Here is a 144179-nt window from a genome sequence, read left to right as displayed (position 1 = left end):
TTAATCAATTTTATATTCATTAAATTTAAGTCCAGATTGCCGGAATGATATCTTCTTAACCGGAGATGTTTTTTCTGATCTGTAAAAAGAAGATTCTTTATTTTTTTGTCTACTATTTCTCTGTAAAATTTGAGGAATTTCCATGGTGGATTGACTCCTAATTCGGGTCTGACACTAAAACTGGTATCTGACCATGGGTAAAAATAACATATTTTAGAGTTTTAATGCAATTTTCGAATTGGAATAATGTGAAAAATATATTTTTATAATTCTAATCTGATTTTAGGGTGATAACAAGTGCAAGTGCAAATTTGTATTAATTTTGGATTCCATTTTTTGCTTAGATGGGCCAAATTACAAAACAGGGTGCCCGTAGGATCCCAAAACATTGCCAAAATCATGATTTTTGTGATATTTTTGGTTTTTTATGCATAAGTTAATTATTTTAGGGTTTGTTCATATTTATAATCATGTTAGGATACTTCATGGTAGATTTTCTTGTGATTTGATTTTATTTAAATCCTAAACCCAAAGTTTTTACCAAAATATTTTCTGAAAACCTTGATTTCAAGGCCATAGTCTTGCTATCGGGGGCAATTTGGTTATTTGACCTCAATTTCGAAATTCCAAACTTTGGTTTTCTCATTTTTAATCATATCATATCATCTTTGGTTCAATTTATCCTCATTTGAATTTCAAAAGTTGTATTTTACAAAATATCTTTCTGAAAACCCTCATTTTTAAGACCATAGTCTTGCTATCAGGGGTATTTTGGTCATTTTGATCCCAATTTCGAATTTTCAAATCCCATTTCTATTATTTCTTTAACTTTATTTCATATTTCATCATGTTTATCTCAGAGAATCATGGGAAAAGGCTTATATCTAGAGAAATCCAGCAATTTTCAGATATTACTGGATAAAACTAGAAAATCCAACATATCTTCACTAACAAGTTTTCTAGTTTTGCAGGGACATTGAAGACTTTATTTTTATGTATTTAAATTCAGTTAGTGATGTAAATTAAATTAAATTTGGAATAAGAATTTCAATTTCTGCTTAGATTAGGATTTGCATTGCATATAGTTTAATTCTGCAAATTTTAATATCTGATGAATGCATCATTCATGCATATTTTTTTTATAAATCCACCATGGTATACACGAATGGCATGTGCACAAGCTTTTAGGGAGTTGACAAACTCGGTGGAATTCGTATTTATAACCATAGTCAGAATACAAATGAGACCTAGATTTGTGATCTTCGTATTAGCCACATTCAGCCTACACTCTTAGGCTAACTTCAAAATGCACTGCATTTTTCAAAACTCAAAAGGACTTTCTTAATTCTTTAAAAAAATATCTTTTAAATCCATATCAATTCACTTCATTTAATTTGCAAATCCCAATTCCAATTCAGAGAAATCGATTTTCTCAAAATTTTCTAAGTCTTACTCAGAAATTGATTTCCTCAAAATTTTGAGCTTTTAAATAGTATTTCAAGTATTTTTCAACTTCAAATCATGATTTTTAAGTTATATATTTAATTTCAAAGTTTAAATTTAGAAAAATCAAGTTTTTCAAAGTTACTTAAAATTCCTCAGAAATTCATTTTCACAAAACACTTGGATTCTTCAGAAATTGATTTTCATTTTTCTTAGAAATACTCTTTCACCATGATTCACGATTTTCCAAGTGACATCTTTTCCAAGAATTCTCCAAATATTTCAAATCTCAAGCCAAACATCATGTTTTCAAATCTACATTTTCAGAAAATTCATAGCACATGCCTGATTCTTTGTGCATTTAGGAAATAGAACACGATTTAGACAAGTTGAGCAAAGCTAAGCACACTTTTGATCCTTGGTTCAATTACCTTTGGTAAAGGCGCCAGGAACGGTTGAACCTCGTACCAACATGTGAGTCCCATTTCTCGGAATTATCTCGCATTTTAAAAATGGAGGCGAGTTATTTTCAAAATCTTTTTCAAAGGTCAGTTTAACTTGCAAAAGTAAAATTTTGCAATGATAACAGCGGACTGAGATCACTCAATTTAGCATTGCTAGTTTCACTGCATTATACAAAACACCATTTACAATTTCATCCAACACCTTATATTTCCCTTAAGCAATGCGTTCACTATATTGTGGCTTCACAAGGCATTCACAGCATTTCATCAATTGTTGTAGCCTCATATACACTTCACAACAGTTCCATGAACTGTTGTAGCCTCATAGGCATTCACAACAGTTCCACAAATTGTTGTAAGCTTTATTTTGTGCATTTCTTCATTAGCATTAGCCGTGCATATGCATCCTTATATACATCTTCTCATTAAGCGCATGCATTGCACTTAGGCAAATGCATATGCATTTTTCTTTTCATATATAGTATAGGCATTGCACTTAGGCAAATGCACATCTATTTCTTCATAGCATAAGCATCACACTTAGGTAGATGCATATGCATTTCTCATTTAGCATAAGCATCACACTTATGTAGATGCATTTGCATTTCTTTACTTAGCATAGGCATTGCACCTAGGCATATGCATGTGCATTTCTTCATTAGCATAAGCATTGCACTTAGGCAAATGCATATGCATTTCCTTCATGCATTAGGCATTGCATCTTCATTAACATATGTGTTTCCATTATAGCTTAGGCATAACCATATGCATGTTAGTTTTAACATGGTATTTTTGATTTCTTTCTATATCTTCCTTGTGTTATGCTGTGTTTGCACCTGAAAGCTGCTGATTTCTTTTCCTAGATTAGGAATTTTAATATTTCAATTTTAATTTAAGACTGTAATAATTATAGACTAATGAGAATTTTTATTTTTTTGTTTAGAATAGAATGTATGAGCATATAGTTCTCATAATTGCTTATGACATTTCATTTTATTCTTCAAAAAGCACTATGGGAAAACACGAATGTCACATGCACCATTCTAATAAGAGGTAAATAATCCAAAGTAAATGATTCACATTTATAGCTGTAGTCAAAATGTGAACAATACTTAGGATTTTTATCTTTTATGGAATAACATTTGAAGGCGTAGTTGTTGTTGTATGGAATAACATTTGACCTACACTTTTAGGCTCTTTCTGAAAATTGTCATATTTTTTAAAATGCTTTTTCTTCTTTTATCAGATTTCAAAGTAAAGATTAAATCAAGATATATTTGTGGCCATAGTCATGATTATATGAAAATTTAATCTTGATTTAATTCTATAAAAGCACAAAAAATAATTTTATTCTTTCTTAGAATTTAAATGAAGATTAAATTAAAATATATTTGTGACCATAGTTATGAATATATTACAATTTAATTTTATTTCAATTATATTAAAGAATGAAATTTGCTTTTAAAATTCCAATTTTAAACAAATTATTTCAATGCATTCATCATTATTTGCCACCTTTTTAAATTATTTCAAGTCATTTCCAAAATTCCAAATGATTTTCAAAATACATTTTCAAAAACACAAATTTCATTTCCAAAGTTCAAAATCACTTTCAATTTCCATTCACAAATATAGAATTATCTTCTTATTTCCAAATTCCATTTAGTTTTAAATCTTATTTCAAATTCCAACTTTCAATTCTCATTTCTGAACTTCATATTTTTGAATCTCACATTTTAATTTTTGGATTTAATTTCAAATTCAAATGTTAAGTTCAAATTCTTCATTTTCTTTTCAAATTCCCAACTTCGAATTCTATTTTTGCTTCAAAATTTTGAATTTTATTTCAATTCTCAATTCAATCAAATATTTGGAATTCATTCAAAATTTACATCCCAAATTCTGATTTTGATTCTCAAAAACGATTTCAAGTTTCATTTCAATTTCAAAATTTTCAAAATCTTTACTCTAATTTCAAATTTCATTTTCAAAATTCAAAAGTTCATGTTCAAGTCTCAAATAAATTCTTGTTTCAACTTTTAAATTCCAATTCAGTTTCAAGTTCATTTTCTTCAAAACTCAATCTTTCAGAATTCCAATTTCAATCTCAAATTCTAATTTCGATTTCGAAATCTAATTTCAAAGTTTACTTTTAAATTCCAAATTTTCAATTTCTAAATTCTCATTTTTTATTTCAAATTAAAATTCTTATTTCAATTCCAAGTTTCAATTTCCAAATTCATTCTCAATTTCAAAGTTAAGTTTCAATTTCAAAATGTAAACTCAAATTTCAAATTCCAAAATCAAAGTTCACATCTCAATTTCAAAATTCAATTCTAATCTCGAATCTCAAAATTGATTTCTAAGTTTGATTCTCAATTCAAGAATCAATTCGAATTTGGTTCTTAATCAATTTCAGATTTCAAAGTTCTCAACTTTGAGTCCAATTTTAAAATCTTCAAATGTCAAACTCTCAATTCAAGTCCATTTTAAATGTTTCAAACCTTTTTCAATTCAAAATCAATTTGTGAACTTTATAGTCATTTTCTAAAAAGATATTTTCAAACCTATTTCAAAATCACTTAAAAAATCCAAAATTTTGAAATATTTTATAAAATGCATACATTACAGCACAAGCATGATTCCATGTGCATCTAGGACTTAGAATAATTTCTTAGACAAATTTAGGCAAGTCAAAGGCATAAATTCGATCCTTGGTTCGATTACCCCTGGTAAAGGCGCCAGAAACGGTTGAACCTCATATCGATGAGTGAGTCCTATCTCTCTATTTTTTCACAAAATTTTAAAATGGAGGTGAGTAATTTCAAAATATCTTTACAAAAGGTCAAGTGAGACCTTGTGAGAGTTTTCTCTTTCTTCCCCTAAAAAGGAATAAAAGGAAAAAAAATTTGCAACGATCACATGTGCATGTACGGACAAAAAATAAGAACCATTCAGGAATGGAGTCCGCCAACCATAGTGCCAGAGTTGCGATCATTTCTTAGCTTGGCAAACTACTATCGGTGGTTCATCGAAGGCTACTCCCTCATTGTTGCACCCCTCATGGATTTGCTGAAGAAGAATCGGGTATGGCTCAAGACAGGAGCCTGCCAGGATGCATTTGATGGCTTGAAGAAAGCCTTGGTGAGAGAACTTGTGCTACGATTGTTGGACCACATAAGACTCTTTGAAGTCCATACAGATGATTTAGACTTTGCCATTGGTAGAATTATCATGCAGGAAGGACATCTGAATGCTTACGAGAGTCAAAAGTTAAAGGATGCTGAGAGGCGCTATATTGTGCACGAACGTGAGATGACGGCCATCGTGCACTACCTCAAGACCTGATGACACTATCTTTTGGGTGTCCAGTTCATTGTCAAGATGGATAATATAGCCATGAGCTATTTTCAGACACAGAAGAAGCTCACATCCAAGCAAGCCCAATGGAAAATGTTCTTGGTTGAGTTCAAATATTAGTTTTTTCAAGACTCGCACGAGCAGACCAAGCTGGCGAAAGCATTTCTGCACAAGGCGACTAAGAGAATGAAGAAGTGGGTGGACAAGCATTGTCAGCCCGCTGAGTTTCGTGTTGAGGACCAAGTGTTGGTGAAACTTTATCCTGATCGCACATGCATCTTCCGTGGATGGCACCGTGGACTGATAAGAAAGTACGAGAGACCATTCACCATCACCAAGAGAGTGGGCAAGTTGGAGTACAAGTTGGACCTACCTCCAGACTTTAAGGTGCACCCGGTGTTTCACGTGTGCAACCTAAAATTATTCTATCTGAATGAGAGGGATTTAGAACATAATATGCCACAACACAATCCTATCCTGCAGAGGGCTCCAACAATACAACGGGCCGAGAGGCATCTAAGCAAGATCCTTTATCACATGGTCAATTACTTGAAGCAAATAAGTATTTTGTGCAGTGGGAAGAGACATCGGAACCGACATGGAAGCCAATATTCTAGATAAAGAGTCACTATCCAGATAAAGTTAGGGCTTACCATGAAACAAATGATGCTGAGGGCGACACATGATTTGAAGGGGGGAGCATGTTCCCTTGTGACCTACTTTATATAATTGTGTCTAGAGTCTGTTTTGTTTTGGTTGATTCATGATGTAAGTGTTGAGTAACTTGTAACTTTCTACGAGCCACCCTTGTACTTTGGTTCAGGTTGATCAATACCCTGAAGGGTTAGCCTGTAGATCTGAACTGCAATGAGCCTTCAAGCAAAATAGTAAATGAATGCAAATACATTGAGCTTTCTTTGTTTACCCTCATTGTGATTACTTTCAAGTGATTGCAATCTCTCTCTCTCTCTCTCTCTCTCTCTCTCTATATATATATATATATATATATATATATATATATATATATATATATATATATATATATATATATATATATATATATATATATATACTCAAAGCTTCCACAGCGACAAGCGAGCGATCGGATAGGCTTGCGGCAGTAAGGAAGGATTGTCGTGCCACACTGGCCTGTTAAACAAACCTGATTCTCTCTTCACGCATGAATCCAGGTGACAACTTCATATAAATCTCTTCATCAAGGTCGCCATAAAGAAAGGTATTATTGGCATCTAATTAATGTAATGACCAATTGAATTTTGTTGTAACTGAAAGTAGACATCTCATGGTGACTAACTTTGCAACAGGGGCAAAGGTGTTGTGGTAGTCAAGCCCTTCTTGTTGGGTGTACCCTTTTGCTATAAGCCAAGCCTTGTATCGCTCGATGGTGCCGTCAGATCTAAACTTGATCTTAAACACCCATTTGGACCCAATAGGTATCTTTCCTAGTGGCAAGTCAACTAAGGTCCAAGTTTTGTTTTGTTCAAGAGCTTGGATCTCAATTGCCATGGCTGCTCACCAATTCTCATCTCTTAATGACATTTAGTAGTCTCGTGGCTCTTCGTGATAGAAAATAGAAACAAGAAAATCTTTATGTTCCTTAGAAACTTGAGAAAAAGATAAGAAATGAGAGAGAGGGAAGGGCATACCCGTTGATGAAGGCGATGTGTGGGCATAAAGTGCAGCAGTCTCACAGTAATAATCATCCAAATAAGTGGGTCGTGATCGAAGCCGATTTGAATGCCTATATTGGACATTACTTTGATAAAAAATGGTTTGGGTTGTTTGGGCCTCTTGGGTAATTTCAGGTGGATCTTGAGTTTCATGAGCTATTTCTCCTATTTGTTCAGGATTTGTTTGAAAAGGCATGGTTTCTTGAAACGATTCATTCAAAACTAGAATAGGCAAAACAAAATTAGTATTTTGAAAAATCATTTCAGATTTGACTGGGAACACATCCTCATGAAAAGTAACATCCCTACTAATAAAAAATTCTTGTTTGTCAATGTCAAATACTTTATATTCTTTTTGTCCTAAGGGATATCCAACAAATATATATCTACGAGCACGGGGATCAAATTTGTACTTGTAGTGTACATTGTGTGCAAAGCAAAGGCCACACAAAACTCTTAAATGAGAATGATTTGGTTTCATGTTATGCAAGACCTCATAAGGAATTATTGTAAAATCACTTTCTAAGGAGGATGTTGGAACCCAATTTATAATGTAGGCAGCTGTGAGAATGCATTCTCCCCAAAAATGATGTGGCAAATTGGCATGAAACATTAATGCTCTTGCAATCTCAAGCAAATGCCTATGTTTACGTTCCACAACTCCATTTTGTTTGGGTGTAGCAATGCAACTGTGATGATGAGAAATGCCTTTTTTTCAAAGAAAATTTTGAACATCATTTGAGAAAAACTCCAATCCATTATTAGATCTAATGCATTTGACTTAAGAATTAAAATGGATTTTCACCATTGCGATAAAGGATTTCATCATCTCTTGGTTTGATATTTGAACCTCATTAAAAATATCCAGGTGGCCTGACTATAATCATCGACTATTGTAAGAAAATAGTTAGCACCCATAATTAAGGGGATAGAGTATTTACCCCATATGTCAAAATGCACTAAATCAAATGGATGGTGGGAAAGACTTTCAGTAGTAGAAAAAGAAAGTCTAGTATGTTTTGCTAGCGAACAAATTTCACACAAGCTACGATTAAAGGAAATTGAATCACACGTTCTAAACAAAAATTTCAAACAATCAAAAGAGATGTGGCCAAACGCCAATGCCATAAATCAAAATAGTTTGATCTGGCGATGGTAGTTGCCGCTACCTTATTCTCATCTAAGTCTAAATAACATAGTCCTTAATGTACTCTACCCACTCCAATCGTCTCCATCGATTGAGTCCTGAATATGACAATGAGAAGAATAAAGGTTACTATGCATTTCAAGGAATCAATGAGTTTACAAAAAAATATTAAGTTGAATTTAAAAGAAGGAACAATATCACATGATCAAGTTTTATTTTGAGAGTCAAGGACACATCTCCAATATAGGTGACCAGACTATATAATCCATCTGAAAGTTTGACGGGTTTTAAAAAAGAATGATTATCAAAGGAAGTAAACATGGAAGGGATGCAAGACAAGTGGTCGGTTGCTCCCGTATCAAGAATCCAAAAAGATGATTGAGAAAAAATAGTTAACAAGGGAATTACTTGCCACGTTTGCCATTGGAGATGTTTTATCCTGCGACACTAAAGAGAGGAGTTGTGTGTATTGCTCCATGGTTAACTGAGGCACAAGATTGGAGGGTAAAGTTCTCTCATTTGGGCGGCATTTGCTCTTAGAGGATATTCATGCAACTAGTAACATGTTTTTATGTGACCCATTTTTTCACAATGGTCACATTTTGGCCTTTGTCTGAAGCCTCTCCCTCTTCCATGACCTTCTTTGATAGGTCGATTCACATGGCTATCAACGGTTGCAATAACTTTTACTTCAAGGCTGAGAACTACTTGAAGCTCTCTTTGTCATTCTTCCTGCGGGAGTAGACTATAACCCTTGCTTATGGTTGTCATGGGATCTATGATGATTATTTGACTTCGAACCGCTACGTATGAATCATTTAATCCCATAAAAAATTGTATCAACTTTTCTTGTTGATACAATTTTAAGAGGGCTTTGGAAGTCCCACAAGTGCATGCCATGAGCACAATATGGGTTGCCAACTTGTCCCATAGCACCTTCATCTTCGTATAGTATGATGCAATCGATTGGTTTTCTTGATGAAGGGTCACAATGACATGCTTGATTTGAAAAATATGTGGGCCATTAGATTGAGAAAATCATTCTTTTAAATCATTCCATACCTCCATCATAGTTTCATCAAAGATTATACTTTCCGATAACTCTCACGAAAGAAAGTTCAACAATCATGAAAGGACCATATTATTACATCTGGTCCAACTGGAAAATTGAGGGGACGATGCATCCGGTTTGATCATAGATCCATCAATGAACTCCATTTTGTTTTTGGCTGATAGTGCTACCATAACAGCATGACTCCAGGGAGCATAATTCTCACCCGTGAGAGAAGTGGAGATGAGAGTGATGAAGGAAATATGGATTCTCACTCTGTTCACCATTGATGGATGTCACATTCTTGTTTGTGTTCGCCATCGAGATTGATTGGGATGAAGATGACAATGCACATGAACAAGTTTGTTGTGATGGGGTTCACGATTGTTTCGATTGTCTTCACTGCTTTAATACCATGTTAAGCCGTGATGGACAGATTACATGAGAACCCAAAGACAAGAATAGTAAAATATGTGAATATAGTAACTTGTATGTTGCCTCTCGTATTACATTATGGTTAAATAGAAAGCTACAAAGTAAGAAAAATGATCCCTTGATTGTAGGTTCAAAGCTGTTACAAAATACAGATTGTTACACCATTTGAATTTCAATCCTTCTCCAGCTGGATAGCGTGATCCCTGGTAATTAATTCATACTGATATTTTGATTCATGTTTCCTTATGTTTTTCACAGCCTTTATCTGTTTTGCAGGTAACATCTTCCTCACAACCTTTATCTGTTTTGTTGGTAACGTCTTTCTTATCCTTTGCTGAGTATGTGGGATCCACATTATCTTCAACAAAGGAGAACTAAAAGCATTTGACATGACCTGATTAGGGAACTTCATCAACCTCTACAGATATTCATCTATTTTCTGAAGGTCAGATTCTGCTTAAATCATATGACCAACCTACAAATACTCAGCAAGCAAGCATTATCAGCCAACCAATCATTAGACATAATGATCAAAGAATTGAGATTTAGATTTTTAACAACAACCCGACTCATAGATTTAGAGCGATACCAGCAACTTGCTTGAGCCAACAGAAATGCCATCAACACAAGAAACAAATAAGACAAGTGAGAGCATGAGACAATACCTAGTTTCAGAGCTTATGCATATTCTGCAACCTCTTTGGTTTGCTCTTTAATATCATGTTGCCACTCCAGTCATGGAGATGAGATCTCACAGAACTGAAAAAGTCTTTTAGAAGGACCTCTAATCATGTTGGTCTTGATGAGGGCAAAAATTGCACCTTTGACGGTCTTATAGGGGGAGACAAGGACTGATGCAAAGTTAATTCAACTAAGCAGCTTTTTAGCAATCTTAATATTCTGTCATGGAAAATTTCACCTATTTTTGGGTTCAAAGAAATAAAAAAAATGGCAACTGAGTAGTTTGGTATGAAAGTCCCTAGAATATGTTGTCAGAAATAAGCACCAAGAGAATGTAATCCATAATTCTCTATAAAAATCTATAAAACTTTCATAGTTCTATTAAACTCAAGCAAATTCTATTGGATTTTGGATTGGATCGGATCTAACCTAGATGTGACCCATATTGACACGTGCACATCAAGGGACGTACATGGGAGTGGCTCTTGGGTTTTGGGGGTTACAAGACAGTTATGAGGCCTCATAATTGTCCATGTATGCCCATTATAGACCTCTGCCAGTGCCTATTATGGACCCAAACCTCCACCAAATCTCCCTATAAATAGGAGACCGGTAGTGGTGTGATGAGTGTCATCTACGTATTGTCAGCCTCTCTCACTATTTTTGGGTTCAAAGGGTCCAACTCACCTTTCAACATTCTATCCTGGCCTCATTGTGGACGTTGATTGGCTGAAGAGAATGTTGATCACCCACCTCTACCAAAGTTCTATTTAGATCATCCATGATCACATTCGACAAGTGGATCTTCCATGATCCAATTTACGCTAACATTGGGTTATGGGCCCACACCACGTTACTGATGTGCATGTGAGTGCGTTGGAGATCTCGTCATGCTCGCCGAATTCAATGATGCTTTCATTCCCCTCGTCGGACTCATTCCATTTTTACGAATCAATGACGTAAGGTGGGAGGTGCAGGACAACGACACACCATCTGTTGGCTTGTCGTGATGGCTTTGTTAAGGTCGACAAAAGTCACCATTGGCGAGCGTAGGTGCTAATGAGCTGGGTTGCTGGAATCCCAATTTCATGCATAATGTGTCTCACACATAATATATATATATATATATATATATATATATATATAGCATTCACACAAATCATGGTTCGTTCACAAATGCATGCTCAAACATGTACCTGCAACAAACACACTGCATATTCTGCTATCTAAAATCATGACGAGCAAGATCTCCGAACTACGATAAGAAAATCACTTTTATTTCCATACATTTAAATCATGCTTAGCATAATCTCCAAACTACAATCACAACAGTCCTAGATATTTACAACTAAGTGGTGTGTGCAGGAAAGTGTTGCATGTAATAAAAATAAATTTATTGGGTGATGCATTTGCACCACGTACTTACCATGAGCATTTACCCAATTTGCATTGCATTTAATGCACATTGGCTTATAGTTGTTTTGATACTTTGCGTAAGTATCATATTTTTAGTATATCCTACACTCAAACTAGTTAAACATATAGACAACCATAGCATCCCTAGATATCCACAACTACATGTGGTATGTGCGCATAACTTGTATTTGCAATTCAGTGAAGTATTTAGCACAACAACATCATGCTTACGTAATTAGTGCCTAAACATGATCTCTACAGGTTTAATTAAGGAAACTTACTTTAATAATGTGAAGAACAATAAATCAAAACCCAAAAGACTGAGAAGTTTCAAAATCTGCAAAGATCGCTCAAGCAACGATGCACCGAACACTTGGTCCGCGGTCGAAAATGTCGAAAGCTCTAAAAATATGAAATCCCCAAAATTTCAGAAAGATATGGTGAACCACTAATAAATATTAACTGCTGAGAAGAAAGTGTTGCATACACCAACATCTCCATCTCACTCAATTTAGTTACTGCAAAACATAGATTAAATATTTTAAATTATACTTTTAATTAAAATGACCAAAATGCCTCTTAAATAAAAATAAAGATTTTTAACTTGCTAAATTCATCTAGTAAATTTCAAAATTTAATGATATCACACCAATATTTTATAAAACTCTTAAAAACATGTTTTTCATCAGAAGTAATATCTGAAATAGTTTTAAAATTATCAATTTTACTTTTGTTAGCCATAAATGAGTAATTAAGCATTTAAACACCAATAAATGAGATTTAAATGATAGAAACATATTTCTAACTTGAAGATACAAGTGGATTATTTATTTATTAATAATATCTAAATTTTATAGGTTTTATATTCTACCCTCCTTAAAAGAAATTTTGTTCTCAAAATTTATATAATCATTCAACTAGGTAGGAATATTCATCAGGTCATTAACCCTTCATACCCAAACCATCTGGCGAAGAAAAAAATACACAATAAATATGAATCCTAGGCATATTTCTTGGTTCACATCAATAACATTTCAAATATCACATATTATATAGGTTTTTCATATTTAATATCGACACATTTCATATATGTGCATCAACAAGATTTATAAATGAATATCATACCTGCAAAGGTTATTTTACGCGCATCTCATGATCATTGTTACCAAACTGCTTTGATATCATGTAATTATGCGGAGCTAGAGGTGTGATAAGACTTGAAAACCAAGAAAAATCTGGTTAAGATTGTCGATCAGCGAAAGAAAGTCTTGTGAAATAAGGTGATTTCTTTGGTTAAGGTACGATGACAATATCATGATTTGGAAGTGTACTTGAGAACCCAAGGAAGACATGTGAATTTGGTATCCTTTGTTATTTTAGGTAAAATTTCGAGGATGAATTTTTTTAGGAGGGTAGAATGTAAAAATCCTAATTTTTGAGAAATTTTCTTTCAAAAATAACTTTGGATGTTTAGGGACAAAAAAACCTATTTTTGAATCTAGGAATAGATTTACAATGAAATTTTAATGAATTTTGACTTTTATTTCATCAAAATCGAACTTGAATTGACTTCAGAATACCCTCGACAAGTTTAAGGGGCAATTCGAGTAATGTTGAAGCCTTTTAGGGGTATTTTTGACCTTGAGGGATATAGTCGTCCCAACCTTGGTTGACCAGTCCGACCAACTGCATGAGACCCATATTGGCCTTGTGCACCTTGACTTGGCATTGACCAAGGTAGGGTTTTTGAAATTATTTTGTAGATTGAAGTGTTTTGAAAAGTAGAAAAAATGGTTTTAAAAGTGAAAAGAGGCATTCAAAACCACATCTTCTTGGGCCAATGCATGCAGAGCTGGGTTTGCATGCATTGTCAGCCTCTAGCTTGTGCAGTGAGCTCATTATGATCCCATTTGAGTGCTATGAACCCCCTTTGCCACTCCTTATAGCTATTCAAAAATTAGAAAAAAAAGATTTAAAATATAATTTTTTTTTAGCAATTTCACCTTTTCTAGGGCCAATGCATGCAGAGCTTGGTCTGCATACATTGGCCGCAACAAGTTGCTACTCCCATTTGGGAGTAAGGACTGTGCCACCCATTATGGCCAAATCCATTTATCGGATTAAAAAAAATTAAATGTAAAAAAAAAAGAGGAGAGAGGTAATGATTGAGAGGAAGGAGAGGGGGGGGGGGCATTTTTGCCTTAGAAAGAAGGAGGGAAAGAGGGGGACATTCAACCCTCCCTTACTCTCTTTCTCATTCCTCATCTTTCTCTCCCTCACTCTCTCTTTCCCTTAGCATCAACCTATTTTTGGTGGTGTTAAAATTTTTGGAACTTTGGGTGGTACCACTCACCTTTTCATCCATAGTTGGTGCAGTTGAGGAGGTCAGTCAGCTAAAGAGTTTAGTTAGTGGAGATTTTCAGACACACCCAACCTAAGGGTGAAGTCCTAGTTGATCCAGGTAGGTTGACTCTTCCGTCTTTATTTTCACTTGTTTTTTCTCATTCTTAGGAGATGATTTTCTAAATTTTCTTGTCTTTTTTTCTTGTATTTTTGTTATGAATATTTTTTTAAGGAGAAGAACCATTAGAAAGTCATGCTAGAAGGTGTGTCTAGCAGTGCCTAGGGATTGTACTTATTGGACTTTACGAATCAAGGTAGGTGCTGACCCCTTCTATGCGGTAGTGGCATGTGTTAGGCCCATTTTGAGTTAGGCTTTGTCAAAAAAAAATTATGTCTGCAAAACCAATGATTTTTCCTAGCTTTGTGGACTGGTTAAAATTGTATCTTGATGAAATGTTATCCTAGATAATCTGGAAAAAAAATGTGTAACATACATATCTATGTATATGCAAATTTTGGCTTTTGGCTTAGTTTTGCAATACTTGTTTGATTTGGATTAACTGCAGTTGGGTTAAGGAGGAAAGAATCTTCATATTATAGAAAATACATTTAGAAATATTTTTGTGTAGGTCAAACTATAAACACTAAAACTAAAATTGGATTAATATAAATTTTTATTTGTAATGTTTTATGAATGTGTTGGCGTGACTCAAAATTTTGTCTAAAAAGACCCACTGTCAGTATTTTGGTCATAACTTTGTCATTTGAAGTCAAAAAGTTTTGTGGTTTAGCTCGTTGAAAAGCTATCAAACTCTTTGACAATCCTTTTATTTTAATATTTTTCAAATTCAAAAGTTATCATTGTAAAAAAGATGTTGAAACAGATAGGACAACCACTCATGTGACTATCTAGGATTGAATTAGTCCAGCCCACCATTTAGTCTGTATTTGGGTCTTTTAAACTCAGAAAAAATTGATCTTTATAGCATTAGATTGCTAACAATTTTATCTAAAATTTTTGTGTTTTAATATTTTTCAAATTCGGAAACTATCATTATAAAAAATATGTTGAAATAGAGATGACAACTACTCATGTGACTGTCCAGGGCTTCATTAGTCTAGCCCACCATTTAGTCCATATCTGAGTCCTCCGAACTCAAAAAATTCAAATTTTTATTGTGTTAGATTGCTAACAATTTTATCTAAATTTTTTGTGTTTTAATGTTTTTTAAATTTGAAAGTTATCACTATAAAAAATAAGCTAGAACAAAGAGGATAGTTACTTATGTGACTGTCCAGGGTTGTGTCAGTCCAGCCCACCATGGGTAGATCACCAAGCCACACTAGACTCCAACTAAATCCATGGCTATCATTAGCCAACATAAGTAGGTCACCAAGCAACATTGCCTTGTATAAACCCAAGGAAAGTTCTCACACTCTTCAATGGACTAAACTTAATTCGTTAATTTAGTTAGAAGGGGGGAAAAGTATGCTAAGCAAGTCCCCAATGGGCTTTGCCCATAACAACAACATTGCCTTGTATAAACCCAAGGAAAGTTCTCACTCTTCAATGGACTAAACTTACTTCGGTAACTTAGTTAAATGAAGGGAAAAAATGTATGGTAAGCTAGTTCCTAACCCAAAAAATGGCCATTTTTCAGTACATGTTTAAAAAATGGCCAAAATCATCTTTTTTTTTGAGGTTTTATATGCCGCCTGGCCATTTTTTGGACATCTACCCACCGAAAATTGGTACGGCCAGTGGCTGCTAGCACAGGCCATGCGAGTCAGTGTTAGCCCAACCATTTTCTAAACAATGGGATGGCCAAAAAATGGCTAGACATTTTTTTTATTTTCATTATGGCATCTGACTATTTTCCAACCATTTACCAACAGAAAAATGGTTAGGCTGACACTGACCGACTTGGCTGGTGTTAGCCTGACCATTTTTCGATGAGTGGGTAGCCGAAAAATGCAGACAATATCAGGTTTTCGCATACCAAAAATCCATAAAATCAGTTTTTTTGGTCAACCAAACAAGAAAAACTCAAGTTTTTGGCAAAATATTGGTTTAAAAGCAAAACCAAGTTTTTTAAAAACTAGGTTTTGCCCTGTCATCCAAACGAGACTTTAAGTTGCATTTTAGATAAAATGTTATCGATGTCATGGGCCCATTTCCTTCAATGGGCCAGCGCAGTGCAACGGTCCTTCCTTACCGCCACAAGCCTACTTGTCAGCTCGCTTGCCAGTCGCAGAAGCGTGTAATCAGAGTGCAAGAGAGCAAGAGAAAATAGAGGGAGAAGAATTGCAATCACAACGAGGGTGAACAAAAGAAAGCTCAACGCATTTAATTCATTCACAATTTTGCCCGAGGGCTATTACAGTTCAAGCATACGGGCTGCCCATTCGGGGTATTGATTCACCTGAACTGGGAAGCTTATATCAGACTCAACAAAAGCAAAACAGACTCTAAGCGCAACTTTATAATGTAAGTCGCAAGGGAATATGCTCCTCCCTTGCACCATCTGTTTCATGGTAAACCATGACATCAGTCGGGTAGCGGTTGTTCATTCAGAATACAGGCTCCCACGTTGGTTTCGTTGTTTCCTCTCACTGCACTAGATATTTCTTTGTTTCACCCAAGTAGTTGACCTTGTGACGAAAGATCTTATTGAGATGTTTCTCGGCCCGTTGTGTTGTCGGAGCCCTTTGCATGATGGGACCGCGTTGTGGCACGTTGCGTTTCGGATCTTCGTCGTCTGGATGAAACTACTTTAGGTTGCACATGTGGAACACCGGGTGCACCTTGAAGTCTTGGGGCAACTCCATCTTATATGTCAGCTTCCCTACCTTCTTTGTGATGGTGAAGGGTCCCTCATACTTTTTGAGCAGTCCACGGTGCCGCCCACGGAAGATGCCTGTGCGTCCTAGATATAACTTCACCAACACTTGGTCCCCAACTTGGAACCCAGCGGGCTGACGATGCTTGTCCACATACTTCTTCATTCTCTTTACTGCCTTATGTAAGAATGCCTTTTCCAACTCATTCTGCTCGTGCCAGTTGCGAACAAACTGATAGGTGAAGGATGGCCTTCCCTTTTCTTGTGCGACAAGAGTGTGTGAGGTCAGTGACTGCTACTCCGTGGCTATCTCAAATGGGTTGTGGCTTGAAGACTCACTCTTCTACAAATTGTAACAAAAATGTGCCACATCAAGGAGCTTCACCCAATTTTTCTGATTGACACTAACAAAATGCCTAAGGTATTGCTCAAGTATCCCATTGATGCAATCTGTCTGCCCATCTGTCTGTGGATGAAAGCTTGTTGAAAACAATAAATCAGCACTAAGTAGCCAAAATACTTCACGCCAAAACTTGCCTGTTAAGCGAGCATTGCGGTCACTCACAATGCTCTCTGGTATGCCCCAGTGCTTCACCACATGCTTTTTGAACAACTCTGTAATATTCTCTGCATGGCACTTCTTAGAAGTTGGGCTGAAGGTGACATACTTTAAGAAATGATCCACCACAACCAAAATAGAACTGAGACCCCTTACCTTTGGCAAACTAACAATGAAGCTCATAGAGATGTTATCCCAAGGACGTTCTGGAATTGGTAGAGGCTCAAGAAGACCAACAAACTTCTGGTTTGTCCTCTTATCTTGTTGGTAAATGAGGCATGTCTGCATATACCCCTCAACGTCGTCCCTCATCTGCGACCAATAGTAGCCACACTCAAAGAGTGCTATGGTCCGCTTCTGACCAGGATGACCAGCCTATAGTGTATCATGGCACAACTTAAGCAGTTCTTGGCAGAGGCTTCCCCATTGTGGCATGAAGATGCGCCCTCTTTTTGTCATGAGAAGGCCATCTTGTAGCCAAAATCGTCGAGTCTTCTCTGCTTGTGCCAGAGAAACAAGGTGTTGTGCAGTCGGATCATGTTGTGTACCTTCATGGATGTGGCTCAGCAATGCGCCCTTCAAATGCACTTCAGAAGGCTCTGCATGCGTAGCTGCCAGTTCAACCCTACAGCTCAGGGCGTCCACCACAACATTGGTCTTTCCAACCTTGTACTTTAAGGCAAAGTTGAACTCAGCCAAAAACATATGACACCGAGCTTGTTTAGGCGTCAACTTATTTTGTGTCTGAAAAAAGCTCATGGTCACATTGTCCGTCTTGATGACGAACTCAATACCCAAGAGGTAGTGCCGCCAGGTCCTGAGGCAATACATAATAACGGTCATCTTTCATTCATGCACTGTGTAACGCCTCTCTGCATCCTTCAGCTTGCGACTCTTATATGCGATCAGATGACCATCTTGTATAATAACTCCGCCAATGGCAAAGTCTGAGGCATCCATGTAGACTTCAAAGGGCCTCGAATAATCGAGCAATCGCAGCACTGACTCCCTCACTAAGGCTTTCTTTAGGCCATTGAAGGCATCTTGGCACGCTCCTGTCCAGAGTCATACTCGATTTTTCTTTAACAAATCGGTGAGGGGCACAGTAATGAGGGAATAGCCTTCGATGAAACATTGATAGTAGTTCTCAAAACCAAGGAATGATTGTAATTCTGACACTTTGCTTGGCAAAACCCATTCTTGGATGACCCTTATCTTTTGCCCATCCATATGCAGCACACCACGCCCCACAACGTGGCCAAGGAAGCTGATCTCCTCCTGTCCGAAGAGACACTTCTCTTGTTTGACACAAAGGTTATTCTCCTTCAGCACCTAAAATACTATTCGCAAGTGCCTGACATATTCCTTCATGTTGTTATTGTAGATCACGATATCATCTAGGTAGACTACCACAAACTTGTCTAAGTAAGGGTAGAAGATGTGGTTCATTAAAGTCATGAACGTGGCTGGAGCATTTGTCAACCCGAATGATATTACTAAAAATTCGTAAGCACCATAGCGGGTGACACAAGTTATCTTCGGCTCATCACCTTCAGCAATCCTCACCTGCTAGTAACCCGATCGTAGATCTAACTTGAAAAAGATACGAGCACTACCTAGTTGATCGAACAAGTCTGCTATCAATGGCAATGAGTACTTGTTCTTCACCGTGACTTTGTTCAAAGCACGATAATCTATATATAATTGTTTATAGTTGTCATGTTTCATCTGAAAAAGGACCGGAGTGCCAAATGGGGCTTTCGATGGATGAAAGATGCTTGCATCCAACATCTTGTCTAGCTGCCTGCACAACTCCTTCAGCTCAGCTGGTCCCATGCGGTATGAAACCATTACAAGAGGCTTTGCTTCTAGGGTCAACTCAAACTTGTGGTCGACCTCACATCTTGGTGGAAGACGCCTTGACAATTTCAGGGGCATCACCCCCCAAAACTCCTCCAACAGTGGGGCTAGGGTCGGTGACACTGCTGCTTCTACCTTCCCTTCTTCTACACGCAAAACAACTAAGAATGTTTGCTCCTCATGCTTGACACCCTTTTTCAGCTGCATCACTGATAACACTAAAGACTTTCTTTTCTACATAAGGCACTGCACTATATAGGACTGATTCGCCCCCATAATCGTCAACGTGTTAAACTTTGGCAGCATCATAATATTCTGGCTCCACAGAAACTCCATACCCAGAATCATCTTGAAATCATCCAGGGGCACCACAGAGAAGTTGGCTTTGTTGGCCCAACTCTCCACTTGGATAGCCACATCTCTTGCTTCACCAAGGATGAGCTTGGATTCAGATTTTACCATTTTGATGGTCCTTTGCTTTGGCCCGGGCTTCAAGCCCAACCACTCTACCTCTTTCCGTGAGACAAAGTTGTGTGTGGCCCCGGAGTCTACCATAGTTGAAGTAGACTTTTTATTAGTAATGACTTCGAGATATATCAATTCTTTGCTAGCTTGCCTGTTCTCAACTGTGCAAGTCCTAGCTACGTTGATCGACCGCATGGCTCCCATCCGCGGTTGCATAGCCTCAGTGTCACTGCATTCTTTCTGCGTTGCATTGGCTTGCCCATCGTTCTTTACGAGATGCTTGGGGCACTGTCTGGCGATATGTTTATTGCCACAGAACCAACATGTCATAACTGTACCATTGTTGTTGTTGTTATGCTTTATGTAGTTTTGTTTCTTGTCGGATTAATGACATGTCGATGCCTCACCTTTGTTGTCGCACCGCTCATCTTTTTTTTCCCTGTGGTCAGGCTTTTTCCCGACTTTGGTTGATAGTATGAAAGGCTTGCACTGAGTGTCAACTAAGCGCTCGGCCGCTACATATGCATCTTCCAAAATATGAGGGTTGCTCCTTTCTACTTCAGACTATGCCTATAGCTGAAGTCCCACAATGAATCAGTTGAGCTTATCCTCTTCTGGCATGTTAGGCAACTTCAGTATAAGCGTCTGAAATGTTTTGACATAGTCTTGTAACGAACCAGTATGTTTAAGCTCATGAACCATCCGGTATGCCTACCTCTACACATTTCTCGGCATAAAGTAATTGCACAACTCTATTTTGAAATCGTCAAAGGTGTCTATCACGCATTGACCCCTCTTCATATCGTTGTGCTTTTGCCTCCACCAAGCGATAGCATTCTCATCCAACAACGCTGCTAAAGCCTTAATCTGGAGATCTTCAAGCGTCACATTTTGAATATCCAAGTAGTCTTCTACTTGGAACAAAAAGTTCTCAATGGCCTTGTTGTCTCGAGAACCATTGAACTTTGCAGGTCTTGGCACATCAATTATTGATGACCTCTTACCATTTCCGCTATTTAGGGTCACTAATCGCTGCAATGTACGATTTTTCAACTGAAACTCTCCTACTTCAGTCTGCAAGTCAGCCACTGTTATCGTCAACGAAGTGATCTGCCTCATCTGTAAGTTCACCTGCTCTTGCAAGCTCGTCACCATATCATTCAGTCTACCGAATGATTCAAAAGAGGTGAACTCATCTCCTCCGCTTCTGCAACTGCCTTGCCTTTGGTATTGCACAGATTTTGATAAGGCGTCACGATGTCTTGCTTACAAATTGCAATATGTCGGCGTGTCTGTCGACACCGACTCCGGAGTTTCTTTTCCAACACAAAAATGAGCTCTGGTACCACTTGTCACAGGCCTATTTCCTTTAATGGGTCAGTGTCGTGCAACGGTGTTTCCTTACTGCCGCAAGCCTACTTATCAGTTCGCTTGTCAGTCGTAGAAGCTTGTAATCAGAGAGCAAAAGAGAATAGAGGGAGAAGAATTGCAATCAGAAGAAACAATCACAATGAGGGTGAACAAAAGAAAGCTCAACACATTTAATTCATTCATAATTTTGCCTGATGGCTATTACAGTTCAAGCATACGGGCTGCCCCTTCAAGGTATTGATTCACCTAAACTGAGCAACTTACATTAAAACAGACTCTAAACACAACTTTACAAAGTCACAAGGAAACAATCATAAACGTGCCTTCAAAAGGCAGCTTAATTTACTCAGTTTCATCAACTCTACCCATCAGTATTTATCATTGGTGTCAACATTTTACAACACATATAGCTACCACTGCTTCTCAAGATATCATTTTCAAATAATTTCCTTCAAGTTTTCATATAAAACAAGCTTAGGTAATGGAGAAAACGGTTTCATGCCAAGTATAGGAGAGAGCAGATGAGATATAATCAGCCAAATTACGGTGAAAAAAATGCTCTAACATTCCCACCCTCCATTGATCCCATCACGATCCCCTGTGCAAGTGATGGGCCAAGCATAAGACGGATGACATCATTATTGTCAGCCACGACGGTGGCCGCTGATCACCACAGCGGAAGGTGAGGATCTTAGGGCATTTCACCCACCGTGATTTGGCATCAGGTTTCTCAGTTTTCCACCTGTGTTGGCGCTCTCAAAGGGTTCCGGTCGAGGCAAACAAGTGCAAAGTGATGTGGCTTGGCCGGGTTGACAACCACTCATGGCTCAAACTAGGAACCACCCTTGCTACGTGTCGAAACCGTCAATTCATAGTTTGTCCAAATCCGCCAAATAGAAGTTCTCGTATATGACATACGTGGTCCACATAGACGCCATAAACAGCTGGACCATTCACCAGGCTAGGGCATATTCAGGGCAATGGTTGAGGTGCACAATTTGGATAAAAACAATTCATTTAAACGGAAAGAAAAAAACAATATTAAATAAATTAAAATCAGAAAAAAAGAAAGAAGCCAAAAGCTGCATTCTTCTTTCTATAAATTAATTTATTGCGCTCGTGGGCCACTTTTGTGTCAGCACCCATGTGATCATTCATAAAATATAGTAAAAAGAAACCGCACCATGACAAGATGAAAAACAGAGAGAGAGAGAAAAGCATTGAGATGAGAACTTTTCTTTTACTCATAATTTCACTGTGGTTTGATCGAAAGTCTGTGTAGTGTGTATAATAAAGGTGGGTGAGATTTAGATATATGATAAATCCCATCCCCTTACATATGATTGTGACATTCGAGGCTCCGTTTTCATCTCCTATACTGACAATGATGATGTCCTATTATACACAGGAGGATTCCCCTGCCGTTCTTTCGAGATACTAAAAACATGTCAAATATGAGAGAAATTTAAAGGGCAATTACATGGTCCTAAGTTATTACTCTCCCGTGGAGAGAGAGAGAGAGAGAGAGAGAGGCCTGTTTTTTTCCTTCCCATCAGCGGTCGTGTGTAAGAAGCATTTTATGTATTGGTGTATCTGTGGTTTTGGGTGTATAAGAAAAGAGATCCTGTTGTCCTTGTTCGACTGCACGTACTCGGAAAGCCTGTCGTCCAGAAGTGATCTGCAGCAACAGCCAACACACACACAAAAATAAAAAATAAAAAAGAGAGGAAAAAACCCATTTGCTAAATGAATGAGTCCGAATTTAAAGAAAAAGAAAAATACTATTGGGGTAGGTGGGTGACATCCATATCTATTAATAATGATTTTTGGGTACACAAAAACATGATTTGTATGGTCTCTCTTACCTACTTCACCGTGGAAGCGGATCCCAGGCATGCATGCCTTAATTTTCACTTACATTCCAATTTCGCCGTGACCCGAAGACAACCTGCCGCGCGTGGGATTGGGAGGATTGGCAATCAATAAAAAAGTTAGCAACGAATTGCAATGACCGCAATCATTGGCAATAAAGTTCTCTGAAAATCTTACTAATTACCTCGGCATTTGGAAGTAGCAAGATCTTATAGAAGCCATATCCAGTGTGGACGTTGCAGGCATCAACGAGGATGAACTCAAATTATTGGCGAATCCATTAGACGGGATTATATCAAGAGAGAATATGGAACTGGAGACTTGTGCATCCTTTGTTGGGGATGCAAAAGGGCTGTCCGGTAGATTGTGCTCCAAACTTTCGAAAAAATTGAAATGGCAAAAAAGAAAATCAGTGTTCAAGGCAAGTAAAATAAAACCAACTTAAAAAAATTGCGAGGGAAAGAGAAAAAAAATAATAACAAAAGCAGCCTTTTTTTAACCTTTCTTGGAAATTGTTTTCTTCCTTGGGTCCCTCCTCGTAGCCAGATGATTCCTTGTCGGTGGCGACAGTAGGAGCAGGCTGGCTCAGGTCATAGCCAAGAAGAGCCTGCTGTTCCGATGAAATTGCAGACGAACTTGGACAGTAATCTGATGCAACGTTGGGAGAACAAATTAAGACCACGTATTAGCTGGCACTAAACCCATCACCGAACAACTAATGCATTCGTGTCGAAGTTAACCTTCTGGGGCATCTGGACTACGGATCCCATCCGATGAGGGAGCGGCAGCAATATGATTGCATTGGCTGATTCCAGAGCTACGGCCTGACAACGGACGCTTTTTCACATCGAGGAGCTGCAAACTCATCAGTCTTCTGCTTTCGAGTTCAATGGCTTGCTGCAATTCTGCTTGTTCTTCCAGCTTTCTTCTAAAGACTTCATGGGAGTTGTAAAAAATCCTTCCTGATCCTGATTGACCGTAAGCAAAAGAGAACCAGCGTGGGCATACGCAGGCACCAAAACTGCATTAAGTCATTCAAATAGCTTAAAATAAGAGGCATATTTAATTTTTCACGGTCAAGCACCCCCTACCAAGCTGCAGTTCGTAGGCATCTCTCGAATCGAGGCTGTTTGGAGAGGAACACCCAGAAAACTCTCCTCTCTCTGCGTGCTTTCTGCATGAGAGTTAATTGCAGTGGAAACATTAAAGCCCTAATGAAAGAAAATCAACTAAGGTCAAAGGGAAAGAAGAAAACATTTTCTTCATTAGTTTATTTTTTTTCTTATTAGTGGAGGGTCTGCCTGTACTTTTCTGCAGTTTTGCCCTTTTCCTTGTAGGGTTTCACCAGCACACGAGCATCACACACGTAATGTGGATTCCCTTTGGCCAGTATGATCTTCACGGTCTCCGGATATACAAACGTCACGAATCCGAACATACGTTTCTGCTGGTAAGGAATCCTCACGTCCTGTACAGGTCCATAAATGCTTAAAAAAAATAACAAAGAGAGAGAATCGTTAGTAAGCAATCGATACGTGTCACTCCTCAACCACCGATGGTAATAACAACAGGTCATGAATTCCAAGATTTGATTGCAATCATCGCCATCAACTCAAAGTTCCTGATGATTACCTGAAGTAATTGGAAACGTCTTCTTCCCTGAAGGTGCTATCAGCAGGAAAAGTAAGGTAGATCTGCCTCGACCCGGGATTCACGAACTCATTCCTGTCCATCCTGTTGGACCTACAGAATTTTTGGGCATCCTGGTCACCCACGAAAAGGGAATTCTGCTGAAGCCTGAGGTGTTTAATTGAGTTGGATCCGGTGAACACCGATCAAACATCCAGTCCCCATCATCAGTCAGAACCAAGGAAGGGGAAAAGAAAAAAAAAAGAATCAAGGAAAACGGTTTTCGGTTTGATTGCTAGCAGCCACTAAAAGCAATGGCTGAAAGAGAGATCTAGATCCAGTTAATCTCAAACAAGTTACGCTGTCTAAAAATCCAATGGAAGCTTTTTCATCCTTTTTTCGTCTTTCTATTTCGCTTAATGTAACCATCTTCTGTTAACTAAATGAAAAAAAAAACGAGCAGAGAGGGAAAAAAAAAGGGCGAAACTGTTGTTGGCAAAGTGGGGGAGCTTCCAAAAGGAGAGGGAGGTCAAATTCGCTATAGGTACCTGGGGCTGTCAGCAGGTAGATGATAGCCATCGAGGAGCGGGTGCATGTTGCATTTCCCGTAAGAAAAAGAAGGTGGCATGAGCTGGGGCAGACTAGTCGACCTTTGACTTTTGGATCGCAATAATTCGGACGCACACTGCTCCGCCTCGGAGATTTTTGCTATGGTTGTTGTTGGATCAACCACGGGCATCTCCGATCTGTTGTTACCGGTGGTGGTAGGACTTGCACACGCATCCATTCCATTATCTAGGAAGCCATGCAGGAACCTACAATTGCTTCCATTTTTGCAGTATCCCCTCGCATAGTACATACACGGCTTCCACGCAAAACCGGACCCTATCTCCGATGGTGCCAAGCACAGATCCGCCAAGGAGCAGCTCCTTCTATGGCCAATAGCAGCAGCAGCACCGTTATTGCTGTTGTTAGCCGACTCCCAGTTCATATAAGGGAAGAGCACGGCCTCGTTGTTGGCGTTGTTCATGCAGTCGACGAGCAGATCGTTGTAGATGCCTCTGGTGCCATAGTTATCCCTGGGGCTTATGGGAAGAGAATGAGAAGGATTTGCACAAGCAGAAGCAGAAGCAACCGCTAACGACGACGACGACGACAACGGTGAGGAGGAAGAGGAGGAGGATAATGGATGGTCGTTGAGGAAATAAAGCTGATCTTGGAACTGAAAATCATCCACTATGTCGCCTCCATAAAAACCATTGCGGTTGTTATTGTCTTGATGATGAAGGGAAGGAGCAAATGTATGGTTTAAGCCACTGATGTTGAAGGAATTAGCAGGGGCGTTGGTCATCTCATCAGGAGTCTGTGTCTCATCATTACCATTTCCCCTAAAGAAAGTCTGACGATGATGTACGGCAGAAGGCCAGGAAGGAGTAGCAGCTGCTAAAGAAGATGATGATGATGACGACGAAGACGACGGTGATGATGGCGATGACGGGGAGAAGAGAAGACAAGAATTTTGCCTAGACAAGTAGGGAGAAGGGCTTCTTGTTGTTGAAGTTGGTGATCCGAGCAAACCAAGCTCTTTTCTCGCCTTTAAAACGGTGGAGTGGACGAGAGTCTCCGGTCCAAAGGCCAGACGAATCATTTCCTTCTCACCGTGGTCCTGAATCAGTAAAAGTCCCATGATTTTTGGGGCGTTTTCAGGATCTAAGCACTGAATCCTCGTGAAGACGATCCGAGTGGCTTCATAGGCGTCCATGGCTCTCCCTCGACCACTAACTCACTGCCCAAAAGATATATAGTGTTTTCTCTGGGCAATAAAAAGAGAAGCGGTTAAAAAAAAAGGACGCACAAAGAGGAAAGGAAAACGGGTTGGAACTTGGAAAGAGTTTTGAAAAATAATGAGAGAGAGAGACGACGACGACTGACGACGACTAATGACATGAAAAATTAAGATACCCCGCATTAAATTCAATTCAACAGCAGCGACAGAAGCGGCAATGCTCCGTATGCCTTACCATGAAAGCTGCTGAACGTGCCACAGAGCGCTACACTTACTTTTCACTCGAGAGTCAAGACCCTCTCTGAGCAAGCTCTGTCACGCACCTACCAGAGATCCATTCGCCAAACTTCTCCATGATCTCTCTCTCTCTCTCTCTCCTAATCTTCCTTCACTTTCTCCATCTTTTAGCTAAGTCGTGTATCACCTTAATGTAAACTTTGCTCTTTTCGCCGTATGACGTCTTCTCTTCTTGCCCTTGTCGATCTCTTCCACAGACTTGAAGATGGCAACTTTAGTGCATCGATCACGTTTCTTTGATGGTTGGAACAGGATCTGCGTTTGGGTTGCGTTCTCCCATCTCCGCGCTCTTCAGCGTTAGACAATGAGATTCCCAGTCCTCGTTACCATCATCCTCAGCATGATCATCCGCGGCATCTTCTCCTTCTCTGCCTGAAAAAAGCAATTTATCATTTCATTTGCTGTCTTGCTCTCGTTTTTGTTTCGGAGCCTCCACCAGGCATACAATTGATAGCAAATTAACAAGCGGGGATCTTTCACTTACTTTTTCCTTGTAGTTACCACGATCCAATGCTTTCCCCTCCTGAATAAAAAACGATAAATGTAAAAAAGGGGATTTTTTTTTAACACACATATAATCGAGTTACTGCCATTGAATGGTGAATATGAAAGTGAAAATTAAATATGAGCATTTGTTGTTTTATTCCAACACGTGTATAACCTTACTTCTACGGAAGGGTGAATGTGAAAGTGAAAAATCTCAACCTCCCTCTCTTTTACGGGACACTTTTTCGGCTTGAGGTCAGGGGGAGGGGCTTACTGAAAAATGTACTATACAATAATGTTTATTACCATTTTCTATTTACCATTTACCATGCTACCAAGTGCAGATGAGATTAAGTCATGCCGGTGACCACAGACAAAAGCAGCTGTAAAAACAAATCATACTCTTGTTCTCCCAACACAGATACACGCAGTGCCTCAGTTATCATCCTAAGCTAATTCATTGTGGAAGCTGGTGTATAATTTTTCATTATTTCTATCAATTATTTTACCTTTTATATGTAAAAGCAAGTAAGAATGAGATGGAAGCAATGGGTTGAGTAACTTGTGTCACATGGGTGAGCCATACGGCCGATCGGCTTGTGCAAGAGGTATGTATGGCGCACATGGGAGCAACTCAGATTTACTTGGTGTTGTGGACCACCCTACCCACCATACGACAGAGAGAGAGAGAGAGAGTCCTCTTATTGGCTGATTCATCAGCGTCCTTCCTTGGCCAGCTAAAGAGCCACTAACGACGTCGACCTCTTTAGTAGAAGACAACCCACGCATACACGCACACACAGGTGGGTGATGCGACCTACAGTAAATTCGTTCAGGTATGGGATATGCTGTTGTATCGGTCAGCATAGCTACGCATAGCGCAGCAATACAGCTGAAGGCCGCACTTGCCAGCATGAGTTTTTTGCTTGTACAAAATGCTGTCATCGTAAAATGCCACATCCAGCCATACGTGCAAGTTAATGCGCCACATCAGAATAATCAGTTTCAGTGCATGGGAGCTTTGGGCGCTACTTCAGCCTGCTCGATTCAATGAATGGGAGACTTAGACAGTTGGAACCACTTGTAACAGTTAAAAAACAGCTGATGATTTATGCAAGTTGGTTTATGGTTTTGTACAACCTATAAATAGGCCTCATTGTCATTGAATTGTATCTTTTGAATCATTTAAAAAGAAATCAGAGACTGCGGTCTTTTGAGAAGAGAGAAATCTCTTTGGTGCCTCAGAGCATTCTGATCTCTTAATTAAGAATACTCAGGATTGATGCCCAACATTTATCCTTGAGTCAATTTCAGTTAGTTTCAAGCTAATTGAGTTGAATTAGGATTTGATCAAGCGCTTCGAGCCGAAATCAGGTTTATAACACATTCGACGATTTTATGAATTCCTTTGGAGCTGTTTATTATAGTGAAGACATTAAGATTGCAGTGTTGATCTTCTCTGAAAGGTGAGTACTTGACTCTCCTTGCTCTTTGAGTGATCTTCATGTTTAACGCAATCACTGATGCAATATCATTTGCATGTGCTTACTCTTAACTGCGAACGATCGTTGATGGTTTCTGCACAGGAAAATCAACTCTACTCCTGCAGAGGTCTTCTTGACTCTGTTCCGGTGAAGGAAGGCTTTTCGACTCAGATTGCCTCACAATATGGACAATCTGTCGAGCGCACACTTCCAACTGAGAAGCACACAACCCAGGGCTAAGGCAGACCCAGAATTGTCGACTTGGACCTTGCACAAACTGCTAGTGCGCAAGGCATTAGTGTAGCGCAACACAACACTCACGCATCTGCATGCGCACCTTTAGATCTAAGGTCTCACCATGGAGCTGTGGGTGTTGGACTGAGCGGTTGGCTAAGCGCATTGAAGCGGACCCTCCTATGTCTCGCTGTTGCTTTGATTGCTTCATCTTCGTGAGCCGCCCCTGAAATCGTTTGCTTTCGTTACTGAGAATCGTCATACTGTGATATTCAATCAGAACCATACATGTGCCCTCACTGGTGGTCAAAGGAAACTGCGTAACGTTAGTCAGCACTCAGCAGATCAGTCTCCTACTCGTCGGTTGGGAACCAAAATGACTGTGACACGTTTCGTGGTGCGGATTCAATATTCTGGTTTGCTGAATATGGCTGGATCTCTTCACGTACGCATCTGCCTTATATTCATGTGGTCATACAAGTTGATTGTCAGCTACTTTGCCGAAGCTTCAAACTTCTCATTGTCAAAGTCGATGCCTAAGCCCTTTTAAGGAGATGCATTTCCCTCTTTAAAGAAATCCAATCATCCTCAACGGCAGTGCCAGGACGACTCTCTCTCTCTCTCTCTCTCTCTCTCTCTCTCTCTCTATATATATATATATATATATATATATATATATATATATATATATATAAAGCACTACCAGTCACATCATTCAATCCGCATCATCATCGTTGATGCGAGTCAAGGCCCGGTGGAGTATGGACTATGGAGGCAAGTTTTAAACACCACATTTAAAACACTAAGCCAAAACATTTCCTTATTTATGCTTGGGGATGACCCTCGATAATGGTTATGGTAATTGACACGGACCATAGTAGTTTGCGTGCTCGTGTGATTATGCAAGCAATACAGTGTCCCCAAGCTTGTTAAAAAGTTTTCATTGGATGTCCCCAATGCAACGGACCATTCATGTAGAGAGAGAGAGAGAGAGAGAGAGAGCACATGAACGCTTAAGTGGAGCTCATCGTCGATGACAGCATACTTTTGTCATTAGCGAAGACAGTATCGCTATCAGAGTTGAAAAAAATGGAGATACTGGGGCAGGGCATAATCAGATGCCTGCAAATTGCCTTGACGATTTGCCTTTTACCTCTGTCCGTTCCACTTTACCTCAGTGTGGAGATGACGGATCCTGAGGCATCTAACAATTTCTGCCCACCGTTTAATACTTAAGCCTTTCTCTCCAAAAATTATGCAAAACTATCCCTTGTGTCTTCTAAATAAATATGTGACATATATAAATATAACTAAAATGACTGAAAGCCCCGGTGTCATTGCAAAAACCAACAACGATCAATCCCTATGGGAAAGTTCCGATTGGCATGTGACCATGTCAGTCTTTGTCCGCCACACCCTTTGGATTTCCTCCTTTCAACTACAAACTTTTTAACACCTCTCTCTCTCTCTCTCTCTCTCTCTCTCTCTCTCTCTCTCTCTATATATATATATATATATATATATATATATATATATATATATATATATATATATATATATATATATATATATATATATATATATATAAAAGTAGGGATGTCAACGGGTCAGGTTTACTCGAACCTGACCTGGACCAAACCCTATAGGATCTGATGACAAATAAAAAGACTGATTAAGACCTGAGTCCGGACCTGAAGGTCCGATTAATATATGGACCTGTGTATAGTTTGTATAAAAATTTTATACCAGACCCAGGCCCGACCCAAGTTCTGACCCGCATTTTTTCAATGTAAAAATGATAACAAATATTATTTTACCGGTCATGGTATGGGTTTGGTTCATGTAGTTTGTATCGGGTCTTGGTATGGTTTCTTTTATAGTAGACCCGATTAGACCTGGGCCCGAACCGGATACCATACCCAAAAATCTGGTCGAAGCCTGGTTCTACCTGGGTCCGAACCCAACCCAACCCATTGACACTCCTGTCTATGAGGTTAAATAAGCTATGTCACACAACAAGCTATTTTGGTGGTATGTCCTTGGTGACACAAGCGGACAGGCTTGGACACATACGAACAATATTTTAATGTCATTTTATTATTTTTAATGTTTTAAGGTTTTATTTCAATAAAAATGCATTTTTACATTAATATCACAAATTAGTTTTTATTGATTAAAAATAAAATTTTTTGTATCCTTGTATCCTATTTTCCAAAGAAAAATAGCACTTGTGAGTCGAATCGTGTCCACGTCTTTGTGACATAGAAAACAAGTTTTTTGTAACATATGAAATCAATGTTTTCTGAATCAGTGTTGGGCCTGAATCGATTTCCAAAATGGCTCAGAAAATTACGCTTCCAAAAGCTGAACCACATAAATCTTTGTCTTGTTTCCTTTTGTCTCTGAATTTCTTTAATTATATATTTCTTCTCAAAAAAACGAAGAGAGATTATGTCTCATATATGTAATCTGTGTAATCCATGTATTCATAGTCTTATGAAAGGGAAGCCGTTTCAATATTGTAACAGAACACTTAACCAAGCTTTACTTGAGCCAAGCTCCAGCTGAAACTATCGAACGAGAAATCATACGTGCAAGCAGGTGAGACCATCACGCCAGATATAGCCCCTGGCCCACAACAGATGGGGCCAAGGCTACAAAATGCAGCCCAGGCCCCATCGAACTCGGACCAGGGTTGGCCCGATTAAATAATCAGCCCCGACTCGAGGAGGGACCATGTATAAAATACATGCGACCTGATAAACCCAACCCGTTAACTGGGTCAGTCTTAAAAGGGCCTGGCCGACCATTACAACTGGCTTGGGCCAGGATGTGGGTTAGGCCTTAAGCGGACCGGGCTGGCCGGATGGCCACCCCTAGGTGCAAGTGGCATCAACTCAAACAAACCACATCGTGGCTTGTTTGATTGGACCTTTGATGGTATTTTTCTAACATAGAAACCTTTTTTTTTAAGTTATGAAATTTTTAGGTACATTGGGGGTTGTGGATTTTTTAATCCTTCAAAACTCATCGCTACTAAACAAACTACGCAGATCACATCCCTAATGTCTTACCTAAAAAAAAATCATTTTTTTTTGAAAAAGAACGGTTATCTCTACTCAATAGTCTGTGTGTATATATATATATATATATATATATATATATATATATATATATATATATATATATATATATATATATATATATATATATATATATATATATATATATAGCTACGATCGACTGCATGTACAATAGATAAGAAACTTTTATTTTATAGTTTTCTTATTTTTGATAGATCTAATTTGATACATATAATCTACATGTTTGGGTTAGTAGGAATTGGGTTTTCGATTGTGTGTTTATGAGATATAAACAATAATTTCAAGGGCTTCAAAAATTGAGGGCTCAAAATGTATCAAAATTTCATAGTTCAAAATATCATATTGCAACTATGATGACAATACATGCAGTCAAGCATAGCAAATATAAGGTTTCGCACGAATTTCCATTATGTGGTACAGTGTCAAGACAACGAGGGGATTGACTCTGGTTGTAAGTCAAATATGCAAAGGCTATGCAATCAAAGATCAAAGAAAAAGGCATACAATTCTAGGGCACGTTTGGAAGCGATAAAATAGTAGGAAAAATAAAAATGGAAAAGAAAAAAAATACATTTTTCAACCGTTTAAAATGAGAGAATTTTTCAAAAGATTTTTTTTTTAAAACATGATTTTTGATAGAAAAAATTCCTCCACCTGGGAAGGTGGAGGAATTTTTCTTATCAAAAGAAAATTTTGCATTTGGTTCTCTCTCTCTCTCTCTCTCTCTGGGGAAGGACTAATGGTTAATCACCGCATGTAATCGTAGTCGATCAGACATCCTAAGATGCAGAGAGACCACCACGTGTCATACTCGATCAGACGACAACCTAAAATAGAGGGGTGGGGGATCTTCGGAAGGGGAGCCAGAGGAGGCGTGGTGGCCGCCATTGGCTGCTCTCTCTCTCTCTCTCACACACACACACACATTTTCATTATATTTTTCTCATGCTACACAAACAAGTGATTTTTTTTTATTTAGAAAAGTTATAATATCAAAACTTCTCATATAAATTTTTTTTCTTGCTTCCAAACGTGCCTTTAAACTTCCGAGAAACAAGAGAAAAGCAAACAATAACAATATCTACGTTCCAAATAATAATTTTCAAACGCCACCCAAACCACAAGAGGCATTCTTTCCTCTTTGTTCAACAGTCCCGATATAGGAGCGATATATATAAGGCTGGTAAAGTAAGCCAAATGAGCAAAGCTTTCATTAAGAGTTCAAACTGTTTGCTTTTTCTTTTTTATGAAAATGAATGATTATTTTCCAAATTTATCAAAAATGATGAAATGAAAGATGTTGACCTAAGGTCCCTATTCTACCGTTTAATGTTTGGCCCATTATTTGAAATTTCAAAAAAGTGAGGGCCATATTCAAAAAAGTCTTGGCATTAAAAAAAAGATAAATTCAAAGAGATGAGCATATGGTACCCATTGGTCTCTTGAGCTTGTGGCAACTCATTTATCTAGTAGCATTGTTGGTGTTCCACCATGTTTTTCATTTTTTGTTACTTAATATAAATACCTCATTGCTTTTTTTAAGTACTTGTAGAGGGTTTTGCCCTAAGAACCCTTGGGTATAAGGTGAATTCAAGGTCTCTTTGTACTCAATAACTTTGCTAATAGAACTTTTTCCATGCACATGCTTGTGTGATTACTCTCGCACGCTTGACGAGCAACGATTAGTTCAATTTTTGTTGTGCGCTCCGTTTCCGTATTGGAGTACATAGAGGCACGTCACAGGGACCTCGCTTTTAGCCTATGAGAAGTTGGTATTGGAATTGACAATGCTTCCGAAGAAGCAAAAGAACTTATTTTTGTGGTGAGCCATTCTGGTGTGCCGTTTTGGTATACCCAAAGACTTGATAAGCGACAATGGTTCTCGTAAGGTTAGAAAGATGTACAAAAAATTTGGTGTAACCCATCAATTTTTGGCTCTCTATTACCCCCAAGATAACGGTCATTGACATGAAAAGTTGCACTATCGTCCGCACTCATAATAGTTGTTTCTTTAGAAACTCAAGACAAAACTAGATCTCTTAGATGAGAAGCAGCGCCAAAATCACTTATCTATAAAAAAAATGACAAAAAATAGATGATCACGAGAAGAGTAGCCGCTGAGAAGGATATTTCTTTTGTGATGGCAACATTGTTATACCGCTGGGGGATACTCAGGTAACAAAGAAACATAAGAAATGAGTCTTTTTGTCTGTCTCAGTACATTCTGTTGCCTTCATTGAATAACGCACCCATCACAAAGAAGGTTGAGCTGATTTTGAAATCAAACTAGAATGAATCCCAAGCATCTCTTCATGAACATTACAACCCTTCACAGTTCACAACTAAAATTCTTCACCAACTTTGCGTTACTCAAAACCAGCTTTCAAAAAGTCCAACACCCCTCAAATACTCAAACAACCAGTTAGTTTGCAATTAACAAAACAGGATTCTAGCATCTCTCTTGCTAATCAAGCGTTTTATTGAAGACTTTGACTTATACCATGGGTTGAATTAAGTGCAGGGTTGCAACTTCTTTTTTTCTTCTAATCATTTTTACATTTGAATTGCACCATTTCTTTTCTACAAGAGTAAGGAAGATGATCGTCCATCTTACTTCAAAACCTTAAACCACTATTGAATAAAGACCAACAGTAAAGTTTTTAAGCAGACAATTTCCATACTTTATTCAATTGGAAACTAATAAACACTCGATAAGAAACTTGAAATTATTCATTTATTCAATAGATCCATACTCCAACATCTAGAGTACGGGAGTCAGATCCACATCCACAGAACAGCACATTCCTCTTGAATGATGACCAGTTGCAGCGCCCAAAACCTACATATTTGCATAATGATCCACTCATGTTAAGTTCTTATATTCTGGTAGTTGAGAGAACTGTGGGAAGTAGAAAACGATAAAGGCACTAAGAGAGAGAGAGAGAGAGAGAGAGAGAGAGAGAGAGAGAGAGAGAGAGAGAGAGAGAGAGAGAGCTGAATAATGGGGTTCATCCATTCACTTTTGACACATAAACAGCCAATAAATTAGGCCATCACTAAAAGCAACCATACACCTGCATCAATGAAATAATTAAGACGATGAGTTAGAAGAGGAAGAGAAGGAGAGCCAGACAAGAGCAATACATAAAGGGATTCTTTACATTCGTTCACATAACACATATAAACAAGGTACAACATTATCCCACTAAAAGAACACCTGCGTACATGAAATGATTAACAACAAAAAACCCAACAAGGTGTTAAGATAAATGTACTGTTTTTTTGTGAATTATTATTATTATATATATTTGTTGTATATATATATATATATATTTATATATATAATATCAATGTTTAACATATCATACTGTATCGCACGATACGGTATAATACATATCGTTATCTTTTGAAAATACAATACGATACACACTCGTACCCATATCGGGTGTATCGTACGATACATGTGTGCACATAAAAAGATCCAAAACCTACTTTTTAAGTTTTGAGTTTTAAAGGCCTCTTGAAGGCCAACTTCTCCATTTGTTTAGAGGTTGTTAGAAGGAAACCCACGCGCCCTAGGACTTGTGAGATGGATCTGGGAGCCAATTTGTGCACAAGGGAGAGCTTTTGTGATTTTCTCAAGAGAGCATTTTCACCATTTTCCATACAAATAAGTGAGTTAAGGTAAAAAATCTTATACTTTTCTTCTTATTGATTTTTTTTGGAGAAGATGGCAGTTGTCATGGCAATGGGTAATGAGTGAAAATAGATTAAAAATCAAGTGCAACTATTGCCAAATTTTTTTTCCGGGTGGTATCTCTCGTATGATGCATCATTTAGCCAGGACACATCATAATGTGCAAGCATGCACATCAAGAAAATTGCCGGATGCCGTGTAATGACAATGTAAGCAATTACTTGATGATCTGAGAGAAAAAAATATAGGAAAGAAAGATGAATGAGGCAAAAATGAGATATGCGGTGCCCTGAGAAGATGTGTGTTACGAAGATGAGCTCCTTACTTCTGATCCTACAACCCCTAGCATAGGATCAGAAGTAGGAAGTTCTACAACGAAGGAGAAAGGTGTGGATGGTTCCAATAATAGTGCCGCCGCGATGTGATGAACTTTATTCATCATCAGTGTGTCATGTTGATGGTGCTTTGGTGACACGCGCGTTGCTATGTGAAAATCTCATGCCGATGGCTATGGCATGCGGTAGTGACACGAGGCAACACATAAGCAACAAGCAAGCATTAATATACACTGCATATCTCAAGTGCATATGCTCAACTCCATGCTCCATGCCACGAGGGTCTCTCTGGCCACCAGCAGCCACGTGCCATGCTTCGGGAGTGTTATGCCACCGACGACCCATCTCAACTTCATGTTCACAAACGGAGGACTTAAATGCGAAATTCGTTAGACGCCGTCGAGTATTCTCCTGCATAATTACATAGGGAACACGCACATGAAGTTAGATCACGAAAAGGAACAACTTCATCTGGGGGTATCGTGTCAGTGCCCACACAAACCTACCCAAACTTTGAAGGCACATATCTCCATGCACATTGAGAATTTTTTAGCTAAGATCGAAATCCCGCCGACACATTCATATGTGAGAAAGACCGTGGTGCGGTCGTTTCGGCAAAATATGGGACTTTGTTCAAGAGTACCATTGGGGATAAAAAGTGTTGTGTTCCTAAATGTTATTCATGTTGCTCCTATTAGTGGCAGGTCAACACTTATATAGAGACCATTCCTCTTGACTTGCATTGGTACACCATCGTGCAGTCTTGGTTAGACAACCCCTATATATGATTTATAGCAGATCAGAGTGCACAAGAGTGGTCACGAGTATATAAATTCCCCAATTGGTTGGGGGTCAAAAGGCCTTCTCCATCCTGATGGGAGGTCTCATGTGGGACCCGCTATATGTCTTGCGAGGCCCACAAGTCCTGGAAATCAATAACCCCCCATTCAACGCGTCTTCAGAAGTCAATGCTCACTCTAATGTCCTTTGTGATGCTCATTCAGACACATAGCTGGCTCTGCGACCCTCGACTATTTGTGCGCTTGTCACAAAAAGGTGACACACTCATCCCTCATTGGCTTGGATGCTTATACGCCAAAGGCTTTGGCATCGCCCCGCTCGACTCAATTTATTCAAGATTTTCGTTGTACTAAGCGTGCATGAGATATGCATGACCTTGAATCCGCTTCCGCTAGGCTTATGCAACTCCTCACCTCTAAGACAATTTGGGTGTTGCATGATGCAAAGACTCCGCCAAGCTCCCTCTTCGCGTGAGAAAAGATGGGCAAAAAAATGCTCGTGACAATTGGTATCAGAGCTGCCCAAACTGTTATCAAAGCCTGCTAGCCAGTTTTGGTTATTGTGAGAGCCACCCAAACTGCTATCAGAGCACAAACCATCATGGTTCGCATTTCTTCTGCCGGTCGATTTGGTCTTTGCTGATATCATTAGTGCGAATACTTCAAGTTCTCTGTATTGTTCCTCACCAGTCAATTTGTGTCAGATTGATTGGGACACAATACACCACAAATGTGAGTTGTGGTGAAGTTTACTACTCAGAAGTTCATCATCTACGTCAAAGGTACTTACAACACTATAGGAGACACATTATTGCATGATCGAGTTCCAAGATCTAGAAGTGACTCTTACAGTTCCTCCACTCCCTATTGTCTCAAGGGAGTGATCCATGCCTGCCACATGCCCCTTCTTATACCGACGAATGTTGCTACCTAGTTCAACGAGATAGTTATGGGACACTTCATGGTGATGTTCGTTTCTGCAATTGCTCGCCATGGCACGGGACCAATGTTATTAAAAACGCGCCTCAAGGCGCAAAAAGCGTGCCTCGCCTCAAGGCGAGGGCCTTTGTGCCTTGAGGCACTGGTATAAAGCGTAAAGGCCTTGAGGCGTACGCCTCAGGGCGAAATGCGCCTCAATGTGAGGCGTATACGCCTCTTTTTATTGGTTAAATGGGGTCAAAGCCCCCATTTGACCAAAAATTAACTGTTATTAAATCAGGGCCCCGACCCTGCCCTAATTTCTCATTTTGTTTCAGTCTCTCTCTCGTCTCTCGCATGCAGTCCCTCACTCGTCTCTCGTAGTGCCTCACTCGCCTCTCTCTCACAGTCCCTCACTCGTCTCCCACTTCTCGTCTCTGTGTCTCCCACGGTGGAGCCCACGATCCCATTTTCGATACCGCTTATGACTTGATGATGCTCAAGGATTTAAACCCGGAAATTTTATAAAATTTTGCAAATTGGGCCTGGATCCAAATTACAGATCCAGGACCCATAAAGGGGTTTTTCGCATACATTTACCTCGTAAATTTGATATGTACGTATAAGTACAATAATTTTAATTAATTAAATAATTCGGAGAATAATCATTCAATAGGGGTGCGTAGATGGGTATGAGATCCATATACCGGATCCATATATATATATTTATATCTAAATATATATATATATGTGTGTATAATCATAAATAAATAATATTAATATTGGTAATACTATAGAAATATAATATACATATATATTAAGTGGACTCGAGGATCCACAGTTGGACCCACATGGATCCGACTTGCGGATCCATATTGATGGGGGTTAAAAAAATTTATGTATAATGTTAAATTCGGAATTTTATAAATAATTAATATTAATTATAAGAAAATTTTGGAACAAGGGGGTCGGACCCACAGTTGGATCCACCCGAATCCAGCTAAGGATCCGTTACTATTGACGAACCGGGTCCATTTTGATAATGGACCCAGCGTCGCGGGTACAGGCTGGGACCCGAACCCGACCCTCTTGATTTTAAAAGGGGGAAGGTAGGTTTTATTAAGGCAACCCGATAAGGGTTGCCCGATACCTTCAGCCAACGTTAGGGTTCTGGGAGAACCCTAACCCCGATCGCAGAAACAGCAGGGGGGTTACGCAGGGCGTAACCGACCCCGCGCCCCTCGGCAAAGGGAGAGGGCTTGGGGCCGATAAAGGGGGGAGTGGAGAGGGGGTCTTGCCCCTCTTCACTCAGCCTTTTCTCTCGGGCTCTCTCTCGTTTCCCCCGTCTCTCTCTCTCTGTCAGTGTGCATCGAAGAGGAGGAGGTCGCCAACGAGCAACCAACAGCCATCAACGACTGCAGCGAGCTCCCCGGTCACGGCAGCAGCAAGAAGCGACGCCAGTCGGTCCTGTTTCACGTCCCCAGCCTACAATCACCGGAAGGATCGCCGGATAAGGTACGGTGCTCCTTGGAATCGGGTGAGGAATCGAACATGGGTTCGATTCCACGTGGGGATTTGAGTGTAGGATTTGGGGTTATGTCAACCCAAAACCAAAACCCCCAAATCTATGATTTGGGGGTTTCGGATTTTTCCTGATGAGGGGTTCAAATACGTGTGTGTGTGTGTGGAGGGGTTACCGTCAGTAACAAAACAAAAATTTTGTTTTTGGGGGTTTTATCTTTGTTATTTCGGCTGAATGGTTGCTGGAAATCCACCGTGAGGGGAGGATTTGGGGTTTAGGTGCTTGGGGAGCCCCAAACCGTGAACCTTTGGTAGTAAGGTGGTTGTGCTTTTACATACATATCTATTTCAAGTATGCCTTGTGTGGTTCGAAATTTCTTTTGGGATTTTCGATTATAATGTAGGATCTGTTGGGATTTCTATGTAACTTTTATTTCCAGCCTGTTGTTATGCAAAAATCTATATCTCTTTAATGATTAATTCTCGATGTTTAGCATTTTTTTGTGAGTTTATTACTTTTCTGTATTTCAATATGCTGTATGTCATAGTGTGGGAAGGGCTAAAGATATTTATGCTTTTTTTTTTGGGTTTTTGTATCAGATCCTTTGTTTTTAGTATAAAACTTATCCTTCATTTTGTGCATACAGATTTGATGCATTCTTGTTTAACATATCAAATTTAAAAAGAAAATATTTGAATCTGTGTAATGTTTCAAAGATGATTGTTGTGATATTCTCTTTTGTTGGAATGATGTAAATGACTGTTGGATGTGGGAGATATTTTTCTGGAGGTTGATATTTTATGTAGGTAAGGGCGGGCTAAAAGATGAGATTAAATTTTAGAGTACAATGTAACATTGAGTCATAGACTTTGAAATTGGCAGCAGGTTTGTTGAAGCGTGTAATGTTGGAAGTCTTGATGGGTTAGGGGAACCCAGAACTCTTTTTAAGTGTTAATAGAAATAAGTCCGGTCCAGGTGTCGTGTGTGTGAATAAAGCAACAACTTGTTCTATATGTTGGCTATCTTGTGGAATCGTCAGTCGTATGGTGTAATAGGTATACTGATATATATACACGAGGATAAATGTAAATGATAACATATGAAGACTGAGATCTGGATTGACATCTTCAGGATTTGGAAACCAAATTTAGTTACTAGGAAACCTCTTTAACTTGGATGCAGCAAGGATGTTGGTTGCCGACTTATGCATTTACAATATCATTAATTAGGGTTATTATAAGATGAGAATTCATTGGTAAATTTGAAGTTAAATCATGCTACAATAAGCAATTGTATTTGATGTTTGGTCTTATTGGACATGCACAGGAATGTTCCAATTCTAGGTATGAGGTATTTATGTGGCTGGTCCTATTTGGGAACTAGCAATGCTGTAATATTCCTTAAGTCGAGGAAATGGATCGTACACTATAGAGGTAAGGCTACAACTACAAGGTTGCGACAGTGCTAGCAGCTGGGTTGTGATCAAAACATCTATTAACAGGATGTGTCTATGGCATATTTGTGGTGAGCCCAGAACTAAAGGACAATCACATGAATTAACCGCAACATTGAAGAGTGACTTTGGAGGGCTAGCATCCTTTTATCTGAAATTGGTAAGCACATTACTTATGTGATGCAAATTGGTACATCTAAATGGCAATGTCACTGTTGTGAAGAAGAATACCAATCAAATCCATAGTGTTGCTGTGTATATTTTTGTAAAGAAACTATAAGTCACTTTATGTACAGAAATTCTTTTATAAGTGTTCATTTGACTACAGTAGTCTTAATCAATGGCTTTATACTCAGTGTCAATATTAAAGAAAACTATTATGCTTGCATTGCATTTTTGGCTGCTTGCAGTACTGTTTCCAACCATGCATCTCTTTCATAACAAATTAAGTAGTTGTAAAATACTCTCTTGGAACTTACTTGGAAGCATACCTCTTAGCACACTAAAGTCAAAGTTTTCAGAAATACTAGCTAATCGTGTTAGACCTGGCTCCTTGCATACAAGTGAATGAAAATGCTAATATGCTTAGACTTGATTTGTTATGCTCGATTTGAATATCGTTGTCTAGTTGTTTTCATGGGCATGAGCAATCATGAAACTAATGCTTTATTGCTTGAATCTACATGCATGGGTGTTCACATGATATAATAAAATTAATCAAGGGATGACAACATATATTTTGGTATAAATATGTGAATCCTTGCACATGAATCTTTGAAACCATGCTTGTGAGTGTTGTTGTTTCATGTCCATGGTTATATTGGCATATATGGATGTGCATTGGGATACACTTGTCGTGGAGATTTTTGTTTTCATTTGACTGTTATGATTATGGTACTCATGAGTGTGAGCATGATTCAGTTATTAATAATTCTTCTTGAACCTGTACGCATGAATATTGTGTGAATTGGTACATGTACACTCACACACTTAAAGAAACCATGAATTTGGTTAAATATGTGATGTAGGTAACACACACATATTGAAAATGCACATGAATGAATTATGACATGCATATGTTTGGGTTTATATTTGCACGAATATATATGCTTTTGGCACTTTGGCTTAGTGTTATAAATAAAACACTACTTTTGTTTTGTGATGTGATGCATTGATGGCCTGGTTGGACCATCATCGGCCTGGAGAGCCGTGGGTTCGGTTTGCTTTCACATAAGTTTTAAATACATCACTTAAACCACATAAGATGGTTTGGCACATTACTGCACTGTTCTAATGGTTTATACGGGCTGAAGTCCCGAATGGGTCCCTGCAAGGGAGGATGCGGGGTTTTCACTTTACTTTTGTATATTGTGTTGCAAACTTAAAGAATGGAATTAAATGAAAATATAATGAATAAGAACAGTGTAATATACCTTCTGGCTATGTCACATGGGTGCGGGTGCGGGCGCGGGTGCGGGTGCGGGTGCGGGTGCGGGTGCGGGTGCGGGTGCGGGTGCGGGGATTCGGCACTTCCAAAAAACCCGGGTGCGGGGGTGCGGCAGGGGCAAAAATGTAATAAGTAATATATATATATATATATATATATATATATATATATATATATATATATAAAGGGGGTTGGGGAATAGGCGGGGTTTTTTTTTAAAAAGGGGGTTGGGGAATAGGCGGGTTTTTTTTTTTAAACTTTGCAGCTGTCAGGCAGCTGCCTGCTGACAGGCTCTGCTGACAGCAGCTGACAGACAGCTGCTGCAGCTGTGCTGACAGCACAGCTGACAACTGCTGTCAGCAGCTGTGCGTGAAAACTGAAAAACTTACTTTATGCTAGGCAGCTGACAGACTAGCATAAAGTTTTTTAAAAAAAAATTCGAAGCCCATTTGGGCAATTTTTTTTTTTTAAAAATGGACATTAATGATCCTGGGTGCGGTCAACGCACCCAGGATCGAGTTGACCGCACCCGGTGCGGCACCCGCTCCCGCGTCGAGTCGCGTCGACGCGGGTGCGGCACCCTCCTAGCCGAATCCCTGTGACATAGCCTTCTGGGATATCTCATCTGGAGTATGAGAATCTTAGTTATCCGGTCTTGGGGAGACTGTGAGAATACAAAAACTCCGTGTGCGTTGTTGCCCCTGAACCCGATATTGAGGTTCTTCTCCTGGCCACGGTTTTAGGGAGAATTCGCCACTTTACCCGGGAGTGGTGTGTTAGTCACAGCTGTGAGTTTATGGTATCAATGAAGTGGCACTTGTGGGCGTGGGGTGTCCCTTGTGTCCCCGACATTAGATGTGGAGGTCTAATGTTCCGATGGATGGTGTTGTTTCCTGATATCGGTCGAGGGCTAAGTTGGAACCCAGTAATAAAATACAAATTGTGTGTTAAGCTACCCTGGGAACCTACTTGACCTCGGGGTTTGTACCCGTTTGGTGTATCCGCGGGCCACGGTAATTAAAAAGAGGAACTTAAAGATGTGTGCATCTAATAGGGCATGCATATGGAAAGATGAAACTTAAATGAAAGATAACAAAAGAAATCATGCATTGCACATAATCATGCATTTTTCTGTTATGCATTAGATCATGCATGTTTGAATCATTCTTGATATCATGACATCATTTGGTGGTAGCATACGCTTTACTTCGTGAAATCATGCTGAAAGGTTGGTTATTTAGTTGTTGATATATGACACTGTTTACTGTTATTGATTGGTGAGTAAATGAAATCATTGGTAGTTATAGAAATTTAGATGTTGAAAATTTTATATCTGCACTCACTCAAATCACTGCATGAAATCTTATCCATGTTCTTTCTCTCATCTGGTTTCTTTAGAAGTAGCTGTGCTCAGAATTTCGGTTCTGACACCCTACTTTGTTGGTTTTTCACAGGAAATGGTGAACCGTGAAGTTGGACATGCATCTGGGGATGTATGAGTTATACTTGGACTTGTCAGCTTCAGTAGAGGATATTGTGGTTCTTTCTTTTGTCTTTCAGTTCCTTTAAATTCTGCAATTGTTACTTTACTTTCAGTTGAAGAAAACCTTGTCTTTGAAATTTTATTACTCATTAATAAAAGAGTTTTAGTTGGTTGATATGGATGATAATTGCAACTTCGTTTGTGGTGGATGGGCTATCCAATGGAAAGTGGAACTGTGAGGACCCCAGATCTCTGGGAAGGTTTCCGCAACTCTTTAGAAAAAAAAAAAAAATTTTTTTCCGCATTTTTAAAAGGGTCTGGATTGGGGTCGTTACATCAAGGATCACAAGAATCCGGCTGCCATGGATTTTTCGGCGAGGCGAAGCCGAGCAGCAGAGCTCCAGGAAGAAAATGGGCCAGATTCTAGGCCTTCAAAGAAGAAGAGGAAGAAGAAGATCAGGGCTCGTCGGTGTTCTCTTCCCACCAAACTCTTGAGGGCCACAGAGCCAGCCACAGGAAGACCAAAGAAGAGTTGCTCAATGCAGAAGCTGCGGAGAAGGAGGTCGTTGAACCTCTCTATGAGCTCCCCTTGCCGAAATTCGACACCGACGAGCTGCCGGCCCATCAGTGTAAGATCTGTCACAAGTCCTTGTCATCTAGACAGGAGCTCGGTGGGCACAAGCGGTGCCATTGGAACGAAGACAGGGCTGCCGTAACCATCATGTTGGTGTTAGAAAGTGACTTGGAATACCTTGGGTTCAATAATGAACCCATACTTATGCACGTAAAGTGCAAATATACCCATTAAACGAAAACAACACACGCACATAATGTGCCAATACATAAAACCCATAAAAAGGGAAAAATATGACTTAAAGTCATAAGTTACATATCATTGAAGAATAATGGAGAAAGGGTGAAAACCCCATTACAATGGAGCATAAGCTCCCTCAAGAATACAAAATACAAAGGGGAAATCCCCTATTTATAAGCATGAAAAGGGACCACCTTGGGGGCTCCCAAAGGGGACGTTGGAGAGCCCCCAACGGTCACATTTGTGACCGTTGGGGGGTCCCAACGTCACTTTTGAGAGGCCCCCAATGTGGTACGAAATCCAAAAATATAAAAAACAAAAAATAAAAATAAAAATAAAACAAAAATTACAATGCATATTTCAATTGGAATATGCGTAAAATGCTAATTTACAAGAATACCCTTGAGGGTATTTTAGGAAGATAAAATATATATATTTATATATATATAAATAGAGATATGTATACATATATATATATATATATATGTATACGTATCTTTATATATATATATATAAATATATATATGTACATTTAAGGATCAACATATTTTAACACCCCCCCTCAATCTTTGCGGGGAAACGAAAAGATTGAACAAAGGGCAAGACTCCAAGAGGCTCCGGCAAGGATGCAATGGAACTTGAAAAGGCCTTCCTCCTATTGTCTTCAAATTTCCCCAACTATCCAGGGTACTTCTCTTTGTCCTATCTCCAAGATCCTGTGAAATAACAACAAAGAAACAAGTAAAACAAATCTTTGTACTTTTATTCAAATGGAACATTTCTAACTAGCACAGGTTAGAAGAGATGCACATTATACAAAAATGACACCAAAGTTTCAAAATCATATATCATGTTTAAAACAAAATGAGCGGAAGCAAATTATGCAGAAATAAATTGCAAGAATGCATAATGCATTCATAAGGTCCAACGTTGGACAACTATAACCCCATAATGGGGAATAACAAAATGGTCCACTAAGGGACACCACAATAAGCCTACGAAGAGGCATGATATACATAAACATTATTGAATGAGGGCCCAAAAAGGCCATAAAGAGCATATGCATATACTTATCATGAAATGAATTAATACTCAAAGAACTCATTAATGAACATGCTTCAAACATGTAATGAAGTGCCAAACAAGAGAAACAAAGTCTCCAAGCATACTTTAGGCAAAATAAACCCAAGAGTTCACAAGGTTTTAAAATCATTTATGAAAGACATACATAATATTCATTTTGCATATAAGGGTGGCAAAAACCATAAGCACTTAATATATAGATTAAATGCTAAGAAATCAACTTGATATGCATATCAAAAATATGATTTGCTTGAAAAACACAAGTCATGAATGAAATTTTGCAAATTTCAATAATAGTTTATCCATTACAAACATCTTCCTCATTAGTCCTCCAAAACCCATAAATCAAGTGTATAAGCTACTAGATCAAGAATATAAAGCCATTAAAGGCCAAAGACACACACAAAGGTGTGTAAAAGAACCTCTTGTCTACATATAATAATACTTGAAATAAGTGCATCTACGACAAGAACAAGAGAATACATGCCAACATGGACTAAAAAGTATCTCTTGTCTACGTAAAAAATACACTTAAAACCAAGTATGTTCAGCTACTAGAACAAGAGTAATAAGCCAACCATGGGCTAAAACATAATACATCTCTTGTCTACATATGATAGCACTTGAAATGAGTGAAATAAGCCAACCATGGGCATACATCTTAAGCGACTAGAACAAGGACACAAACGCCAACATAGGCTAAAAATCACACACCATGGTGTGAATCAACGTGCCTTGTCTACATATAAAAACACTCAAGACAAGTGTGTTCAGCTACTAGACCAAGAGAGCAAAAGCCAACAAAGGGCTAAAAACACACGAAGGTGTAATAAAATTCTTGTCTACATATGATAACACTTAGATAATGGGCATAAAAGGAAAAGACTTTTGAGGCAATAAACTTGTAATGAAAATAAACCTCGAATGAAACAATATTCCTTTTAAAACATGAATACTCATAACAATAACATTTTGGAATAAATGCATGTAAAAGTATCTTCAACAAGATGATAAAATAATATTCTTTAGAACAAATGTGTGAACATACACACACCAAGAACACTTGTGAAAAAACACAAGAACACATGTGCACAATAAGCACAACATTCGGAATCACAAATGTGCAAATGCACTCATAAGATTCATAAATAAAAGGTTGGGCTATAATCCCAAAACACCTTGATTTTAAATATACCTTAAAGCATTTAAGGTTTCAAACACCATATGTCCATCACATTTACATAGAAGCATCCATAATATCAATGGCCACAAGAGAAAAAATGAGTGACACACTCATAATTAGAGATCAAATAACAACTCATTTTAGAGTCCCAAGGTGCCCATAACTCACCTCAACAACCATCTATAATATGGAAGGTGGACAATCTAAAATGATACAACACGAGGTGCCCATAACTCACCTCGACAAATATCTCTAATATGACAATAATAAGGCCAAAAAACTGATGCATTAAATAACATGTGATGGACAAATATAAATGCCACAAAAAGGGCAATAAACACATAAGGAATCATTTTCCAAAAAGTTTTTACAAAGAGGACCGATTAACAAATTGAATCAAAGGTCCAATATAATCCATCAAAAACAATTTTGCATAAACACAAATTATGCCTAATCTTTAAAAGAAGTCTTGTATCAAAAAGACCACAACTTAAAGAATTTATCAAGACAATCAAGCTTTTAATCAAAGAAATCATAAGAACCGTAATGGTTCACAAAAAAGGCTTTAACACAATACTCAAGGAAAAAGTACTTGAAAATTTATAGATTTGGGATTAAATCCCATACAACAAGTTTTAAATATTCTTTGATTGAGATGAGATATGCGGAAACGTACAAAGTGCTATAAGCACTTACAATGATTTAAAAAGGACTCAATATCTAAATTCATTATGTTTTTCACAATAAGAAATGTGCATAAAGGCTCCATAATGCAAAAATGTCTACGAAGAGACAATACACATGTAAGCACACAAGGCTTTATAAAAGATGTGCACGAAAGCATTCATACAATACTTGAACAAATACACACCAAGGTGTAAACAAACATGCACTAAGGCATGTATATCATAAAAAAGAGGGAATGCATACAAGCGCACATATTTTGAGAAGCAAATGTGCACAAAATACAAAAATACACAAAAGTGAGCAAGTATGCACTTTATAAAAAGAGCAATGCTTGAAATTCTCAAGTTTTAATTATGTAATTACATGCTTGACAAGTGCAATTGAGGACAACTAAAACTATATTATGGCCAATGTAGGCATTTTTTAAGATATTATTAAGAGATTTCGAAACCTTATGAAAAATACAAACCAACAAGTTTATAAGGATGAAAAATGAAATCATTTATACCAAAAAAAAGGATGCAATAGATGAACTATGCATTCTATGTGGGAAATTCCCTTTTTAAAAACAATCATTCCTAATGGTTTATCATAAATAATTTTTCAAAAAAGAAACATTGAAAAACTTTTTAGGAGTTCTTATAAGTTATCATTAACAAGAACTACTTTAGGATTCAACAAAGATTTTAGATGTGAGAGATTCTCATATAATGATTATATCAATTTTTTCAAAAAATGCACTAAAATCCATAATCAAGAGAGGAACTCAAATCAAATTAGGGTTCATATGAGAATTAAGAAATTTTAAGCAAAGATCATTATTTTAGCAAGAGATCATATATAATTTTAAAAGTTTAACTTATAGGTCAATCATGAAATACTTATTTAAGAACTATAAATCTCACATAATTGAAGGTAATTTTTAAAAACATAAATTACTATTATATGCTATGAGTAGTTCGATAAATAGACACGAATTTTATATTTGGACAACAAACGATTTCACCAAATTTAGAAGGAGATATTTTCAAAATATATGAGCACACGAAATGTGAAAAGAAATAATTCAACTATCATGACCATCAAAACGAACAAACTATATGCAAGAAACATACTTTCAAATGCATAATATTTTTTGAGAAAAGGGATTCATACCGAATAACTTCAAAAGCATAATACTTTAGGAAGAGCAATGAATACTTCACCATTTCTTGAGCGATACGCTTTCCGTTGCACCAAGAGACAACCCCATCGTAACCTTGCTTTGATACCATGTTAGAAAGTGACTTGGAATACCTTGGGTTCAATAATGAACCCATACTTATGCACGTAAAGTGCAAATATACCCATTAAACGGAAACAACACACGCACATAATGTGCCAATACATAAAACCCATAAAAAGGGAAAAATATGACTTAAAGTCATAAGTTACATATCATTGAAGAATAATGGAGAAGGGGTGAAAACCCCATTACAATGGAGCATAAGCTCCCTCAAGAATACAAAATACAAAGGGGAAATCCCCTATTTATAAGCATGAAAAGAGACCACCTTGAGGGCTCCCAAAGGGGACGTTGGAGAGCCCCCAACGGTCACAAATGTGACCGTTGGGGGGTCCCAACGTCACTTTTGGGAGGCCCCCAATGTGGTACGAAATCCAAAAATATAAAAAACAAAAAATAAAAATAAAAATAAAACAAAAATTACAATGCATATTCCAATTGGAATATGCGTAAAATGCTAATTTACAAGAATACCCTTGAGGGTATTTTAGGAAGATAAAATATATATATTTATATATATATAAATAGAGATATGTATAGATATATATATATATATATATATATATGTATACGTATCTTTATATATATATATAAATATATATATGTACATTTAAGGATCAACATATTTTAACAGTTGGAGGCTGCCCACTGCTCGTCCATGGCAACCATCAGTACTGAACAAAAGAGAATTCCGATCTTGCCGGGTTTCGACCTTAATGAGGTGGCGCCACTGGAAGAAGCTGGTCTTGATGCTCTATACAGTATGATCGATGTGGTTCCTGCAGCTGCAAAGCTGCGACTGACAATGCCGTGTTTCTAATTCATGATCCATCTGCTTGAGTTTTTACAGTGTTTCTGGTGCACAAATCTACTGAATATGAATCGGTCCAGACCTGGGGAGCTCGGATTTTGGTGTCTGGTTTCTTTCTTCTAACAAAGTAAAGCAATTTTGGGGTGCCTGGAGATGGCTTGAGCTTGAAGCACGAGAAAACAGAGGAAATGTTGGTGTTTCCCTCACTATTTTTTTTCCTTATTTTTTCTTTTCTTTTACTGTTTAGTTCTTTTCATTTTCTCTGCTGCAGCAAAGCACAGGTATGAAGGATAACAATTTGTTTTCTGATCCTGAAAGTCACTGTAAACACCTTTTTTTTTTGTACAGTTGTTAATTCTTATTCCCAGGACTGGCAAGCTTTATTGGTAAATACTGCTAAGTCTTCGGTATTGAATTTCATGGGCCTACCAATGTTAGTTTTCGGGTTTTTACTTTTCTTTTGAAGTGCTACTTTTCCTTGTTGACTGATGCACTTATTTGTCATGTTCTGCATTGCAGTTATAAGTCTATCCCTTCTCGGCCTCCTCCTTCTCGCCGGAAGCAGCCGCGACGCCGGCAGCCCTTGCCAGACCCCAGGTAACCCCGACCCCCTTCATTCTTTTTTCTTCGTGTCTGCCTCCCTCTCTTCAATCTCTCCATACGGCAGGTATCAAGGATTAAAGTTGTTTCTGACTGTTACCTTATATGCAATCAAGTTTCTAGGGAATCATTTTTTTTTGTCATTTTTGTGCATGTCCGCTTACCGTTCTGTATTGATGATTTTTTTTATGCTGCTGCTGCTATCTATCTAGAAGAGCAGATGGGCGTTAGATGCAATCTGAATACTTGGCTGTGGTTGACATTGCTTTGTTATGCTTTGATTGTAGACACTCTTATTTTTTGGCTGTTTGTTTTTAAGTGCAACTATGCTATTTTTGTTGATACATTCTTTTGATCTCATATATTTGGTTACTTATAATGGATGTGACTTGGAGCAGAAAATGCATCAAATTTTGTGTAGTGTGTAGCTTTTACTCAATAAAGAAGCTTAAAGATGTGCAGGGGGCTGGCTTTATGCCACTGACTTGCACCATTTCAAATATAGCGTGACTAAACTGTTTAATATTCTCATTTTACAATAGTTTCCTGATATTCCTTTCTGTGCAGATGATGGTGGTGGCATGGATCTGGATAAAATGAGGCAATGCATGCCACTTGGATATTCAGTAAAGAGCAGGTTAGCAAATACAATTGGGCAATGTGAGCTATTATTTTTTCTGTATTACTCATACTATGCATACTGTTAAAAGAGGAATGTTCTTAGACAACATTTCTGGATATAGAGAGATACTTACATTTTTTAATATGCATTTTGTTGTTAATGTTAATTTTTTATTGAATAAATGCTCATATTTTATTTCTTAGATACTTACATAGATCAAGTTGTTGCATTAATGTTACTTTTACATGTTAATCTCATATTTTTTCCGTATTTATTTGAGATTTTTTATTTCTTGTTGGTTGTTGCTTCATCAATAAAGCATTTCTTATTTATTTATAATTTTAGATAATTTTTATAAATTTTTTAAGTTAATTTTTTTTTTGAGGCTTACGCTTTGCACCTCGAGGCTTACGCCTCGCCTCAGATTTTGGTGGAGCGCCTCGCTACGCCTCAACGCTTTTCACAACACAGCACAGGACATTCGCTTATCAATTGGGTACCTTGGTGTGGTGACCCTTCCCTCTTTAAGCGCATTAATGGGATGCATTCTGCTTCAACTCGATGTTCTCTTGGGAAAGTCTCGCAATGGAGTTCGCTCATGCGACGATACGGTAAGGAGACTACATAGCACAATCAGCTGATTCTAAGCACATTCTCAGTGGGGGAACTCATCAGCATGCCTCTCTTCTCCCCCAACACTTGGTCCATCGATTCGACACCAGGACTTGGTGTCGTGCCCGTGTTGATTGTTGGGTTTACGCAAACTTTCTATCATCAACATCATTCGTTGGTTCATCTTCACTCGATCGCTTTCTTCACCTACCTGTGCTAGGTCACAAGTGGCATCACTGAGATTGTAAGCTATTGATGTTTCTTCCTTGCAGCGAGACTTGGTGTCACACTCCAATGTCTATCTCGAAGATATTCACCTTATCGTGAAGGCCACCCCTTCACTCGGATGATGCAAGGATCCCGACACTCCATCACTCCTCTTGTGTGTACGAATCAAACACTCTGTCTCACACCCTTCGAAGGCCGCCCCTTCATTTTTTTATAATCTATTTATACCTAGCAATGCCATGATGTTTTGTGCAAATTCATGTTAGAATCTCATCATGGTTATTCCCTTGAGAACTCTCCCTTCTCATCCAAAACTTCATATGAACCTTGATGACTTGGTTCCTGATTTAGCTCCTATTTCTCAAGTTCTCTCTATGTCTCCCTAAGGGCGTGTTTGCAATCAAAGTAAAGAATATCAATGTGAAAAAAAATTGGATCCCTCCCCTCTCCTTCCGGATTCTTCTTCCTAGTTTTAGGGATAAATGCTCTCCATAACTACCAAAAACTGGGGGCCTGTTTTCATGTGTTTGAAATGCACTGCAGGGCCCACTCAAAACTGTACAAAAATTTCACCACCAACTTTTTTTAATTGGTTCAAACACCCTAATTGTGCACTCTTTTTCTAGTTCTTTGCACTACTATTCAAAGTGGTTTCTACTATATCTTTCCATTGCCTCGCTCTGCCAATTTTGTGACCACATCACAGTATCTTTTTCCTGATCTTGTTGGTTGACAGATTTATGTTCCTTACAGCATATTCAGCACATAGATCCATCTTTACCAATTGTTAGGCCACCAAATCCTTAATTAAAGTTGCCAATTAATTCAGAATGTTGTCATTGGATCTCTTCTTTTAGGAAGCTAAATACCAAAAGTTATAAGCCTTCAGACATGCTACCAAGGAAAACCACTTGATTTGGAAGCTGCTGGAGCTGTTCTTCCAAGAACTATGTTGCCTAGGAAATAACCTCAAATATATTTTCCCTCATCCTCACTTTTATGCTCCATATTAACTTGAATTGATCCTCTCAAGTTGTTTCTGTTGGGTATCCTCCTAAATCTTAGAAGGGTTACCATAAAAAACTTTAAACACATAAGTATGTTTCTTTTGTGCATTTACCATGTTTTAGTTTAATGTTTCATTTTGGTAATCATATGTTTAAAATGCCTTTCTTTGTTCCCTTTTTCGATGTTGCTGAAGAGAAGACACTTGCAAAATCACCTACACATATGTATGGAGAACAAGACAAGAATAAAGGAGTTCATATTTATGAAAAGCAAAAACATGAGGATGACATTTGTTAAGAGAGACACAAAGGGGGAAATATGGAGAGGCTTTAAAGATGAGACAATCATGAATTAGAACCACATGATGACTTTGAAGGGAAAAAGATATGAAAGTGTATATATAGTGTAAATATTTTCTTTTTCTTTCTTATTTGCATTATTTTTAACTAGGGCTAATAGCCGTTAGGACTAGTCTAACAGCTAGTAATTCTAGTCATTATACTTGAGTAACAGCTAGTTGGGGCTTCTCTATGTGTATATAATGGGGACTCTCACCCCTTGTGTAATATGCATTTTGTGCATTTGCTTCCATTAACAAAATTTGCTTCCATTAATAAAATAGTAAAATACTATTTTTTAAGTGTTGTGAGTGCTCTTTAGTGATTTCTCTTTGGTGCCCTTAGTGGCCTATGTGTGTAACCCTTAGTGCTTTATGTGAATGCTCTTGGGCCTTGTGGTTGTACTCTTGAGCCTTGTGGGTTCACACATAGGTATCAGAGCCATAGGCTCTTGATCCTTGAACTTGTGATTCAAGTGATCATGCCCTACTTCACAGAGACTCCTGATTCAAGTTCATTCATTCATTCCACCTTTAAAATTATTCTTCTCTCTCTATCTTTTCTCTTTGCTCTCATTTATGGAGGGCAAGGAGATCATCACCATCATGCCTATCAAGCAAAATGACTCAAGCTATGTAATGTGGTCTTCCATTATAAAACATCACATGTGGAAAAAGCCTATGAACCTAAATTAGTTTTCAATAAGGTTGAAAATAGAAAAGATGTTGAATGCTAAGGAGACAAGAAGACCAAGGCAGTAGCCAAATAAAAAGAGTGGAAGATGGGACATTCAAGAATCATGTCATCGTCTGTTAATAGCACAACAACAACAACAACAACTACGCCTTCATCCCAAAACAATTGGGGTCAGCGATATGAACCAAAAAAGAAAATCATTCTGGGTCTTCCACATGAATCCTTCTCCTCCAATCATTTCTATCCAATGCCATGTCCTTGGTGAGGTTCAAAGCATTCATATCCTTTCCTATCATCTCCATCCAAGTCTTCTTAGGCCTACCCCAACCTCTTTTAACTAATATATTTTTTCATTTCTCCATCCTTCTAACTGGAGCATCATTAGGCCTTCGCCGAATATGTCCAAACCACCGTAAATGATTCTCTCTCATCTTATTTTCAATGGATGCAACACCTAACTTCCTACGTATCTCCTCGTTTCGAATCTTATCTTTTATTGTATTTTCACACATCCATCTAAGCATATGCATCTCAGCTACACTCATTTTTTGAATATGATGTCTTTTGGCAGCCCAACATTCCGTACCATATAGTAAAGCGGGCCTAATTATCGTCCTATAAAACTTTCCCTTCAACCGCAATGGCATTCTACGATCGCACAACACTCCAGTTGCACTTTTCCATTTCATCCACCCAACCTTTATCCTATGATTTACATCTCCATACTTTTGAATGATAGATCCCAAATATTTGAAACAGTCATCCACCGGTATTTCTTGCTCACCAAGCTTCACTACACTCCCATCACTACTTCGTTGCTTACTAAACCGACATTCCATATATTCTGTCTTACTCTTACTCAACTTAAAACCTCCTGCTTCCAATGTCTGTCTCCATAATTCTAACTTAGCATTAACCCCAGCTCTAGACTCATCAATCAAAACAATATCATCAGCAAACAAGATAAACCATGACACATTTTCTTGAATTGATCTCGTAAGCTCATCCATCACTATAGCAAATAGGAAAGGGCTTCATGCAGATCCTTGATGTAACCCAACCGTTATAGGAAAATTGGTTGTCACCCCTCCACAAGTGCGAACATTGGTTACTACTCCTTTGTACATATCTTTAATTATATTAATGTACTTGAGAGAAACACCTTTCTTCATCATTGTCCACCAGAGAACATCCCTAGGTACTCTATCGTATGCCTTCTCCAAATCAATAAAAACCATATGCAAATCCTTGTTCCTCTCTCTATATCTCTCAATAAGTTGTCTAAGAAGATGTATAACTTCCATAGTTGATCTTCCAGGCATAAAACCAAATTGATTCTCTGATATCATGACAACCTTCCTTAACCTATACTCAATCACCCTCTCCCAAAGTTTCATAGTATGACTCATGAGTTTTATACCATGATAGTTTGTGCAATCTTGTATATCACCCTTATTCTTATATAGCGGCACCAAAGTACTCTTCCTCCACTCATTAGGCATCTTATTTGTCCGCCAAATCTTGTTAAAAAGATTTGTCAACCATTCTAAACCTTTCTCACCCAAGCATTTCCAAGCCTCGATAGGTATACCATCTGAGCCAATTGCCCTTCTTGATTTCATTTTCTTCAAAGCCTCTGCAATTTCTTTCTTTTAAATCTTGCGCATGAAGTCACGATTCATCTCATGAAAAGGAATGGAGAAGTCTCCAAGATCCTGAGCATGACTTCCATTAAATATCTTATCAAAATAATCTTTCTATCTCTCCTTAATCTCCTCATCTTTGACTAAAACCCTTTGTGTTTCATCTTTGATACATCTAACCATACCCAGATCCCTCGATTTCCTATCTGTCATCTTTGCAAGACTATAAATATCCTTCTCGCCCTCTTTGGTATCCAACTTGTCATAAACCTCCTTATATACCTTATCCCTCGCGTTTCAAACTACTTTTTTAGCTTCTTTCTTTGCTATCATATACTTCTCCAAATTTTCATTATCACAACCCTTAGATTTCTATAACACTCTCTTTTAACCTTAATAGCTAATTTGACATCCTCGTTCCACCATGATGTATCCTTACCTAGCGGTGCACCACCTTTAGACTCACCCAATACCTTTTTAGCCACCTTTCTCATGCCACCCACTATCTTATTCCACATTGATTCTGAATCCTCCTCGAGACACCAATCAACTTCCTTAACTACCTGCTCTACAAACATTCCTTGTTTAGCTCCTTTCAGTGCCCACCAATTAATAGCATACACATGAAAATTTGCTCTGCCTTAAAAAAAATTTGAATATGCCAATGATGCATAGAACTATCTTAGAGATATGTGTAATCTTCAAGACAAGATTAGAACTACAAGACAAGGAGATATGAGCATTCGGTAATACTACAATGCTCTATCACAATTATTGGATGAACTTGCAAAGATTGAACCAAAGTGGCATTGACCTTTGGACATTGAGCTTTGACAAAAATAAAGGGGATTTGGTGTTGGCTGTGTCTAAGTCGAGGTTCAATACTCATACTTACAAACCACCCACTTTGGGAGAAAAAACAATAACTATTATTGCAATGAACTGGGACACTAAGCCTTTATGCCCTAAACTAGAGAAGAGGGAGGAAAGAAAGGTAGCTTCGTTTGGACCACCTCAAGAGATCAAAGAGATGGACAATAATGGAGATACAACAATCGGGAGTATGTCTCTCTTAATTGGTGGAAGTGAATCAACCCTTTTTAAAGGAGAATCATCATCAACAAGAGTCATGGTCACTTCCTTCAGTGATCCCGGCATGTGTGCTTAGCTTCTTGACTTCAGTGCATCTTCTCACATGACCCCAAGTCAAGATATTTTATCCAGTGACACCTGCATAACAGATACAAGACCTATCTACTTACAAAATTTCATCCTATTTAGACATTAGCTTTAGTGTCCAGTGCATTCTCCATGTGAACCATATGAAAGGATTCATGCGCACCACATGATATTGTTGGTCATAGGAAACAATCGTTGAAATATAAAATTGGGTGTAAACCATTTACTAAAAGAAAGACATGCTAACAAAAACTTGATGCGTGACTCCATCTTATGTCATTGTAGATCCTCCACATAGTTTTGTCTTAACACCGTGTAACACATGTCAGCTTCGACACACATCAGTTGCCTCTAGACCTTTTTCTGGAGTTGGTGAATTAGTTTGTCTTACCAGGAATTTAGTTTTCTGAGCTCGGAGAGGCCTAGCAATCAGAGGCGCTGCATGCTCTTGCCTTGAACATACTGTAACTTCTGCACAACCCATCTTCCACGGTCACCATGCACTCACGCTTCTCAAGCTTCCATCTCTTAGCCATAATTTTTCAAATGACAATGACATGTTTAAGGTCAATTGTGAAATTATTAATATAATAATGTTAGTTTAACCTTCTATTTGTGGATCACTTTCTATCATAATCATTGATGAAAATCTAGTGAATTGTCCTAGGACAATCATATTGCCAGATATCAATCTAATGCATAAAAAAAAAGCTACTTAAGCCTCAAATGCTAACCAATAATCTCATGAAGAGTAGTCGATGAGACAAAACATTGTCTTCTCATAATGTCATTATAATAAGTGTCATGGATGTCTTGAATTTTGGACCGACCTCGATCCAGGACTCGATTTGGAAATATTTTGGTGATTGTACAATGGGGATTTCCAATGAGCGTTTGTGGTGGTGTGGAGGGACCAGGCTGTTAGGCTTGAGACCAAAGGACACCACAAACCCCTTCCAATGAGCGTTTGTGCTTGGTTTGGTTAGGATTTCCAATGAGCGTTAGTGCTTGGTTTGGTTGTGGTTTGCATAACAAAAAGGAATTTACAAGTAGCATAAAATTTTTAGAGATAAAACTATCATAGAAGAAAATTCGGCAAGGTAAGGAATTATAAACTGAAGTGGGAATAGTGAAACAACAACACTGGGGGCAGATACAGTCTTGCGTACCTAGAGGAGGGAATGCCATTGTTCCTACTAGTGTTGTTGGTGACCGCTGGCAGTGGGAACTCGGCCATGATCATCGGGCCCATGGTAGTAGTTGTGATACTCGGAGTACCAGTATTCGCGGGAAGTTTCCGCAGAACTCTCTCCAATTTGGTCTTGTGGACCGAATATGTATTCCACCGCGCTCATCCACTCGCTCGTACATCCTTGTTCGGTATCTTGTCGACCTTGGTAATCTTGGTCGTAGTAGTTGCGGTAGGGGGAGTTCTCTTGAGACGGGTGAAACCAGTCGGCGAAGGGATCAGGAAAGCTCATTGGATGGGCATCCAGGTAAGCAAGAACGTCGCCCTCTTGTTTACCACGTCCGTCTGATCTGCTCTCAGGATGAGAACCATGATCTAGTTGGGACTTCGGCCAATCCCACCCATATCTCCAGTCGTCGGTATAACGGCATCCATAACCATAGGGATAAGGAGGTTCGTCGTTCAAAGGTCCGCTACCTGGAGGATGGCGATGGCGATGATGGTCACCGTTCTCTTTTCGGGGGCTTGCTTCGTGATCCATCCCCAGCTCTCGTTGGTAAGGCAGGGTCCCGGAAGGACCACCGCCGCCGTCGGTAAAACCTTCGTGGTACGACGGATTAAGCGGCGACCCATGAGAGTAACATGTTTCTTCGGAAGGGGGGAGCGCCTCTCCGTAAGCGAGAGCCTGGTCGTAGCCCCCGCCATAAGGGGTAGGATCGTATTCCGGGAACACATCATCCCCACCGTTTCCGCCGTAAACCATCAGGATTGGGATATAGGAGTAGGATAGAAGAGAAGAGACTTCCAGTGAGCCGCTTGCTTGCAATTGGCGTCCTTCGATCATCACATGGCTTCCTTGAACGCCCCCAACAAACTTGAATAAGACTTGCCACCAAACCCTCCATCTCCCCGTCCATGCCCTTGTGGCTATGGGTAAACCATCGCAATCTCCGTATTTGGTATGTAGCAGTAGGGAGGGTCGGCCTAATCCTGTGCTATCGTTACCCACTTTCCTTCTTACGCGCGGGTAGCCCAGCCGCAGTGACACTGACAGCAAGAGGGTAAACTGGTGTGGGGGTTAATTACCTGCCCTCACAGTTCACACCATCTGATTCGTCCACCAGCCCGTGCCGAGGAGTTGGGATCGCCGAAATTTCTTGTTTATCTAAGGAAAAAAAATGTTTTGTTTAGTCAGCCGCTTGATTTCGACGGGTATCTCTGCCATCGATGGCATTATAGTAGATATCTCTCGTCTTCTCAAACTCGCATCTTGGCGGAAAGAGGTGTTAGGAGTTTTTTTTTTCTCATTTATAACTCGAAGAAACCGCACCCGGCACCAAGACCTGGTCTTACTTGCTCAGCCTGCCATACCTACGGTAATCATGGAAGACGGCGTAAAACTCCGAAGCTAGAGAACCTAAGCGCACTCATAGAAATTGAACCTTGACGGGCCCGTCTAGCAGCCAAGGCCCCCACCCCACTCCGGCAGCCCCCTTCGGGTGAAGTGTTGGGAGTTGGACAATAGAAAAAGCCAAGAGGGGTAAAACCTAAAGTATGATTAACAAAAATATCACATATACTTTACTGGGATTTACTTGGGCAGAACAGAACTTGATAAAAACAAAAAAAACTTGCGGGTGAAGAAATTGTCGGCACATATAAATTGGAAAAAAAGGAAGAAGAACGTAGAGATACAATGACAAAAGGGTTAACTTCACGATAAAATCGTGATATCTTAAAATAGAAAGTATTCTGAAAATATTGCGATTTGTCCGGGATTTTATCGGTACATGTTGACATAAAGCGGGCTGTATTTTCAGAATAGCGGTAGACCGTGGGGGCAAAGCCCAACATACCCAGCCTCGACCGCTCTGCCGGTGATCCTTGGTGCAGCAGAGAGCGGGGTGGGGTGGGGTGGGGTAGAGGGTGGGGACGGCAAGCACGGTCATTCCCGTGTACTTATTTTGCGTCGACTCTGCTCTGTGCTCCGGAGCCCGCGCTCTGCCACCGATGGATCGATCGCGTGGCTGTTACTCATGATCAGTCAATTGATTTGTCTGATAGGATCAATCTCCTCATCTGCAAGAGCAAAGCTCTAAGCATCTGTTCAAGCTGGAATCTCGACAAGATTCGCAGTCGCTCAAGGCGCCCGTGAACGGACAGATCCGGTACCGATCCCCTTCCTCCCTGGAACTCGAAGGCCAGATTCAATCGATCCCCAGCAGCAGCTGCAACAACAACAACAACGGCGGCCTGGAGGATAAAATGAAGAGGACTAGGCAGGATTATCTCACGGAGAAGATGTACAGATTCAGAGGTGTCATTCTCGTCATCTCCGTTCCTGTCATTCTTGTCTCACTCGTGCTCCTCTTCATGCCTCGCATTCCCACTGCGATCGATTTGGTGGACGTTGAAGCCGATATCCCTTCTAGGATCGTGAGGGACGCCAGGAAAATGCAACCATCGTCGAAATGGGGCGGAGGAGGATCTAAGAGATATGCCGTCATCTTCGATGCCGGAAGTTCTGGCAGCAGGGTGCACGTCTATTGCTTCGACGAAAATCTAGATCTCATTCCCATTGGCGAAGATCTCGAGCTCTTTGTTCAGGTAAGTGGCCTTCATCTTCTCTGCCCCCTTTCCACCATCGCCCTATCCCTTCTCCTTCTTCTTCTCCAACTTTGTTTTGCCTCGATCGTTTTGGGAACGATGCCCTTCTCCAAATCTGTTCCTTTCGAACCAGGCTTGTGCTTACGCTGGGTCCTTAGGCAGCAACTTCTCTCGTTGAGCAAGCTGGTTGAGTTTCCTCTCTAGCCTCATCCTTTCTGCAGGCCTTGCATATGATGAATTCCATGCTCGTTTCGTCCTAACTTCACCCACTAATGATTGTGCAATCTACCCACGTCTATACTTCGTCAAGTCACCTGGAAGTATCCATGGTAATGTCGGATACTGGAGGGTGCTTGGCCGGCCATGCATCTACGGAAGGCCACAACCACACTGTTAATGTCGTTGTCCAACCTGAAATGTATATCCCTATATGGAAAATTAATTCCGTGGTTCCCGTTAAAGCTCGTTTCACGCCTAAAGTGGACAATATTGATTTGAGTATGGGTGCCACTTCTGTACGTAAATAAAACAGGACAGATAATTCCCTTTTTCCTGCCAAAAATGAAATTTCTACCACATCATCCAAACATGCCCTCTTTCTAGCACACACAGTCGTGCTGTTGTGTTACTCACTAATATTTGCCTCTGATGCCAAGAAATTTTAACCGTTGATGAAGATGCTCGACATGAATTACTTGAAACCTGGGAATTAGTTGGAATTGCTTCATTATGTGCAGATAAAACCAGGCTTAAGCTCATATGCAGACAATCCGAAAAAAGCAGCAAGTTCTCTGAAGTTGCTCCTGGAGCAAGCTGAAATGGTGATTCCTAGATCATTGCTGAAGATTACACCAGTCAGAGTTGGGGTAGGTTTCAACTTGGTTGGGGTGTTTCATGTGCTACTGCAACTACTACAACCCATTATTATCGTTATTGCTTTTTTAAGAATAAGCTTCTCTAGTGGCTGAGCTGCTTGGACCGCTTTCTTTGTTGAGGAAACTGTTGGTAGAGCTGTTTCATTTCTTGTTTTACTCTATCTATTCTTTTTTTTTTCAGGCTACTGCTGGGCTGAGAGCATTGCCAGGTGATGCAGCTGACAATATTTTACAAGCTGTGAGTATCTGGTTTTGATGTAATATTCTTTTTCCGCATGTTACAGCTTACCTGAAATCATAGTTGGATAACTGGGTACTTTTCTTTCATGAATACTGGCGATGAATGAAACATGCCAAACTGGAATTGGACAGTGCGATAATTACTGGTACAGTTTTTGCTATTAAAGCCTCATTGATGCCAAGTATGCCTGTGCAGGTCCGTGATTTTCTAGCAGACCAGAGTTCATTGAAATTTAAACCAGATTGGATCACTGTTCTTGATGGAACTCAGGAAGGCTCATTCCAGTGGGTATATTTTAATAACTTTCTTACTTTGTTCTCTTTCCATTCATGTGAATGCACAATTATTTCCTGTTCATTATTATGAAGTAAGAATCAGTTATGTATTTTGTATTCTGATAGTGTTTTACGCATAAATATTGCATCGAGGGTTGCAATAACCATACCCCGATTGTATGATATGATGCACTATATTTGTGTATGGAGCCCTAGTATGGTATGATAATATAAAGAGTGCATACAAGCACATACAACAATGAAAAAGAGACAATATCACAAGTCCACGAAGGGACTACACAAGCACAAGCCTTTAAGAAGGCAACAATATACAAAGCCTCTTATTGAAAAGAGAGAGAAGCTCTCAAAAATGAAAAATATACAAGGGGATCACCCCTATTTATACAAAAGGAAGAGGAGAGAGGAGGAGGCAAAATGCCTCAAAAGGGGAGCCAAAAAGGGGGCTCCCATGGAGTCGTTGGGAGCCCCCAACGGTCACATTTGTGACCGTTGGGGGCTCCAACGACTCTATGTTGGAGCCCCTTTTTGTTATTTAAAAAATACACAAAATAAAAGGAAAAAAAATAAAAAGAAAAAATACATTTAAAAGAATAGTTGTTTTCTAAAACAACTATTGTGAAATTACAAAACTACCCCTATCGGGTATTTTGTAATATACAATATATATATATATATATATATATATATATATATATATATATATATATATATATATATATATATATATGAGATACATTTTAACACCCCCCCTCAAACTTTACGGGGAGATGACGGAAAGTTTGCCAAGAAGAAACATGAAGCGAGGAGCCGGAAGAGCTTTAGTGAAGAAGTCTGCCAACTGATATTCTGAAGTGACATACGGAAGAGAAATAGTTCCTCGCAAGAATTCGTCACGGATATAGTGGCAATCCATTTCGATATGTTTTGTACGCTCATGAAAAGTATGATTGCTCGCAATATAGATGGCACTCTTGTTGTCGCAACAAAGCTTTGAGGCTTCGGTGATATCAACTCCCATGTCTTTAAGCAAACTGCGAAGCCATATAAGTTCCATTGTCGTGGTTGCCATAGCCCGGTACTCAGCTTCAGTGGATGATAGTGAAACTTTCTGCTGCTTCTTGCATCGCCAGGCAATCAAAGAGTCTCCTAGAAAAACACAAAAACCAGTAGTTGAGACTCGATCATTGGGATTACCTCCCCAATCTGCATCAGTATAAGCAAGAAGATTCAAGGAAGAAGAAGAGGATAGAAATAGCCCTTTATTGATGGTATTCCGAATGTAGCGGACGATTCGGAGAACAGCACTCATATGCACAGTTGTAGGAGCATGCTGAAATTGGCTAACAGAGTGAACCGCATGAGTGATATCTGGTCTGGTGATAGTTAAATAGGTAAGAGACCCAATGAGTTGTCTGTAAGGTGTAGGATCTTCCAGAAGAACCCCATCCTTCAGCCGCAATTTGGCATTAATAACCTCGGGAGTCTCTATTTTCTTTTCATCGGAAATTCCAGACTTAGAACATATATCTGCAGCAAGCTTCATCTGTGACAAAATATATCCTCTAGGAGAATATACAACTTCAATTCCAAGAAAATATCTGAGAAAACCTAAGTCAGACATATCAAAATTATTTTTTAACATATTTTTAACATTAATAATACTATTTTGATCATTCCCAGTGATGATCATATCATCAACATAAAGCAATAAAATTACGATACTAGAACCTGCATGTTTGACAAAAAGAGCAGTGTCAGTATAACAAGAGTGAAATCCTAACTTTATCATGATATCACTGAAACGATCATACCAAGCCTTAGGAGCTTGTTTAAGGCCATATAATGCCTTTAAAAGCCGAAGAGTTTGACCTTGCTTAAGATTTATTCCGGGTGGCGGATCCATATAAACTTCTTCACTTAAACTTCCATTTAAAAAAACATTTTTTACATCAAGTTGATAAATAGGCCATTTTTTGGTTGATGCAACAGCTATTAAAGTCCTAACACTGGTCATTCGAGCTACAGGAGCGAATGTTTCTTCGTAATCAATGCCATATTCTTGGGAGTATCCCTTAGCAACTAATCTAGCTTTATATCGTTCTAAAGAGCCATCGCTTTTAGTTTTAACTTTGAAGACCCAACGACAACCAATAGGTTTTTTGTGTGAGGGTAGATCAACTATTTCCCAAGTATTGGCCTTTTTTAGCGCATCAAGTTCAACTTGCATTGCTTCAACCCAATGAGGTATAGATTTAGCTTGATTATAGTGTGCCGGTTCAAAATAAGAGTGTAAGGTTATTAAACATGCCCGATAGTTGGGAGTTAAGGAATCATAGGATACAAACCTATTTGGAGGTATTGATATTCTAGAAGAATGCCTAACTTGTGGTTCCTCAGTGGATTCAGAGATTTGAGAGTATTTTTCGAGGGCACTAATAGGATTTTCTTGATTTCTTCTTGAGTAAACATTTATATTGGTGTCGCTATCATGAATATTTATATTAGAATCACTATCATTTGAGGGTGTTATGTCAAGAGGGGATACCTCACGAGAATCATCAATGTTTTCAAGAAAATCTTCTTGTATGTCATTAATAAGATCATATAAGAATATATAGTCAATTTCATTTGTTTCTTCTAGTTTATCAAAACCGTTTTCTTCTTCTAGAAATGTTACATCTTTTGAAATATATAACTTATCATTCTTAAAATCATAACATCTATACCCTTTTTGATTTTCACCATATCCTAGAAATACACATTCAATTGCTTTTGGAGATAACTTATCCCTTTTGTGTGATAGGACAAAACATTTGCAACCAAAAATACGAAGACGATTGAAGTCGGGTGAAAATTTAAAGAGTTTTTCATATGGAGAAACATTTTTTAACTTAGAAGAGGGCATTCTATTGATTAGATAGATTGAGGTTAAGACGGCTTCGGCCCAAAACTTCTTTGGAATATTCTTAGAAATAAGTAATGTTCTAGCGGTTTCAATAATGTGCCTATGTTTCCTTTCCGCTAGGCCATTTTGTTGGGGAGTCCTAGGACATGACTTTTGATGACAAATGCCATTTTGGGTTAAATATTTTTGGAATTCGTGAGATAAGTATTCGCCACCGGAATCGGATCTTAAAATAGATATGTTACTTTGAAATTGATTTTGAACCTTTTTATGAAAATCTTTAAAGAAAGTAAATACTTCCGATTTATGACTAAGGAAATAAATCCAAACATACCGAGTAAAATCATCAATAAACGTGACATAATATGAATAACCTCCTTTAGACATAACCGGAGAAGGCCCCAAACATCCGAATGCACCAATTCAAAAGGCCTTGATGAAAGAAAAGTTCTAGTTGGAAATGGAATAGACTTCATTTTTCCAAAAATGCAATCTTTGCAATTAATTTCTTTTTCCTTACAAAATTTGTTTCCAAAAGGAAAGAGATACATTTTGGAATAACTTGGATGACCAAGTCTTTTATGCCAAGTTGCCATGTTTTTTTCTTGGACATAAGAACAAAAAAAGTTTGTAGCGTGATCAAGATGGTCCATATAATATAGGTCTCCCTTTCTATGGCCTTGCCCAATCCGCTTCCCGGACCGGAGATCCTGCACAAAGCAACGATTAGATGAGAAAGATATTTCACATCCATGGTCGGCAATTTGAGAAACCGAAAATAGGTTTAAATTTAGTTTAGGAACAACTCTTATTTTTGGAAAACAAAAATTTTGTGAATCTTTAAAAGAACCAATACTTGAAATTTTTAAAAAGGTTCCATCGGCCGTAGAGACACAAGAGTCCTTTGAATTGGTGCAAACATCAACAAGTGCATTTTCATGAGGGGTCATATGAAAAGAAGCTCCGGAGTCAAGGATCCAAGAATACGTACCGGGTGAAGATGATGAAGCAATAGCCGCACCCGATGTGGAGGAAGAAACTTTTAGCATTTGTTGGAGAGCCATAGATATTTGTCCAAGAGTTTCTTTGATGTCATTGTTCTTGCCTTCATCTTCTTTGGTGGTGGTTTCCTCAAGAGAAGCCACTTTAGGTTTGAAGGTTCCAATAAGCTTAGGACAAGCGGGTCTAATGTGACCCGGCTCATTGCAATAATGACACACAATCATTTTTCTTCCTCCATTGTAGTTTCCTTGTTTCCCAAAATGAGGAGGCTTGTAGGTTCTAACATTATTACCCGGTTTGGATACGGCAAGGACTTCATCAACATGCTTACTCATGCCAAGCCTTGTCTCCTCTTGAGTGATTTCGGCAATAGCATCCTCAATAGGAGGAAAAATAGATCTATGGAGAAGTGAAGATCTCACTTGCTCAAATTCGGGACGAAGCCCAAAAAGAAATTGAAACAATCGCTCTTGTTCCATTTGTTTTTGCCTTAAATCAACGTCTTCCATAGAAACCCATTTTGGCTCTAAGAGAGCCAATTCATCCCATAGTGGGTTTAAAGCACTATAATAATCTTGAATGCTAGAATCACCTTGCTTGGTGGTTCTAATCTTTTTTTGCAAGAAGTATGCTCTTGCAAGATCCTTTTGGGTATACATACCCTTCATAAAGGACCAAGCCTCATTGGCTCTACGGAATTTAGCTATATTAGCACATACCTTAAGCTCCACATTATTCATAAACCACGCAAGGATTTTTGCGTGATTGCTTTCCCAATCTTCCACTTCCTTTTGATAACTTTCAATGGCCTTGAGGCGAGCATCTCCTTCAAGAGCCTTTTCTTGACCTTCTTCAATCTTCGTGAGCATAAGCTTAGGTTCCGGAACGGAACCCATGACAAAACCCCAAAGCTTCTTCCCTTTGAGATTGTTTTCCATTGCCGATGCCCACATCATATAATTCTTTCCATTGAGCTTGAAAGAGAGGTCGATTTTTGTCTCCATGATGATGCCAAGAAGTGAGAAGATATCTATGGGATATGAAAAAAACACGAACCACACCTTTCCTTCAAGAATCGAGTGGCTCTGATACCATGTAATGAGATATTGCGGAAATATAAAGAGTGCATACAAGCACATACAACAATGAAAAAGAGACAATATCACAAGTCCACGAAGGGACTACACAAGCACAAGCCTTTAAGAAGGCAACAATATACAAAGCCTCTTATTGAAAAGAGAGAGAAGCTCTCAAGAATGAAAAATATACAAGGGGATCACCCCTATTTATACAAAAGGAAGAGGAGAGAGGAGGAGGCAAAATGCCTCAAAAGGGGAGCCAAAAAGGGGGCTCCCATGGAGTCGTTGGGAGCCCCCAACGGTCACATTTGTGACCGTTGGGGGCTCCAACGACTCTATGTTGGAGCCCCTTTTTGTTATTTAAAAAATACACAAAATAAAAGGAAAAAAAATAAAAAGAAAAAATACATTTAAAAGAATAGTTGTTTTCTAAAACAATTATTGTGAAATTACAAAACTACCCCTATCGGGTATTTTGTAATATACAAAATATATATATATTATATATATATATATATATATATGAGATACATTTTAACAATGATATGCTCCCTTGTATACTTTATACTGTATCGAGCTGTATCATACAAGAGAACACTTATTGGAACTGAAAATTTTGAGTATCTTTTGTTTTTAGTGAATTATGGACAAACTTTTATGTCAAATAAGGTTATTTTGACCGTCTTTTCATACCTAAAAGGCTAAAACCATAAATTAGGGTTTCCTTTTTCATTTAAGTTTTTTCAACTCCTCAGAAATTAGGGATTTTAGTGATTGGGCTCTAATTCAATCTTTGGAAGGTTCAATTCATGCATGAGGAGGCCTGTTCTGTCACATTTCCTTGATTTTTTTGTGGATTATGCCCTATGGATATGATCTATATCGTCTGTTTAGTCAAAAACATGCTTTAGATCAGGGTTACCGGAAGCGCCTAGCTAAAAGGGGAAGCGCGCTTCGGAAGCGCGAAACGTCGCGCTTCCGAAGCGTGGGGGGAAGCGTCCCCCTTTTTTGGGAAGCGCACTTCCCTTTAATGGGGGACGCGTTTCCCTTTAATGGGGGACACACTTCCCTTTAATGGGAAGCACGCTTCCCCCTCGCTTCCCCTGTTTTTTCATTTTTTTTTGTATTTTTTATTTTTATTTTTTTTCGCTTCCCCCTCGCTTCCGAGACGCTTCCTAGGTCGCTTCCGAGACACTTCCTAGGTCGCTTCCGAGACACTTCCCGAATCGCTCCTAAGTGGTCTCACGCTTCCCCGCTTCCTAAAATTTTGAAAGTGCCTCGCTTCCCGCTCCCGCTTCCCGCTTCCTCAACTGGCAACCATGCTTTAGATTGTCCAATCACTTTGTATAAGCTGAATTTTCGATGGCTGCAAAAATCAATGGTCCACAATGCACCAAAATTTCATGATTAACAAAGTCATGTTTTTATGTGGAAACTGCTTGGTCCAAAGTGCATTTTGTGGGGTTAGATTCATCAAATAAAGCTCACATGCATAAGATTTAGCAAGAGTAAGTTACTGTAGAGCGTGGCCAATATTTTCCTATATATATAGGGTTAGTATTTGATCATATCGACTTGACTGTGCGAATGAGCTAGAAATCATAGGCATGGGTATATCTCATTCTTATGCATCTTCTCTTTATTTTGCAAGTCTAGTGGGTTACAAACATAGAGGGCATAAAAAAAGGCCCAAAAATTTCTCCTTCCCCTCCAGTCATTTTGTCAGAGGTTCCCACTTCTCATCCCATCCACCAGGGCTCTACTGTCTTCTTGTCGATACTACACCGAAGAACTTTGCCACATCAAACAGAACTATCTTAGAACTTGACCCAATTGGAACTCATAAATGGATTCAGTATAGTCCAAATGCTAGAAACCAGCTCTTGGATTCTGTTTTTTTGACATGAAAACACAATTTTATAAGACGAGAAGATACCATACAATGGGTACCGCTGATTTTTCAAGGCTCATAAATAATTAGATGATCCAAGAGCCAATTCCCACTTACCAAACCAGGTAAATCACATCTATAAGGTTAGGATCATGAAAAACAGCAAAAAAAGTACAAAAAAGAAGAAAAAAAAATCATTCAGATGATGTTGCCACCTGACCATTGGTTCGGATGTAGGTCATACCATTATCCAGTTGGATTTCCCTTAATCATATTTGGGTTCCAACTCGGCATTTGATGTAATTTTAGAATGTAAATTTATGCCAAATCCAATCTAATCTGAACTAGACTGAAATCTGTTGTAATGTAATGAAATATGCGGAAAAACAAAGAGTGCATTAAGCACTTACAACATTCACTAACAAACAAACAAAAGGGCTAACACCCAAGCCCACAAGAGACAACACAACATAAAAATATAAATGTCTCTTATTGAAAAGAGAGAGAGCTCTCAAGAGTGAAGAATACAAGAGGGGTTCACCCCTATATATACACAAAAAAGAGGAGAGGAGGGGTGGCCTTAGGCCTTAAAAGGAGAGCCACCTTGGGGGCTCCCCATGGAGTCGTTGGGAGCCCCCAACGGTCACAAATGTGACCGTTGGGGGCCCCATCGACTCCATGGTGGGGCCCCTTATGTGGCTGGAAATAAAACAAAAAATATAAAAAATAAAGTGCAAAATAAATACAAAAAGAAAAACAAAAAAGACAAGTACCCCTATCGGGTACTTGTGAAATGTCTAAAATACCCCTAGTGGGTATGCTTAGACAATATATATATATATATATATATAGATTACATATGTATTTTAACACCCTCCCTCAAGCTTTACGGGGATATAACCGAAAGCTTGTTAAGAAGAAACAAGAAACAAGGAGCAGCAAGGGCTTTAGTGAAGAAGTTCGCCAACTGGTACTCGGATGTGACGTAAGGAAGTGTTATGGTTCCTCTTAGGAATTCATCACATACGTAATGGCAGTCTATCTCAATATGCTTAGTACGCTCGTGGAAGGTGTGATTGGTTGCGATATAAATTGCGCTTTTGTTGTCACAACACATCTTCGAAGGAGTAGAGATGACAATGCCCATATCACTGAGAAGACTTCTTAGCCACACAAGTTCCATGGTTGTAGTGGCTATAGCTCGATATTCTGCTTCTGTTGAAGACAAGGAAACTTTGTGCTGCTTCTTGCATCTCCAAGAAATCATAGAGTCACCTAAAAAAACATAAAAACCCGTAGTTGAGACTCGGTCATTGGGATTTTCTCCCCAATCCGCATCAGTATAAGCAACTAAATCAAGTGATGAGGAGGAGGAAAGAAAAACTCCCTTAGTTATGGTGTTTTTTATGTATCTGACGATCCTTAAGACTGCACTCATGTGCACGGTTGTAGGTGCATGTTGAAATTGACTGACTGAGTGGACGACATGAGCTATGTCTGGCCGAGTGATGGATAAATAGGTTAGCGATCCAACAAGTTGCCGATAGGGAGTAGGATCCTCGAGAGGTGTTCCATCTTCCAATCTTAACTTCGCATTGATGACTTCAGGGGTTTCTATCTTGTTATCATCGGAGATATCAGACTTGGAACAAATGTCCGCAGCAAGTTTCATCTGAGAGAGAATGTACCCTCGAGGAGAGTACGCCACTTCAATTCCTAAAAAAAATCTTAAGAAACCAAGGTCAGACATGTCAAAATTTCCTTTTAAAACTTTTTTAATATCATTAATTCCTTGGAAGTGATGATCATATCATCAACATAAAGTAGTAGAATAACTACTGAAGACCCTGCATTTTTCACAAACAAAGCAGTGTCAGTATAACATGAACGAAAATTCAAACTAGTCATTACATTACTAAATCTATCATGCCAAGCCTTTGGGGCTTGTTTTAAACCATATAATGCCTTTTTAAGTTTGAGAATTTTATTTTTACCAATACATACTCCTGATGGGGGATCCATGTAAACTTCTTCATTTAATTCGCCATTTAGGAATGCATTCTTAACATCTAGTTGATAGATGGGCCATTTTTTGACTGACGCAATGGCGATAAGAGTCCTAACACTAGTTATTATAGCTACAACTGCGAAGGTTTCTTCATAATCTATACCATATTCTTGAGCATATCCTTTAGCTACTAACCGGGCTTTATAACGTTCTAAGGAACCATTACTTTTAGTTTTAATTTTGAAGACCCATCTACATCCAATCGATTTCTTTCCAGTGGGTAATGAAGTTATTTATCAAGTTTTTGCCTTTTCAAGGGCACTAAGCTCTAAGTTCATGGCTTCAACCCATTGGGGAATGTTTTTGGCCTCATTATAGTGTGAAGGTTCATGAAAAAAGTGCAATGCAATTAGACATGCTCTATACCTAGGCGTTAGGGACTCATAGGAAACAAACCTATTAGGAGGATTGGAGATTCGACTGGATCTCCTTAAAGAGGTTTCTTCTAAGTTGGATCCTTGAGAGTATCTTTCTAAGGCACTCATTTGAGCTTGTTGACCTCGCCTAACATAGGTTTGGATTGGTCTATCACTTTCATCTACAACATTGTCAAGAGGAGCATCCTCTAGGTCATCAAAGACTCATTAGAGATTTCCTCTTCTTGAGGAGTCTCGTCTTCTTGAGAGAGAAGATCAAATAAAAAGCATATTCACTTTCGTCAATATCTTTAGTTTTTATAAAACATTTTCATTTTCCAAAAAGGTTACATCTTTGGATACATAGAGTTTGTTATTTTTCAAGTCAAAACATCTAAAACCTTTTTTATTTTCTCCATATCCCAAGAACACACATTCAATAGCTTTAGGAGATAATTTGTCCCTTTTATGAGTAAGGACAAAACATTTACACCCAAAAATTCTTAATCTATTGAAATCGGGTGTTCTTTCAAATAGTTTTTCATATGGAGATGTATTTTGTAACGATGAAGATATCATTCTATTTATTAAGTAAGTTGAGGTTAAGGCCGCTTCGGCCCAAAAACTTTTTGGAATTTCCTTGGAGATAAGGAGTGTCCTAGTGGTTTCCATGATGTGCCTATGCTTTCTTTTGGCCAAGCCGTTTTGTTGGGGAGTCCTAGGACACGATCTTTGATGACAAATTTCATTCACTTCTAAATAATTTTGAAATTCATTTCATAAATATTCTCCTCCCGAATCGGATCTAAGAGTAGAGATATTACTTGAAAATTGATTTTTAACTATCATATGAAACTTTTTGAAGAAGTTAAAGACTTTGGATTTTAAATTGAGAAAGTAGATCCATACATACCTAGTGAAGTCATCAATGAAAGTAACGTAATAGGAGTACCCTCCTTTAGACATGACCGGGGAAGGACCCCAAACGTCCGAATGGACTAACTCAAAAGGTCTTTTGGACACAAAAGTTCGGTTTGGAAAAGGAATGGATTTCATTTTGCCAAAAATACAACTCTTGCAAACAAAATGTTTCCCATTACAAAATTTCTTTCCAAATGGAAAGGAGTACATTTTTTAGAAACTTGGATGTCCAAGTCTTTGATGCCAAATTTCAATATTTTTATCTTGGACATGGTTACAAAAGGAGTTGGTGGGGAGTTTTAAGTTGCTCATATAATAGAGATCTCCTCTCCTATGGCCTTGCCCAATTTGCTTCCCAGACCGGAGATCCTGTATAGAGCAATCCTTAGTTGAGAAAGAGATTTCACATCCATGATCACATATTTGAGCAACAGAGAGAAGATTTAAATTAAGTTGAGGTACAACTCTCACGTTTGGCACAAAAAAATTTTTGGAAAAATTTAAAGTTCCAAAACTTTTTACTTGTAAAGATGTACCATCGGCAGTTGAAACATAGGAGTTTTTATAGTTATTACACAAATCGGAAAGCTCATTTTCAAGCGGGGTCATATGAAAGGAAGCTCTAGAGTCAAGGATCCAAGAAGACATACCTGGAGGAGAGGAAGAAGCTATGGCGGCACCTGAGGTTGATGGTATCTTGAGTAGAGTTTGTAGTGCTTCCGATAGTTGAGCAAGAGAAAAAGATTCCTTCCCTTTGATGGTTTCTTCTTTCTTTTGAGTAGCTTCTTCAACGGAAGCAACCTTATGTTTAGGTGCTTTATTCAACTTAGGGCAATTAGGTCTTATATGACCCGACTCTTGACAATGATGGCAAATGGCTTTTCTATAGTTGCCATTAAAATTATTTTGCCTTTCAAAATGTGGGGGTTTGTAAGGTTTCATATGGTTGCCGGGTTTTGATACGGCCAAAACATCATCTCCTCCTTTAATCATGCCAAAACGAGTTTCTTCTTGGCATATTTCGGCTATGGCATCTTCCAAGGGAAGAGGCTTGGATCTATGAAGAAGAGAAGATCTAACTTGTTCATATTCGGGCCTAAGCCCATGTAAAAATTGGAAAAAGTGCTCTTTTTCCATTTGTTCTCTCCTTAATTACACATCCACACTAGAAACCCACTTTGGTTCTAGTAAGGATAGTTCATCCCATAAGGGTCCAAGAGTGCTAAAGTAATCCCTTACACTCATCTCCCCTTGCTTGATAGTCTAGATTTTTTCTTGAAGAAAGAATTGACGAGCAAGGTCTTTTTGAGTAAACATACCTTTCATAAAGAACCATGCTTCGTTAGCCATCCGAAATTTAGCAATGTTGGCGCAAATCTTGAGCTCCACATTGTTCATGAACCAAGCAAGAATCTTGGCATGCTTACTTTCCCAATCTTCTACTTTAGATTGGTGATCTTCGATGGCCTTCATGCGGGCATTTCCTTCAAGGACTTTTTCTTGATCATCATCCATTTTAGTTAGTTGGAGTTGAGTTTCCGGAATGGTGCACACAACGTATCCCCAAAGTTTTTTACCTTTGAGGTTGTTCTCCATGGCGGCGGCCCACATCATGTAGTTGGAACCATTGAGCTTGAAGGAGAGATCAATCTTTTGTTCTCCTTCCATTTAATCACTCACAAGAGGAAAAACGAAGAGAGATATAACAAGAAAAATATAGCTACACAACAAGCTATATTAAGAAGAAGAGCATACACAAGGCTCTGATACCATGTAATGAAATATGCGGAAAAACAAAGAGTGCATTAAGCACTTACAACATTCACTAACAAACAAACAAAAGGGCTAACACCCAAATCCACAAGAAACAACACAACATAAAAATATAAATGTCTCTTATTGAAAAGAGAGAGAGCTCTCAACAGTGAAGAATACAAAAGGGGTTCACCCCTATATATACACAAAAAAAAGGAGAGGAGGGGTGACCTTAGGCCTTAAAAGGAGAGCCACCTAGGGGGCTCCCCATGGAGTCGTTGGGAGCCCCCAACGGTCACAAATGTGACCGTTGGGGGCCCCATCGACTCCATGGTGGGGCCCCTTATGTGGCTGGAAATGAAACAAAAAATATAAAAAATAAAGTGCAAAATAAATACAAAAAGAAAAACAAAAAAGACAAGTACCCCTATCGGGTACTTGTGAAATGTCTAAAATACCCCTAGTGGGTATGCTTAGACAATATATATATATATATATATATATAAATATATATATAAATATATATATATATAGATTACATATGTATTTTAACATGTAATGGGTCAAATCTTTTTAACATGTAATGGGTCAAATCTCAATGTGTATTATCGACTGATCAACTCTTTTGTAGCTTTGGGATACCCTTTGATTTTTTGCCAACGAAATCCGAATCCAACCTGAATTAGACCAAAATCTTTCTGATTGAATCAGATTTCAACATGTATTAATGATTGATCAATGTTCGTGTTGCTTATTGCACTGAAAAAATAAATTTTTTTGCAGCTCTGGAATACCCGTTCATTCAATGAACAACTTGGACCTAGTCCTTGCCGTACCTTGGCTGTGGCCTTGAGCAAAATCAGATGGACATTTTAGGGCATGGGTTTTGTGTTATCTTCTGGGCGATAAAGTATTTAAATAGCTTTATGTTTCGAAAGGCATTATAGCCTTATAGGATAGTTGATCATTTGTTGGGTTGACTCTTCGAAATCAACCTGTTTATAGAACATATATGTATATTTCCTGTTCTGCTGTTGTCTCAGTATATGTTGTTCCCATCAATGTTGCAAATATTAGTATTGTGATATGCTCAGCTATGTAAAAATTGGGCACTTCTAAAAGGACAATGCACCTGTGTCGCACTTGCGCCAGTGCTGGTGCAACACTTAGACACGGCTTCTGTAGTGTCAGGTGTGGTCAACTGCACCGGAATCCATTTCTGTCCAAAACTGGACTTCATTAACCCTAACCAGGTCCAGTTTCATTTATATTATATACATAAATGTACATATGCACACACACACACACACACACACACACACACACACATATATATATATATATATATATATATATATATATATATATATATATATATATATATATATATATATATATATATATATATATTAGAAATGATAAGGTGATCTCAGAGCACCTACTCCCACATAATAGAAGCTTCAAATTTTCTAAATTCTCTAACTTTTTTGTTGATTAGACACTATAGATATGATCTACAATCATTATACAGTAGAAAACAAGTTTTCGATAATGTGATTATGGCATACATGCAGGTTTTTTAAGATCTTCAAAAATCAACTGGAACTTGGTGCTTTGGGAGCACTGTAGCATTACTATATAATATATATGCACCCCCACACCCAAGTTTTTTGAAATTGTCGTGTTGTATCCTTCGGACCTGCATATGCATCCACACCTATGTGGACAGATTCTCAGTGAGGACTTTTTTTTTGGGTGGTGGGGGTGTGGTGTTTGGCAAGTGCAGTGGGAACATATTGGCAGATACAAATGAAAATATAAGAATCTATACAAAATAAAATTTTATAATGTCACGTTGCAACAAATTCATGATACCATTGAAATAGGTAATCTTTTAAAAGTCATTCAAATTTTCAGGATTTTATGGACTTCTAGAAATATCATGTGGTATATTTTTGAAATATTGCTCTTTTTTGTTTCATGGGTTCCATAGAATGATATTATTTACCTGAGCAATGGATTGATTTCATGTTCTGTCCTAAACATGTGTAACAGCATGCATGCATTGGTGCATCAACTTCGAATAATTTAGAATTGTCCTTTTCATTTTCTTTTTCTTCCAACTTAATTGGAATCAAATCACAAATACCAAGATTTTAACTGGATCTGGCTTGTTTGGGCAGGTTACCATAAACTATCTGCTGGGGAATTTGGGAAAGAGATACTCAGATATGGTTGGAATAGTTGATCTTGGAGGTGGATCTGTTCAAATGGCTTATGCTATCTCGGAAAAGGAAGCTGCCAGTTCTCCAAGACTTTCAGATGGGCAGTATTCATACGTTAAGGAGCTTTTTCTTAAAGGAATCCGATATTATCTTTATGTTCACAGGTTGTCTATTTTCTTTTTCATTTTCTTTTGATGAATTACATGTAATGAAATGGCGGTCTTCCACAAATGCACTTGAATCACTCAAAAGAAGTGTCTAAAAGACACTTTAGACAAGACCCACAAAAGGGTATAAATGGAATAACATAAAAGAAAATAATAAAACTTTATTAATAACAAGAAAATGCTTAACAAGCATTGAATAGATTACATGAGGGGATGCACCCCTATTTATACAAGTGAGAAGGGGGGAGAGGAGAGCTCTTAAGGAGCTCTCCTTGTAGTCCAACGGCTAGAATTCTAGTCATTGGACTAGGTTCAACGGCTAGCATATGGTCAAGTTTCAATTGGAACTTGACCAATATTTATTATCTAGTTCCATGGGAACTAAATAATAAATAAATAAAAGAAAGAAATAAAAAAACAAAAATTATATTTACAAAAATATATATAATAATAATAATATATAAATATATTATTATATATATATATATATATATGTATTTTACATTTTAACACTTCCCCTCAAACTTACGGTATAATGAGCGAAAGTTTGCCTAAGAGGAAGTGAAATCTGGGAGCCGCGAGAGGTTTGGTGAAGAAGTCTGCTAATTGATTTTTTGATGTGACATATGGCAGATCAATGGTTCCATGTAAGTATTCCTCTCTGACACAGTGACAATCCATCTCGATGTGTTTGGTGCGCTCATGGAAAGTCTGGTTGCTTGTAATGTAGATTGCACTCTTGTTGTCACAACACATTCGTGAGGCTTGTGTTGTTTCAGCTCCCATGTCAGCAATCTGTCGCCTGAGCCAAACAACTTCCATTGTGGTGGTTGTCATGACTCTATATTCAGCTTCAGTGGAGAAAAGAGAGACCTTTTGTTGTTTCTTGCACCTCTACGATATTAGGGATTCACCTAAAAACACACAAAAACCAATGGTTGAGTGTCTATTATTAGGATCACCTCCCCAGTCAGTATCAGTATAAACAATTAAATCTAATGATGATGATGCAGACAAGAAGAGACCTCGTGAAAGAGAATTCTTTAAATATCTAATAATGCGTAAAACAACTCCCTTGTGAACAAAAGTGTGAGCATGTTGAAATTGACTAGCTGTGTGTACAACATGTGCTTTGTCGGGCCTAGTGATAGAGAGATAGGAAAATGCTCCAATAAGCTGTCTGAATAGAGTAAGATCATCAAGAAGCTCTCCATCATCAATTTTTATTTTAGCATTGACCACTTCTGGAGTGTCCACTTTCTTATAATCTGTAATGCAAACAATATCAAAAGCAAATTTAGATTGAGATATCAAATACCCACGAGGGGAATAAGCAACTTTAATTCTTAAAAAAATATCTCAATAATCCTAAGTCAGACATTTCAAAATGAGTTTTAATATTGGCAACTCCCTGTTTGTCACCTTCGGTGATGATCATACCATCCATACAAAGGAGAAGAATGATGATACCTGCATCATATTTTTTAATAAACGAAGCAGTGTCAGTCAAGTAAGAGTGAAATCCAATATCAATCATAACATGACTAAATCTGTCGTACCAAGCTTTTGGTGCTTGTTTAAAGTCATAAAGAGCCTTTTCAAGACGAAAAGTTTTACTTTTAAGGATACTAACACCGGGCGGGGTGTCCATGTAAACTTATTCAACGAGACTTCTATTCAAAAAAACATTTTTGACATGCATTTGAAATATAAGTTATTTTCTAATAGAAGCCAAGGCAATTAAAGCTCTAGCAGTGGTCATACGGGCCACAAGGGCAAAGGTTTCTTCATAGTCAATGCCATATTTTTTAGCATAACCTTTTGCCACTAGTCGGGGCTTATACCTTTTCAGGGTCCCATCACTTTTGGTTTTGACTTTATAGACCCATCGACAGTCTATTGGTTTCTTTCCTATAGGAATTCTTGAATAAACCATGTGTTGACTTTTTCTAATGCATCAAATTCAGTTTTCATGGCTTCAATTCATTCTATATGATTTTTTTGTCTCAGAATAGGATGAGGGTTCAACATAAGATTGTATTAATGCAATAGTTGCCCTATACGTGGGTGAAAAAGATTCGTAAGATACAAATTTTCCCAGGGGTTTAGAGATTCTAGAAGTCCTTCTTTGGGGAACTTGAGAATACTTTTCTAATGCACATGGAGGGTTTTGCTCGCCTTCTCTTCGTCTTGAATATTGTATACCAACATCCTTCTAGGTTTGGTCTTCATTATCAATATCATTGTCAAAGGTAATAGGACTTTGATCATTATCAAAGTTACACTCAAAATCCCATTCACTAGATTTTAAAGTTAAATCAATTAAAAAGGAATATTCAGTAATGTCCTTGGATTTTTCACTTTCAAAAGCATTTTTTTTCTAAAAAGGATACATTTCTTGATACATATAATTTTTCATTTTGAATATCAAAGCACCTGTAGCCTTTTTGATTTTCAGCATATCCTAAAAAGGCACATAAGATTGTACGAGAAAAAAATTTATCATTTTTGTTTATAAATACAAAACATTTGCTGCCAAAGATTCTTGATCTAGAATAATCAGGAGATAAATTGAGAAGTTTTTCTATTGGAGATATATTCCTTAATGAGGAAGATGGTATTTTATTAATAAGATAGGTGGCAGTTAAAGCAGCCTCAGCCCAATACCCTTTTGAAACGTGACTTGCAATTAGTAAGGTCTTAGTGGTTTTCATAATGTGTCGATGCTTACGTTCGGCAAGACCATTCTGTTGTGGAGTGTGTGGGCATGATCGTTGATGTGTAATGCCATGTAAATTAATATAGTCTTTGAATTCTTTGGACATAAATTCTCCCCCTGAATCAGTGCGAAAAATGAAAATATTACTTTGAAATTTGTTTGTAACCATCTTATGAAATATTTGAAGGTAAGTAAAAACTTCGGATTTATGTTTAAGAAAATAAATCCAAGTGCGTCTAGAAATTTCATTAACAAAGATGACATAATACGCCTAACCGCCTTTAAAGATAACTAGTGTAGGTCCCCAAACATCCGAATGTATTAACTTAAGAGGTTTTGTAGAGACAAAAGTTCTATTAGAGAAAGGTAATCTTTTCATTTTACCAAGAATGCAATCTTTACAAGAAAAACTTTCAGAATTACAAAATTTTTCCAAATTTGGAAAGTATTAAATTTTAGACATATGAGGCTGGCCAAGTCTTTTGTGCCATAACTTTGTTTCTAATTTTTGAACATTTAAGCAAAATACATTCTTAGGTAATTCCAAAAAGTTCATGTAATATAGTCCTCCTTCTCTATGGTCTTCCCCAGTCAGCTTCCCTGGCTGACGATCTTGTATCCAACAATCATTAGAAGAGAAGGAGATATTTGTGACACAAATAAGAGATTCAAATTTAGTTTAGGAATGTGTCTAACCTTTGGAATACAATTTTTTTTGGATTTTTGAAAACTTTCAAAACATCATACTCTTTTTATTTCAAGAGATGTTCTATCTGCTGTAAAAACCTTTGATATACTTGAGTTGTCTTTAATGCATTCGGATAGACTTTTGTCATTTGGGGTCATGTGAAATGAGGCACCAAAATCTAAAAGCCAAGGGAAGTTACCTGGACCGGAAACAAATGTGACTGTCGCTCCGGTTGAGGCTTCAGTTGAAGAGGATGCCCCTTTGAGAAGAGGTTGAAAAATCTCCATTAGTTGAGCCATAGATACAGGTGCATCTTGATCTTTTAGCTCAGTTTTAACAGATGCGACCCTCTTTTTATCTCTCTTTTTTAATTTTGGACATTGAGGCCTATAATGCCCTAGTTCATGACAGTGATGACAAATAACTTTTTTTTTGTCAAACTCACCACTCTGTCTTTCAAAATAAGGCGGCTTATAAGTACGAGTATGATTTTCTGGTCTAAATACTGTTAGAACAGAATTATCATTAACTTTTGGAGTACTTTTTCTGAGTCGATTTTCCTCCATAGTAAGTTCTTCAATAGTATCCACAATAGTAGAAAATTTTCCACGATGAAGAATGGCCGATTTGGTGGATTCAAATTGCGGCCTTAAACCATTCACAAACCGGTAGAAGTGTTCCATATCGACTTGCTTTTGGCGGAGCTCGATATCCTCAGCACAATGTCATTTTGGATCTAAAAGAGTCAATTCTTCCCAAAGTTCGGACAACTCATTGTAATATTCACGAATGAATTTGCCTTTTTGAGTCATTGTCTAAACTTTTTCTTGTAGATTGCACACATGTGCAATATCTTTAAGGGAATGCATATTTTTAAAGTATTCCCATGCCTTATTGGCATGTTCAAATTTAGCGAGGTTAGAGCATTTTTTAATGTCTACGCTATTAATAAGCCATGACATAATTTTGCATGCCCCATCCTTCACTCTTTTCATTTATTTTCATGAGGCTAAAGCCTTGACCTTCTCATCTTCCGTTAGAGGAACTTCCTTATCACCTTTTTTCTTGGTGAGGGATAGTTTAGGTTCCGAATCAGAACCATCCACTATTTTCCATAAACCTTTTCCCCATATGTGGGGCTTCATAACTGAAGTCCACATTACATAATAAGTATCATTCAACTTCACAGGTATGATGGTAATCTTATCATTGACATCTATCTTTGTGAAGAAAATATGAGAAGAAAAAGAGAGTAGAGAGAATACAATACAATTTTGTAGCTCAAATCCTTTTTTCTTCAAACGAATCGTCTTGTAGCCGAAAATGAAGTGAAAACACTTTTTGCCAAGTGATCAAATACTTTTTGCAAGAATAAGGTGATAACACACCTTTGCAAGTGAAGCACGAAAATCGAGGCAAAAGCTTTTCAAGATCTAAAAATTCCCTTGCTCTGATACCATGTAATGAAATGGTGGTCTTCCAAGAATGCACTTGAATCACTCAAAAGAAGTGTCTAAAAGACACTTTAGACAAGACCCACAAAAGGGTATAAACGGAATAACATAAAAGAAAATAATAAAACTTTATTAATAACAAGAAAGTGCTTAACAAGCATTGAATAGATTACATGAGGGGATGCACTCCTATTTATACAAGTGAGAAGGGGGGAGAGGAGAGCTCTTAAGGAGCTCTCCTTGTAGCCGTTGGACCTAGTCCAACGACTAGCACATGGTTAAGTTCCAATTGGAACTTGACCAATATATATTATCTAGTTCCACGGGAACTAGATAATAAATAAATAAAAGAAAAATAAAAGAAAAATAAAAGAAAGAAATAAAAAATAAAAAATTATATTTATAAAAATATATATAAAAATAATATATAAATATTATATATATATATGTATTTTACATTTTAACATTACATGGATGTCTTCTTTTCTTTTGAGACACTCCAGCGATCCTGAACAGTAGCAGATGTGAAGATGGTGTTGGCATGCCAACCACCTATACTGGATTTCTGTATAACATGGTGAAATTCTGTGATGGATCCACAAACAAGGAAAAAAAAGAATACATGGAGAGGTCCCCTAGTTTTTTCATAAATAAGTTACTTTATTGGCACACCCTATCTGTGTTGTGTAACATTCTTTGCGTGTTTTTATGGTTTTGCAGCTACTTGCATTATGGGCTTTTGGCATCTCGGGCAGAGATTCTGAGATCTGTGAAAAGCAATGGGCATCCCTGTATTTTGAAGGGCTTTGATGGTATGTTATAGTAGAAAAATATTATCAATATTTCCTCTTTTGTTGCCACAAGAAGGCATATATATATATATATATATATATATGAGACAGGAGTATTGGTGGACACCCACATCGGACAGAGGAGTGATGCTGATCGCACAGGCTATCATTGGCGCAAATCAAATTGCATAAAAAGCCTTTAGCGGCAGTCATGACCACTGCTAAAGGCCTTACAAGTGTTGCATCCGTTTATCCATTTATTCATCAATCAGTGTGTAGATAACACTCGGGATCCAGAGTCCAATATTAACTATAATACATTTTGATTACTGAGTTGGTAGCTAATTATACGTCTAACATGCTTTATACCTTTATTTTGTATTGACAGTTTACAACTCGATTGTAGAACATTTTGCAAAATGTATATATATATATATATATATATATATATAGAGAGAGAGAGAGAGAGAGAGAGAGAGAGAGAGTAATGTGTAGCTTTAGACCATTTATCTCTCAGACTGTCCCTGACCCATTTAGAAAACATACTTGCATGAGTTTTTTGCATAATCCAAAGTTGTAGATGTGTTTATCATTGTTTATGTATTTAAAACCATGCTTTGGTTGCATAATTTAATACTGACATGCACAGCTGCTTCCCTTTTTGCCTATTTATGATCAGAATCATCCTACTAAAAAGCAAGGATCATTATTTACTTAATATAAACTGAATCTCAAATGTTGAATTCTGTTGAGTTTTGAAGCCCTAAAAAAACTGCTTGTTACAATCACATGATTCAAAACTCATTTTCTAGTAACAAATCTTGTAGATCACATCCATAAGATCCAATCTAAAAAAAGTAATTTAAAAAAAATGAAATGAAGGTGATTTATGCTCAATAGTTTTGTGCCTTCAATAGCGTCAAATTTTAATGTGTATATGTTGAGTCATCCTCGACCCAACACTAGATTCAATTTTTGAAGAGTGGGTCTGGTTTCAGATTTAATTGTGACTTAGATGACATTATAGGGATTCAAGAATCATGCTTTGGATTGAATCAATTTAATAAGAATTCTTGATTTTTAGTTAATCAATTTTTTGGTGCAATATATACCGTGTTGATTTTTTTGTGGAGCTAAAAACACATCTATTAAAACGAAATGTTTAAACTAATATGCTAAGTCACAGGGACTCGGCTGACTGGGTGCTGCACTAGCGTCGACGCGTCGTGACACAGGTGCGCGTGCGGGTGCGGCACTCGGTGTGGTCAACGGGACCCTGGGTGTCAACGCACCCAGGGTCATTTGTGTGCATTTTTTGAACAAAAAAAATGAGGAGGGTCGAGGGAGGAGGTGCTCAACATCGCCCTCCCTGGCAGACCCAAAGTCGTCCACCGACCTTAGAACATGAGGGTCGAGGGAGAAGGAGAAGAGAGAAGAAGACTCGGGGGAAGGGGGGTTTACCTGAGAAGGCCTCGGAGGGCGCTGAAGTCGCCGGCGAACAGGGTGCTCGCGGGAAGGGGGTTGACTGTCGAAAAAACGTCGTGAGAGAGAGAGGGAGAAACGAGCGGTGAGGCTCGTCGGGGTTCCAGTGATTGAGGGAGCTCGAGTGGGAGGGAAACCGATGGGGGAGAGGGTAACAAAGAGAGGGAGAGGGACGAGCACAGGGGGGGGCAGGGGGAGGCTATCAGTCGGCGCTCCGACGAGCCGTTGGCCGACGGTTGGAGGTCGGACGAGAGGAGAGACTAGGGCAGGAGGCTGAGGCGGGGAGGGTTTTCTCGAATGAGAAAACCCTAACCCCTCTGTTGCGGGGTTTTCTCGAATGAGAAAACCCTAACCCCTCTGTTGCTTTATAAAAGCACGGGGTGGGATATCCAGTTTGGGTATGGGTCGGGTCCAGACCCGACCCAGGTCTGATCCATTTTTTTTAAATCTTGGGTTTTTTTTAAATCCTATATATATATATATATATATATAATTTTTTATATTTTTGCCGCACCCTCGCACCCAAGTTTTTTGAAAGTGTCGCACACCCGCACCCGCACCCATTTGACATAGCTAATATGTATTTTCTACTAAATAAAGCATAGAGATAACATCTATATTTTAGACAAAACTCATGCAAGGATGGTCTTAGAAATAATGGTCTGAAAGCTACACATTAATCTCTCTCTCTCTCTCTATATATATATATATACACACGATTGGGCATAATTGTGGACACCCAATCATTGGATGCGTGATCAAACGCGCGTCCAGAGTTAATCTGCAACAATTAGCCTTAGTCACAACTGGCGCTAATTGTCTGGGTGGAAAAAATGACAATTAATGGTGGACATTTGTCTGATGACGTTGTAAGCATGATCGAGCACTTAGCCCTCACTTGTTTTTCTACTAAATAAAGCATAGAGATAACATCTATAGTTTTAGACAAAACTCATGTAAGGATGGTCTTGGAGATAATGGTCTAGAAGCTGCACATTAATCTCTCTCTCTATATATATATATATATTTATATATATATACACACACACACATTTGGGCGTAATAGTGGATGCCCAATCGTTGGATGCTTGATTGAATGTGCACCCAGCATTAATCTACGACAATTAGCGGTGGATGTTTGTCCAATAATGTTGGATGCCCGATCGAGCACTGGCCCTCACTCATTGCACCCGTAGAGTCTCCCCACTCAACCGTAAGCAGAAAACTTGGTAGAGCTTCGCCTCTCTAATTGGATATCCTACATGGGAAAGGGCATTCCCATTAGGACAAACCACCCTACTAAGCTTGGAAAAAAAATCCTAAGCTATAATAGTAAACTTGGAATTTTTCCAAGTTACAACGTGAGAAAATCATAAGTGGGAAGCGACAAAGGCAACCTACTCTATTTTCCAAACTTGGCCAACTAAGTCAAAAGTCTAGCCTAAGGCCTAGAAAAACTAGCTAGGGAAGCTACCTAGAGAACTACCTAGTCTATAGAGAATGGAAATTTACCTCCTGGGATTGCTCCCCGATGCCAAACCATTTTGTTGTGGGGTCTTAGGACACGATCTTTGATGGACAATGCCACAATCCTCAAGATATTTCTTAAACTTATTAGAGAGATATTCACTTCCGGAATCGGTCCTAAATATCTTTAAATTACTATTAAATTGATTTTTGATCATCATATGATATGTTTTAAAACATGAAAAAACTTCATACTTATGTTTGAGAAAATATATCCAACAATATCGTGAGAAATCATTCACAAAAATCACATAGTAAGCAAAACCACCTTTGGATATGATAGGTGTCGGTCCCCAAACATCCGAGTGAATAATTTCAAAAGGTTTAGTACTAAACATAGTTTTTGGTTCAAAAGGTTTAGTACTAAACATAGTTCTTGGTTCAAAAGGTATACTTTTCATTTTTCCAAGAATACAATCATTACAAGAGAAAATATTTTTACAAAGATCTTTAACAAAATGTAGATATGATAACTTAGTAATGTTAGGATGACCCAGTCTCTTGTACCAAACATTTATGTCTTTATGTTGGGCCACATTACAAAAGGTGTTTTTAGGAATTTGAATAAAGTCCACATAGTACAAGTCTCCTTTCTTAAAGCCTTCCCCAATCAATCTCTCAGACCGGTGATCCTGTATTAAACATTTATTATATGAGAATTAAATGTTACACCCAAGGTCCATGAGTTGAGAAACGGAAAGTAAGTTTAAATTTAATTTTGGTATAAGTCTAATTTTTGGAATAAAGAAGTTTTGAGTTTTAAATTTTTCAATTTCCTTAATTTCGAGAGAAGTACCATATGCGGTCGAAACAAAAGAAGGTGACACATTTTTAGAATACTCGGAAAGAGATGAAATGTTTGGGGTCATATGAAAAGATGCACCCGAATCTAAGAGCCAAGAAGTTTTACCTGGAGGAGAAGAGGTGGATACGACGGCGCCGAAAATAACTCCCTTTAGAAGAGGTTGAAGAGCCTCCACTATTTGATTGAGAGATAGAGTTTCTTTTGAAGATTCCTCTTTGGATGGTTGAGATGTAATTGTCATTGCTAGAAGTTTCTTCCATTTTGGGCAAACCGGCTTGATATGACCCGGTTCTTTGTAAAAGTGACACGAGATTTTGCTATAATCTCTTATTCCTCCTTGATTACCTTGATTTTGATTCTTAAAATGAGGAGGTCTATATGTTTTTAAATTGTTACCGGGTCTAGAAACGGCATTAACACCATCACATTCTTCTTGATTTGTGGACATTGCAAGCACACTAGGATTTTGCTTGCTAATGCCCATATGGGTTTCTTCTCCACTTAATTTAGTTAAGACATCTTCAAGAGAGGGAGAGGTAAAAGAGGATAGGAGAGAAGATCTTATTTGCTCAAACTCGGGCCTTAGCTCATTCAAAAAATTGAAGAATCGGTATTCTTCTAATTGCTTATGACGAAGCTCTATGGCTTCTCCACTCCACTTGGGTTCAAGCATGACAAGCTCATCCCAAATAGAAGAGAGTTCTGCAAAATACTATCTTATAGACATATCACCTTGAACAAGAGTTAACGCTTTCTTTTGATGATAATACATATGGGACAAGTCCCTAGAAGTATACATCTTCTCAAGATACTCCCACGCTTGAGAAGCCTTTTGAAACTTTATAATGTTGGCATTAATCCTTGTCTCAACGAAAGAGAAAATCCAAGACAAGATCTTGAAATTCTTCATTTTCCATTCCTCATGTTTCCTACTATATTCCTCAAGAGCATTAGTTCTTTCATCTCCCTCAAGGATTTTGATTTCATCTTCTTTAACCAAAGTAATTTTAGGCTCTGGTTCCGGAATCGAGCCTTGAATGTAACTCCAAAGCCCCCCTTTGATGTGAGCTTCCATATTTCCGGCCCACACATGATAATTTGAGCCATTTAGCTTGAAACCAAGAGAAAAATGGGAGTTTTTCTCACCCATTAGAGAGGAAAGAAGAAAGAAAAGAATATGTACCACAATAAGATTTTAAATCTTTCTTGTTGTAGTAATCTTTTAAAATATTGAATGAAGAAGAGTCTCCACTCCAATCACCAAAAAGTTGAAGACACATTTTTCGAGGCACTTGATATTGAGAAGAATCACACCAATTTCTTTCTCCAAACAACCTTGCTTTGATACCATGTGAAAATCTCTATAAAAAGAGATTGTGTCTAACACCACAATACAAGAAATACAAAGAGTGCACAAAGGCACAAAGGAGAACACTCACAAGTGCACGAAGGCACAGATACACATGCACAAAAGCATGAAACAAAATGAACTTCAATTCATAAGTTCCCAAGAGGGGCTTTACAAAAGCATTGTTATTGCATATGCACTCACAAAAAAGGATGTGTTTACATGGGCCACTAAGGCTTATTTATAATGCAAAAAGAAGCCACAGGGTGCAGCTCAATATGACTGCTGGAGCTGCACCAAACGGTCACATTTGTGACTGTTGGGGCAGCTCCAACAACTATATGGAGCTGTCCCTTTCACAACATTCAAAAAGAAAAAGTGTAAAAAGAAAAAGGTGTAAAAGGCAAAAGTAAATAAAAAAAAGAAAAAGTAAAAATGTTAGCCCATTAGGGTGGTTGATGCCTATCGAGTAAAAAGACTGAAATACCCCTGATGGGTATTTCAGTTTACAGTTAAAAGAGACATAATATTTTAACAGTTTTAGGACAGGATTTTTGATGAATTATCCCATATTTCTCAAGATAACTTTTAAAATCATTTGAAAGATATTCTCCCTAGAATCGGTTCTAAAATTTTTTAAATTTTTTTCAAATTGATTCTTAATCATCATATGATAAGATTTAAATGTTGCAAAAACCTCGTGTTTATATTTAAGGGAATATATCCAAGTAAATCTAGAGAAATCATCCACCAATATCACATAATAAGAGAACCCTCCTTTTGAAATAATGGGTGCCGGTCCTCGAACATCTGAATGAACAAGTTCAAAAGGTTTTGTAGTAAACATGGATCTTTGATAATATGGCAAACTACACATTTTTTCAAGTGTGCAATCATTACAAACAATTTTTTTTTTTACATAAGTGTTTGACAAACGGAAGATACAAAATTTTTGTAACATTGGGTGGCCAAGTCTTTTGTGCCCTACGTTAATGTCTTTGTGATGCAACACATTACAAAAAGAATCTTTTGGAATTTGAAGAAAGTGCACATAGTAAAGATCTTCTTTTCTAGAGCCTTCCTAAATCAATTTTCCGGACCGACGATCCTGTATCTAACATTTATCAGATGGAAATTTTATATCACATCCATGGTCTGAGAGTTGAGAGACAGAAAACAAGTTTAAATTTAGTTTTGGAATAAATCTAATTTTAGGAATAAAAAAAAAATTCTTCAAAATTTTCAGTTGCTTTAATTTCAAGAAAAGTGTCATTGGCAGTTGAAACAAAAGATGGTGATGAATTCTTTAAAAAATCGGATAAAGAACATATGAAAAGAAGCACTCGAATCTAAGAGCCAAGAAGTGTTACCAGGAGAAAAATAGGTTAGATGTATCGGTTTCAGAAACAACTCCCTTAAGAAGTGGTTGAAGTGCTTCCACGATCTGATGTAGAGAAAGAACTCCATTCAAGGGAGTCACATTTTCTTCCTTTTGAGATGTGGTGGTCATGGCAAGCAACTTCGTCCATTTAGGGCAAACAGGTTTGATGTGCCCGAGTTCCTTACAAAAATGGCACACAATTTTGTTGTAGTCCTTTCTTCCTCCTTGACCACTTGATTCTTGATTTTGATTTTTAAAGTGAGGAGGCTTATAAGTTCGAACATTGTTTCCCGGTCTTTAAACAACATTAATGACATCACTTTCTTCATTAGTTGAGGTTGCAAGAACACTCGGATTGTTTTTGCAAGTATTCATACGCATTTCCTTCCCACTAAGCTTTGTAATGACATCTTCAAGTGAGGGGGAGACAAAAGAGGAGAGAAGAGTGGACCGAATTTGCTCGAACTCGGGTCTAAGCCCATTCAAAAAATTGAAAAAATGGTCCTCTTCCAATTGTTTGTACCTAAGCTCAATGGCTTCTCCACTCCATTTAGGCTCATGCATGGCGAGTTCATCCCATATGGATGATAATTCCGCAAAATATTCTCTTATGGATATTTCATTTTGATGAAGGGTCAAAGCCCTTTTTTGGAGATAGTACTTGTGAGACGAGTCTCTTGACGTGTACATTTTCTCAAGATAATGCCAAGCTTCTGATGTTTTTTTGAATTTAATAATATTGACATTGATCTTAGTTTCAACTGATGAAAAAATCCAAGAAAAAATCTTGAAAATTTTCATTTCCCATTCCTCATGTTTCTTGGAATACTCTTCAAGAGCTCTACTTCTTTCTTCTCCTTCGAGGATTTTAATTTCACCTTTTTCTACCAAAGTAATCTTTGGTTCGGGTTTCGGTATAGAACCAAGAACGTATCCTCAAAGACCTTTTGCTTTTATGTGAGCTTCCATGTTTCCGGCCCAAACATGATAGTTTGAGCCATTCAACTTAAAGCCAAGAGAAAAATGAGAGTCGTTTTCGCCCATTAGAGAGAAGAGAATAAAGAAAAAATCTCGTACTGCAATAAGATTTTAGATCTTACTTGATGTAGGAAACTCCTAAAATATTGGATGAAGATAAGTCTTTACATCAATCACAAAAACTTGAAGGCACGCTTTTTGAGACACTCAACCACATGTCCTTTAATCCAAGCTTTGATACCATGTAAAAATGTCTACAAAGAGACAATACGCATACGAGCACTAATACTTCACGAAAGATGTGCACAAAGGCACTCAAACCACACTTGAACAAATACGCACAAAGGTGTAAAATAATGCAAACATGCACAAATGCATGTAACCAGAATATATTGAATGAAAAGGAGGAGCTTGAGTAACTCAAGCCTTAAGAAAATACAAGGGGAAGACCCCTATTTATACACCTTTAGAGGGGCCACATAAGGGGCTTCCAAAGGAGTCGTTGGGAGCCCCCAACAGTCACATTTGTGACCATTGGGGGCTCCCCAACGACTCTTTTGGGGAGCCTCCCTAGGTGGCACAAACCACAAAAAAAGGAATAAAAGAAAAGAAAAGAAAAGAAAAATAAGAAAAAATAAAAAGAAAATTACAATCATATTCCAAATGGAATATGCATACAGCAACAACAACTACGCCTTTATCTCAAAACAATTGGGGTCGGGGATATGAACCAAAAAAGAAATTCATTCTGGGTCTTCCACATGAATCCTTCTCCTCCAATCATTTCTATCCAATGCCATGTCCTCGGTGAGGTTCAAAGCATTCATATCCTTTCTTATCACCTCCATCCATGTCTTCCTAGGCCTACCCCGACCTCTTTTAACTAATATATTTTCCCATTTCTCCATCCTTCTAACTGGAGCATCATTAGGCCTTCGCCGAATATGTCCAAACCACCGTAAACGATTCTGTCTCATCTTATTTTCAATGGATGCAACGCCTACCTTCTTACGTATCTCCTCGTTCCGAATATTATCTTTTATTGTATTTCCACACATCCATCTCAGCATACGCATCTCAGCTACACTCATTTTTTGAATATGATGTCTCTTGGCAGCCCAACATTCCGTACCATATAGTAAAGCAGGCCTAATCGTCGTCCTATAAAACTTTTCCTTCAACCGCAATGGCATTCTACGATCGCACAACACTCCAGTTGCACTCTTCCATTTCATCCACCCAACCTTTATCCTATGATTTACATCTCCATCAATTTCTCCATACTTTTGAATGTTAGATCCCAAATATTTGAAACAATCATCCACCGATATTTCTTGCTCACCAAGCTTCACTACACTCCCATCACTACTTCGTTGCTTACTAAACCGACATTCCATGTATTCTGTCTTACTCTTACTCAACTTAAAACCTCTTGCTTCCAATGTTTGTCTCTATAATTCTAACTTAGCATTAACCCCAACTCTAGACTCATCAATCAAAACAATATCATCAGCAAACAACATACACCATGACACATTTTTTTGAATTGATCTCGTAAGCTCATCCATCACTATAGCAAATAGGAAAGGGCTTAAAGCAGATCCTTGATGTAACCCAACCGTTATAGAAAAATTGGTTGTCACCCCTCCACAAGTGCGGACATTGGTTACTACTCCTTCATACATATCTTTAATTATACTAATGTACTTGAGAGAAGCACCTTTCTTCATCATTGTCCACCAGAGAACGTCCCTAGGTATTCTATCGTATGCCTTCTCCAAATCAATAAAAAGCATATGCAAATCTTTGTTCCTCTCTATTTCTCTTAATAAGTTGCATAAGAAGATGTATAGCTTTCATAGTTGATCTTTCAGGCATAAAACCAAATTGATTCTCCGATATCATAACCTTCTTCAACCTAGACTCAATCACCCTCTCCCAAAGTTTCATAGTATGACTCATGAGTTTTATACCACGATAGTTTGTGCAATCTTGTATATCACCCTTATTCTTATATAGAGGCACCAAAGTACTCTTCCTCCACTCATTAGGCATCTTATTTGTCCGCCAAATCTTGTTAAAAAGATTTGTCAATCATTTTAAACCTTTCTCTCTCAAGCATTTCCAAGCCTCGATAGGTATACTATCTGGGCCAACTGCTCTTCTTGATTTCATTTTCTTCAAAGCCTCTGCGATTTCTTTCTTTTGAATCTTGTGCATAAAGTGAAATGAATCGTGACTTCATGCGCATAAAAGATGAAATTACAGAAATACTCTTTTCGGGTATTATAAGCTATATATATATATATATATATATATATATATATAGAGAGAGAGAGAGAGAGAGACAGAGGTACATATATATATATATATATATAACAAAAAATATGATTACATTTTAACATATACAACTAGATACATTGGAGGGCATTACACATAATGGTAATACACTCCCCCTCAAGCTTGAGGTGATGAGAACAAAACCAACCCAAGCTTGAACAAGAATGATTAGAAAGCCTTCAGCGATAAATTTTTTGTGAAACAATCAGCTATTTGGTTCTGAGTCCCAATGTATGTCAAGGATATAACTCCATGCAGATATGCTTGACGAGTAAAATAACAATATATCTCAATGTGCTTAGTTCTCATGAAATTATGGATTTTTGGCAATTTGAATAGCACTCTGATTGTCACAATGCAATGTAGTTGTAATTTATGCGGTTACTTGAGTCATTGCATGGTATTCTGCTTCAGTAGTGGACAAAGCAATCCTTTGTTGCTTCTTGCTCTTCCATGATATTAATGATTCTCCTAAAAAAACACATAACCTTTAGATAAAACATCTATCGTGAGAAGCTCCTCCAAAATCTGCATCATAGTATGCTTTCAACTCCAATGATGATGTATAAAAAAAGAACAATCCATAATGCTTGGTACCCTACCAAATGAGATAACCTAGGGGCACCCTTGAACTGACTCACCATATGAACTACAAACATAATAACTGGTCGTGAAATAGTCAAGTAAATCAAGCTCCCAACTCTGCCTATAAATTGTAGTTAGCTTTCATTTGGAGTAAATCACTGAGAAGTTTACCATCTATGCTTTAATTTGCAGTCAGCTTCCATAGGAGTATTCACTTGCTTTGTATCATTTGCAAGCTTTGTCTTTCCAATTAATTTTGTTGCATATTTGTGCAGAGTCAAAAAAAAATCCTCGTTTGGGGTATGCAACCTCAAGACCTAGAAGATATTTCAATTTCCCTAAATCTTTCATTTCAAAGATGTGGGCCAGTTGCTAAACTCACCATTGCAGCACTGAATTTCTCAAACCAAACCCTTGGGGCTTGTTTTAACTCATACAATTATCTTTTCAATCAACACACTCTGCCTTCCTTATCAATAATTTTTTGAGGCAACTCCATATACACTTCTTCCGAATCCCTATTTAAAAAGACATTTTTCACATCCATTTGCCACAATTCTCATCCCCTTGCTGCAGCCACTGCTAGTAGAGTCCTAATAGTAGTCATTGTTGGAATGTGACAATTCTGGACCAAATCTGGATCCAGATCTAGTCCGATATTTGTATTTTCCTTTCTATATGTGCTCGACCGTATTACCCTTTTCAACTCTCTTGTATGTTTTATTTGTTTAAGGCTATTATTGTCCTAATGTAAATTTGGTTATACTATAACTATTTATAACCAATGGAAACCCAAGTAATGAAAAGTGATTCAACGTGGGAAAGCTGCAACCCTAATTTTTCTTCTCTTCTTTTCTTGGTTAACATATTTGAGGCTCCACCAGTTCTAATTTCTATTATGGTATCAGAGCGTTTTTTATCGGGATCGCTATTGCTTTGTCAAAGGTGACTAAATCGATCACACTCAGATATGATTTCTCTCTCTTCTTTTATTTCTTCCAATTGGTTTTTCTTCCTTCTTATTCCTTCTCAGATCTTATCTCTTCTTTTCTTCCTTGGTTTCTTCTTCCTCCTCTTTCTTCAAAGATTGACATTTGTTGATTAGATCGGACAACGATCAGATCTGAACCAAGATTCAAGATCGGTATTCACTGTTGATTATATCTGATGTCAATCAGATCTAAATTAAAATTTACCATTTTTGTTGAAGAAAACTAAGTCAGAACTATCGACAATCATATCTGAATTAGATTCAGGAATCGTTCCTTATTTTTTATCATATCCGACTTAAAAAAAATTGTTTGATCTAACATCAACATATTGAAATTCATGTTGCATTCTTTGTTCTTGTTTTATTTACCTGCATTCTTCTGTCATGGATTCCACTTCCAATCTTTTATCTGCCAATTTCCTTAGGCAACTTGTGTCTGAAAAGTTAACAAATTCAAATTTTCTTATATTGAAACACCAAATAATTCCTTTCATTTCGAGTCATGATCTTTTAGGTCACCTTGATGGATCAATTTTGATCCCACCTCAAAACTTGATCCAGGAACAAAAATATGAGAAAGGGTTGTGGTGTCTACCACTACTATTCGAAATACAGTATATTCTCTGGATGAAAAGGGATCAATCCCTTGTTGCATACATTACATCAACACTATCGCAAGAGGTACTTTTGGGAATTCCAGATGATTGCACTGATGGACAGTTATGGGCACATCTTGCTCATACATATTCTCAAATTTTGGAGGCACACATCATGAATCTGAGAAGACAGTTTCATGGCATGAAGAAAGGAACAATGAGCATCATGGAATACTTCAACAAGATGAAACATATTATAGACCAGTTTGCGTTAGTGGGTGCAGACATACCTGAAAAAGAGATTGTGGAACAACTTCTTATTGGCCTTGGACCAGAATATCATATCATCTCCACTACTCTGCAAGGGCATGATGAGTTACCCAAGTTGGATGTAACAAAAGCCAAGCTTCTTGAATATGAGAATACCCTGAAGATGATGATGGATGAGAATGGTAATACAGAATCTTATGAAATCCTCTCTACTAATGTCAATTGTGGAAGAGGACGGGGAGGATGGATAGGAAATAGAGGTTGTGGTCGTGCAGGGTACTAGGGAGGCAATGAAGGTTGTGGTTTGTTACTTCTTTCTAATGTACCATCTTTTGTAGGATCCCAGAGTAGTTGCAGCTCATTTTCTCAAGGACGTGGTCCACCCTTTGTTCCCTATGTAAAAGGCCTGGACATATTAAAGCTCACTGTTGGTACAACAATCAAAATAATCATTCTCCTGGTCAAAATGGAATTCAAAACAACAAAGGACAAGGAATGAGTCGAAGGTCAGTCCTCACAATCAAAACCTTATTTGAATTTACTTCTATCAGCACTTTCTAGGCTGAATTTAAAGTAGAAAAATGATCAAGGAATTTGGTATATTGATTTTGGAGCTACTAGCCATATCACAGGAGATGAGGGTAAGCTTTCTATGTTGGTTCCTTATTTTGGAAAGTCTAGTATAATTAAAGGAGATGGTACTCGCCATCCAATATCACATTATTGAAAATTCTTCCATACCTCTTTCCCATTCCAATACTCTTAATCTATCTAATGTTTTATTAGTTCCCAATATTACAAAGAACCTTGTTTTTGTTTCTAAACTTGTCGATGATTCTAATCTTTGTGTTATTTTTACTCTTGTATATGTCAAGGATCTTCAAATGAAGAAGACGTTTGGTGAGGGAGAACACATTGGTAATATGTACATCTTTAGAGAACGACCTTCTCAAGTATTGACCGCCCTTGCAATGAAGATTGTTTCTAAACCTTGTTTCTTATCCAAAGAAAATAAGCCAAATGTTTGGCATAGTCAGTTAGCTCATTGTAGTCGTACTTTTATTGAAAAGTTAGTTTCAGACAGTTTAATTCCTAAACAAAGTCTTAGTTTTGAAATTATTGATTCTCTTTGTCTTAGTTGTCAACTGTCAAAAAGTCATGTTTTACCTTTTAATATTTTTAATAAAAGATCCTCTAAATTGTTTGAGATTGTTTATTCTGATGTATGGGGGCCTGCTCCTGTTAGTTCTTCTTTTGGCAATCAATATTATGTTACCTTCATTGACAATTACTCTAGGTTTATGTGGATCTATTTCATGAAACATAAACTTGAACTATTCCAAATATTTTGTAAGTTTCATATCATGGTCAAAAATCAATTTGTTGCTTCTATTGTTAACATCCAATGTGATGGAGGTGGCGTGTATTCATCGAAGGAATTTGTAGACTATCTCCAGCATAATGGAATTACACGAAGGGTTTTATGCCCTTATACCCCTCAACAAAATATGATCACTGAGAGAAAACATCATCATATACTTGAGAGTGTTTTGACAATGATGCACGAAGGAAATGTTCCCCTTTGGTTATGGACCGAGGCCTTTCATTCAGCAGGATATGTTACAAATTGTCTTTCCATGAAACTACTTGACTTGAAATCTCCATTTTATGTCTTATATGGAAATCATCTTGATTATAACTATTTTTGAGCTTATGGATGCACTTGTTATGTTTATATTGATGATAGTCTCATAAATAAATTTGACCCAAAGGCTAACATTTGTAAATTTATTGGATATTCTGATTATCACAAAGGTTGCAGGTGTTTTGATATCAACAAAAAGTGCATTCGTGTTTCTAGAAATGTTGTTTTTGATGAATTATCATTTCAGCCCATTGCTAGAAATCTTGAAAGTGATATTCAAGAGAGAATACTACAGTCCCTGGTTGAGCAATGATCTTTTTGCCAATGGTGATCGGATACTTGAAGACTTTATATCACCTGACTCAACTCAGCACAGTACAGGAGATGATAGTGATAATCCAGTCAATGTTGATGGTGTCACCTCAAGTACAGGTCATGGGAATAGAGAGGCACATCCTGGTAGATATAAAGATGTATGGTATACCAAAGAAGGTCAAGATTAACTCAAATGGAAACTGAACAACAGGATCAGCAGCTTTATGAAAATCAAAGTTGTCACAGCTCTCCACGAGCTGATATCAGAAAATCTGCCAGGGTTCGAAATCCAATTCAAAGGTGGGGAAGTTATGAAAACTTTAGTATAAATCACCAGATTTTCTTGAAAAAAAATCAAAAGCAAGATGAACCTAGATCATTCATTGAAGCTTATCAAAATAAGCGATGGATAGAGGCAATGAATGAAGAAATGAATGCGTTACATGAATGTGAAATTTGGGATATAGTGAAACGTCCCCTTGGAAAGAATGTTGTTGGATCTAAATGGGCCTACAAAATTAAGTATAAACCAGATGGCAGCATTGACAAATACAAGAGTCTCTTAGTGGCAAAGGTTTTGCACAAGAACATGGTCTTGATTATGAAGCAACATTCAACCCAATTGTTAAAATGGGGACAATTCGGATAATTTTATCCCTAATTTTAAATCATGGATGGTCCCTAAGTCAACTCGATGTCAAGAATGTCTTTCTGCATGAGGAGCTCAAGGAAGAAGTATATATAGAGCAATCATTAGGGTATGCTAAAAATGATGCTAAGAAATATGTATGCAAGTTGAAGAGAGTGATTTATGGGCTTAAACAAGCATCTCATTCTTGGTTTGAAAGTTTTTCTTCTGAGATTCAAAAACATGGTTTCTGTCGGTCACATTTGGATAATTCCCTGTTCATTTACAAAGGTAAGGACTTCATTACTATTCTTCTCATATATGTGGATGACATAATTGTCCCAGGTAATTCAGATTCACATATCCAATCGGTGAAAAACCTCCTAAACAAAAGGTAAAAGGTTCAAAATAAAAGATTTAGGGGTGCTAATATTTTCTTGGTGTTGAAGTCGACAGAAAGGAGAATGAATTAATTATGACTCTGCATAAGTACACTATTGATCTGTTGAAGAAAACAGGTATGGCCGAGTGTAAACCATTGTTAACTCCTTGTCCAATTGATTAGAAACTTAGCATGTTTGATGGTGAACCATACTAGAATCCTGCTAAATTTATAAACATTGTTGGTAGTTTTCAATATTTGACTTTCACTGGACCAGATATTGTTTATGTTGTGAAGCAAGTATCACAATTCATGCATGAGCCTAAAAATGTCCATATGCAAGTTGTAAAGCGAATTTTGAGATATCTTAAAGGAACCCTGGGTGATGATTTAAAATACCGAAAACATGAGGATAAAGGTATGTTAGTTGTTAGGGCCTTTTCTTATGCTGATTGGGCAAGAGATCCAGACGGGCATAGGTTGGTTTCTAGTTATTGTATATATATTACTGATAGTCGTGTTTCTTGATCCAGTAAGAAACAAAAGGTTGTGGCTAGATCAAGCTAAGAGGCAAAATATAGATTCATGGCAGCAGCTGCGTCAGAATTGGCTTGGATCAGATATTTGCTAAATGATATGGGAGAAAGGATTCCCAAGTTCACCATATTTTGCGATAATCAGAGTGCAATAAAAATATCTTTAAATCATGTCTATCATGGTCTCACAAAACATATTGAGGTTGATGCACATTTCATGAACTAGAAGCAAATTCGTTAACACTGAATTTCATATTGCAGTTCTATTTACAAAAGGGCTATCAAAGCGCAAGTTTGGTTACTCAAATCCAAGTTGTCCATGGTCATAGACATGTACAACTTGAGGGAGGCTGTTGGAACGTGATAATTCTGGACCAGATCTGGTCTGATATTTGTATTTTCCTTTCTATATGTGTTGGACCGTATTACCCTTTTTCACTCTCTTGTATGTTTTATTTGTTTAAGGGTATTATTGTCCTAATGTAAAATTGGTTGTACTATAAGTATTTGTAACCAATGGAAACCCAAGTAATGAAAAGTGATTCAACGTGGGAAAGTTGCGGCCCTAATTTTTCTTCTCTCTTCTTTTCTTGGGTAACATGTTTGAGGCTCCACCAAGATTTGAATTTCATTAGTCATGTGGGGCCACAAGTGCAAAAGTTTCAACAAAGTCTATCCCATATTGCGGATTATATCCCTTGGCTACAATACGAGCCTTATATCGTTTAATAGATCCATCTGCCTTAGTTTTGATCTTATACACCCACCCGCACCCAACTACATTTTTTCCTCCAATCTCGTTGGTGGGCACTGTGTTTAAGATTGTCTTCAAAGTTCTTGCATCAAGGCTCAAGCTTGTCGTGGGTCCACTCATATCTGATGCCCAAAGCGCATTTATTCTCGGAAGAAGGTTGCATGAAACTTGCGTGGTGGCATATAAAGCATTGCACTCTATCAAATTCTCAGGTAAGAAATCCTTTATTTTTAAAATTGATTTGGAGAAGGCTTTTGATTCTTTAGATTGGAGGTTTCTCTTATCTTGTATGGATAAATTGGGCTTGGGTGGTAAGTGGATCTCTTGGATTGAGGGGCTACTCAACGCCTCCTCCATGGCGGTGTCCATAAATGGGGAGAGGGTTGATTTCTTTAAGCTAAAATGGGGGTTACGCCATGGAGACACCATCTCACCACTACTCTTCATTATGGCCTTGGAAGGCCTCTCGGTCGTGATCTCTTCTGCAGAGGCACATGGTCAATTCATGGACTCAATGTTTCGAATAGTGTTTTCATTTCTCACCTACTATTTGTCGATGATCACTTGGTGTTTGGAGAAGCATCAGACCAAAATCTTTGGGTTCTTTGGATTATCATTCAAAGTTCCACACACATATCTAGTTTGCAAATAAATGGAGAAAAAAACCAAATCCTATTGTTGAATGATCTTACGGGGGACATGCAAAGGATGGCTTTCTCTATCTCTGAGTGTGAGGTGAAGTATCTGCAAGAAGATGAAGCCCACAACTAAAGCTTTAAATTAAGATCACAAAATCTCTCTCTCAATGAACACAATGGTTCATTCAACATACACAATAACCGAAATAAATAAAAAGAGTGTACACAAGAAGAGAGGAAAAATTATATATCATTCAAGTGGGAAAACCCACGCTCAAGAGTATATCTTACAAGGGGGAATAACCCCATATTTATAGAGCATAAAGCATAGAGCCGGAGGGAGTTGTTGGGCGCCCAATTGCTCTAATTAGAGTTGTTGAAAGCCCAATAACTCTAAAAGTACATGTTGCTTTTTTACTATGGTAAAAAAGTAACATGTCCAAAAGTCTAAAAATGTCCAAACTAAAATACTAGACGTAATTCTAACTAGTTTTTAACTAAACTAAAAAAGGATAACTAAACTACCAATATATTACATATAAATATTACATTTTTTAACACTCCCCCTCAAACTTACGGTTGGATAACCGAAAGTTTGTCCAAGAGAAAGTGAAATCTAGGAGCAGCGAGAGGTTTGGTGAAGAAATCTGCAAATTGATATTCTGATGAAATGTATGGTAGATCAATGGTGCCATGTAGGAACTCCTCTCGCACGTAGTGACAATCCATTGCAATATGCTTGGTGCGTTCATGGAATGTCTGGTTGTTGGCAATATAAATAGAACTTTTGTTACTGCAGCATAGTTTTGAAGCTCTTGCACTTTCAACACCCATGTCATGAAGCAAACGCCTTTGCCAGACTACTTCCATAGTAGTTGTAGTCATTGCCCTGTATTCGGCTTCAGTTGACGAGAGAGAGACTTTTTGTTGCTTCTTACACCTCCACAAAATCAATGATTCACCTAAAAATACACAAAACCCAGTAGTTGAGTGTCGATCATTGGGATCATCTCCTCAATCTGCATCAGTATAAGCAGTCAAATCGAAAGAAGAGGAAGCAGACAAAAAAGTTCTTGAAAAATTAAAGTTTTGATATATCAAATAATGCGCAAAATGACTCCCATATGAATAGTGGTAGGACCATGCTGAAATTGACTCGCTATGTGGACGGCATGTGTAATATCGGGTCTGGTAATAGAGAGGTAAGATAATGCTCCAACAAGTTGTCTGTATGGTGTTGGATTTTCAAGTAATTCTCCATCATCTATTTTCATTTTGACATTTACAACTTTAGGAGTGTCAACCTGCTTTTTGTCTGTGATACCAGACCTGTCAACAATTTCCAAGGCAAATTTAGATTGAGTTAGCAATATAGGCTTGATGCTTTGGTGAAAAAGACTCGTATGACACAATTTTTTTGGGAGCTTTAGAGACTCTCGATGACTTCCTAGTGGATACTTGTTCATGTTCTTTAGTGTATTTTTTGAGAGCATAAGGTTTCTCTAAATTACCTCGCCTAGAGTACTGAATGCAATCAGAAGGGTCACTAAAATTTTTTGAATTTGTCATATCAAGTGGTTCTTCGAGATTTGTTTCTATAACATCTTCAACAATTTTTGGAACTAGATCTAATAGAAATGAATATTCATCTATTTCCTTAGAATTTATATTTTCAAAAAAACTTTCTTTTTCCAAGAAGGATACATTCCTTGAAACATATAATTTTCTTGTTTTGAGATCGAAGCATCTATAGCCTTTTTGATGACTTGCATACCCTAAAAAGGCACATGAAATAGCATGAGAGAATTTATCATTTTTGTTTGAAAAACAAAGCATTTGCACAAAAAAACTCTTAACATGGAGTAATCTGGGATTTGTTTAAAAAGTTTTTCAATAGGAGATATGTGGTTTAAGGAAGATGATGGCATCCTGTTGATAAGATAAACTGTTGTTAATGTGGCTTCAACCCAAAAAACCTTTGGTACTTGATATGTAATAAGTAAGGTTCTTGTTGTTTCTATGATGTGCCTATGTTTTCTTTCTGCTTACACGTTTTGTTGAGGGGTATAAGGGCATGATTTTTTATGTATAATGTCATGCAAGTTTAAGTAATCCTTAAATTCTTTAGATACAAATTCTTCCCCTGAATCAGTGCGAAAAATTGAAATGTCATCTTTGAATTGGTTTTTGACTAACTGATGAAATATTTGAAAGTGTGAAAAGACTTTAGATTTGTGTTTAAGAAAATAGATCCAAGTGTGTCTCGTGAAATCATCTACAAAGATTACATAATAAATAAAGCCACCTTCGGAGCTAATAGGTGTGGGGCCACATACATATGAGTGTATTAATTCTAGTGGTCGAGAAGAGACAAGTTTTTTCTTGAAACGGTAGTCTTTTCATTTTTCTCAAAATACATTTTTCACGTTTAAAAGTTTCAAAATTACAAAAAAAAATCATCTTTGGAAGTAACTGGAGCTTGGGTACACTAGGATGTCCAAGTCTCCTATGCCATAAGTCTAAGTTAATCTTTTGAACATTACAACACAATGTATTCTTAGGTATATCAAAAAAATCCATGTAGTATAAGCCTCCTTCTCTATAGCCTTCTCCAATCAGCTTCCCTGACTGGTGATCCTGCATTCGACATTCACGAGAGGATAAAGAAACATTACATCCATGGTCAGTTAAATTGTGAAACAGATAAAAGATTTAAATTTAGTTTAGGAATATATCTAACTTATGGAATACAAAACCTTTTTGAGTTTTCGAAATTTTCAATTCCTTTAATTTCAAGAGATGTCCCAAGCAGTAAACACATTTGACCCATTTGAGTTATGACATTTAAATAAGATATTAATGTTTGGGGTCATATGCAAATAAGCACCTGAATCAAGTAGCCAAAGAGATTTACCTGGATTTGAGGTGCTAATGGAAGAGACTGTGGCTCCAATCGAGGACGACGTTCCCTTGAGCAGTGATTGAAGTGCCTCTACTAGTTGTGTTAGAGACATGCTTCCAATGGAAGATTCATTGGATTCTTGTGGAGGTCCAACAGAGGCAACTTTCTTTTCATATGGTTTCTTCAGTTTTGGACAGTAAGTTTTTACATGTCCTGGCTTACAACAGTAGTAAAAAATCACTGTTCTCTTCTCAAAATCATTTTTGCCATTCGTTCTTTCATAGTTTGGAGGTTTATAGGTGCGAACATGATTCTCTGGTCTAGATACGGCTAGAACTGAGTCATCATCATTTTTGGCAACTCTACTTTTGTGTCGATTTTTCTCCATGCTCAATTCTTCTATAGTATCTTATATTGAGGGAACCTTTCCCCGATGAAGAAGAATGGATTTAGTAGCTTCAAAATCCGATCTTAGACAATTGACAAATTGAAAGAAGTGCTCCTCTTTCATTTGATTTTGGCGGAGTTCAATGTCTTGTGGGCAATGCCACTTTGGTTCGAGAAGAGCCAACTTTTTTCACAATTCAGACAAACTATTATAGTATTCTCTAATTCTTTTGTCCCCTTGAACCATATTTCGAACTTGATGTTGCAAATTGCACACATGTGCAATGTTAGAGAGTACATTCTCTTAAGATAGTCCCACACATCATTTGCATGTTCAAATTTTGCAAAGACTTGAACATTTTTTGATGTTCACGCTACTTATGAGCCAATACATAATCTTGGTGTGTCCCATCCTCCATTCTTTCCACTTTTTCTCATAAGTGGTAATAGTTTTAGTCTTTTCTACCTGCGTGAGGTATTTCTTTCTCACCTTTGATCTTTGTGAGGATTAATTTAAGTTTCAAGTCGGTTCCATCTACTAATCCCCACAACCACTTTTCCCATATTAGGTGCTTCATAATTGAAGACCATGTGACGTAGTTCGAATTATTAAGCTTGATGGGTTTAATGGTGACGTTATCATTGTTATTCATTTTACAAGGCTTAATAAGGAGAAAAAAGAAGAAAATACCAAGAGTAGAGAAGAGGGATATACTCTACCACGAATGGTAGATGCAAGCACACCTCCAAGCTTTGCTTGAACATACTTTTATATATACTTGAGGAAGAACGTCTCTTCTTCTTCAAAACAAGAGTGACACACTTCCCAATGCACCGAGATAAATAGCTTGATCACAACCTCGCTTTGATACCATGTAAGAAGATGAAGCTCACAACTAAAGCTTCAAATAAAGATCACAAAAAATCTCTCTCAATGAACACAATGGTTCATTCAACATACACAATAACCGAAATAAATAAAAAGAGTGTACACAAGAAGAGAGGAAAAATTATATATCATTCAAGTGGGAAAACCCACACTCAAGAGTATATCTTACAAGGGAGAATAGCCCCATATTTATAGAGCATAAAGCATAGGGCTGGAGGGAGTTGTTGGGCTCCCAACAGCTCTAATTAGAGTCGTTGGAAGCCCAACAGCTCTAAAAGTACATGTTGCTTTTTGACTATGGTCAAAAAGTCACATGTCCAAAAGTCTAAAAATGTCCAAACTAAAATCCTAAACCTAATTCTAACTAGTTTCTAACTAAACTAAAAAAGGATAACTAAACTACAAATATATTACATATAAATATTACATTTTTTAACAGTATCTTGGTCTACCACTACATTTCGGCATTTCTCGGGAGCTTCATTGGACACACCTAGAAGATAGGGTCACCGAAAAGATACAAAATTGTGCAATTTGATTGCTCTCTAAGGCGGGGCACATCTACCTAATAAAATTCAATATCACACCCATGCTCCTCCACTTCATGCAGATTTTTAGAATCCCTAACAAGGTAGAAAAGAGACTTGTTAGACTATTTCAAAGATTTATTTGGTCGGGCAAATCGGAGGGCTCATACTCTTCCTTGGTGTGTTGGGACTTGATCTTACAACTATTACAATTTGGTGGTTTGGGGATGCACAACTTGTGTAAGTTTAATAAGGCACTTTTGGCAAAGTGGCTATGGGTGAATTGTAAGAGGAATAGTAGGATGGCCAACATTTTTATTGAAAATTATGATTTACATGGTTGGCCTTCCAACTGGTCGGAAAATCAACATAAAAAAGGGATCGGGAGTTTGGAAAGGGTGGCTGACGGTTCATGAGGATTTTTGCTTAGGCCTACGGGTTGTAGTTGGTAATGGCTTCTCCACTCTTTTTTGGCAAAACACTTGGTGGCAAGATGGTCGACTTAGGAACGTCTTCCCGAATTTATATGGTGACCCAAGAAGGAAATATGCACGAGTAGTTGAGCTTTGGTCACCCACCGAAGCCTCTTGGGCCTTGTTACTACATCGGAACCCATCAGATACGGTATTTAAAGAATTGACAGCACTCACCTCCCAAATCCTAGGCCCACTTATGACAGGGAGGGATGACCAAATCACATGGAGGTTCTCTAGTGATGGCGCCTTCAGTTCAACATCCCTATACTTGTCTCTACTTGGCTCGACAGCACGATGGTTCCCTAAGAAAGCATTATGGGGAGGGGGGACTTCCTTTACGTGCTTCTCTTATGGCTTGGCACATTATCCTTGGGAGAGAACACAGAAATAAGACTGAAGCTGTGCAACATCCATCTGGTTAGCAAATGTGTTCTTTGTGGTAAGGAGGAATAGCTTTCGCACCTTTTTTGGGAGTGTGTTTACTTCAAATCGTTGTTGAATTTGGCATGGGGTGATCTACACATATGTTGGGCAAGACTTTCACTTTCCTAGGGACATCATCGTTGCATTGCACTTCAACAGCCTAGGCAGGAAATGGAAATTTATTTGGAGGGTTTGGGTGTTTTTGTCTTGGAAGCTTAACTGGACTGAACAGAATCACTGCAGGTTTCACAATCTACGATATGATTTCACTCATCTACACGATCCGTTGAGGTGGGAGGTTCTTTCGAGAACTCGTCGAAAATGGCCTAGGGCTCTTGTTGACTGGATTGGGAAGACCTGGTTTATGATCTAGCTAGCATAACTAATTGTAAACTACATGTGTATCCTGTCCCATCTACCCTGTTTTCTGCCATGTTCACACTGTTAACAGTCGGTCACTGCTGTAAATGGCAACTTCTGTAGTTGGGCGTGATACTTCAACATGCTCCACTATTGCTACTTTTGAATGAAATTTTTTCTCTAAAAAAAATAGATACATTGGACGGTATTACACACAAAGGTAATATAGCATTTCTTCAACAACTTAGATCGCAGCAATTCAAAGTTAGGGCAACACAGGGAAGCATGACAATGTAGTGTAGACAATACTATACTCTGGTCCCAATTCATTAAGTGTCTGCTGCACTTTATCCTTTTCTAAGAATTCATAGCCAGCCATAGCAAGTTGGTTAGTGATCTGCATCATTTTGTCCAGGTATTCCATTATGGTCATGGAACCCTTTTTGTGATTTTGGAATTCCCTTTTTGGAAAACATAACTCTTGCTTCCGAAACCTGAGTATATTTGAACCAGCTTACCCCAAAGCTCCATAGTCGTGCAGTCATCAAGAATGTTAATCAGAACTTCCTGAGATAAAGTAGATCTGATATATACCATGAGTGTGGTCCTGCTTCATCCAAGGGCTGAAATCTGGATTTTGAGCATGAGTAGTCACAACAGCCCCTTTATCATCATTCTTTTCCTGCACTATAAATTCTGGTGGAATCGGAACTGATCCATCTAGGTGACCCAAATGATCTTGGCTGCAGATAAAGGGAATGATTTGTCTCTTCTAGGTAAGAAAATTAGTGTTGGTAAGTTTTTCAGAGACAAGTTGATTCAAGAAGCTGGTAGAAAGAGAGGAAGATGGGGAATAATTCATTTCATGGTATATGAGTAAAGCAAAGAGAGAATAAGAATACAAAAGGCACATAACAATTTTTTGTCGGAAGAAAAAAAAAACAATGATTCAGAAAACAGAGAATATTTGCAAATGATAGGTTTCAGCAATGAACTGGACCTGTGGGGTTTCTTTCTTAAGGAATCTATAACTGATTACAAATGCAAATGTACAATACTGCCCCTAATCTCTAATATACAACAAAACATATAATGGGGCTAAAATGGATGGATAAGATACAATAAGTTATAACGTCTTTTACAATGGATTTGGATCTAGATCTGAATCCAAAATGCATCACGTCCCAATACAAGGCACTGGCGCAAACCCAGGTTAGTGTTAGCGGGGCTCATTGGCACTTATCCCTTCATTGGGTTTGGTCACCCAGGTCAGATCGGGTCCAGACCTGATCTACACCCATTAGATTGGCGCTATTAGGTACCACTAGCACTGATCCAAATGGATCTAAATCCGAGTCGGATTAGAAACCTAGACCGGTTTGGATCCATTCTAACACATCATGGAAAAACACCAATAACTCGAGATTTATAAGTTCATTTGACGAGCGGCTTGGTGCATTGGAAAGCTAATATCCTCGGCTATAATTGGTATTTTAGGCTCAGAACCAAATTCAACCATTTAAAATGTCAAAAACGCCCTCAAAGTGGATGCTATTTTCCAAGCAAATTATTTTCAAAACCAAAAAACATGTTTTGGCTATAACTTCTCACTCTAATATTAGATCAAAGTGATTTTTGGCTCGTTGGTAAGCCGTAAACCTCTACTTTTTGTTGAAAGTGGTTGAGGATGTTACACGAGTAAAAAAAACCAGTTTTCTTTTGGAAAAGACCCAAAACACTGAAAACCTTCATAAATATTCTTTTGAACGCATTTTATCAAATGAAACTTTGAAAATACCCTTTCAAAAATACTTGAGTAAGCTTGGAGATGCTTGGTATTGATTTGGTATTATATAAAGCTCCTTTTCCAGAATAGTTCGCATTCTTGACGAATAACGAAGTATTCAAATGTTCACACCCTGAGATTCAAGGAATTGAACGAACACATCCCGATTTCTGACCAGTGATGGCATGAGATGATGTCGAGGACCAATAATCGAAGTTGGTTCTGTGAACCCAGAAAGTTTTGGGTGTCTAACATATATATATATATATATATATATATATATATATATATATAGAGAGAGAGAGAGAGAGAGAGAGAGAGAGAGAGAGAGAGGTGTAACATTAAACATGACTGGATGCACCTCTCACATTTGATTTGCACAAAAAACAACCTTTAGCAGACGTTAGCGACCACCACTAAAGGTCTTTCATTAATACTTTTATCTTGCGCCATTGATCACACACTCGTTCGGTGTTACGTCGGGCACTTTAAGCATTCGACGGTACACCTTTTCTGGGGCTGGTAAATGAGCTGCACATACTGAACACATGTTCATGTGGCTCATGTACCAGTTGACTAAGCTCAGGACTCAGCTCGTGTTTGTGTTTAGCTGAGCAGAGCTGGATTTCGTTGCATGGAATAGATATATATACACTTAATAGTTCATATTTTATGTATATATTTTTTGTTCATCCTTCTTTTGTATATTATACTTAAAATATATATTATACATATATAGATATGTATTATCTATATAGGCTCTCTCGAGCTGAACACCCTGTGTTTGGACTCAACTCGTTTAAGCTAAATGAGTTGCTCATGGCTTGGCTTGCCAAATATATGAAATGATCACGAATGAGTTTGTAACGAGCTGGAGTCACGATCTGCTCTATTTGTTTACCAGCCCTAACCCTTTCACACACACACACACACACACACACACATATATATATATATATATATATATATATATATATATATATATATATATATATAGAGAGAGAGAGAGAGAGAGAGAGAGAGGATCCAATGGCCAGCAATAGCCCTACTTAAACTCAACATTTCGACCCCCTCTCTCTCTCTCGTCCCTCTTGTTCCTCTTTTATTCACCTCCTTCTCCCTCTCTCGCACTGCTATGCTGCACCCACGACCGTCGGAGGAAGATCGACAATCGAGCTGCCCCTACTGGTGCCGGAGACCACCCTCCCTCTCCCTCTCCCTCTCTCACCTTGTTATGCCGCTCGCAGGAGATCCCCTACCCACATCCGATTGTCGGAAGGAGATTGACTGCCGCTGACCACCATTCAAACTCATTCTCCTGTTCGTGCCCAGAGATCTACCGCATGTCCCTCTCATCTCTCTCCCTTTCCCTCACTCATGCTGCCTTTGCCAGAGTAGCTCTTACCACCATTCGGCAAAGGGGTGGAAATCATGGGTGCAAGCTGTATCTACTCAATCTAACCACATAGATGTGTTTAGCATGGTATATTTGCTAATGATCAAGACTTTGAATCATGTTTTTCTGATGTAAAAGCACTATTTTTGAGTTATGAAATTTTGGCACATTGTGAGCCGTTGAACTTTTAGTCCCTTTAAAAACCTGCTTGCTTGTCATAATCACTTGATTCAAAATGTGTTTCCTACTAAACTAACGATGTAGATCACATTTGGAATATTCGGTCTACACTCACTAGTTCTCTACCTTCATATATATATATATATATATATATATGGCGACTAGAATATATTAACCAGAAATATGTGAACTGGAGTATGAACCGTGATTTTCATGGTTTTTTTTATTTCTTTCTTAAATTTCACTGTTTGAAAGATCATCTGATTATGATGCATAAGAACTTAAGAAGGATCTTTTAAAGCTTGAAAATCAACGGCTCAGAATTTTCGTAAATGTTTCAGCATCCAAAAATCTCATTTTTTATCAAAAATACATGATCTAGACAATCCTTAGCAAATACATCTGCGTGATTGGATTTGCAAAAAAAGTGTCGGAAATGCCACGTTCACACTCTTGTTCTGTTTCTGTATAGTTTGAAAGCGGAGCTCAAACTGGATAGAATTCTTGGGTGTTAGCCATGCACTCACTCCTTGATCCATCATTTGTGAAAGGTTGACCTAGATAGTCAAATGCGTATTGTTCATTAAGGGCGGGGGAGTTCGATCTAGTTGTCTGCTAAAAGTCTGTTTTTTGTTGTGCATGCAGTGTTAATCATGCATCATTCCAATATTCTACATCTACTTAAATTGGTTCAACAGTGCCCCATTTCTGGAAAATTGTAACAGGAATCTACAAGTATGGTGAATCTAGATTGAAGGCATCGGCATTGCCATCTGGGTCCAGCTACGATGGGTGCAGGGCAGCTGCAATAGCAGCGCTGAGAGTCAACGAAACCACGTGTACCCATCTGAAATGTACTTTTGGTGGCATATGGAATGGTGGTGCTGGAGACGGCCAGAAGAATCTCTTTGTTGCCTCATTTTTCTTTGATAGGGCTGTTGAGGTGATATCCTGCTAACCTTTTTATCTCCTACAGCAGACAACTTTTGTAGTTTACTGTAGCTTATTGTGTCAGTCAATTTCTTATTATTGACATTCTTCATGCAGGCAGGGTTTGTAGACTCCAAGGATCCAATTGCAAAGGTTAAGCCTGAAGATTTTGAATATGCAGCCAAACGTGCATGCAAATCCACCCTTCAAGATGCTAAGGTTGCGTATGCAAATGTTGATGACAGCAACTTGCCGTATTTCTGCATGGACTTAGTGTACCAGTACACACTGCTTGTTGATGGGTTTGGTAATTTCCACCATTTCATGATTCCATAAACTGTCATATTATTCTCAGAAACCTCCCACGCTAAGTTTCTTTTCTTGCTTGATTGCACAGACTTGGATCCATCAAAAGAGATAACATTGGTAAAGCAAGTGAGATATAAGGATTCATTGGTCGAAGCTGCATGGCCGTTAGGTAGTGCCATAGAAGTCATGTCAGCTTCTTGAGTTATATTCCCATTCATATCTTCTATGGGCACATTTGGTTGCCTTGAACACAATTTTGGGATCAGCTTATGTTGGCATGGCTGTGCGTGGACAATGTTGCTCAAATTGAACAAGGCTATGGAGGCCCGATTCTTTCTCCTGCACTGACCTGCAAGCAAGCATATGGGGAAATCAAAATAAACTAGGTATCTTGATTGACCTGTTTTTTATTTTTTAGTTTGCCAATGGAATTGCCGATAAGTTTCATTTCCTTGCCCCCTGGGGAGACAAGAATATAAATTGATTGTTCTTGGCGTTTGTAATTTTATTTGTGAGAAAGATTTGGCCGATTATTGTTTGATCAATTAGATGATATAAAGGGTCTTTTCTTTGTCTATGGCATGAACTGACTGCTCTTATTTTTTCAACTCCACGTCCTGGATGTTAGACCATCATTATAAACGAGGCCCAAGTATGAAATGGCATGCTTTTGGGGCATAAAAAAAGTGCGCTTAAGATTATCATGCCCTTGTTCCACCACAAATAGTTCTCTAACTCCCATTTCTCGAGTTTTACCATGTTATAGTTGCTCTGATGTGTTTTAGATACCTTATAGATCAACAGACTTACGTTAACATATGCTAAATTTTGCTTCTAGAGCTGTTTCTAGACTTGTAAGATCTATAGACCAGAAAAATCCGCAAGAGGATTTGTAAAGTTAATAATTTGATATTATTATAACTACTGATAACAGAATTATTTTTTCTTGGGAAGGTGTTTGTTTCATGCCCTTTCCTATGAATGAGGCTCTCTTTCATACGAAATAGTCTCTTTCCTGCAAAGGGTGACATAAACATGTCTATGAGAAATGTATGGTGGAACACATAATAAATGCCAAAAAGCAGTTTTCTGTCAAAATGGATTCGTACCTCCCCCAACCAATGTTGTATGTATTGGTATCTGCCCTGTATCGTTTGGCCAACGATTCAGGTTAATTAGCCGATATCGATATTCAAGTGAATTGTTTCAGATCGGAAAAAAATAATTAAAGTGTCTGATAAAGCCATTAAAATAATATTAAAAACATTGAAAAATAATTTTATGTATTTTTTACATTTATTAAAAAATAGCTAATTCAGGGATAAGTGTATCAATTTTCTATCGATACGATAGGTATCAGCCAATACACACTGATACTGACAACATTGCCCCCAACACCCATACCTAGGGGTGAGCAAAGGGTCGTGGCTTGATGGGCCAAGCCAAACCGGCCTGCCATGGGTTGGGTTTGGGCCAAGATTTTAGGCCTAGCCCATTAGGTACTGGGCCAAAACCCCGCCTGTTACATATGGTTTGAGTTATTTATTACTTTTTAATAATATAAAAATTTTAAAAAATAACTATTGAATAGTAATTGGTAATATTGACTTTACCTAATTAGTTGCATTAATTTTATGGGAACTAGAAAGATAATTAGTTGGGTACATGAGAAGTTGGGAACTTGTTAATTATTACTATTTATAAATGGATTTGGGTTGTGTCAGGCTGGACCCGACCCGCTTCACTTTGGGCCAATGGCCCGCCATGGGCTACTCTTCAAACCTGAGCCTGTTAAGAACCGAGCCAAAACTCGGCCTATTAATAAATGGGTTGGGCCATCTTTGGGTCAGGCTGCACTTAAAGTCCGACAGCTCGAGATCTAAATGTGCCTGGGCTGGCCCAATGCCCACCCCTACCCACACCCCCTCCCCCACACCCCTAGGGAGTGGTGTGTGTTGGAAGGTGGCTGTAAAAGCCCAAGTGGCAGGGGAAAAAACAGATAAATGATGGGTGGGAAGAACAAGGCAGATGGAGGGAAGATGGAGGGGTTTGGAGGAGAGGATGAAGGTCGCATTATTCACACATTGGAGGAAGAAGATAAACTGATAAAGATGGAAGAACCTTAGTAAAGGTGTGTTGTGAAACAATGTCATTATGCTCAAAAATGACAAATAGTGAAAGCTTTGCTCACTCTCTCAGCTCGACAACACTCACACTCAATCAAATAAATAGAAGCAACAAATCATAAAGAACTCAATATTTACGTGGTTTAGAGATGAATCTCCTACATCCATAGGAAGTGCACAAAGGACTTCACTATAGATCAAGAGAAAGTACAGAAGAGGAAGACAAACCTTACACCAGACATTCTGGTCTTCTTCCTCATACAGACGTTGATAACAGCTCTCAGAAGAAGGGTCAATATAGATGATAGGAAAGGCATATGCTACAGTCGTAATCTCAAAGGCAACTGAATCTCTCTTCTTTCTCTTCTTGCAATCGAGTGAGGCACTTCCTGGTGTGGTTGTACAGATGATTCCTCCTCCTGATCAGTATTTTCTTTTGAATTGCCAAGTTCCACCTGAACTGAGCTACTGAGATTCTTCTGATGTTGCATGTTCTGCTTTAACATGGAAGACTGATCAAATACGATGTCCCTGCTGAGCTCCACCTTATTGGTGTTAGGGTTCCAAACTTGCAAGACTTGATTCCCTTTAGTTTCTTATTATGAAACTCTAACAACCCTTTTTGGTTGATGTGACAGAGCCTAAGCGTACCACATCAGAGTGACATCTTCATCTAAGGAACATGAGATTGTTGCATCACCTATAATAGTCTTGCTAATCAGCCTGTATAGAGGACTAACCTTTTTAGCTTTCATGACCACTAGGGCACCCATTTTCACCTTTAGCTCAGTGTCGGAGCCAGTAAGCACATATCCACTTGCATCAAGAGTCCTAAGAGAAATTGTCTGCCAAGATTCTCACAACTCCATCAAACATTTTTTTTCAATGGTTTATATTCTGGTGGTTCTACACTCAGTATTATTTTTCATAAGAACCCAACCCCCCATCAATGAATTTGTAGGACTAAAATCACTCCCTATGAGGACACATATGATAAGAACACCTAGAATAAAAAATACAAATGTCAGAAGATTTCATATATGAAGAAACAGTCAACATGCATTCTTCCTTCTTTGACTTGAAAGCAATGCTAGCCTCTTCATGCTCTTTTTGTTTATGCTTGAACTTTTGCTTCAGCTTCTTTGGGCAATCCGCCTTCCAGTGACCCTCTTCTTTATAGTAATGACATTGATTAGTTCAGTCGCTGGACTTGGATCAAAATTTACTATTCTTCTTGTTGCCCTTTTCTTCTAACGTCCTCTTTCCAGACTGACATCCTTCACTAATGTTAGATTTACACCTGGTTTCATTTAACAACAAATTAGTCTTAACCTCCTCTCTCATAAAGGATGGTAGTCACTAGATGGTCGTTGGACTTGGGTAAAGACGACAAAAGGCGAAGAGCCTGATCCTCTTCCTGCACCTTAATATTCATATTGCGAAGTTGGGAGATCTGTTTGTTGAACACTCGTGTTCCAACAGATCACCTACTTCAGACATACGTAGACTGCAAAGTTGCAAGCCGGAGAACCTAATATGCCCATCGGCAACAAGCTAAAGAGCCCAAGAAGCTATATCTGATCTCAAGGTGTCCAAGGAGGTATACTTGCCCCTATGGTTTATGGTTCATGTTACTTCCTACATGTCTCTAAATAGGCACCATTTTTAACACCTAAGGGTTACCTAGGAATTTATCAAAAATCTCAGGCATAAACGAGGTACACCCACTTCTAACAAAGCCCTAGACCATGTCTTTCCTATTAGAGTTCTTTATCATTCTCTGTGTTGTTACCCTAGGTGCATTATTATTTTTCTTCTTTCCTTTCTAAGTGTTAGTGTATTATACAACTTTGAATATATGTTCACTAACTAATGTTCGACATGTAATCACATATAGATGCTATAGTTTTAGGGATAACAGCCCATCACAAAGACATATTATTAATTAATTATGTTATGACACTTACAATACCCCTCCCAAGGTATAAGCACGACATTCTCAAAATAAACTATTTTTTTGAGAACCCTTGAACTCTACTTTCTTTTATCAAAGCCTAGCATTCCTTTTCACTTTTCACAAAATATTACATATAACCATTATCCTCATTTTCACAAGTACAAACATGACACAAGTCATATCATCTGTTAATATTTACATGATATGATAAAGTACTAAAAATAAATATGTAATATGTACCACAAACATCATGCATCTTACTGAAAGCATCAGAAATATAGATTCCTAAGCATGCAATTCAGTCGATCTATTCATATACATAAAATAATTTGCATACTTCTAAAGCACATAGAATCATATAATAAGATGCATTTATGAAAAAGCATGTATTTTATTATCTAGGAATTCATTTGCAAATGTCCCCTTACCTCGAATCTTCCACATCTCAACTAAGGATCAACATTAGTCTTTTTGCAAATCCTGATATGAAATGAGCAAAATTTTTGACAATCACTAAAAATATTATTACAGTCCCTGCTTGTGTAAAATTATGAAAACACCACTAAGCCTATTTGCCAAACTCTGATCTCAAACTCTTAGAGTTTGCCATCTTTCTGTATGCCAATAGATCTCTCTTGAGAAGAGAAATTCAAAGATCAAAGAATTGCCTGAATCCGATATCGGGATGAAGAGTTATGCTCGATTTATTGATTAGGTATAATAAGGGGTATAATAAGGGCAAAATGGTTTTTCCACCTCTCAAATAGGTCTGGGTCCATCTAGTAGGATTCTTGAGGGATTCAAACGATCGTCTTGATCTAATTCTCAATTTTTGGATCAGATCATACTTAGATCTTAATCTTATATATATACCCAAACCAAGTGTATATATAATTTATTTGCTCTCTTTAACTAATTAGACCAGGTTGGCCCACTGGTAACGGGTAGTTCCCTTCTTAAATTCTAACCCGACCCTCTCATACATTTTTTCTTCTATTTGATGATCTTGAATTCATAGAACTTAACCAGACCCAGCTTGGTCTAGGTTCAGTCTCAAACTGAACCTAACTTTTCACCTAACCTAGACCCATCCTAGGTTGGGTTTAGTCCTAACCTCACTTTAAACCTAACCCAGACCTAGCCTGGTCTAGGTTGAACCCAAACTAAACATTCCTGGTCTAGTTCTTGATTCATCAACTCAGATCCAGATTCAAATCTAATCTAATATGGATCCTAAACTAGACAAAGATCCAGTCTTTGTTTCATATGTTGGATCTAGATCCAATATGACCGATCCAAACCTGTTTCATTTCGTGTTTATATAAAATGAAACTAGACCGATCCAGTTTGAGTTTGGGTCTGAACCAAACCCAAACTTGGTCCTTTTTTGTTTGGTACTATTGGATCCAAAGCTGGTGATAGGATCAAAACTTGATCCAGTCTGGTTTGGTCCAATAAGATTCAAACCTGATAACTGGATCCAAACCTGATCTAGTCTGGTTTGGTCTAATAGGATCCAAACCTGATACAGTCTAGTTTGGTCTAACAGGATCCAAACTTGATTCGGTCTAGTTTGATCCAATAGGATCCAAACCCAGATCTAGATCATGGTAGGAAATCAAGACAATCATTGTTGCAATTTTCTCTCTCTCTCTCTCTCTCTCTCTATATATATATATATATATCTTATTATTATTAATATTTTTATTTTATTGCTCTTGAATCGAGATATCTAGCTGACTCAATCTAGTTCAAACCCAGACTGAGTCATCCAAGTTTTTTTTTAAATATGTCGAGTGGTGTACACTTTGTTAACGCATTTTGAAAAGGGTATTTTGATGAAAAGTATTCATAAAAGTTGGTCACCAAATTTTAAAAATCCAACTCTCACAAGTAGTGAGAACTGTGATCAAACTCGAGGAACGGGTTGATAAAACTTCGTATTCCAAAAATGCCAATTGTTTATTGCCTTAAAAGGAAAAAATTGAATTAACTAAAAATATAAAAATAAAATATAATTAAGAATTATTACGAACCCAAGAACCGAATTGAAATTAATTATAAACCCTTAATGTAGCCAAAAAGGCCTTAATTAACTATAAAGAGGAAAATACTAAAAAAATAAAAATAAAGTTTTTTTTGCCTTTTGCCTCTTCACTTTAGATTCAAATATACTTTATTTCAACACTGTGGAATCAGAAAATGACACCTCCTTGCAAAAACAATCAATAAAAACAAAAAAATACAAAATTCTACACTAATTTCAATTAACACACGAAATTACAATTCTACCACTGCTTATTACAGAATTTTCTATCAAAATAGGTTTCTGTAATTTGACCAAATCGGATATCAATTAGATTTAGATCATTCTCAAAATTTCTAGATACATTCTCAATATGTAAATGAAGAGAATCTAATTTACAGAATGGTAAAATTCAATGTAAAACTTAATTTATTAACAAATGAACAACAACTTCGAAACTCTAAAAATTGTTGTCAAATTGAAAACTTCTAGTATTTAATAGATTCAGTATAGTAAAACAGATTGAAAATGAACAAAACTTTCACAGCAGAAATTAGATTCATTCAGAAATCCAATCCATTTTACGGATTTGGATTTGGAGAATGAAAGCTTGAGATATATAAAAAACAAAAACAAAAAAATGTAAGAAATAAAAGTTAAAGAAAACAGAGTTACCGGAATATACTACAAAAAAAAGCTCATAACGGATCATGAAACCGATCTTGTTGAATTTTTGCAGAGAGCAATAGGATTCAAACAAGGATCCATTTTACAGATTGTGATTTGGATTCTGAAAACTTTATTTATGATCAAAACAAAAAGCCATAAAAAATCAACAACAGAAAAAATTCCAGATTCTAATTTTCACACTTTGATCTATTGAATTAGATCAAAGGATGAAAAAATTGAGATTCATAGACTAAAATCTAATTCCTAAATTATCTAATTGCAAAATTAAAATAGAAATTACATAAATTAAAATGCATTTGAAAGAAAGAAACTAATCTAATTCACAAGGGTCAATTGATCCATTGAATTGTGCAAGAGGCAATTCCATTGATCAATTGATCTAAAAGCAATGCTATAAAAACTAATTGAATTGCTGAATTTCTAAAATTGCAGAATGATCAAATCAAAGCAAAGACAAGAAAAAAAAATCAAAAGATGAAAACACACAATTTCTTGTATGAAATAAAGAGAGGGATAAAGAGAATCCATCAAATTTATTGCAAAATTCAATGAATCTGATGAGTGGAGGTGAAGAAGAATGGTCTTCAACGAGTTGAATACGTACAGATCTCTTCCAAAATGGCTTCCAAGTAGATTTCCATTGCTAGAAAAAGAAGAAAAAGAAGAAAAAGAAAAGAAGACGAAGAAGAAGAAGAAGGGAAAAGGAGCAAGAGAGAGAGCTATTTGAAAGTCTTAGAAAGGGGTAAAGAGGGAGAAGAGAAAGTGGTGTGAAATGGGATGAACCCCCCTTTCATGCCCCCCTATGCTTGATATTTAAAGCAAAAACTAGGTTAAAAATATTAAAACTAACTCCCTAATTTTTTTTTATCTTCAATTTACAACCTAACTATCTAAAAATTGCCGAAAGGGGTTGGCATCAATTCCAAGGGATTTCTAAAATTTTTATGAAATGGATTTGGGGATTTGCATTTGCTGAACACATTAGCATTGGATCTAAGATCCAATTAATGTGTTTTGCACTGGATCATGGTCAGAATTGCCTTGGAATTTGTTTTAAAATTATAAAATGGTCGTAACTTCCTCATTTTAACTCTGAATCGGATGAAATTCAAACCATGGCTTCTTTAACCCTGAAACATTATAAGCATAAAATGAAAACTAATAAAAGATGCTTAAATGCATGATTTTATGTATTAATAATGAATGCATTATCATTGAGACAATCTCTGTCTCATTCTCTATTTTAGTCAGAGTCGGTCTAGTTCCCCACCAAACCGAGTCACACAAACCATTCTCGAAGGAAAAACCCAGGAAAAAAACTCAAGGTTTATGTCCCAAGCATCAAATCAGACTGAGTGGTTGCACTTTTGGAATGATATATTTAAAACATATTTTTGCACTAAAATCAAGGGAAAATCGTCAACCAAAGATATAAAACCGACTTTCCACCGAAGTGGCGAGTACGGGTCGAATCCACAGGGAACGGGATATTTCTGAAATAATTCTAAAATAACACTTTATTAACATAAAAATTTTACAATCTATGTCAATGTTTACAAGTTACATTAAATAACATTCTAACTATGAAAGTAAACTACAATAGGCGGCTAAGTCTTCAGCAGGTCTACAGGGGCAAAATTGTCTTTTCACATCAAGTGCAGTCGCACATCACAATTGAATTGCATCTGTGAACATGTTCTAACTTAACAACCTACATAATAAAAACACAAAGTCAGTAACTAAATCAATAATTAATCTAAATTACATCTACAACTATTTCTAAGCTATTTCTAAATTAAACTACAGTTAAATTAAACATATAAAACTAAAGTTATACTAACTAAGTGACCTAACTAAGCTAAGCAACTCTAATTACTCTAAATACTATTAATATACTAACTACAATGTTAGAAAACAGTAAAACTATACGAAATCAGACAAATAGTTAAAAGACTGTTTTGTCCCTAAAGAAGGCAAAAATGGATTCTGACAACTTTTCGCAAAATGACTGTTTGAGGGGTCAAAAGAATTCCAAATTTCGTAAAATCACTTTTATTCTGTAAAAGACAGATATAAGAAACTGACACATTTTACATAAGTGAAAAATACGTTTTGGATCTCCAGAACTAAGCGTTTCAAAATCGGGATAATTTGGGAAATCGCTGGACCCGAAATTTCAAAATCCAAAAAAGCTGTTTTCATAATACGCTTAAAAACCAAACCAAATCAACTCAGATCGAGCTGAAATTTGGTCTGAAGACAGTTAACACGCCAAAGTGGAGAATAGAACAATAATTTTCAGAAAAATCACGAAAAATCCACATGCGATGATGAGTGCACGATCAGGTAAAAATTAGGGTTTTGGTTCAGTGCACTATTCATCTCTTTGAATCCACTAATGCATTTATACATTAAATCACATGAACTAACAGTCCTAAATACACCTAAACTACTGCTAAACTACAGAAAAAAACAACAATTAAATTAATTACCTAAAAATCTAAATAAACTACAAGAAGGATGTTAAATCAAATCTAAATAAGATATTAATTCTAATCTAACTTAATCTAAGTTATCTACTACCACTAACTAATTAATTAACTAATCAAAATTAATTCTAAAACATAAGTCAAACACATAATACCCTATTTTTAAATGAACTAGGGTTAGAAGCTAATCTTAGAATGAATTACTAACTATGGTTAGTCGGCTAATGTTAAACACTAACTAGAGTTAGGTTGCCTATGGTTAATCATTAACTAGGGTCGACTAAGGTTGAACTAGGGTTCTAACTAAGTGGGTTAGGGTTTAACTATGATTGATATGGGTTGGTTAGGGTTAGTGACTACTATCTAAGGTTAATCTACTTAGGACTAACTATTAACTAAGGTTAGTTAGGATTCACTAGGGTTAGCTAAGGTAGATACGCTTAACTAAGGTTAGAGTTAATTTCTAACTAAGGTTTGACTAGGGTTTACTATGGTATGACTAGGGTTAAGTTAGGGTTACGGTTAGCTATGTAACTAGGGTTTAACTATGGTTAGACTAACTACTTAAGTCTAGTAAATAACTAAGGTTATGTATTTAACTAGAGTTATTCTAATTAAAGGGAGTTAGGGTTTATTTAGGTGGCGGTTTAGGATAGGGTATTGAATTACACGCCACCCTAAGGTCATTAATTACCCTAATAACTAATGGATATTTCCTAAAACACTAAAGTAACCCTAAATTAACTCCTACATTGAATATACACTAAAATTAGCATCTACCTAATTAGACCTACACAAATTTACAAACCTAATTAGAGTACACGAATTTCTAAAAACTATACTAAGGCAAGTAATACTAAATTAATTACACCTCATTAATGCTAAGTCAATTGACTCAATTAGTAAATAGGGCAATAAAGATATAAGTCCACGATTTTGGTAGGGGCCAACCTCTCTCTCCTTCTTGCATTAAAAACACATTAGGAAAATGATTTATTTCAAAAACCGTCCAACCCATTGGATTCACATGCTTTTCCAAATTGGCATTAAAAGCATTAATTCCTTTTGAAAACATTTCCCAAAACCTCTACACGTTTTTGACTGGTCCTAAAAGAAGAGATAGCATTTAATTTTTGCCAAAATCGTGTAAACCATTTTGGAACTCTTTTAAAAATCCAAGCATTAAATCCTCTTTTTGAAAATCTTTCCCAAAGCATCCCACACGATTTTTGGGGTTGCTTTAAATGAGCATTTATAAGTTCAAAACTTTCCCAAAACTCGTGTAAATGCTTTTGGAAGGACCTTTGGAATTCCAAAGGGTTTCCAACTTTGAAAATGAGAAGTCATTTATGACTTAGTTGGGAAATAAGGATTTTATTAAAAGCAATTCACGAATTTAGAGGGATTGGTCTTCTACCAAAAACGGATTTCCACTAATGACCTCAATGCCCTTTTATCTAAAATACAAAAGTAAATTCACTAACTACATTAATCTAACATTACTCTAACTAGAATAAAATATGCACAACTAACTCAAGGACACAAGAATAAAAACGAATTGGAAATATTAACTATTGTAAATGCTACACTAAAAATGATATTAGCAATTTAAATCTACCAACTACAAAAACCGAAAATGCAAATCTTATTAACTACTACACGCCATTCCAAATTACGAAATTAATTCTAACTTACCTAAACCGAAATACACCGAATCTAGACATGTTCATTCTAATTTCCTAAAACCTAATAACTTACCAACTGAAATATGCAACCTTGTTGGCCCTCTAATGGCCGCCCTACCTATAGAGAAGACGACTACACTTACACACAAACGAAACATCTAATTTAGACTAAAACTGCAACGACAATTACATATCTAATTTAAATTAAGCTACACACGATTATAATTAACTACTAACCTATTAACACAACTGCTAATCCTAATAACATGCTGGACATAATTCAAAAACAGAAAACACACATTGACAAGCATTATCAAAAGCTAAAACTAAAACAACAAAGAACACAACCATTAAATCCGAAATAATATTCAAGCTACCTAAATCTAAAAATCAAAATCAACAACTTGAACTAACTAATCAGATTATTATTCTAACAAGAAATGCTACAGTTGAACAACATTAAAATACGTTTTGACTAATCTAATTTAAATAAATCTAAAAGAATCGATAGACCTATTGACACATTAAATCCACAAAGGCTAAAAACGAAATTGAAATTAAACATATACTTGACACAATCAAACCTAATTACTACTGGAAAATAAGGGAAAACGCAGACCTACAGAAATCTTATTTCAAACACACGCACACACCCAAAAAGACCTAAAAACTCCCAACGTTGGATTGAAAAACATACAAGTAAATGACCCAAACACCTAAACATTCTACGTGCTGGCCTTTGCACGAACAAAAGCTATACTAAGGCTGACAAAAATACAGAAAACACAGCACACCTAACTCACACACATGATAGGTTTTAACTAGAAGAAAAGATAGAAGAAGACCTACCTCAAGGGCGATCGGAAGACTGAGGGGAAGAAGAGAAGAGCGGACTTTGCTTGACTTGATGCCACGAGAAACCTCGTTGATGTTGTCTAACATCTCTTTGCTGTACTTTTATAGGGATCCACAAGTGGTGGTGTTCCGGGATGAGGAAGAAGAAGAAGAAGTGGTGAAGATGCGTAGAGGGTCGTACGGGGGTAGAGACGACCGACCATGGAGAAGTAGACTGCACCCCTACCATGGCTAGAACACTACAATGCTGCAAATACCTGCAAAAGACAACCTCAATGATTAGTTTCAGCAGGGGGAGAAGAAAGACAAGATGTGAAAAGAAAAGAATGGAAGAAGGGGGTGGCGTCTCCATTGAAGATGGTCTCCATGGATGAGGAAGAAGGTGGATGAGAGGGCGGCTTAGGTGAAGGTGGAGTTGAGCTAGAATCGTGCCCCTAGGGCACGAAAATCAAAGAAAAGACAGGGCAGCCATGGGCGCCCCTCTCCTTTTGACGTTTTGGCTTCTTTTGGCATTTTTACCAAAACAGTGTTAAAATAAAAATAATTCATGGGCGCCTCTTTCTGCAGGGGTTTTTAGAAAAGTATTTATGAAAACGTGAATGGGTTTGGAGCTGGGTAGAATCCATGTAATTTGACACAAATCCAGGATCCAAATGGGCGTCTGGATCCAGATCACTCAATTCTGCTCCGATATTTGACCTGTTACACTGTAAATGCCTTAATTCCTTCAAATTAACTCCGATTTCGATGAAATTCAAACCAGAGCTTCCTAACATCATTATGCATCTAAGTGTATGCTCTTAACCTATAGATGATGCATTTATGCAGTGAAATTGTACTAATAAAATGTATAATTTATGCATAATCACTGAGTCTAATTCAAATCAAGACGCTCTGACTTCCCTCTATTCTGGGTCAAGACATAGTGTGCACACGTTGTCTCACCCCGATCGGACTTGATTTGGATTAGTATAGACTGAATCGGTTTGGATTTCCTTCAGTAGGGTCAAGACAAAGAGAAAAATCTTTTTTCCCCATCTCACTAGACCCGACTCAGTCTGATTGCTTTTTATATTGAGATAGTGAGCCCGTTATCGGTCGAGCTTGATCTAGGTTCACCCAGACTAAGTCAGTTGGGTTTTGGCCAGTCGAACCGAGACAAAGAGCCTTGGCTCTCCATCCCAGTCTTCACCAGAGCAAGCTTAGTCTGGCCCCACTCATATCAGGTCAGCCTGGTGGCCAGCACTCAACAGGCTGAGACAGAGAGAGTTGACTCTCTTTGCCTCGCCACTACCTTGGTCGGGCTCGGTTTGGGTTTGCGCAAACCGAGTTGGCCCGGTGGCTGGCTCACACTGATCGAGACAGAGAGAGAGAGAGAGACCTCTCTTTGTCTCACCTCCAACCTGGCCGAACTAAGTCTGGGTTAACCCAGACCGAGTCGGTTAGGCTATAGGCACTACGGTTGAGATAGAAATATTTTGTCTCACTTTTTTTCTCTTACACAAAAAGAAGAAAATGAAGCAAAAAAGAAGGAGAAGAAGAGAGGTGACTTATCGTATGTTGGATCTCGATCTTCCGCACTGTCTCTCTCTCTCAATCTCTCTCTCTCTCTCTCTCTCTCTCTCTCTCTATATATATATATATATATATATATATATATATATATATATATATATATATATATATATATATAATCTTTTTCTCCTTTCTCTTTCACTGAAAATTGAGGGGACGAGAGAGGGGACCCATGGGCTATTATAGGCCCATGGGAAATGGGGTTTCACCACCCATTACTCTCTCACTAACAAGGGTCCTCTCTCTCTTTCCCACTACTCCATGCATGGGGGAGGAGAAGGGTCCCCTCATTAAAATCTTTAATATGGGGGCCCTTTCCATTCTCCCCCACATTGAATGTGGGAGGGAAAAGGGCACCTCCCTTTTTGACCTATCTGAGCCAGGTGGGCTTAAATCCACTTGGCTAGCTAGGTCTGGTTTTATAATTCTACCTCCCTAAAAGAAGATTTGTCTCGAATCTTACCTGAAAATAGATATGGGAACTGTGCACGAATATCTGACTCACTCTCTCAGGTAGCCTTGATCCTATTGTGATACTTCCATCTGGTTAGAACCATCAGAGTGACTTTCTTCCTTAGTTTATGTTCCTTAAACTCCAAAATTTTGATTGGCACTTCATGAATGCTCAAATCTTTTTGAATGTCCAATACTGACTCCACCATATCTAATATGTGTGAAGGATCTGGCACATATTTTTGCAACATAGATACATGACATACATTATATATTCTTAACAAGAATGGGGGTAACACTAATTTGTAGGCAATAGGGCTTATCCTTTGCAAAATCTTTAAAGGTTCAATGTACCTTGGACACAATATCATCACTCTTTTGAAAGGTGATATTTTTAAGAAAACATAATCACCCTGCTCAAACTCCAACTCTCATTGCATCGGATCTGCATAACTTTTCTGGTAACTCTGAGCTTTAGTAGTTTTTCACAAATAAATTTGACTTGTTCTTCCATCTATTGCACTAATTTTGGCACTAACATCTTCCTCTCACTTACCTGGTCCCAGCATAGAGGTGTTGTATATCGTCTCCCATACAAAGCCTCATAGGGATCCATATCAATGCTAGCTTGAAAACTGTTATTCTAAACGAAATCTATCAGTGGCAAAATCTTGTGTCATGAATCATGATATTCCAATACACAAGCTCGCAACATGCCTTTCAACATTTGAATGGTCCTCTCTAACTGACCATCCATCAAAGGATGAAATGTTGTACTCATTTTCAACTACGTCTCCATCACCTCTTGAAAACTTTGTCAGAACTTGGAGGTAAATTTTGAATCTCTGTCAGAAATGATAGAGTTTGGCACTCCATGCAATCTTACTATTTCTCGAATAACGAGATGAGCCAACTGTTGAAAGAAACAAGTTGTCTTGCATGAGAGAAAATGTGCAGATTTTGTTAATCTGTCAATAGACACCTAAATCTCATTTAATCCCTCTTTTGTCTTTAGAAATCCTGTGACAAAATCCATTGTGAAATCTCCCAATTTTTATACTGGAATGGGTAGCAGTTGCAAAAGTCCTCCTGGTCTTTGATGTTTAATTTTTACTTATTGACACACCAAACATCTGCTGACAAACATAGCAATATCTTTCTTCATTTCACTCCACCAAAAGTTGTCTCTCAAATCCCTATACATCTTTGTACTGCCAGGGTAGATGAAATATCTAGAATGATATGCCTCATTCAATAGTAGTTTTAGTTTCCTAAGTTCCTCGTCCTTAAGAATGCATATACGATCTCAAGATTCTTTGATTGTCAATCTTGAAGTCTAGAACTTCACCCTTAGATACTACTAATTAGATATCCTCTAATTCTGAATCTAACGGTTGCTTCTCCTTGATCTTGTCTCAAATTTTTGACCCTAAGGTCGTCTACAAAAACATTAGTTGACCTAGTTGACATTAAACCATTGCTTTATGTTCTGTGATACTAACACGGAGGTTCAATATAGATAACCTTATAACTGCTTTTGATTTCCGACTAAGGGCATTGAGTACCATATTAGCCTTATAATATCCAATATTTTTTGGTATTTTTTTTTAATTTTTATAATTTTGGGATAATAAAAATTTTAAAACATTATTCATGAATTTTGAGTTGGTGGTTGCATTTGTATCAAAATTTTGAAGAGAACAATCATTATTTCATCGAAAATAGTGTTAGATTGAGTTTGGAGCAAATCTGCCAAGTTTTGGGGGTAATTTGGTCATTTTAAAAGAGTTTTGAAGGTATTTTGGACCCGAGGAACATAGTAATCCATCCTAGAGTTTTCTAGGCCTGTCAACTATGTGAGGGTCATAGTTTACCATTTTTAGTTTGATGAGTGGCATGTTGGTTAATTATGAGGTTGACTGAGAGTAGTTTTGGGTATTTTTACCCATGATTAGCTTTGGAGGGCATTTTCATCTTTTGGGGGCTATGCAACTACCCGACCCCAATAGGTCAAACCTGCCAGGTTTAGCAAAGACCAGCCAGATGGTTGGGCTCTTTGTTGGTTTAGTTAGGGCAACTAGGCTTTGGACCTAGTTAGCCTAATTGAAGACTAACTAGGGCCCAAAGAGCCCATTCTAGTTGGATTTTGGATTGGGTCTTAAGGGATCCAATCTAGGATCGGACCCAACCCATCCCCTCTCATTTTTTTTTAAATCAAGGAAGGAACAACCCAAGGTATGTCATCCCTCCTCTTGATTCTTCTCCTAATTTTGTTCTTTTGTTTTTCCCCATTCTTATCCCTTTTGGATTTCCTATTTTGGGGTGTCATCAGGGTAGATGATGAGTTGTGACACGAGTGTTTTTGCAAAGGGATGAGTATTGATTCTTGTGTTTGTGTTGTGGCCTTATTCCTGTTAGATTGTGTTCCAAAGTAGGAGCTTGATCCACCTTTCCGCGATAGTGGCATGCATAGGCATAAACTACGCTTTTGATGTGTGCATTTGATGTGAAATCACTAAAGGTGTATCATGTTGGATTTATGTTGTGTACTTGCATAAAATTTATGAGGAAGCTCATGATTGAGCCATTGTTTTTTTGAAATTCGAATATTAAAATGTTTCAGAAATTGTGAACTGTGATGTGTTGAAATGATCCATTTCATATGAATAAGCATACTAGAAAATGTTATTTTTGTATGCTATGCATGTTGAATAATGGCATGGGTGTTTCGTCAGCATGTTATGGAAGATTTTTATGCAAAAGGCATCATCGCTTAAAGAACTACTTCGATGGCTATTTTGTTCATCAACTTACTTCTTGAAAATCACTTTCAAATGCTTCTTGTTTAACTTAAAATCAAGTAAATACCATTACTACATAACATTGAGTGTATATCATTATCATCCAAAATGACTATCAATCTTTGTTGGCTTTCTATGTTTGTAGAAGAACCATACAAAAGACTAAAATACTCTTCCACATATCCGATTTTATGGGACATTAAAGTGATAAATTCCTTAAAGTTACTATTTTGGAAACTATTATAGATCTCCAATGAGGGTAATATATGAGATGATAGTGTACTTTAACCCTTTTTGAAGCCAACATTAATTGCTTACACCAACCACATAACATTTCATTCATCAAATAAAAATAACATGTAAGAAAATATAATCCATATAGGCTTTATATATTTAATTAACACAACTGCATTCATTAACCATTCTGATATGCAAACACTGAAAACCATTCACTTCAATTGCTTCACTAGGTGTTGGTCAGACTTGAGGGTCGACTCTCATTCCTGTGAGTCAACCCTTATCAGTATTGAGGGTTGACCCCCTGAGTTGGAAAAGTCGATCCTAAAATTATATAAGCGACTCTTTTGGAACATAATAACTTCTATTCAGGAAGAATCGTCTCCTGTTGATTAGAGCGTCAACCCTTTCTAAACAGAATGGTATTTTGTTCAGAAAGATTTGACCATTGTGATGTTGGAGTCGACCCTTATTGAACAAAAAAGATTTTGTTCAGGAAGAGTCGACCTCTGAGTTGATAGAGTCGACTCTTTTGCATCAAATTTCAAGATTTTAGTGTTTTAAACTCGGATGAAGGCTGATTATTTTGGGTAATGTTATCATCGCAAAATTTTTCCCCTCCCTTGCGAGAGAGAAACGAATTTCGCGAGTCAAACTCGACCAAAGTTTTGAAAATGGTTTTGAAAATTACTCGCCTCCGTTTTGAAAATTTGCGGGAAAATTCTGTGGAATGGGATTCAACCGTTCCTGGTGCCTTTACCAGGGGTAATTGAACCAATGATCAATTACGTGCTTTAACTTGACTCAAATAGCTAAATTATGCTCTATTTTTCCTAGAATGCACAAAAAATCAGGCTTGTGCTATAGAATTTTGAAAAATGCAAGTTTGAGAAAATATGATGTTTGCTTTGGAAAATTGAAATGCATTTGGAAAAGGATTGGAAAAGTGCTTGAAAATTGAATTCCTGGGAAAATCATTGAATTTCATTGGAAATCAGAAATTTGCATTGGAAAGTGATTCCTCATGAAAACTTGAACTTTGGAAAATCAATTTTGAAATTTGGAATTTCTTTTCTGAGAAAATGGATTTGAAAATTCTGAGAAAATCAGGAAATTTATTGGAAAAGGGATTTCTAAAAAGGAAAATGAATTCTCAGAAAAACGGGAATTCTGAGAAGATGGATTTCTGAAAACTTGGGATTTTGAAATTTGAGAATTTGAAAACATAGGAAAATCTTGATTTGAACTTAGGAAATGCTTTGAAATGTCATTTGAAAACTTAGGATTTTGAGAAAATCAGATCCTGAGAAAGACTTGGAAATTCTTGAGAAAACTGAATTTTTTTGAAATTGAAATTGGAAAATGAATTTGAAAACAATGCAATTTGAATAATATGAATGAATGAATATGAATTTGAAAAGAGAATTTCATTGAGGAATTGAGAAATCCTTTTGAAGTTTTGAAAAATGCAGTGCATTTTTGAAGTTAGCCTAAATGTGTAGGCTGAATGTGGCTAATATGAAGATCATAAATCTTGGTTTTCTTCGTATTCCGACTATGGCCATAAATACGAATCCCACTGAGTTTATAAACTCCATAAGAGCTTGTGCACGTGCCATTCGTGTAAACCATAGTGAACTTGAAATAATGTGCATGAATCATACATCACATATTGAAATTTGCATAAATTAAACTATATGCAATGCAACCCTATTCTAAGCAGAAAAGTAACTCTTATTCCAAATTATTACATTTGAGGTTACATTGAATTGAAATAAAAAAAATAAAAGCTAAGTCTTCTTCTTGAATGTTCTTGCAAAACTAGAAAACAAGGTTAGCACAAAAATGTAGGTTTTTCTGAATTTATCCAAAAAAATGGGAAATTATTGGATATTATTCAGATATAAACCCAAATTCATACCCCCTTTGATATAAACATGATAAATAATGAATAAATTTCGAAAATATACTTGAAAATTCGAAATTGGGGTCAAAATGACCAAAATACTCCTGATGATCTTGAAATCAGGGTTTTTTGAAAGAATTTTTATAAATTTTGGAATTTTGAAAATCAAATGAAATAAATCAAACATAATATGATAAAATATGATGATATGCATGAAATTTTGGAGAATTATAAATTGAAATTTCGAAATTTAGGTCAAAATGATCAAAATACCCCCGATAACAAGATTATGGCCTTGAAACCAGGGTTTTCTGAAATAAATTTTGCAAAATTGAAAAATATGAAATGCAAAGGAGATTGAAATTAACTCTAATATGATTCTACATGCTTATGTACATGATAAAAACCCTAAAATGGTGAAAATATCATAAAACATCGAATTTAACCTGATTTTCGCTTGATTTTCGCTTCTGAATTTAAAGATAAACTAACACATGGAGTAAATGAACTTGGAATTAAACCAAATTTGGCATGAACACTTAAAATAACCCTATAAACATAATGAAGCTCGAAAATCTAATTTTTTTGTATTTTTAAATATGGAAATTCAAATAAAAACCCTAAATTTTGTGATTTTTGCCTAAAATGTTGATTATAAAGGGAATTTAGGATATCACATTTCCATAAAAATTTCCCAAATTTTATGGGGTGATAGAGGACAGGAAGGAAAGGATTGTTTCCTTTTACACTTTCTGGTTTTGACCTATGGTCGGAGCTGTACCACTCCGGCAAGTCGGATCGGAATCCGGCGACTCTAGGATTTAGGGGAAACAGACAGGTTTCGGTAGGAAACATGGGAAAAATGGTAGACAGATGGGAAAAAAGCTGAAATTGTGGGAAAATTTCTCTGACAATCAGATAAAGATTTTATCTTTTGACACCATTGGGATTAGGGTTATGGTTTAAAAAAGGCCATACTGTTATCAGAGACCTAAATCTCTGAGATTTCTGGACATTGGAATCTGTTAGACAGAAAGGGAAAATTTGGGAAAAATAATGAAACAGATTAAAAAATTCCCAAATTTTGGGCAATGACAGAAAACTATGTGATGAACAACTTTCATGTTTAAAGCGTTTGCAGACGGGCTATGGATTGAACGGACTTGGTGAATTAAGGTCTGTCTATACCCTAACGGAGGAAAATCGAGATTTTCCCAGAGGTCTGAGAAGTTCGATTTTTTACAGAGGTCAAAACTGCTTGGAAAAACTTCAAAATTTCCAGATCACTAGTAGATTTCGATATGAATCCACTGTGATTTTTGGAGGAGAATCCAAATCTACCACATGGATGATTTTGGAGGTTCTTCTCTGCTAAAGCAGAAATTGGAATTTTGGAAAATGTGAAATCTCAGTTTGGGATTTAATTTGTTTGAGAGGGTTCTGAAACCCAAATTTAACCAAATATTCGGCAGAAAAACAATAATAAACATGTGAAACCATCATAAAATTTCTAGGATTTTTGGACGAAAATTCTTGCATGAAATATCGACTGAACTATGCATATGAGTCTAAAACCTATGAACTAAGTATCAACTATTAATAGAATTAAACTAAACAACTATTAAACTAAGAAATAAAAGTAAATGCAACGTTAAATGTAAAAAAAAAAAAAACATCAACTCTACATGATGATGATAAAACATAAAAATAAATAAATAAATAAATATTAGGGAGGCATGAAGCACTTCATTGATTTTGGCTGTTTGAAAGGGGAGACTTAACCCATCGAATTGGATTAATCACCTCGTTCATATAGCCTACACATATGAAACAAAAACATCTGCTATTTTCTATGATTTAAACTTAGAAACGTATGATCTCAAATCTGAGTTTTGAATGAACTTTATGCTAAATCCCTCATCTAAATAGGCAATGATCAAACCTACTCAACATGCATTGATAAAAATTATGTAGAGTGTAAGCAAAGAATAGGTTGTTACCTTGGATCGGTTGAAGCAAAGGCTAGAGGGGGTTTCCTTAGTGTTTGCTGGGATTAACCGAAGAGGAAAGAGCCTGGGAAGGTCTGTATACACCGGGAGCAATGATAGTTGCAATGGAAAGCCGTCTGAAGGAAGGCATCAAAGTGGGTGCTAATGAGCTGCTGCCAGCCGTCACCTTGGAGATTGTTGGGCTGGACCTTGTTGTGGCTGTCTTGGCTAAAGTAGCAGTGGCTACGTGAATGCTCTTGTGTAAATGACTTAGAGCTTGATAAAAATCAAGTCCTAAGTTTTTAATCATCAAATCAGCTTAATGAGAGAGGGCTAATGGCTGAGCGTGAATCCTCTTGGAGAATGGAAGGAAGATGGGTCTTAAGGTGGCTGAGCCAAGGTGGTGTTTGATGATGGAGCTGCGGGATCAATGGGCTGAAGGAGGCTGCCTTGACGTTGGTAGATGTTGAAGCTTGCTGGAGGTGGAGCTTGGCGATGGCATCAATGGCTAGAAGTTGCAGCCAAGAGGAGAGTTGCTGTGGTGGAGCTGGCTGAAGATGGCGTGGATCTCTGGTGGAGCTGGCTGAAGATGCTGCATGGTGGGCTGTGGTGGTGATTCTATGCTGCTGGCTGGATGGGCTCTTGCTGCCACCAAAGAAGGCTGTGATGAAAGAGAAAGGGTGCTGTGGCTGGAGCAGCCAAGGAGGGAAGAATAGAAGTAAAGGGAGAGAGAGTTCAAGGGAGAGAGAGCTGCGTTGAATGAGAACCCCCAGCCGTTCCTCCTCCTTTTGCTTTTATGCTAACTTAGGTTTTGATAAAAATCAAAACCTAAGTTTCTAAAGGTATCCTATGAATCCACGTACGTGGATTGCTGTAGCCATTGTGCTCTTTGAAAAAGAAGGAAAGGAGGTAAGGAAGAAAGGGGAAGGAAGGAAGGGAAAGAAAAAGAAAGAAAAGGGGAAGAAGGAAAAGGAAAGGAAAGGAGGGAAAGGAAGAGAAGGGGATGAAAAGGGGTATACGTGAGTGGCTGGGAGAGGAAAGAAAGAAAGAAAGAGAAAGGAAGAAGAAAGAAAGAAAAGAAAATAAAAATAAAAATAAAAATAAAGAAAATGGAGGAAAAAGAAGAAAGGAAGAGGGCTGGAAGGGAAGCTAAGGTGGTTGACCCCCTTGTGGGTCCCACCTTAGGAAGAATAAAATAATAATAATAAAAAAAAATAATAAAACAAACAACAAAAAATAAAGAAAAAGATAAATTTTTTTTCTTATAAACTCAAACAAGAAAATGCAAATGGATGGGCCATCTCAGAGCGGGTCCAAATTCCACTTTTGAAATTCATTTTGACGATTAAAGGGATAAAATAGTCTTTTCAAAAAAAAAATCCAGACGAAACGAGCTATTTTTGGCAGTTTTTGAAACGAGCTTGGATTTTGAAGTTCAATACCCTGTTACGAAGCAAATCCAATGTAGAATTTGAAAATTTGATTTTGAAAGAAATCCAGATTGTTTTTCTCGAGAAAATATTTCCAAACGAAACGAGCTATTTTTGGCAGTTTTTGAAATGAGCTCGGATTTTGAAGTTCAATACCCCGTTGCGAAGCAAATCCAGTGTAGAATTTGAAAATTTTATTTTGAAAGAAATCCAGATTGTTTTTCTCGAGAAAATATTTCCAAACGAAACGAGCTATTTTTGGCAGTTTTTAAAATGAGGTCGGATTTTGAAGTTCAATACCCCGTTGCGAAGCAAATCCAGTGTAGAATTTGAAAATTTGATTTTGAAATAAATCCAGATTATTTTTCTTGAGAAAATATTTCCAAATTTAGACTCCTGGGGGTAAAAATGTCAATTTTGGAAACCCAGGGTTTGAAATTGATTTCTGAAAGCTTTTAAAACTCGATCTAGATTGAAATTTATAAAATTGGAGTTTTGGACTTCGAAAATGAAATGAAATGTGATGAAATGTTATGAAATGCTGAGAAATGATATGAAATGATGAGAAATGACATGAAATGCTATGCGAAATGCTAACCTTGAATAAAGAATTTTGGATGTCAGACCCCGATTGACAGTTGTTCCAGTTCAAAAAGCATTAAAATTGATAAAATTTGCAAAATAGCTCAAGAAATGGTTTTCGGGACTCTACTGGGTTAGAGTGACACTGAAAATTAGGGTTCGAGCTGGACTGAACTGAGATGAGCTAGATTGAGCTGGGTTTTAGAGTTTCTGAACTCCAATGAGCTGACAATGATACTGACTCAACTGACCTTTCCGACTGAATTTTCAAGAAAAGCTATCATTTTTAGAGAAATGGTACGGAATGGTCATTGGATTGAAGTGAATTACAGACCAGAGCTAGGTTTGAGCTAGAACAAAAGTCAGTAATACTGACATGAACTAAAATCAAAGCTTGAACACTAGCTCAATTGACTGAACTCAGCTCAATTTCAGCTGAAACAGCTGAAATGGACTAAAATGGGTTCCTAGACACTTGGAAATGGTTTTGAACTAAAACTTGAGCACTTGAACTCCTAGTGAGCTCAAGTTAGACTATGGGGAACATGACTGACTGGGAATGACTGATTTGAAGACAATTGGCTTGGATTCGAGTGAGAAATGAGCTCATTTCTAAAGAAATGATCCCATTTTGGCAGGAATGGTCAGAAATGAAAACAGTTTGTTCATTGTGAGCTCAGATAAGCTTGAGATGATTGATATTTTAACTGTCCTGAACTGACCAATGAGCTTGGTTGACTCCGACTGACTGAGGTCTGGGATGACCTAGGGGTAAAATGGTAATTTTCCTGATAAAAAAATGGGTAAAATGGTAATTTTCTGAAACTAACTCAGGGTTTGACTCCTACACTGACCTAACAGGGTTGGCACTGCCTGAGGAGGGTTCTTTGAGAATGGATGTGGAAAATTTGGGGTGTTTACAGGTAATGCATGGATTAACCCTAGATCAGGTTAAGTAACCTGTGTGTGATATGATTTAGGGTTGTATGCATCAGTTGAGTTTGATAGTCCAAAGAGGGACCTGACTCACCTTGAGTTGCACATGTGATGCTCATACCTGAACATGTGATTTTTATTTCAGTCAAGAATGCTATATATTTCTTGTGTGGCTGAGTTGATATTCAATTGAGTTGTGAACATGTTCGGTGAATATATATATATATATATATATATATATATATATATATATATATATATATATATATATATATATATATATATATGTGTGTGTGTGTGTGTGTGTGTGTGTGTGTGTGATTGAGTTAGATCGATATGCATACATTTAGTTATTAGCAAGTGATAATGCTATATATATATATATATATATATATATATATATATATATATATATATATATATATATATATATATTTGTGGATAGTGAACCAGTGTTGAATTATGTTATAGCACTAGTTAGTGTGATTTAGTTCACATGTTGAGATGATTAGAGATACATAGGTCTATGGAGACTACGTATTAGTTTTGGATTTTAATAAAAGGTTAATTTTACAAATTTACTCCTTGTAAATAGATTAGACCTTGAGAGATGAGATCTTCCTATGTGTGAGCTTATTGTGACACAGTAATGCCAAGGTAATCATGATGTTGTTTGGGGCATAATGATGAACCCACTTGTGCAACTGTGAGTTGACACATTAAATAAATTTTCTCATAAGTGAAGAATTAATGTAACTTGTTGGGCCAAGTCTCTATATACTTAAGGGGTACTATGAGAACTAAATTCATAATGCATATTTAAATATGAAACAAGCTACATAGAATTTGAAAGTCATGCCCTAAAAGATAGGTGATCTATAAATGGACTTAGCTCGTTGTGCATGTTAGCATCAACTCCATGGATGTTGTGTTGAAGGTGGTGGTTGTTTTTAGTAGGCTCGGCCCTGGTCACTAAGAGTGGACTAGTTCCCAACCATGACGGCTTAGGGAACAAGGACTCCTTTTTGTTGGAGCTCTTAGATCCTATGCTATTGGTAATGCACTATAATTTTCAAAGAGAAGGAACAACTTAACGAAGGGTTCTAGACTCTTGGTCTTGGTGAAATTCGGATTTTGCTTAGAGAATAATAATAAAATATAATAAAAACACAAGTATGTGAAAATATACCCCAAGTAAACTGGTGAGCCTAGAGGGCCCAGGCAGTGGTGCCCCCAAGGAGAAGATTATAAGAAAGTGAAACAATAATTTAATGCATCACAAAGAGAGAAAAAAAACTAAGATAAATGAAAGATCAATAAAATATGTGTATGCATTTAGGACATGCATGTGTGGATTCAATATCTTAGTTAGAGGTTGAGTTGAGTCTTTCCTGCAGGGAGTCAGGAGTTTGAACTCGTGTTGAGCCATGAATTTAGTTGGAGTTTGGTTGGACTAGTGACCTATCTGTATCCGCTATTGTGGGATGAGTGGTCATGTTCCTACTGAGACATGTAGTTAGTCTCACTCTTGCTTCTTTTTCCTTTTTTCAGGTACTCATGGGAAAGTGTGCATCGAGGATGATGGATGTTGAAGACTCGGTCACCCCTAGAGCTGATTTTGGACTCTTCTATTTTTGGGACCATAGTTGCTTTTTATATTGTCTAGTATATTGAGTTGATTATGTATTGAGGCCCATGAGGGGTGCATTTTTTTGTAAACAATATTGGTTATTCGCCAAGTTTTTTTTAGGTGAACGTTGCATTTAGAAAAGATGAATTTCGTAAATAGATTGTATTTCATTAAGCTTTTGCATAGAACTTGGAATATTCAATGAATAAAATGGTTTTGTATTCTCCATTGTGCAAAGAATTCACTTGTTTTCTTTTCCATCTTGGTTGGTTTTAAAAGAAAACCTTTTCGAATGAAATCGGCTACACAAAGAAAACAAATATAATATTGGTTTTGAAAAGACTCTAGTTACCTTTTTACAAACCCATAGAATGTCGACTTACTTGAAGTCATCATTCTCTTTGTATAGCATTAAATACCTCCTGTAAGAAATCCTTGTTAAATATCCTTCTCAAGAATGTCGACTTACTTGTAGTCTTCATTCTCTCTGTAGACTTTGAAAAACAAAACATAAAGAAAACTCTTGACATGACTATGTACAAATAAATATCTCAAAGCATTTATTGTACTTACACTCATTTAAAGTAAAGAAGTACTTATGTACCACAAATCATTAATTAGGATAAAGACAAAACTACATGACAGCCTACAATCCAACGTTCAATGTACTATTGTAAGAAATAGACTTTTTACATAAAATATATATTACCTAAAATATTACAACGACTAGTGTACCCTATATTTTACTTTTATGGAAAGAAGACTTTCTCGAATTTCTCTAAAGATGTTTTTTGAAATGACATGACATTTCACATCTCAAAAAGGCTACGATTTCAAAAAGCCAACGACTATTTTTTTAAGCTATAAAAACACTCAAATGAACTATTCAAGAGAGAAGGAAATGGAATAGACAAGTGAGCTTACAACGAGAAAAATACCTATTCGATATTTGAAAGAGAGCCTAGAAAAAGAAAGAGAAAAGAAAGAGAAAAAGTCAAAAATAACTCTTTGACAAAGAGTATCTTCTGAGTGACAAACAGAACATTCTGAGAATCCTTCATTCGTGCATTCATATCATTCTGAAGGTTCTATAGGAAGTATTGTAACTTTCTGCTATTCACTGTATTCCTTCTTTGTTGAAAGAAGTAGACCTCTGAGAAAGAGGGTGTTGCCCTTCTCTGTTGAGAGAAGAAGACCTCTGTGTAAGAGGGTGTTGTCCTTCTCTGTTGAGAGAAGAAGACCTCTGTGGAAGAGGGTGTGCCCCTTCTCTGTTGAGAGAAGAAGACCTCTGAGGAAGAGGGTGTTGTACTATAGTGGAAAGCTCAAGTGGTTTGCTTGGGGACTGGATGTAGGTCAGGGTTTTGACCGAACCAGTATAAATCCTGTGTTTATTGTGTTGTGCCTTATTGCTTTATATTTTATTTTATCAACTTGCATCGTATTTCACTATTCACCCCCCCTCTAGTGGAATTTCAATTGTTGGACTTGCTTTGGTTTCTCTTCTGTTCTTGCTTTTGATGTTCATGAATCTTAGAACTCATAGCGAGATGCCATCTCAACCAACTTGTCATAATTTCTTATTTGCAAAGGTCCCACCAACTTTTGAATTTTTGGCCTCAGTCCCCACTCATACAACTTATATTTTTGTTTCTCTGTAGATATTAAGGCCTTAGCAAATCGGGACAAGGAGTTGAACTTAGCCGTGTAGGTTTCTATGTTCATATTTCGTTGTCTCAGCTTTCTGAATTCTTTTTCTTTCTTCATCCTCTCTATCCTTGAGAAGAACTGTTGGTAGAACTTGTTCCTAAAAATTGTACAGGGATTCTCCATCCCCAAACATATCTTTGATGGATCGCCACTAATACTCTGTGTCTCTAACCAAGTTTGATGCAGCGACCCATGCTTTCTTGTCTTCTAGGCACTGTATAACATCCAATGCCTTCTCTGCTTGCATCATCCACTTCTCTACTGTATCCCCTCCCAGAGTCTTGTCAAACGTAGGCACTCTCACATTCTTTAACTTTTTAGCCCAAGATCTGCTTCTTGACACCACCTGATTCTGACTTTGCTACCTCAAATTTTGAAACAACTCGTACAAAATTCTTTTGATGGTATATCCGGAAGGCATGCCACTCTCTAGGCTGGCACACCCTTGTCCCTATGATGCTAATGGCACTCCTCCACCCTCAACCCCCATACTATGATGAGATGCGCTTCAAGAAACTTGAGGGTTGACCAGTATGTTGAGGCTTGCAGTACCCCACGTTGTTGGGTCAACCCCAGTTTGTCTCGTACGCGAGGGTGCAGCCTGGCTCCCACTTGCTTGAGAGCCCCCGATTGGTAAGATGTACCTTGGTGAGTCCTCATACTGCATTTATAAGTTAGGTAAGCTTTATATATATATATATATATATATATATATATATATATATATATATATATATATATATATATATATATATAAAGCATTCTTCATTAACAATATATAGGCAAACATACTCATCACAAAGCTATTACTTATCATGGCAAGCAACATCTTTACAACAAAAGCAAAGAGGCCATCAAATAAAGTTTTTCCATGGGTTCTTCTGTAATACACTAAAAAATCTCAATAACAACTAGGCCATAACCGACCTTTATTATACAACACAATAAAAGATAAGCACAAACTATTATATACATCTCCATAATCCCACTAGCCACTAAGGGGTACTTCGGGTGTACATGGGCCCCTCTTCATCCTTTGAGTATGAAGGAATCTTTAATGGTGCTGGTGCTGGTGTTGTTGTGGTATAAAAATGCACAAAGATATAGGTGTTTGTTCATATGTCCTCTAGCTCTCCAAGGTAGAGATACACACCATAAAGGTTGTGTCATTCATCTTTCTTGTTCTTCTTATAGAGTGGCAACACCCCTGACCTGCTGCATCGCTGCCCACCTAGCATCCTGGTGACTTGGTGTCCTCTGTTGTTTCTGACTCCTACCACTCTTGGCTGGTGTAACAGTACTTGACCTTGCTTCAAAGTGGCCATAGCGTGGTCTACCACAATTCGTGCCACAAATTGTCGATCCCTTGCATCCATGGCTCTTAACCGGTCCTCTTCTAATGTGACCCAGAGGAGGGCATCCCCTTGATGCTAGGATTCATCTGGCGGTGAATGGGGTGGTGCTACATCTTGTGGTCCAAATCCTTGCCTTTCATAACAGCCATTGTTAAACACAAGAACGATTGTAGTCAGATGAGGAAGGGGAGGTGTGATGTGTCTAGTTGCCCTAGACACATCCATCACGGCCGTCATAAAATAAGTCAGGATTGTCACTATTTGGTTCATCTGAATAGTAGGTGAATGCTCTCTCCTTCCCGCACTCATGTCCTCATCATAATCTCTCATATTCATACTATTAGCATCCATACCTGCTAACATGGTTCAATTCATAAGCGCAAGGTTTGACTAGCTAAGTGAACTCTCCTATGACTCTAAGCTATTAGTCTATAATTGGATCGTGCAAATCTATATTTTTCTTAAGAGACCTTGTAATCTTGATAATCCTCAATCATCTATTATGATTTTTTGTTAACCTGGCTTTTATACCAATTGTAGTGACCCAAACTGGGGCCCCTCAAGCTCGGGTTCGTGGATAATAGCTCTTAGAGAAAAATTACTAAAATAACCTCAAAACCAAGCCAATTTTTTTTAACATATAACAAGGTCTATATAAATATTAAATTCATCATCCAACATCACATGGCAACCATCCATGTTTATCGAACTAAACTATTTAGATACAAGTTCAAAATATGAAAATGCATTAAATCAAGTAAAGTACTCCCAAGTACTTCAAAGTCCACCAATAGTTGTGTCGGAGTTCACAAGTCCTATCTTCTTGTTCACCACACTTTTCGATCCTACAATTGTAACCAAGTGGGGTGAATCTAAAACTCAGTAAGATTCAATTTACAAATATAAGACATGACTCAAATCGGGTATATATACGATTTATTTGCTCTTTTTAACCAACTGAACTACGTTGGCCTGCTAGTAAGGGGTAATTCCCTTCTTATGAGAGGTTGAGGGTTTAAATCCTAACCCCACCCTCTCATACATTTTTTCTTCTTTTTTATGATCCCAAATTCACTGAACCTAACCCAGACCCAATCCGGTCTAGCTTCAGTCCCAAACAGAACCTAACATTTCACCTAACCCAAACCCATCCAGGGTTGGGTTCAGTCATATCCTCTCTTTAAACCTAACCTAGACCTAGTATGGTCTAGGTTTAATCTAAACTGGACCATCCTGGTTCAGTTCTTGATTCCTCAACTCAAATCCAAACCTAAATTCAGATCTGATATGACTGATCCAAACCCAATTCATTCTGGGTTTGGAACAAAATAAAACCAAACCAATCCAGTTTGGTTTGGGTTCAAACTGGACCCAAACTTGATCTATTCTGATTTGGTCCTACTGGATCCAAACTTGATAATTGGATACAAATATGATCTAGTCTGGTTTGGTCTAATAGGATCCAAACTTGATAACTGGATCCAATCCTCAGTTAGTCTCATTTGGTCCAACCAGAACCAAACCTAGATCCAGTTCATGGTAGGAAACCGAGACAGTCACTATCTCAGTTTTCTATATATATATATATATATAAGTCAATATATACTATCTTATTATTATTATTAATTATTTTTTATTTTATTTTTAAATCCTCAGTCATACTCGGTCTAGGTCATGTCAGAATGAGTTGATCTACGTGAAAACCCACCCAACTCGATCTGGGTTGCTCCCAGACCGAGACATCCAGCTGACTCACATTTGAGTTTTTTTTTTTTAACTGGCTGAGACAGAGAAAAATCTATCTATCACATTCCCTCTTTTGGACAAACTTACATGTTCTCTAAGGAAAAACTTGGTTCAGAGAAATCAAGGCTTATGTCCCAAGCATCAGACTGGACTCGGTTTGATTGAGACAGAGTTGATATGACTTCCCCTTTCCCAAGTCAAGACATAATGTGTAGACCAGACTCGAATCAGTTTGGTACAGACCGAGTCAGTTCAAATTTCCTTCAGTAGGACTGAGATAGAGAGAAAACTCTTTATGCCCTATCCCACCAGACCCGGCTCGGTCTGGTTTACCCAAACCGAGTTGGTCTGGTTCCTTTTTATATTGAGATAGAGAGCTCATTTTTAGTCTGAGTTCACCGAGACCGAGTCAGTTGGGTTTTGGCCAGTCAGACCAAGACAGAGAGCCTCGGCTCCCCATCCCATTCTTCACCAGACTGAGCTCAATCTGGGCCCACCGAGACTGAGTCAACCTAGTGGCCAACACTTAGCAGGCCGAGACGAAGAGTGTAACGACCCGATCTGAGGCCTCTCGAGCCCAGGTTCATGGACGTTAGTTTTCGAAGGGAAATTACTCAATAATCTCAAAAATAACTCTAAACCATGTTAGAAATTTTTTTTTTTCATTTAATAACTAAAGGTCCATACATCCATTTACAATATCATAACCATCCAAAGACAAAAGTAGAATAGAAAGTAAAGGTAAACCATGCTTCTAATGTGGCAGAGTCGTAGTCTGATACTAGGTCCTGTGAGTGATGGCAGCAGTCCTTGAACCTACAGTTACAACCAAAAGAAGGGGGTGAGTCTACAACCTAGTAAGATTTCATTTACAAAGTGACACGACCATTGCAACTGTAGTGAGCTCTAAGCTTCTAGTCTTAGTTTAGTTTGCTACTTATGCACACATGTTATTTATGAGTTTTACCCCCTTTACCGTATCTCTATTATCATTCTCAAACATATCTTTTACTCTAATCGGCTATTCTGGACATAGCCACCTTGGGCGTAGCAACCCATGTAGACAACTCAGAGTCTACGATGTTGGCTAGACATATGAACCACTCATAACAATGTAGACCAAACCAACCCAAACTACAGACACAGGTGTTGCAGCAGCTCGCCAGTTGCAAGGCGGGAGCAAAATAGCTCAAATGGTAGTTAGCCGAAGAGCCAGGGTGGCTATACCTGCCCCCAAGGTGTCTCAAGAAGCTATACCTGCCCCGATGGTGTCTCAAGGAGCTATACCTGCCCCCAAGGTTTTGTGGTCCATGCTACATCCTACCTGTGTCTAGTGGGCAATGTTTTAACCCCTAAGGGTCAACTAGAAATGTCTGAGATATTTCTAGGTTACTCATGAGGTACACACCTCAACATTGCCCCAAACCATGCCTCCTTGTAGAGTTCTCATCATACACTAGGTGGTCATCCTATAGACAACTTTTACTCAACATTCACATCTTGAAGTCATTGTGTTATACAATCCTCAATGCATATCCACTAACTACTTTTTAACATATGTTTACATGTCTGAACTGTTAAGGATAGCAACCCACCACAGATTAATTCACGATACTTACAATGCCCCTCCCAAGGCATAAGCATGACATTCTCAGGGTAATACCTACCCTAAGACTCAGAAACTCTACCCTCAGTTTTCACATAACACATTAATCTCATACATGCAATCATGTCATGCCACAATTATTTCATAACTCAGAAAATATGCAAGATTAGGTTTAAGCATCACACTTGAACTTTATAGATTCTTATACATGCAAAACAGTGTCTATTCACAATAAACAAAACTAGCATACTCGAAGCACTTAGAATCATATATAAAGATGCCTAAACTAACTAGCATGTGTTTTAATCAACTAAGGAGGAATTTGCAAATGTTTACTTACCTGAAACACTTAAATTCTAAATTCTTAGTTTTACGCAACCTTTGATCTGAAATCAATAAATACTTTGTATTACCAAAATACTCTTAGACTTAACTGTCAAACTCTGACCCCATTCTTTCAGAGTTTGTCATCACATCCCCTACTAATAGATTCAACTCAAGCAGTAGAATCCACTGATTCAAGAATCACATGAATCTGACATCGGGGTACTTAGCTATGCCTTGTATATTTTGTAGGTATATTAAGGGTAAAATAGTTTTTTTTGCTTTTTTAACCATTAACAATGACCTTTATGATGTCTTTACCTCATGTTACTTTAAGATCCACATCCATAATAAAAATTGAACCACTTAGGTCCTCAACTCAACTCTGATTTGGATCTTGGATTCGGTATTCGCGATCCAAACTCGTTTAAAATAGTTTGTCTGGATCTAAATCAAGATGTCTAATCAGATCTTACTTGAGTTTTGGGTCGAGACTGGGATCCAAACCTAAATCCAATTTGTAATGGAAAAATCGAGTCTTTGCTACGATTTTTCCACTGCACGTGCACATGTATCTTTATATACCTCACGCGTTCGATCTGTCTCGGTCTAGACTGAGTCGGTTTGACCCATATTGGGCCCACCTTTGGTCTAGACCGAATCGATCTCCCGTTACAAACCCGACTCTGTCTGCTTACTAATCTAGACCCGACTTGGTCCGAATAGACTGAGACAGTCTGTCACGGTATGTAGACCCGACTTGGTCTGTTAAGATCGAGTCGGTCTGTCAGAGTACTCAGACCTTGGCTCGGTTTGCGTTGATCTGGCTCGATCCGGGTCATGCCCAAACTGAGCAATATGGCCGACTCGGTCTTCATAAAATGTAGACCAAGTCTGCCCTATATTAATTATGCAACAGTTCTGGCAACACCATTGTTGTTGAACTATTGCAGCTTCAGCAGATGGGTCGGTGCCTGTGGCGATGAGGGCAGCGGTCGGACCACCTGCCTCCTCACGACAATCGGTCCTCCCCTCCCTGTTTCCATCACTAGCGAGAGACAACAACAGAGGGAAAACCCCTCTGTTGCTCTCCTTCTTCTATTGCAAGGCAGGGATAGGGTTCTCCATGTCCTTGTTTTATTGCAACTCGCCAACAACTGTGAGGTTGCCAACGACCTCCATATTTTATAATGAGAGGGAGAGGGCTTACCTGATGGTGACCGGCGACTATAACATCTCCTTCTCCCATTTCTCCCTTCACGCTCTCTCTCTCTCTGCTCCTCTGGTGTTCAAGTAGGGAAAGGGGAGCCCCCCCCCCCCCCCCCCATGGCTTTTATAGCCATGGGGCGTCGTTTCCCCTTCCTCTCGAATTAAATGGGGGCAGCCCCCTTCCTCTCCCACGATCTGATTCATGGGAGAGGAAGGGGCGTCATTTCTCCCTCCTTTTGTAACCCCCCATGACGGGGAGAGCGTTACAATTCCACCCTCCTTATAAAAAGATTCATCCCAAATCTTTCTCGAAAACAATTGAAAAAATGGTGCACATATATCTGTCTCGTCCTTCCATGTAGCCTCATCCTTACTGTGATGCTTCCATCTCACTAGGACCATTGGGACAACCTTGTTTATGAGCTTGTGCTTCTTAAATTCAATTACTTTAATTGGTTCTTCTCAAATGCTTCAATCTTCTTGGATGTCTAACACCGATTCCACTGTATCCAATATATGTAAAGGATCTGGTACATACTTTCTTAACATGGATACATGAAATACGTTATGTATCCTGGAAAGCAATGGGGGTAATGCCAACTAGTGGGTTGTAGAACCTATTCTTTTCAAAATCTCAAATGACCCAATATATCTAGGGCTTAATTTGCCTTTCTTCCTGAACCTCATTACTCCTTTAAATGGTGATATCCTCAAAAAGACATGATCACCTATCTCGAACTCCAACTCTCATCGCCTCTTATCTGCATAACTTTTCTGACGAGTTGGGAATGCTTAGAGTCTTTCACGGATGAATCTGATTTGCTCTTCTATTTGTTGAACCAACTCAGGTCCTAAGGTTTTTTTTTCACCAACTTGGTCCCAATATAGAGGCGTCCTACAACGTCTCCCATATAAGGCTTCATAGGGAGCTAATCCAATACTGGCTTGGAAGTTGTTGTTATAGGCAAATTTAATTAGTGGCAAAATTTTCTACCATGAGTTACGATATTTCAGTGTACAGGCCCGCAACATATCCTCCAGTGTCTGGATGGTTCTTTCTGACTGCCCATCTGTTGAAGGATGAAAAGTTGTACTCATTTTCAACTGAGTTCCCATTGTTTTTTGAAAGCTTTGCCAAAAATTTGAGGTGAATTTTGAATCTCTATCATAAACAATGGAGTCTAGCACTCCATACAATCTCACTATCTTTTTTATGAAAAGATGAGCCAATTGTTTAAAGGAACACATTGTCTTGCACGCGAGAAAATGCGAAGACTTGGTCAGTCTATCAATAATTACCCAAATCGCATTCAATCCCTCTCTAGTCTTAGGAAATCCTGTAACAAAATCCATTGTTATATCTGCCCACTTTCATACTGGAATAGGTAGTGGTTGCAATAGTCCTCCCG

General features: G+C 37.7%; 3 protein-coding genes across 9 annotated transcripts; 1 reads left to right on the top strand and 2 right to left on the bottom strand.

Moving 5' to 3' along the window:
• Positions 1 to 22346: 22346 nt before the first annotated feature.
• On the bottom strand, positions 22347 to 27148 carry LOC149826960 (zinc finger CCCH domain-containing protein 53-like). Of its 6 annotated transcripts, none has more exons than XR_016434827.1 (10): positions 26649 to 27148; positions 25176 to 26440; positions 24631 to 24795; positions 24300 to 24485; positions 24090 to 24172; positions 23739 to 24019; positions 23499 to 23646; positions 23183 to 23374; positions 22992 to 23074; positions 22347 to 22804 (listed from the first exon to the last, which is right to left on the bottom strand). XR_016434827.1 is itself a non-coding variant. In XM_090019072.1 (10 exons), the coding sequence occupies exons 2-9, from the start codon at positions 26387 to 26389 to the stop codon at positions 23041 to 23043; spliced, it is 2250 nt and encodes a 749-aa protein (XP_089875198.1). In that variant the 5' UTR covers positions 26390 to 26440; positions 26649 to 27148; the 3' UTR covers positions 22347 to 22804; positions 22992 to 23040. The 6 variants fall into 6 exon arrangements, 4 of the variants coding, with proteins under 4 accessions (XP_089875198.1, XP_089875199.1, XP_089875200.1 ...); XR_016434828.1 differs by having other exon boundaries at positions 24306 to 24485; XM_090019072.1 differs by having other exon boundaries at positions 23739 to 23966.
• A 7527-nt stretch (positions 27149 to 34675) lies between these two features.
• LOC149826959 (uncharacterized) lies at positions 34676 to 59559 on the bottom strand. Of its 2 annotated transcripts, none has more exons than XM_090019070.1 (2): positions 57632 to 59559; positions 34676 to 35092 (listed from the first exon to the last, which is right to left on the bottom strand). In XM_090019070.1, the coding sequence occupies exon 1, from the start codon at positions 58493 to 58495 to the stop codon at positions 57659 to 57661; it is 837 nt and encodes a 278-aa protein (XP_089875196.1). In that variant the 5' UTR covers positions 58496 to 59559; the 3' UTR covers positions 34676 to 35092; positions 57632 to 57658. The 2 variants fall into 2 exon arrangements, with proteins under 2 accessions (XP_089875196.1, XP_089875197.1); XM_090019071.1 differs by having other exon boundaries at positions 34676 to 34857; positions 57632 to 58560.
• On the top strand, positions 59475 to 109985 carry LOC149826958 (putative apyrase 1). The gene is made up of 9 exons (XM_090019069.1): positions 59475 to 60258; positions 60996 to 61124; positions 61315 to 61371; positions 61570 to 61662; positions 75831 to 76036; positions 81621 to 81712; positions 108944 to 109161; positions 109266 to 109455; positions 109546 to 109985. Exons 1-9 carry the CDS (start codon positions 59917 to 59919, stop codon positions 109656 to 109658), a joined length of 1440 nt encoding a protein of 479 aa, XP_089875195.1. The 5' UTR covers positions 59475 to 59916; the 3' UTR covers positions 109659 to 109985.
• Positions 109986 to 144179: the final 34194 nt, after the last annotated feature.

This window comes from Nuphar pumila, chromosome 10 (genome assembly GCF_984573655.1).
Source record: "Nuphar pumila chromosome 10, dmNupPumi1.hap1.1, whole genome shotgun sequence".
In the NCBI taxonomy this organism is placed as follows: Eukaryota; Viridiplantae; Streptophyta; class Magnoliopsida; order Nymphaeales; family Nymphaeaceae; genus Nuphar; species Nuphar pumila.
This window is presented reverse-complemented; position numbering and strand designations above follow the sequence as displayed.

Bases quoted from the DNA above. Each gene is read 5' to 3' on its own strand.
- LOC149826960 (XM_090019072.1), bottom strand. From the start codon at position 26,389: ATGGACGCCTATGAAGCCACTCGGATCGTCTTCACGAGGATTCAGTGC. The intron at 24,796-25,175 runs GTACCTATAGCG...TAAACACCTCAG, and splicing joins CTACCTGCTGACAGCCCCAG to GCTTCAGCAGAATTCCCTTT. The intron at 23,075-23,182 runs GTAATTAGTAAG...CACGCGCGGCAG, and splicing joins TGCTACTTCCAAATGCCGAG to GTTGTCTTCGGGTCACGGCG.
- LOC149826959 (XM_090019070.1), bottom strand. From the start codon at position 58,495: ATGATCGAAGGACGCCAATTGCAAGCAAGCGGCTCACTGGAAGTCTCT.
- LOC149826958 (XM_090019069.1), top strand. From the start codon at position 59,917: ATGAAGAGGACTAGGCAGGATTATCTCACGGAGAAGATGTACAGATTC. The intron at 60,259-60,995 runs GTAAGTGGCCTT...CATTATGTGCAG, and splicing joins ATCTCGAGCTCTTTGTTCAG to ATAAAACCAGGCTTAAGCTC. The intron at 109,162-109,265 runs GTGATATCCTGC...TTCTTCATGCAG, and splicing joins TCTTTGATAGGGCTGTTGAG to GCAGGGTTTGTAGACTCCAA.